Source organism: Gymnogyps californianus, chromosome 1, assembly GCF_018139145.2.
Source record: "Gymnogyps californianus isolate 813 chromosome 1, ASM1813914v2, whole genome shotgun sequence".
NCBI classification, from domain to species: domain Eukaryota; kingdom Metazoa; phylum Chordata; class Aves; order Accipitriformes; family Cathartidae; genus Gymnogyps; species Gymnogyps californianus.
In genome coordinates, this window is record NC_059471.1 from 133097119 (window position 1) to 133241297 (window position 144179).

Sequence of the window (144179 nt, forward strand, 5' to 3'; positions counted from 1 at the left end):
GAGGGTTGATACACAAACCAGCACCAGCATCAAGGTGATAATACGAGAAGACTTAAGGAGCACCTATGAAAAGTGCATGTGTAGGTTTCAAGGTCTCAAGGTGTGTGTAGTACAAGATATACATAAGCTAAACTTGAAACATTTGGATTCTTACATTTACTGTGAAAGAGTTTCTTGATCATTATTTTTCTTCCAGACAACTAGTTGGCTTCATTAGAAACTTTCTGATTATCTCAGGGCTTGGGCCTAATGTTTGCTAAGATCAATGGAAAAAAGAAGAAATAATGTATGCTTATAGGAAATCAGCAAAGACACAAAAGTGTGATTTCGGTCACTGCCAACCCTAATACAGACCTCAACATCTTCTGGGAGGTTGCCTGGGACAGCTTCACCCATTGTGCTTTTTGCCACAGCCTGCCCCAAAATGAACTACAAGGCACTCACAGACACAGTTAATGAACTCCCTGGAAGACAGTTGCCTGCATATAGCCTCTTCAGCCCTCTAGGAGTTCTCCTGGGGTAGCCTGCTCAATTTATATTTTGGCCACAACCATTTCTGAAACAGTATACTTTAGGGTCACCTGTGACCAAAATAGTGTCTCACAAGGTCATTGCCAACAGTCCGCATGAGTACCTTGCAGAACATTTTGTGCCAGTTGTGGCAAAAAACATTTCAACCAAGGACACTGCAGACAACTTTCCCATGGATTCTGAACACATTTTAAGGTTGGCAGGGTTAAAACTGTCTCATCCGCACAGCATTCCTACATTATTTATTTTGAACTTGCTCTCTTGGCACTCAGTGATCTGTGAAAGTGATAAGAAGTTATTTACCTATGGACTGGAACAATGAAGCTCCTACCCCAGCTTGCAGAACCAAAGAACAACCCACCAGCACCACTGAGACACCAAGACAAGAGGAATGTAATGCCCATGGGTCCAACCAAGACTCTATGGGGGTCCTGCATTACCTCTGAGAGTGCAGCTGCCCTCCCTGAGGAGTGGTGCTGTAAGAAACAGGACACTGGATCCACAGAAACCTACAGGCCCCTTAGAAGGAATCTTCCAGCATCTCTAGAGACTTCTGCTCCTGGAGTACAGCCCTCCCAGCAGACAAACAGATGCCTGTGAACTGCCGTGCAAAGATAGGGGATAGTGCAATACCTGAATAATACCCTGTCCTGGTTTCGGCTGGGATAGAGTTAATTTTCTTCTTAGTAGCTGGTACAGTGCTGTGTTTTGGATTTAGTGTGAGAATACTGTTGATAACACACTGATGTTTTAGTTGTTGCTAAGCAGCGCTTATCTTAAGTCAAGGATTTTTCAGTTTCCCATGCTCTGCCAGCAAGCAGGTGTGCAAGAAGCTGGGAGGGAGCATAGCCGGGGCAGTTGACCCAAACTAGCCAAAGGGATATTCCATACCATGGAATGTCATGCCCAGTATATAAACAGGGGGGAGTTGGCTGGGAGGGGTGGATTGCTGCTCGGGCATTGGTCAGCGGGTGGTGAGCAACTGCATTGTGCATCACTTGTCTTTTCTTGGGTGTTGGGGTTTTTTTTGTTATATTCCTTTTCATTACAATTATTATTATTATATTATTATTATTATTATTAGTGTATTTTATTTTACTTTAGTTATTAAACTGTTCTTATCTCAACCCACAAGTTTTACTTTTTTTTTTTTTTTCCCCTTCTCCTCCCCACCCAACTGGGAGGGGGGAGGGGGAAGCAGCTGCATGGTGCTTAGTTGCTGGCTGGGGTTAAAGCACAACATACCCTGACTGTGCTGCTCCCATGACCACCACAGAAGAGTGATCAGTACTTAAAAGTATATATTTAAGGGGGCTTGTACAAGCAACGAGAGGGGGTCTACAGGCCTTGGGAGGCTTGCATGCACAGATGTCAGCAACGGGGAGACTTGGGGATCCTGGGACCAGCTAGTGCACAGAGTGCTTGTCTCAGCCCAGCTACTGGAGGGATCCATATTGTATATATGTATATGTTTCACAATAACAGGTCTTCCACCTGATGAACCAGAGAGGGGCACAGGATGAGGCCGTTGGTGCTGTTCATGTTTGCATGAGTGCTGGATGTTTCTGTCTGTGATGTTCTGTGGCCAGCTGTGCCTATGTGTGTTGTGTCCTATATACGCGTATTTGGTTTTGTGCCTACTAGGAACACATGATCAGTCTCGCTCTTGGTTGGACCTCCAGGCATGGCGCTTTGGCAGCCTTGCTTCTGTCACGTTCCTGCATTTGGCAACACCCTAATATCAGGAAGAGCACAGAGCTATGTTACAAGATTCACTCTATTGTGTTTCCCTTTTAGGTCATTTTTATGTATTCACTTTTGCATTTAGCTGTAGAATCTCCCTCTGTCATCTGAGTCTTCTTTATACTTGAGATTACTTCTGTTTTTTCTTGTCATATTTTTCCCCTTCCATCTCTCATTTCTTCTCTCCCTCTGATACTGTTGTTTGGTCTCATTCAGAACAGATCAGTCCCTGGTCTTTTCCTGGCTTTCAATTCTGATTTGTTACTTAACCTTATGCTCTTCTACCTTTCTCTATGTATCAGACTCAACCTGTACATCCGGACTATTTTCTGATGCTTTCAGTTTCTCAGAATTGGAATGTTTATTTTTTTAACTTTTCTTTTGTGTTGTGGGGTTTTTTCCTTTTCTTGATGGTAAAGAGACTTTTGAAAGAGAAGTTTCACCTCCATCTTATGTTTGGTTTCTTAAACAAATATCATTTAATTCCTTCCTGTCTTAGAAGCAGCTTGTGACAGATCTTTAAATGTACAGTGTATCTTTCCTCCTAGTTCTTCCAAATCTCACTTTCTGTTAAAAAATTTGGGTTTATTTGAATTAGGGATACAGAAAGCTATGCTGGATTTAATATGATGTCTCTTATGTCTGCTTGTATGTATAGCAGAGGTGGAAGGCATGCTTTAAATATTCAAGAGGCTGTCTGTTCTATTAGAGAGAAACCTTTGAATCTTTAGTAGTTCCTTCTTCTACAATGAGCTATTTTTCCCCTTTTCGCTTAAAGCTCCTTTCCTTTTTTTTCCCTGCAATTGTTTGCATTGTATTTTTTGTCTATTCCTAATTTCAGGTTTTACCTCTGTTTTCTGGGTCATATCATACCCCAGTTCTGCTGCAACATTAATCCTATCAAAACTCTGTTCCACTATGGATTTTAGGACTTGATTTTTCGAGTTTAGCTCAAAATCTTTTCTGTTATGAGGCTCTGGGTTTTTTTCTTCTTCTTCTCATGAGGAAGACACATTTGTGATACCAACAGCCCTTTGTGTTATCTCTCAGATTGTTCTTCTGGGGAAATATTTTTAAAAGCAGACCTGTTACCATTCCATATAGAAGAAAAGTACTTTTTGGAAGATAAAATGGTCAAGATAGTCTACTGAAACAAGCATGGCATTCCCTTAAGACAGTGGGAAGAGTAATCTGGGCTGGTGATGCAAAGTTAGGATGCATCAACAGTACCAAGGAGGAAAAGATAACTTGAGGATGAGGGTAAGGTGACTGGATGAAACACATTACTACAGAAAAGGAAGGAAAATGCCTAGATCTTGTCATTCTGTAATCAATGAACAGGAACCATATCATTATAAAAAAAAGCAAATGCAATTCTAGGCTGTATCTGTTGAGAATCTGCAGTACAGACAGAAGATTATTAAGATCACTCTATAAAGCATTTTTTACAGTAAACAGTTTTGCTCACGTATAACCAAAATGATGTACTAGAGTTGGAACAATACAAAGGAGGGCTTCAAGGCTGATCAGAGGAATACAAAGTCCATCTTACAGTCAAAGGGTAATGAAGAGACTAACAAAAAATGTCAGTCTAACAAAACAAACTTCTGCTTCTAAGTATTTTCAGACAGGTTAACACTAACCGGAACACAGACTGTATAATATGAAGAAAAGTACAAAGCTGCTGTGAAGACATGTAAGACTGGATGTCACAAGGAGGCTTCGAACAATCAGAAAAATGAGGTCCTGGAATAAGCTTCCAATAAAAATGGTAACAGAAAGAAACTTTTCTAGTAAAGACCAAGGTCATAATCACTGCAAGGAATTACTGGGCATGTTTCCTTTGGTTAACATCAAGTAGACTTGATGACTGGGGTGGTCCCCTTAAATCACTTGCCCCATAATTCAGGAATTACCACAACGGACCTTCTGTATAAATTGTACTTTTGCTGTAACATAGAGAATACATAGTGCAAGATGTGGTAGAACTAGAACCTCCTCTGTTTCCTGGAACTATCCAGAGAAGTAAATCTGAATATGAACATGAAAAGATTGCTGTAGAGTAGACAAAAAGACCTTACTCCATAGCAACCATGTAGCATTTTCACCTGGTACTTGACAATGGACTCTCCCCTGTGGACATGCAAAATCTGAGATTTCCCTACACTGTGACCAACAAAATGCAAGGGAGGCAGGTCAGTGAAGGGGGAATGAGCAGTATTAATGGAATATTTATTTGTCAAGTGAGGTACAGATGGGAGTCAGGCAAACAACCACTGATGAGCCTGTGCTAATCCTAAAGAGTCAAGCAAGGACGGGATGGTTTCATGAGTAGAATTGTAAATTTTCCTGATAGGTGTTCAAATCAGGGGAGAAAAAGATCACAATCAATGTTTATTAGATCACCTTTTACTAGTTAAACTGTTGATAGAATGAAGCTGTTATTATTAATAGCAGATAACTATTCACACAGTATGCTCAATTATTGCCTCACACTCAGACACTCACTGACAGTTACCTGTTTAGAGCAAGAGCTGGGAGGTCCATCCCAGAAGCAAAGGGTTGTCATGCCAGGGGCTTCTAACTGAGCTCAGAAAGGTCCTTTAGGGCCTATTTTCCAGCAGGTGTGTATATAATTCTGTTATCTTTGTACATAGAAGTCACTGCATCCTAGGACGCGGTGTAAGTTATACAACCCACTGTTGGTATTATTGTGTGCTGGTGGCCCTGACAGACTTGAGATTTTTGATGTTCTGATTTTTTCTCTTCTTGTGGATCCACAGGACTGAGAATCTCCAGACCTTATGTAATCTTGGGAGACTTTTAAGTGCTGCCTCTCAGCACCTACCCGTCCATTCTTTGATCTGATTTCTGGTTACTGTTTTTCCATTCACACACCTAGGCACTGCTCATTCATGCAAATTCACCCAATACGGGCTTTCATGGCAGAAATGCAGTATCTGAGCTGATCCATAAGCCAGCATGTGTCCCACAAGACACATTCCTATCCCATGATTTCAGCTTGCAGCAATAATCTTTACCTCCAATCCCTTTGGACACTGTTCTCTTGTATCTATGTGAAATTTATACCTTTATTGTTGCTGCACATTAAAACTCAGGATTTTAAAATATGCCACTCACTGCAACGTAACTAAGAAGCAAATAGCTCTTGCCTGATTGTTTTAATTCCCTCTACCACATGCTGACACAGTGTTTCCCCTTGAATGACAAGAACTGTATTCCTATACAGCTGTTTTCCACACTTTTAACTGCAGGGGCACACAGTTTTCCAATTAAAATTGGCAAAGTGCAGCAAATCTTTGTAATTTGTGGATCTCCACCCAGCACAGACAGACAGCATTCCAGTGACTGTCATCCTGCAGCTGCTTTTGCTGCCCCTTGGCTGCTTATCCCTGTCAGCCTCTCTAGCATGCTGAAGGTACGCAGGTGAAGGAGCTACTGCCCCAACACTGTGGCAACTGTTGCTCTGTAATATTCAGGAAGAGCTGCTGTACTCTCTGCTTACCAGACAGTGCCATCAGTAAGGGCTTCTGGTAAGCTTTCAAACTACTAGGCTCACAGGTAAAAAAAAAAATTCTTAAATATTTGCCTACAATGCTATTAAATGGATTTAATCAGAATATGAACCCTTTTGTACAGAAGGCTGTACACATTTCTAAAAGCCTCCTCCAGGTCTTAAGACCTTCGGTCCCATACGTCTATGAAAGTGGATGAGGAAGAAAAACACACACACACAAACACATGTCTTGTGGCCCAAAGTTAATACAGGCTGCTTCAAAACTTGTTTTGGGGCTATATAAGTCTATGTGTCTTTGAACTGCCGTTATCTTGAAACAAAACATAGATGGAGCTAAGAGATGGAGATAAAACACTTAATGCTAAGGTAAAGATGGGGGTGTCTGAAGGAAAACAAGCAGTTAGGAAGGAAACCACTTTATTCCTTACTTGGGCTGTACTGGAGGGATTTTGAGTTTCAGAGAAATGAGATGTATCCTGTGGTTAAGTTAAACCTGAGCTTTGAGAAGGATTAATCTCTGTATCTCAAACTGACAATGGTTTAAACAAACATCTGAAATGAAGTCATCTGGAGTGGTATTTACCTTTGTGAATCTTTATGAATGTATTTTTCAAAAACTTCCAAAAGCTAGTCATACATTTTGTTACTCTCTTGTGAGCCCAAATGCTTTTGGAGAAGTGGCAGTCAGAAATTTTTCAACAAAAGTATGACTCGAGGAAAGCGTACTTTAAAGAAATATATATATTTGACAAAATTTGTTTTTAGGGAGGACTCAAGTGCAAGCCAATATGATTTATATTGCAAGAAAAGTTAAGATGTCATTCAGGTTCAGAATAAACTATATTTTGATTTTATGAGCCATTGAATGTCTCTGTCCCCAAGAGTTGAACAAATTGAAAGTAAAGTTTTAGTGACTTCTTCTTTGAATTGTGGTCTAAGGCAGATGTTTTTGGTGCACTGTCTCTGAGACATTTTAATTTATACATGGAAACTTTGGTGGTTTCTTTTTGTGGCTATTATTTCTTTCTGTACCATTTTTCCTTAAAATAAAAAAAAATATTCTTTTAATATGATTCTCTCTTACTTTTTTTCCCTCCAGTTTTTATTAATTCCAAGTGGTCATGAAATCAGTATTTATTCAAGCCATATATGGTAAAATTAACTTAAGGTAACTGTCCAGGATTTCATGATGAGTATGCAATCAACTAATGACAGAACAACTGATCCAATGGCTTCTGAAAAGTTGCATTAATGATGGTGCATTATGCTATGACCTTTGCTTCAGAGAATTATGAGGTCACCTCTAGTTTTTAATTAAATGCCAGGATCTCAGTTCTCAAGATCAAAATTATTCTTTCAAGTTTCAACATGAAGGAGGTGATGTGTGCATGTCTGTGTTTGTCCCTTTTTGTAAGATAAGGTTTCTAAACTTTTTCTCTAAATATTTAAGAATTTGAAGGCACAGATAAAAAACAGCGGATCAGGTCTCTCTGGTAGCTGGCCTCCGGACCCTCAGATTCTCCAGTACCTAGCTCCTAAACTTCTTACTCTACTCACCAGCGAGGCTGGCTTGAAGTTTGCTGGCATACCACACACACAGAAGAAATAGAGAGCATACTCACATGAAAGCAGTTAGAATTTAATAAGAAAACAGGACAGTCTGTAGTGATCAGTTGCAGGGACTGGCCAGACAAGTTTACTGCTTATGTGCAATGGCATCTTTTATACTCCCCTTCCCCCATTTCTCCATTTTCCTCCATGACATGATCCTTCCCATTCCCTGTAAACATCCCATAATTCATCCTCTACATTCCCAAAGTTCCATTGTTTAATCCCAAAATTGTCCTCTTCCCCTAAGCTCTTCATTTTAACTTCTGTACTCCTTTATGCAGTAGTCTGCCTTTGTTTGCATTGCATTCCAAAGAGAATTGAGTCACCATTGAGTGTTTTACAACAGGGGCAATTACTAAATTAGTCATCTTCAATGGTTTTAGGAGTAGCTGATTCAGAGGGATTAGGTTGGCCAAGGTCTTGATTTGTCACTGTTCTTCTGACTGCTTTCTGTGTGTTTGTATAGCCGTTAGCCAGATATCCTTAACAGATTTTTACTTATTAATCTGAAGTATACGTATCCTATGAACTTAGTTGTGTCTCAGAAATCTTGATCCTTAAAAAGGTTTAAAAAAATAGTTCTGAGATTTACTACTTACAATATGGAAACTCTGAATGAGCACACACTCTTGAACTTCTAGAATGTTACTGTTAGGAAACACGTCACCAAATACTTGAAAGAAACAATCACTCCTTTAGTAGATCTCAGATTTGACTTCTGACCCTCCATAAAGGGGCAGAGAGGCTTACAGGGAGAAAAAACCCATCAACATCTCCATCTGCATCTGTGTGGTGCCACACTAAAAAATGCCAAATTAGGCTACAAAACACCCCTAAATATAAAAATAAAAAAAGCACAAAAATTCTTGTCAGCCAACTGCTGAAACCAAAACACTACCGTGGACCTCCTGGGGATGCAGTGGAATCAGCTGTGCCCAAAAATATCAGGGAAGGGGTGGCACCTCATGGATGCAAACTTCCTTCTGAAGGAACAAGGATACTGGCCCAGGGACAGCTGTGCTCCAAAAAGACAGCAAGCGTGACATAACCAGTGGCGTTGGACTCTCTTCCTGAGCTACTTGGGTATGGTGTAGGAGCTAGCAGTACCCAAAAGCACTAGGTTGTGGCATAATATACCCCCAAATGTTGGAAAATTCCAGAGAACACTTGACAACAGGGGTTCCAGATCCCTCACTTCTGCCACCTCAAAGCCATTAACGTGGCTAAGCCAGGAAACACCATCAAATCCCTAAAGGTGTTCAAAGACACATGAAGCAGGGTGCTGAAACAGGACCTTGGCATCTCACATTTGAACGTCCAGAGGTTGGTTCAGTATACAGAAGCATTTCCACGTGAATGTGAACCTCAGTACAGGCCCACAAGTGCACAAAACCATTGCCAGCTGGCTGGTAGTCCTGGACACCTTTTCTGTGTCTCCTGAAGGCCATTGTGGAGATAGGTATGCCCCAAAACCCTCTGACCTCTCCTTCAGGTACCCACATGCTGCTACGGTATATGCATGCCAGAAAACACCAGGAAATTCCCATAAAACACCCAAATCCCTTGAAGAAGCTTGCCAGACAGATGTCTTGCTGAAAATTGAGTGGGAACAGGAAAGAGCATTAACATGACCAACCTTTACCACAGCTGCCAGCAATATTGAATACAATATAAAAGGAAATCCTCCTCAGGATGCACTGTTTGTTCTTCTGGTTTATGGGGAATGGATGAGATGACAGCACTACTATGTGTAGCCCATAACCTCCATTTTTTGTGTGAGCTGTGTGGATCATAGAATCATAGAATCATAAAATCATTTAGGATGGAAAAGACCTTTAAGATCATCAAGTCCAACCGTTAACGTAGCAATGCCAAGTCCACCACTAAACCATGTCCCTAAGTGCCACACCTACACATCTTTTAAATACCTCCAGGGATGGTGAGTCAACCACTTCCCTGGGCAGCCTGTTCCAATGCTTGACAACCCTTTCGGTGAAGAAATCTTTCCTAATTTCCAATCTAAACCTTCCCTGGTGCAACTTGAGGCCATTTCCTCTTGTCCTATCGCTTGTTACTTGGGAAAAGAGACCGACACCCACCTCACTACAACCTCCTTTCAGGTAGTTGTAGAGAGTCTGCCCTCAGCCTCCTTTTCTCCAGGCTAAACAACCCCAGTTCCTTCAGCCGCTCCTCATAAGACTTGTTCTCTAGACCCTTCACCAGCTTCGTTGCCCTTCTTTGGATACACTCCAGCACCTCAATGTCTTTCTTGTAGTGAGGGGCCCAAAACGGAACACAGTATTTGAGGTGCGGCCTCACCAGTGCCGAGTACAGGGGGACGATCACTTCCCTAGTCCTGCTGGCCACACTACTTCTGATACAAGCCAGGATGCTATTGGCCGCCTTGGCCACCTGGGCACACTGCTGGCTCGTATTCAGCCGGCTGTCGACCAACACCCCCAGGCCCTTTTCTGCCGAGCAGCTTTCCAGCCACTCTTCCCCAAGCCTATAGCGGTGCATGGAGTTGTTGTGACCCAAGTGCAGGACCCAGCACTTAGCCTTGTTGAACCTCATACAATTGGCCTCGGCCCATCGATCCAGCCTGTCCAGATCCCTCTGTAGAGCCTTCCTACCCTCAAGCAGATCAACACTCCTGCCCAACTTGGTGTTGTCTGCAAACCTACTGAGGGTGCACTCGATCCCCTCATCCAGATCATTGATAAAGATATTAAAGAGAACTGGCCCCAATACTGAGCCCTAGGGAACACCACTTGTGACTGCCTGCCAACTGGATTTAACTCCATTCACCACAACTCTTTGGGCTCGGCCAGCCAGCCAGTTTTTTAGCCAGCGAAGAGTATGCCCATCCAAGCCATGGGCAGCCAGTTTCTCCAGGAGAATGCTGTGGGAAACAGTGTCAAGAGCTTTACTAAAGTCTGGGTAGACAACATCCACAGCCCTTCCTTCACCCACTAAGCGGGTCACCTTGTCATAGAAGGAGATCAGGTGAGTCAAGCAGGACCCACCTTTCATAAACCCATTTTGACTGGGCCTGATCACCTGGTTGTCCTGTACGTGCTGCGTGATGGCACTCAAGATAATCTGTTCCATAACCTTCCCTGGCACTGAGGTCAGGCCGACAGGCCTGTAGTTCCCTGGATACTCCTTCTGGGCCTTCTTGTAGATGGGCATCACATTTGCTAACTTTCAGTCAATTGGGACCTCCCCGGTTAGCCAGGACTCCTGATAAATGACTGAAAGTGTGTTGGTGAGCACTTCCGCCAGCTCCCTCAGCACCCTTGGGTGGATCCCATCTGGCCCCGTAGACTTGTGTGTGTCTAAATGGTGTAGCAGGTCGCTAACCATTTCCCCTTGGATTATGGGGGCTTCATTCTGCTCCCCATCCCTGTCTTCCAGCTCAGGGGGCTGGGTACCCTAAGAACAACTGGTCTTACTATTAAAGACTGAGGCAAAGAAGGCATTAAATACCTCAGCCTTTTCCTCATCCGTTGTCACTATGTATCCTCTGGCATCCAATAAGGGATGGAGATTCTCCTTAGCCTTCCTTTTGTTGCCAATGTATTAATAGAAACATTCTGTATTGTCTTTTACAGAAGTAGCCAGATTAAGTTCTAGTCGGGCTTTGACCCTTACAATTTTCTCCCTGCATAACCTCACAACATCCTTGTAGTCCTCCTGAGTTGCCTGCCCCTTTTTCCAAAGTTCATAAACTCTCTTTTTTTTCCTGAGTTCCAGCCAAAGCTCTCTGTTCAGCCAGGCCAGTCTTCTTCCCCGCCAGCTTGACTTTTGGCACATGGGGATGGCCTGCTTCTGCACCTTTAAGATTGAATGGGAAGCCATGAACTTCCTCTAAGTTCTGCGTAGTTCTGAACCCAAGGCCTTAATTTCACCAGAAAATTCATGCATATCTTTCTGTCACTCCCCTCCCCAAACATACACAGAAAAGCAGTATAGACATGCACACAGGGCTGCTGATGCTGGCTACGCTGGGTCGAACACGTGTTCTTGCATGTTCATATTGACTTGCAACAGCCTTCTGTAGGGTCGAGGAAGAAGAGCACTACCCCCCTGTAGTGCTGGAGGCTACGCTGTCTTCACATATCATACATGGAAGAAGTGAGACACAGAAATTCACTGTGGAAAAAAGGAACCATGGTTCCAAGTTGTCGTTAAAACATGCTGTGACCTAGATTAATTGACAATGATAGATAAGAGTCTTAAAAATTGTGAAACAGAAATAAAGCCAATGAACACAAATGGAAAAATTAAGAACAACTGTTTTTCAAGGTTGACTTTCCATAAACGTATAATAGTGTGTCTTTGGAGTTCTGTGGTAATGATTAACAAAGTAATGCTTTATGACATTTGTTACAAGTCACAGTCCATACTAGAACCTCTTTAGGGTCACATCTAAATTCACACTAAAGGAGCACCTAGCCTGAAGTGAGTAGCATTGTTAACACAGTCACAGTGTCTAGGTTTGTAGGTGCTTCAGGTAAACATTCAGCATGTGTTAGGGATGACAGGAAATTACTTTGCAGAAGCAATTTTGAAGGGCATTTCAGAAACTGGAGGAAGCCTTTTCCCAGATAAACTCCACAGGCTAGAGTTCCAGCAGGAATTATTCTGGGGTGAAAAGTTTTACTAGAGCATGATTGTACATCTGTTCTTCAGGATTTTTTTCCCTAGGTATCAAAGAAAGATTCAGAAAGAGTGAGATTGAAAATAACTCAGTTCTAGCTTAAGAAAGTGATTTCAGATGGTGATCCTAGGGATGCAAATCAGTCAATAATCGACTTTCTACTGCTGCTCACAATGTTTGCATATTTTCTTCCTTCAGTGCTAGTGATTGATTATTGCTAATATTTGAATTCTGTTTTCCTTTTGTAATTACCTTAGGAGTGTGTGAGTGAATCCTACTCATCCAGGAGAAATACAGAAAAAAACCAGTTATGTCTGGTACTGTAGGAAAGAAAATACATTTAAAGGAAGTCAAAGGAGTGGGGAGGAAGATTACAAAAAAGATCTGAGCATCCCTTCACCCTCACTGTTCTAGCACAAGATCTTCTTGCAAAAATTATCATCACTACACCATAAAATTCTTCTGTGTGAGTTTGTGTAGGCTGTAGGTGGAGAAATAGTTACCAGAAAACAGCACGTGGAAGAACTGAAAACTACGTGCTTAGAGGTATCATGAGAAAGTCTCCTAACAACTGATACACTCCAGAGAGCAGTGGTACTGTTGAATCCACAGGAACTGATAAATTCAGAACACGAGAAGACTGCTGAATGGGTGCACAGTCACCAGCACACACTGGTGTCAACAGCAGGTTGAATAGCTCAGAGCACAGCCAAGGAGGCAATAGCTGTTATATACAAAGACTAGAAGATGATATACAAATATAGGTATATGTATGTACACATATATATGTCTATTTGATGAGAGAAAGGATCCCTTCAGGAATTTTCTGAACACCAACCTAGAGGCTACTGTTGCACAGCTGTTAAATAAACATTTGGGGCTGGTGTCTCAGCCATTATTCTGACAAGGTTAGTATGAGTGAGCATGTATATGGGGGTGTGTATGTGAGACAGAAAGAGAGAGAGAGGGAACTCTGCAAGGAGGTAAGTGTATGTGCTGTGTGAATAGCTATCTACTAATGCAAAATGTATTCTAATAAAAATAGCAGCTTAATTAATAAAAGACATTAAAGTAAATATTGTTTGTGGTCTGGGTTTCTGCATGGCATAATCTTCTGTCCAGGAAAGTGGAATTTGCAATAACCCTAATGTCATATGTATTGATATACAGAAGGAGAAAATATATTCAAGGGTTTTAAATGCTCCTATTATGTATGTCTGATTGAATCCTTAATTTTTCAAATTTGGAGAATAGAAGAATGCCTATATCTTTTCAAGGAAATAATGTGAGCACTGAAAATTTGGCCATCAAGTATGATTAGTCACTTTTCACTAATCTTTTGAGGTTTTTATATTTTTATATTATATACAACATATATTAGAAGTATTTTCAAGATGCTGTCTTAAAATTATTTATCACCTTTCACAAGTACCATCTGTGTATAGGCATTAATCAAACTAAAATCAGTATTATAGTACTGCTCTTAAGATACATACCCAGATAAAGACAAAGTTGTTGATCTCCAGGAAAGCCTCAAAGATGCAATAGGATTTTCCATTTCTCTTAGCTCAGGAAAGAATGCTTTGATTGTACAAGCCCGATCAGTAATCACAAGGATGCAAACGACAATGAATGGCTGTTTGTATTCACTTAACTCTCATTTAACTCTTTCTATGTTTAACCTGTGTATCATCTTTCTGTACAATTCCATCTTGTGCCCAGAAAGAACAGGCAATAAAAAAATTAGGAATTCATTGCAAGCTGTGCCAGTTAAACTGCATCTGCTTTGTAACTGCTGCCTGAACAGTCTACAAAAGTAAAATTGAGTATCATACACCTAGAATAGAGCCGACCTAGCTAATATCAATAACCAAGGCTCTGGAGAGTGTATGAAATTGATTTGGTAAAGTGACAGGATCCCCATAGGGAAATGATAACCCATGTACAAACAAAGAACACCTAGGACTGTTCTACAGAAAAACGTAGGCCAGGGGTGTATAGCCCAAACATGAGCATGACATCAGATTCCCAGGAAGACACTTCAGCTCCTATGTGTAGGATTGCATGTTGTTTTTTTCCCCATTTCTACTGTATTTTTGTCCAATAAATCTTTCATGTAAACCTGATAATCCATGGATAGAAAAGGAACTGGAAACAAGGACTCTGCTCTCGTAGCTCAGGACACTTAATATTTTAAGTAGCAGTCACTTTCTCTGTTGTGTCCAATTAGTATTATACTAGGAAACATCTCTACCAAGCAAGTGGAGAGAACCTCCTACTTGCACACCCCCCTTCATGCTTACAGCCTAGTAACGTCTTGCTGGTATGTTTGTTTGCATGTTATCAGGTTGTACAAGACACTAAATCCAGGCTCTCTTCCTTGAAGAAGTATTCTAGACAGCAAACAAGGAAAGGGAGGAGAACCACATTCCTACTAACTCTTAACGGAAATAAGGCAGCTGTGATTATATCTTTGAAGCTGCTCAACTCTATTGATTTATGCTGCATGTGGGCAGGGCAAACATAATGTATGGCAAATATATGTGCTGCTTTACCTAGGGTTTGGTTTTTTTATTCCACCAGAATTCGAGTCAGAAATAGTATAGAATACTTCTTGGTGCTTGCAGAACTGAAACTCTAGGCACAAACAAACTTCAAAGACAAGAAATAAGAGATCTAGAAAATTTTAGGAGTTTCTTCCAGTGTTTTTTGGACTTCTACCTCGAATCTGGCTTTCTTACAACATGTTATATAAAGGAAGTAATAAGGGTTAAGGCCTTTTCTGGCTTGCAGAAATAGCATGGTTGTTGCTCCTAACAGAGTGACAATGACTTATCTTTATATTTGACACTACCATTGTTTAGGATGAGTTATTGCTGGCAAGTCACAAAAATGTAAAGAAGTGCAACAATAATCAGAGAAAAGTTACTCCTCAAGAATAGCAAACCTGCTCACATAATGATGCCCACACATGAGACTGGTAATACTGTTTCTCAAGTTAATTCCTCTGTAGTCTTCTCCTAAATATGTAGCTATCTGTAGTATCTGTAGCCCTGGTATCTCTGAGTTCTTACTGTGGTCAGAGAGCAGGCACATACCACAGTTCATAAGTGTTTTGATCAACCCGTTAGTAAAGATGAACTACACCAGATAACAGCAGTTATAACAGTCATATGCCTGTAAATTTAGATATGAGATGCAGAACACTTTAATCCATAACATGGTGTTATTTGATGAAAAAATTTACAGAACTAAGCACAGTTTACTTCTATTTAATCATAAAAAGTTTTCCTTACAAATGCAAAAGCTAAAATTATTCAAACTTAGGAAATTATCTATAAATTGTCTGAAACTATGTAAATATAGCATGAAACTATAATACCATTTACAGTAAGAACTTACATTCAAGCCAAATAATTATACAATTATATGATAACTGTACAAAGGAGTTTCAAAACAATTTGAAAGATTACCTTACATTCAGTTATTCATTAAAATATTGGGTACATAAAAAAGTATGTATGGAGTTTCAAGTCATCCACTTAACCCTTGAGATTCATTTGTGTTTAATGAGCACAGGAATATACAAAATTCTGCCTCATTTATGGTGTAAATATAAGACTAAGTTACTCTGCTAAAAATGTTAGACACAAAAACTGTGACTTCCTCAAAAATACAGTCTTAATTGTTTTCAAATATGCAGGGAAAATCCGTATGTATGTGAAATTTTTCTACAATTCAATGTCCTTCTCTTTCTTACTTTCTTGCTTCCTGAGAAAGGCTATATTGTTCTTCTAGCAACTGGAACATGTATGAACATGCTGCCCCCTCTGCTTCTCTTCCAGAAGATGACCCAGTTTTGCCATAAAAGACACAACCGATTGAGAAATAATATAGGTTATTCATATAATGTGTCCTTATGCTCCTGCCTCTGGTTGAAGGAATGTGTCAAACAGTGAAGACTTTGATGATCCTGCCTGTCCAGGAGTTGAAAAATGTGGTGACCTCCAACAAAAATGGTGAAGAAACACATACTCAGATGCTGAGAAAAAACCAATACAGATGATTAAGGAAAGCTCCGCCAATTAATTAATTAATTCCCTTTGTATTGCTGGTCTCTTGTACTCATAACCAGTCATACAATAGTCTATTTTTTTCCTTCAGTTTTTCTCTGACCCTTTTGCTCTCTCTGTCCTGCACTTAGTATGTGTCATGTTTGTCCTCCCTTTCAACTCTTTCCCCACTTTAGAGAGTGTGAGTTACTTCATGCCTTATTCTTATGCAGTGGGATCTTCTGAGGCTTTGTTCAAACAATGTTGGAAAAGCATTTAGTAGCTAATTCCTCTTATACCATTAAGGCTGATGTCTGTCAAACCTGACTGTCTATATATCAATGAAGAAATTTAAATTTAGAAGCCTTACAAAAGTGATTTCTGCAGAAAATGGGTTTGGAAAAATATTTGGCAAAATACTTTCAGGACAACTTTTCACACACACACGCGCACACACGCGCGTGCTCACACACACACACACAGAAACTGAGATGTGTTAAAATGAACAATTTTACTGGGAAAAATGAGGTTTTCTGTTCAGGTGTCTTTTTCTGCCCTTTAAAATAAGTGATCTAGGAATCCATATGAATGTAAGATATACTTGTAGAAACACCCTTACTGTGATTGTGTTTCAACAAACTGTATTTTGATGACAACTCCTTTTAGCAGAAATTTCCTTCACTTTTGGAGGAACTGATGTTAACTGCTCCTGGGCTTTCACAAACACATATATACTATCACAATAAACTGGAATTTCTGTCCATGCTGTATTTTAGATTCATTCACCAAATATCTTTGCAATAACCTGAAGATAATAGAAATTCCATTTTTCATCTCTGAGCTTAGTGTAGTGTTCCAGGTGTCAAAAAAGAAAGAAAAGAATTCCATTTCATAGGATAGAGGAAGATAATTCAAATGCTAAGTATAGGCATCATAATTTTAACTCCCCTTCATGCAACAAAGCTACTGTTCTAAGAGGTTTCACTGCTTAAGTAAAAAGTAAGGTGGATGCAAAGAGAGCTTAGTGAATTGGCCTAAATAAACAGCAAAATTGGGCTTGTGTAAGACTCTTGCAACCTGCCATATCAGATACGCTGTTTTAGGCATGAGTAACAGTTGCATTTCCATATCTCCACAAATTAAGCCACATGCAGATGAAAGGAAATGAAGTGTAATGAAGAAACTATGCCCTTTAAAAAGATGTATATTTTGGTTTAAGTAGCTATCCAGTCTAATGTTGAAGTCCTGCCTTCCATTTTTATATGCACACACAGAGGTATAAAGAACCATCATACAAGATGCCTGGTTGCCAATATGTACATGTGCATGTATATGCTGGTGTGTACATGTAGTGTTCATTTCAGGAAGGTGTTTGAGGAATGAGCTGTATCTGTGTACTATTGATAGGTTTTCCTGTTTCTTAAAATCATGTTCTGATGGGCATTGAAAATAGAAGCCATAGTATGTTTTCCAGAATTTCAGTTATGAAAATTCCAGCTGTGCCTATGGCTATGCAAATCAGAGAAGGATCCTGTAGTGATCTGTCAATTACATAGCACATCTTTTTGCATTTCTTGCCTTGAGCTAATGACTAGAATCAAATTACTGTTTCATTACTTGGAAAAGAGGCCAGACTGTGATTTAGAAAACAAATGAGGGCTGTTGTCCTTTTTTCTCTGAATTATTCATTGATCATTTTTTATCACTATGAAGGATTCTATGATTTACCAGTCATCTATAGGCTACTTTAATACAATATATTGATATTATCACAAAACTGAAGTTCTGACCGTGACCCCTTTTCTTAACCATTTTGTTCAGGGCCTTTTCTGTGTATGGCTTCATCAGTATCCAATAGATCGCAGTCTCATGCAGTATAACAGAATTAATTTTCTGTCTGTCCACTACAAAGGAATCTAAAGGCCATACATCTTGTTAAAATATAGTCATAATGTTGCAATTTTATAATACTTCTCCTTCAGGGAACAGAAATCACAACACATAGTAGTTTACGAGGAATTTGCTCCTCAGGCAAAAAGAAAGGCTTCTGATTAAAGTAATTTACAGAATCCAGAAACATCTCTTTAGTGGAAAAGAGCTTTGTTTCAAATGCTGGCATCTTTGTTTTATGCCACATTTGAGCAGGTTCCTAGAAAATCTTGTAATTTTTTTCCTGGATCCTCAATGAAAAGAGCTATAAGACAACATGATTTGTATCATCTCATTCTGCTAGTGTTAGAACACTAGAACTTTGAACTTTGCTTGTTTCCTGATTTGATTTACCATACCAGATTTTAAATAGAGCTGCCAGTGCCTCTAAATACCATTGGTGTGTGTGGAAATAGTTGGGATCTTTTTGAAGGGTCTGATAACATGAATTTCAAACTTTCTTCAGGTTGCAAACTGGTAAGTTTAAGATGGGGGAATCAAACCAACTTCCAGCTTACAAACAAAACAGAGAAAAGAGAAAAATGCCTACTATCAGATAAGATGCATGACATCAAAGAATCATAACTCTAGTAACTACTATTTTCCTACTAGTACATGGGTTGGTTTTTTTTCCTAGAACAAAGGTTTATCAATCTTATTTAATAATTTATCAAATAGAACAACAAGGGTTTAGTAGACTATTTATAAAACACATTTTAAAGATATTTTTGTTAATACGACAAGTTAGTTAGCTGGTCAGTTACAGAAAGAAAGGTCTACCAGAATATTGACCCTATAAGGTGCCTTCCAGTATTTCTGTCTACTTTCCCTCTTAGGTTCCAAAATGCATGTTGATGCACAGGTAACCTTTTCATTTAACTCTGTGCAAAGAAAGCTTTGGAGGGAAGGCCCACTTAAAGAGTCTGAAAAATAACACAGGAACCTCTTTCAAATCTGACGTCCACTGAGGAACGTGGTTAGGTTGTTTATTCATGAGGAGGGAAATGGAAAAGAAATAATGTATTGTAAACCAAATTATGTTCACGGTATCCCTGCTAAGCAGCCACATACTTTATAGCTCAGCCTGGAGCAGGACAAATTACATGTTTTATGGGTTGACCATACCCCACGTGTCTTGCTTGTTCCTGTGGTCAGGGAGATCTGAGTTTTTTTCCCTAAGGCCAGTGAGGGGACACCATGGAGGGGCAGAGGACAGACCAAACCTCCCAACATGTGTGTTTCATGGTGCTAAGCTGGGAACAACCATTTTTCACAGATGGTGAAAATGCCACATCATGGTGTCATTGCCATGTCCTGAATTTTCACCAGCTCTGTTAAATGCCATACAAAATTCTTCTGCAAGCCACTGCTGTCACCTGTGGAACAGTTGTCATAACATGTCATAAGGGGAAGAAAGACTCCAACAGAAATAATTCTTTAACTTGGTATTTTTAAATCTTTTAAAAAGCCCAATTCTGGCACAAACTCAGTTTCAATACAGATACATTGCTTCAAACAGATTGACTGTGACAACATCAAAAATGGATATTTTAAATCAGAATGGGCTTAGTCAACACAGGGCTCAAGCCATATATATTTCAGTAATGATCACTTTAAAAGAATGTAAACTGCCACTGCAACTGAAAAGGATCATAAAGTTCCAGTCCTAATGTAACAATAATGTGCTGAGTTTTGGACTCTGCCAAAATATGTGATTTGTCCATGAAATTGTAATTTATTTATAAAGCTGAAGGAATTCCTGTGTAGAAAAAAATTACAGGACACAGCTTGTCAAAATTGAGACACTTTATGGAGAAGTGCAATTTCTAGAATCTTTTAAAGAGAATTTCAAGCCATATATTTAAACATTGGTGAACTATTTTCTCAATAATACTAATTAATTAATTTTAATATTTTAGTAATTTAATGATATTTGACAGTATTTAAATGAGACAAATCCATGCTTCTGATTTCAGGAATCTATTCTCCATAGGAAAAACCAAAATATTAACCTTTCAATTAATTCTTCAGAAAATTCTGATATTAAGGAAATTATTTTTCCTATTAGCTCTAATCACAGGATTTTGGAGAGTCTTCCAATGTATCTTTTTGTTGGGAACACAGACACTGATTACTAGTTCAGCAATAGCAGGAAGCTCAAAAGGCTGTGTCATTCTTTACTGAATCATACTGGAATCTTAAAGATGCTTTTCGAATCAACAAATATTTTTCTACTTATAGAATCAACAAGCAGTTGAAAATGATCAGTAAGAAATTCCCAAATTCTTGGGAATTCTTTAGTATCCTCATTATGTGCTTGTACTAACCAGAAACAGCCTTCAAGCTTTGTATTCACATATAAAATTTGAGCATGCCTGTGCTTAAGCAGGTCTGTTCTGTTAGTATCATGAGAGTCTGATTTGTAACTTAAACCATTTCAAGTGATTACATTATTGTCTGAGTCTTGGTCTTGTTTTTCTGCTGTCTTAGAGAAACAGTGGTGATTTCCAAAGAAAGTACAGCAAGTACAGTACTTACATTCTGCAGGCAATCATCTTTTAAAATAGGAGAGAACTTACAGAATTCTTCATTACAAGGATCACATCCAAGTAAAGCAATTTCCCACCTTCTTCATGATTCCAGATCAGGGCCATAATCTACTCATTCATGCTTCTATTATTTTATACCTCTGGTGACTTCAATTTAATTAATTTGGATCTAAACTAGAAAGCCCAGGCTAGTCCAGCATCTTTTACATGGATCTAGTCCTGACGTGACAGTTTGTGTTTTGCAAAATCCTAGCTGGCAGCTCTCGAAATTTGGGGTTGCTCCAGATTAAGACCATAGAGTGTCCTGCAGGACAGGCAGCCATTACAGCTATACACATGGCTTCCCCAATGCTTAAAGGTAAAAAAATATTGGATAAAATGAGCACCAAAGAAATAAAATATGTAACGTAGAGGATAAGGAAGGAAAAGACTGACTTGATGGCACCAATATGGGCCTCTAAGCTGGGATCCCTGAAGCCAGTTGCATTATTTTGCATCTGTCTGGTGTGTATCCACAGAGACCTAATTAGCAGGATACTTGAAACAACAAACACTATTAAAGGCAAAGCTATGCCAGCGTTACAGAGAAGAATCAATAAAAACAAACTAGTTTTCATTGTGACTCTCCTTTCTGAAGAGTTTGTCATGGTTAAAGGAGCAGTGAAGTTGCCATGCACGTTGTAGATATCCCAGGCGAAAGGAAGAGACGTTGCAAAGGAGAAAAGAGATGATGTTATCAGCATCCAGGGCACGAGACTGGAAATTCTTTGCTTCAGCCAGATGAAGAAAGACTGAGTAAAACTAGCAACCTTGGTACAGTAGAAGACACTAAGCCAGGCAGCAAACCAGAGGCTGGAGTAGTTTAGAAACATAAAAACTGTCTTGAAAATTACAAACAAATTTTCTTCATAATAGGAGGTTTCGCAAAACAGACTTAGGAACAAATCCAGCATCATCCAGGACTGCAAAAATAATCTGGATAAACTCAGAAAGATCATAATCATATCATACGAGGACAATATTTTGCTCCTGATGCAGCTAGTTGAACTGACAGCCAAGATAGTTCCATTTCCTAGAAGTCCTGCCATGGATTCAATTATAGCAATTGTTAGAAAAAGGAGGGAAAATAATGTGGACATAGCAACTCAAAACCTCACAATTTTTACTCAGCTTTTCATGGGCTCGTGAAAGCCCTAGATTTGCAGGACAATGCCAATCCCAACTAGCTGTTATCAGCACATGCTCACTTATTAGCTCAGAGGAAGAAGTATCATAAGTCATTTATGTTATTTTACATTTTTTTGATGATTAATAGCTCAGCTGCTTTCTCTAAGCATGCAAATTGGATAAAGATTCAATTACGGTCTTTTCAATTCAGAGAAAGGATTTGCATTTAAAGGGCTCGGATGCATTTTTAAAAATGTGTTGTAATCCAGTTTTCACAGAACCCTCTGAATTTATGTATGTAAAGACGGAGAAGAGTTTCAAATCTGTGTATTCTCTCTCATGCTAGGATTGGGCCCCATACCCCTATCTGGAGGGAGAGAAAGATCATTTCAATATCAGAAAGTGCAAGAAATACAAGACATTTTCAGACAATACACAATGAACTAAATTTTGTACACAAATGTCTGAAGTCTCTTAAACCTGTTTGAGGAGCCTGATCTGATTTCCATGTCTGGCCATCATGCAGTTAACATTCTTCCTCTTCCCTCACTCCAGCAACCCTTTGGCAAGCATTGTCACTGTGGGTCCTAGGTCTGCAGAAAAGACATTCACAGCTTGGCTACTATATGCTTGATTTTTCCTAACAAAACAAAGGATTCAGATGTTGGTTCAACTCCACTTACGGACTTGTAATGGAACAGCTAGCGTTATCTGAGGAGAGCATCCCATCCATCAGGGAACTGGATGCTTTAGTAGACTTGTTTTACAGTCCTTCCCCTGCCCCCACCCCGAACCTATGGTGTTTTGTTTATGTATTGACCAGTCAGAAGTGCTAGCCCCTAAGCATTAAAGTTCTGCAGCCAGCAGCCTAACTACACCTTTAAGGACCAATCACATCAAAGCCAACTGAAGAGAAAGGTATGGTTTACACTGATTGGCAGCTCATTCCTACCAGCTAATTGATGAAGCAAGCACACAATTTGTTCTTGCTGATCATCATGTCATGATGCGGATCTGATCTCCTGCCTTCTTTCTTTGCTTTGACTGCTGCCAGCCCACTTCTTGTCCCTGTTTTTATTCACCCACCATGCTGGAGCATAGTGGTCTGGAGGATAGATTACTCATCCTGGCCAGAAGAGAATCTGTCTAAGCCTTCCAACTTTAAGTTAAATGTCCTAACTGCTATATAGTAGAGGAGAAAAATATAGGGACCCTACCTCATTTCCCATGACAGAAAGGCATTGTAACTTCAGAAATGATTTGAAGGTGACATTACCAAGAAGAACAGGAATCTCTCTACCTTGAAAAGGTACTTCAAGGTGAAGAGTACTCTGGATGGGAAAGTATCTACATCTTTTTCAGTCCATTGAGAGAGATTTGGGCATTTTCTTTCCTTTTCTTCCTTTGTGTCTGTTCAGTGACCACTGGGAAACCAGGTGCTTTCCATAGCACTGGCAGAGTAACAGGTGACAGACCAAACATACAGACATCCTAACGCTACGAAATACAGACACGTCTAGGGTTATGCAGCAGCTGAACTGGGGTTTTTACAACTACAGTTTTGAACTCCGGTGTCTAATGTCCCCCTTTACATGCCTATATTTGTATTTTGTATCTGATGCCTAAATCTATCCCTGAATTGCACAATTATCACTTCTGAGTTTATGAGAAATACTCACCGTGACCTCTTCTACATTAAGAAACAAAATGGTTGTCCTTATACTGGGGCCTCAAGTCAGCTCCTTATCTTTATCAGATACATTAAAATGGTTGTTACCAAGAGGATTATCATGTTTTTCTTATGTGTGTGGAAATTTTTAAACATTATAATTATCATTACATGCTTGTTCTGAGTGTCTCAAATGAGAATAATAAATTTGTAGGAAGACAGAAACAGGGAAAATGAAAATTATTGTACCAAAGTACTTTACTGGTCCACTTTGCTCTAGTGTCCTGAAAAAATACAAAATTCACCTGAGGAATTTAAGATCTGGAAATATACAGCATTAAATACAGTAGAAATGGCAAAAGCGTTAATAGAGTCAGTCTTGCTCCCATATGGAATGTGCATACTTTTAAATTCTGTTGTATTTGCTAAAAGGAGTGAATTCAAACACTTTCCACATACAAGAAGAAAAATTTTAAGGGTCTTCTAAGTGAGTGGGCAGGTTTGGGTTTAGTGAAAAGGTTTGGGAAGGATGTTTTATATGTAGAACACTGAAGAAAAAACACAAAGTCTTTATAGAAATGAAGTGACAAATTGCTGTCAGTAGTACAGTAGAAGGTGTGGGCAGTTATCAAGGGAGAAATTTTGAAATATTTTTTCAACGCTGTTTCTGTAAAGCATTTACAAATGCTTTAATGTGATTTATGATTGCCTAGGGCAGTGATGAAACTTTTTTGATCATGCACCCCATGAATAAAAAATTTTTGAGCATGCACCCCGATATGTATATATCTATTTATACATTATATACATGTACCACTGTACATATTATGTACATATATGTACATGTACTTATGTACATTATAAAACATACACAAAAATAGACATTAAAAAGGATTAAAGATGAAATAAATGATATTTTAAAAATAATTTTTATTTTATTTTATTAATGGTACAAACCCTTTTTTTGTTCTCACTAAAAATATTATTAATAATTATTTTTAGTGAGAGTAATGTGATTGGATATGCTTCATTATTTTTTAAAATCTTGGCTTAACACTTGGTGATACAGTGATTCAAAGGTCTGCTTCTATGTTCAGTTTATTTTGATAGTTGGTCTTAATGGATGTCACAGCTGAAAAAGATATCTCACAAAGATACATAGATCCAAATGCAAGAAATGCATTGTTGGCTGTGCTTACTACATCATGATAGTATTTTTTCAATCCCATCCACCACTTATGCAAAGATTTTTGTTGAAAGTTTGATGATAGTAAATTTCCATCTTCCCTGATGTCAATCAGTTGTTCTTGCAAACTAATCAGGTGTTGAATTTTTATATCCTTAACAAATGGGTTCAAGACCCAATGAAACTCTTAAACTGGAAGATTTTTAAACAGGTTAGAAATTTCTGTTTCCAAGTTTTTTAAGTGTACATGTATGAGAGTTTTTGTAGGTGACACACATTGTATTTGGCAACAAATTCACAAAATCTCCACAAGTTTCCTTTGAAAAGCAGTTACTTTCTCACCCACTGTTAGAACATCACTTTCACCTTGAAGGGATACGTCAAGCATGTTTATTTCTTCGAAAATAACTGCTAGGTAGCATGCTACTGACAGACGCTTGTCATCACAGAAAAGATCAGCAAATTCAGAACACTTGTCTTTTTGTAAAAGAAAAATGTGTAACTGGTCTTTAAATTCAACACCTCTTTTAAAAAAGCCCATTGTCACGAGATAACCAGCAAATGTCTGTATGATACAAAGGATTCTCATGGTCACTCCCCATCTCATTATGAAGTACTGTAAAGATTCTACTGTTTCAAGGTCTTGTTTTTATGAAATTAACCACATCGATGACATCCTGTAGCACTTTGTGCATGCCTGGCTCCCATTTCTTTGCTGCAATAGCTTGCCTGTGAACAACACAGTGAATGAATTTCACGTGTGGTGCCATCTATGTAACCTTACCACGCAATCCTTTTCTTACGCCAGTCAAAGCAGCTGCCGCACCGGTCGTTACACTTGCACAGCTTTTCCAGAAAATCTTTTTATTAAAGAAGTAATTTACTGTTGAGAATATAGGTTCTCTGGTAGATCTTTCCTTTAGTGGCTCACAGAAAGTAGTTCTTCATGTATTTCACTATCGAAACAGAATCTAGCAAATATCATAAGCTGAGACATGTTAGAAACATCTGTACTTTCATTCAGCTGCACAGCAAGCCTCTCACACCGTGTAATTTGTACTGATACTTGTTTCTTCAAACCTTCAGCAATGTTTTCTATGCGTCTTCCAACAGTGTTTGCTGACAAAGGAATGCATTTTAGTTTGCCGCCGTATCGCTTTCTGCGTATTATTGCAGCCATTTTTACTGTGGCAGGAAGAACAAGTGTTTTCCCAGTGGTATGTGGCTTTTTGTCTTTTGCTATGAAGCAAGAAACCTCAAAGGAGGCTTCTAAACATTCATCATTAAGTTCAGTGAAATTTTGTAAATTACTGGATTGAATATCACATAGTTTGAAACCGCTGAAAAGAATGTAGAGGTTTGTCTTCATGTTCTGGATGCTTAGTTTTTAAATGTCTTGCTAATTCTGATGGCGTCATAGTGTCATGAGCTAACTTTTCAAGGCACATTATACAGGGTGAGGTACTTTCTGTGCATGTTGATCTGCATGGCCAGCTGTGTGCTTGAGTATTCTGACTGTATGTGCTTGTGTGTGTTTCTGTTTATGGCTGAGGACTATGTGCTCAGCCTCACTACTGGCTCGACCTCAGGAAAAGAGAGCCACAGCATCCATGCATCATCAGGATAATGGATTCATAAACCTGTAGCAGTACAATCCATAGACTACAGAATCTAACTAAGAAGAATAGTAAGTATAGAGACTGCTTTAAACAAGTATCATAAATACCATCTATGCTGGCAATGTTTCAACAGGATAGATCATTTAATGAAATTATGTAACAATGTACTAATGTCTGTTAGTAGTTATTAACATACTACAGTACCATCCTAATGGTACAAGTTGTTTGTACAATTAGAGAATTGGGCACTGATCATGTCAGCAAATTGCTTACAAAAATTATTCTTAATTTAGTTTTGGTAGCCTATTAGTATGTTACAATTCGTCCCATATGTAACAATTAAACTACAGAACTTGCAGTTGTTTCATGCAACTTTCTATTGTCCTGGTGACCCATTCCAGGGAATGGTCTTTGTTTCCATGGCTGAGAGACCTGGAGTGACTCACATGCATATACTTATTGCACACCTCAAAAGACAGGCCAAGCCTATCCTCTGTGGCAACTGACAAGCTGACTGATACTGCTGCCATTCTAGCTGCTGGTTTTGATTCTACTGCTGCTGTATTCTCAATTACGCTTATGCTCAGGAATTATCTAGAAAGTACCGGACCAATCTTTTTCTCCAGGAAGGGGAAAAGTGAGCTACTGAAGGGCAGATAATTTTTTCACGCTGCAAAAAATGACCCTCCAGTTCCTGCGGTCATATTGTGTTGTACACTTGGGTGGACCAGCAGGAAGTGCCAAATTTTGACATAAAGAAGGTTCTGTGCAGTGACCTAGTGCCTGTCACCAAGTGTCACCATATCACATTCTAGGTGCCAACATCTGTGAAGAAGGTCCTCCATTGCATTTTGTAGCCTTACCACCTCCATGTTGATTGCTAGGCAGCCAATTTGAAGTCCACACTGCAGATGGAGATGGAGGTCTCCCAGGCCACGTTCCAGACTGTCTACCCATGAGTCAAAAACAACATCACAGAGATCAGATGACTGTTAGCTGAACCTGAACTCCCCATGGTCATGGAGACAATTAACAAAGTACATATGCCCATATGCTGTTTATAGAAAAGCTACTATCAGTACATCGATTTCAAAAGCTACTCAACATGCTGCAAATCCAGAGGGAGAATTATGGATGAAGCATAGATTACAATGGCCATGTGTGTCAAGGAGCAGCAGGAGGAGCTGTTCCATAAGGGAAGGTGAGCAAAGAAGTTAGCATCATCACACAGCAGGCAGGAACAGTAAGGGCACTGTCAGGCATGCAGTCCCACAGCATATGAGCAAGGATAGCAGATAAGCTCTGTGATGGTAACTAGGGTCAGTCAGCAGTCCAGTGATTGCCAGACAAGTCCATAGTGATAAGGCACGTCCAAGATCAAGCCAGGAATTCAAGTCTGCAGGTCATGATCAGTATCCAGATCAGCTAAGCACGTGTAAAGGCACAGGCATAGCTGCAGCATAGCGCAGGTAGAGACCAAGGGTGAGCGCCCAGCTTAGAAGCAGCTCCTGAAAGTAGGGGGGGCCAAGCCCCACTGAGGCTTCTCACACCAATTTGATTTAAGATCAGCCAGCTGCATTGTGAAAGTTGGCTCTGAATCTAGGCAGCCAAAACCCCAGAAGCAGTGGAGAGGGAATGCACTCAAGGCCCTGACAATATGCACTATGGCAGTACCTGGGAACTTTATCAATGAGTCCATCCCAGTACCATCTTTCTACCATCTGGTGGTAAAATGAATAATATCAGTGCTATTCAACACAAATAAATTCCAAGGGTTTGACCAAGAAAACAGTTTGTTTAAACAGAATTAACTACCACAGTAGATAGGTAGTTAAGTACATAAAGTAGTTCAGTAAATGTATAGAGAATAAGTATACAGTGTACAGTATTCTGGGTTGTTTTAACAGAAGCATAGCCAGTAGATTAAGGGAAGTGATTCTCTCCCTCAGCACTGTTTAAGACAGTATCTGGAATACTGCATCCAATATTTAGGGGTAATTTTATTTTTCTAGTGACTGGAAACTATTAAATCTCCAGATAACACCAGGCTTGGACTGCCTGCAAAGTTTTTGGAAGACAGATTCAGAATTCAAAATAATCTTGACAAACTGGAGATGCAGACTGAAAAAATATTGACAAATGCTTATAGATATGAATAAACATATGCATAAACACTATGCTTCCGCATAATTTCTTGTTGTGGCATTACAGTTGAAATATACATGTTGAGACAGAAGTCTGAGTTTTGGTCAAGTGACTTGCATTTTAACAGTCATGACTCAAGTGATTGTGCGTCAGAACTTAATCTACATGTGAAATATAATTGATTCTGCTTGTTAGCCCCATCATCTCTGAAATTCAAGGCCCTTTTCATCTCACACATTAGCACCCATCATTTAGGTTATAAGGCTTAGCTCTATTTTACTGTCACCAAGCACAGAACTTAGCCTGAGTTTGCCGTAAGTAAATATTAGTGAACAACTTCACATCTCCTACAAGGTTGTCTCTCATCTCAATTGGATCTGTAGGGCTAATGCAGTAAAACACAGGACATAGCTTTTGTATTATTAAATTCACCACATCTGATTATGTTGAATATGAAAGCGGATATTTTGTTCTACCGATTTTTGAGACTCAGAACTGAATTTTAGAGCAAATATCCTTTTAAATCAGCCTGTAACCAATTGTAAAAGACAAAGTAGGTAGCCAGTACTTTAAAGAACTATGGAAAATGGTTTTCTACAGTGTATTTCGGAAGGTGATGCACTGTGAAAAAGCAAGGACAGAATTGGTACACACCCAATTCTAACAGAGTCCCTCTGGCAGTCTGCTGGGTTCAGGTATTTCATTTGACTTAGCATGCCTCCTCAATAGCAGGCTGTGTGGCTGCTTATTCAGGGATTATGTTTTTATTCTTTCTTGCCCGCCTTCATTTTAAATAAAAGTTTCAGAGGCTAGGGCTTGCTTTTCTGAATGGAAAACAATGCCTCATGGGTGTTTTGGGATGGTTTCACAGTTAATGTGTAAAAAGATACACAACTACAAAAAATCTTTTTTAATATAAATCTTTACCCTGTTGCACAGAAAAAAAATCAAGTTCTCACTAGTACAGTAGCTGCAACAAACTACAAAATCATTAACAATAGCTTGAAGTGATATTACAATTAAGCCTATTTATTCTTAGAGATTGTGCCCAGTGAAGCAATAAAATGAGATATTAAAGTAACATAGAAAACAATACAAGACATTCATGTAGGGCAGGATTATGCCTAGGGAAACTCAAGAGAATAAAGTGGGTGTTTTATAGTTTCAGCTTTAATGTCTTCTCCTGCCATTCTTACTTTCAATTTTTTCCCCTTCTCCTGGCTTTCTTGCCTAATCTTCTCTACCCTCCTATCTTCATTCTCAGGCTTCCCTTCTCTAGTACTTGAAACCAACCCCTTTTCTGTCATCAAGGCTACCCTTCCTGTCTACTTCCTGATTCACATACCTTGCATCCATTCTATCCACTTGGCTTCCAGGTCTGAATCCCGTCCATCCACTCTTCCTTTTGGATGGACTGATGAATCTTCAGTTTGAAGGACCCACACAGGTCAGGCTATCCCACCTTTTTTCTCATCATTAACAGATTCAACCAGGTAGCTGAACTACCACACATTGAGCTAGTCCGTGGTTACAACCTTTGGTCTTTCCCCTTCTTCCTGCCTCCTCTGAACCTAAAGTCTTTTGACTGATGTTAGTGGTTAGAAGTATCAGTGACTTTTCTGTCCTTTTTCCTGAATAAAGCTGTTGAACAAGTGGCCCAGAGAAGCTGGAAGAACAGGTTGCCCAGGGAAGTTGTGGATGCCCCATCATTGGAAGTGTTCAAGGTCAGGTTGGATGGGGCTTTAAGCAACCTGATCTAGTAAAAGATGCCCCTGACCATGGCAGGGGGATTGGACTAGATGATCTTTAAAAGGTCCCTTCCAACCCTAACTGTTCTGTGACTCTATGATTCTACGTACTGATGGACTGAAGGTAGATGAGAGAGCAAGTATTTGGTGGGAAAAAAGGTAACGAAAAGTTCCCATCTGCATATGTGACTAAGAGTCTCTGGGAGCATTTTTGCCCAGAAGGGATCTCTCTATGTCACCCATGGGGTGGTTAGAACACTCTGCTAGATCCCTGAGTGGCAGCTCCAATTCTGGGCTGTTTAAAATTAATTTATCCTGCTGTCAGTCCTCCCATCCACAACAGAAAACATTATGGCTCTCAGGTTATCCTGCCTCCAGTTTTCTGAACTCCTCTAGTGAAGCAACAAGATCTCGCAGTGCTACAGTGTTCTGATGTTTTCAATTTGTGCTTTTGATGGTTACCAAAACTATTACTAACCTTTGGCAGACAGTCTTTCACATAAATTAGAATTTCTTTCATGTTGCTTTAATCCACAAATTACACTGATCACTGGTAGTACCATCACTGATCATTTGAGGTAGAAAAGCTTGAGTTAGACAAGTTTATTTTTAAAACTAAGTACAGTCTCTTTGTAGGGATAACCTTTGCACATGAGTTTTCAAGATGGCCAGTGACATTAACGTTGCTGCATCATGTTTTTCTAATGCTCTTTTTTTCATTTAATTACATAAAGCTGGCACTTTTTGTGCAGTCTATGATACATACATGTTTTTGGAAGGTTGAAGCTGGAATATCAATCTATGAAGCAAAACTTCACCCTACCAAACTGTTGCAGGGGAATTTGCTATTCACACAATGTAGAAGATCAAAGTCCCAATTCAATTTCACTTTGGGACAGATATTAAGAAAATAGTTTTCTGAAATCTGCCTAGATTCCTAACCATCTTGAATGCATAAAAAATGCTTGCAACAACATCTGTCAAACACACATCAATGCACTTAATAATTCCACATTTCTTTGAATCATACATCTGTTTAAATCTAAGAGGTGTCGAAAAGATAATTGCCATTAAACATTTTTATGTGTGACAGCTGGAAGGTATGTCCAACACTATATTCTTTTCAATGTGCTGATCACTGTTACATTTGGAGAAGCTAATGCAACATGAAGAGAAAGAGCCTGTCACAGAGAAAAAAGCCAAAGGTCCTCTCACTAATTTGTGGACTCAAGAGAGCAGAGCTGTCATCTGTGCCTTAAAGATAAGAAGAGAATCAGTCGATAAGGATTACTTGTGACGTCTGCCCCCCACCCCCCTCAACCCCTCTTCCTGCTTCTGTAGTTACAAAAAGTTTACAGGGGAAGTTTTTGTTTTCACTTTCGGTAGTTGACAAAGGCGTCTTCAAAGAAACTTATGTGCTAGCAGGAAAAAACAACTGTATGTATACAGCACCATATTCTTGTATACGTGAATACTTCACTTATTCAGCTCACAAGATCCCCAAAGCTCTACAGACTATATTTAATTAAGATGTTGGACTGCACACTGCCATCATGCAATCCCCTCCAAGGTAGACCTTTTTCAAGGCTTAAATGCATATACAGATTACAGTCCTGTGGCACCTAACCTGAAGAAGACTTCCGTATCCAATTGGTAGTGTGGAAAATGTAAGATATGCTTCCCTGGCTTATTGCTGCCAGATGCAAATGTGCTCTGTCCTTACTCTGACAGAAGCAAGAAACTCTGCTTGAAAAGGTACATAACTACAGTGTCTGAATTACTCAGCTTCAGCTAATGACCACAGTCAAACAGATTTTTCTGAAGTGCGCGTCATATAATTTTTGATAAAATATGTCTTATACCTGGATATCTCAGAGCACAAGCACAGAGAGAGCATCTATGTGAAATAAATCCACATTCTTTCCAAAGAGAGACATGAATTTTGGAAAAAATAGAAGTTTTAACAACTTGGTTGTCTCCATAACAGTTCGACTTTCCTACTGAACAAACTCTGTTGCAGCAGAATGCTACTCAGGAGCATACTCTTCCAATGGAAACCAACAGTAGTGTCTGTCAGATCCAGTATACAATGTTATTACGGTCTGTGATGTCTTGGAAGAGGGAACGTCACCTCCATGCCAGATCTTGCAAGACAGCTTTCTCAGCATCACAGCACCACTGAAACATGTACTAATTCAAAGACCCATGCTCTTCACTGAGAAAGTGATGTGCATTTCATTTCCTGAAACATCCTATGCACACTTATAATGAGGTTGTGATCCAACTACCTTTCAAAATGTGTCCTGATTAGTTTACAAGGTCTGGAAAAAATCGTCCATGTATACACATTCAAAGTATTTCTAGATAGTGTGTGTGGGACAATCCCTATGGTGTGGCAATATCAATGTAACATTTTGTCAAATTATGTGGTAAAATTACATTTAATCAAGAGGAGGTACAGGACCTGTTTAAAAGATACTGGCTCATGAAACCATGTTAACTCCAATCTTACTCCATTGGCATATTGACCAAAAGGCTTTTTTGGTCTTCTCAAGTTTCATTTTAAAACGGAATACTTCAGCCAAAGTTTTATTACTTTAATTTAAATTACATCATTGTGTTCAAAATGATCATAGCCATTTTATAATCAAAAAGGCAATAAATTCCTTGCCCAGAGAAATTTTAAAGCCTCGATAGTGTTCATTAGAGAAAAGAGAAGTAAAATTAACTTCATTACTTAACAGCTTGGGAGCTGTTAAGATGCTGTAATTATGAAGATGGAAGAGTTCAGACACATAGATAAGACAGAGAAATAAACTGCATATTATCATGAACAAATTTGCCCAGTCAGTTTACAAAGACATCTCCACTGTAAGATCACTTACAATTAAACCTAGTTAGGTTGCTACACACATTTGCATACCATTTCTTTGTCTATACTATCAGTGCAACTACTGAAAAGTGTTTGTGAGAGAGTACTAGAACTGTAGCTATTGTGAGAAAAGATGTAAAGTAGGGAAGAGTGGAAAAGGCTCAAAGGCAAATGTGGTAGAAACACATGGAAGACTTAAAGCTATGTTGAAACAAAGGCTGAATTTTGTTACATCTTCCCATTTCTCAGTTTGCACAAAGATTTGGGATTTGACTAGCTGTAAATTAATTTAGGCCCCAATGAACAAAGCACCTCTGTATCTGCTGGACAGTATGGATCACAATAATGCTCCTCCCAGTGATGCAAGAGTTGTGACTACCAAAAGAGTGTCTTGTTACTTCCACTAAGTCGAATCTCAATCATTTATGCAAGAAATATTTGCAAAATGGATTCTGATGTTAAGCTGAACGGAAGTGACTTTTTGCAAGGAAAGAAAGTTCAGCAAGGACCTTTTTTGCAGTATTTAGAGCTGTTTGGTAAATGTAGAAATGTATAGCTACCAGTGACCTGAGAGGTAGAAAGAACTGGGAAAGTAACTGGTTTCAGCCATATAAGAAGTCTGTTGTCACAATATAATCAAAGATGTTAAGAAATTATGCAAGCACTACAGGAATAGGGAAAAAATCAGATTGATGAAGGTGGGAAGAAGATTTGGACTTCAGGAGAGACACCAAAGATTTGGGAAGCTCTGAACAACTGAACAGATACCTAATTATATTCAGACTAGTGAACCAAGACACCATATTCCCCTGAGAGATTAGCAAGGTGCGGAGGTAAACTGTTCTGTCCTGGTATTCTGCTTGTTTCAGTTATTTTGGAAGCTGACACCAAACTAGTCCCCACCATCTCTCTCAGCTCCCAGCTGCCACTTGAGAAGGCCTCAAGTCCCAGCATCCACTACTCAGTTTTTAATGTCTCAGGGAAGTGATGCTGATTCTCAGTCCTCAAAGCAGAGAAACTTCCCTCCCAAATCTTTCCAATATGCATCCTTAAGGAAGCAAAGACACCCAGGCTGGCCATCACCTGAGAAGCAATGAACAACTTTAAACAGAATCAGTAATGAATGATTTATTTTATGCCTCTTAATGCAAAAGAAAAAGAATCAGAAGTGGATTTGTGTTCACTCCTTGAATGGACTTTTGGATGCAGATGAGAGAGAGCAAAAAGAAAGTCAGCACATTGGCCTTTCTTTTGCAGGAGGAGGAGCACTAGGATCCATAACCCACACTATCTTGCAATAGGCAGAGGCCTCCAGGCCCCAGAGCAGCAGGTTGAAACAGGCTAGTAGCAGTGAGAATATCAGACCGAAACAGGCTTGTTGGGCAGGATAGTAAGGCTGTTGGAGAGAAAAGAAGCAGCAAATAGTTGAGAAGAGGCTGGGGGAGATAAAGAATCACATACATCTGTTCAAAAAGATTTCAGCACAGCTCCAAGAGACAGAAAGACACATGGGTCAGAGAGAGAGGCAGAAGGGAACAAAAAATACAGTTTTATGAGAAGTAGAGGTGTTAGGAGGAGAAGGTGGGTGGAGAGTTGTAGAAATGTATCCATTTCCCTCCCCCCCATTTTCTTTAAGGGCGTTTTTCTCAGAGCTTTTCCTCTCTTTTCTCCTCCCCACAGCAATCAGCCAAGCTGGGAAGAAGAGATTGTCTCTGGACTTAGTAGTGTGTCTTGGCACGGAAGACTGATAGTAAACAAGTAAACAGAGTTGACAACTGTGGTAACCACAGGAGCAAAGCCTGCTCAGTGACAAGGATGAACACTCTTCCAGAGGTAAGGAAATGGGTCTGTCTTGCTGTCTGCTAAGATACCTCTGTTGCACCCCTCTCTTTTTCTTCCCGTCACAGCTACACTGCTTATTGCCCTAGGGAAGTGGGGCAGTTGAGTTTTTGACAGTTTGTATCCAGAAGGGGCTTGTCCAGGTCTCAGAATTAATGATGTGGGATGTGGTGTGAGGATTTAGGGGTTATTGCCCTTCCTGTTAGTCATCCTAATGGCCATTCTGAGGCTGTATTCAGATGTTTGAAGCACTGGCCAATAAGTAGTAGTAGTAGTAGTAGTAGTAGTAGTAATAATAATAATAATAATAATCTGATTATTTGCATCTTCTATTGTATCCCCATTTTTTCAACAAATTATTTTAAGAAAGTACTTATGCAGAAACATGCAAATTTTTTCCCCAGAAATAATTGTGGGTAAACATGGCATAGTTTTCTGAATGTGAGAATGACATGGTAAGCCTAATTACTTCCCATGTAGTGCGGCGTCCTTTTCCTGATTTGATGTCTTATATAACTAACTAGTAAAGTGTTAATTGCATATTTACAGACAAATCACACTGAACCAAACTGTTAGCTCAGGGTTGCTAAAATGTACAAAATATTCAAGGACAATAGAGATAAGTAAAGTTTTCTATAATATAAAAAAAGAAATGTGTATGTTTTGTTATGTTGAGCTGTTCAGTGTTGCAAGAGCTATAGCTGTAATGCAAATGGTCACTTTATCTTGACTGCATTTTTCTGGCTGAAGAATTTGCAGAAATGTTTGGTTTATATATCCATTCTCATATTTCTGTGTGCTAAAGATCAGACAACAATCATAATTTTAAATAGTTATTGGCCATGGTTATGCTTCAGACTTCTAATAGTCTAGAATATAATTCAGCAAACTTTATTTAGTTTCTTATGTTAGCAGGTACTATATTTTGAACACAGGCTAAAATATTATTTCTCAAATAGCATTCAATGTGCTGACAGAAGATAAATTTAAGAAAATGTTGAAGTTTTTGTGAGTGTTGGGGCATTAGTCTGAAAACATGTCATCCACATGACTAATGTGATAAACACAATTTGGGTAACAGCTGAAGTCAGTAATTCATGAATAATCTACTGGCTGAAAAATAATACCCCTAAATTTTCTGGTAAATAATTATGAAAAATAACCCTAATTCTCCCTGCCTTTGATATCTTTATTTTAATTTACTTGATTTTCACAAAAGTTAGATGCTGCTTCTTCTGCAAAACAGCACTAAACACTGGGAAAATGCAAGGTGAGGAAGAATTAGGCAGAGGAACTTCAATCTCCCTGCAGAATTCAGGAATGGCTCAAAAACAGAAAGGAGGAGATGCTGAAGTAAAATAAAATTCTTTGGCTGATTTAGTTGCATCAAACAGTTCCTGCTTTAGTGATAACAGTACCTGTCCAGATTCTGCTAGCCTAAGTTATGCTCGCATTTGAATTGGATGACTCATGTAGTACCTAAATTCAAAATTATTCATTTTATAATTGAGGACAATTAGAAGTCAGCTTTTAGTGATTTTACAGGCATTTGATCTCAATTAGCTACAGTGAAGCCATTTGAATTTGAGCACTTGCACATTCTTAAAAGAAAAGCATGAAAGAACAGAAACTGTACTGGAAATTGCATTCATCTTCAACTTTATGCAAATACTAATCATTCTTCTCACTTACTTGTAAGTGAGGCCCATATGGAAAAGCTCTGTCAGAGATTAAAGGCTCTTTATCCTTTTCCACAGGCTTGTTCAAACTATTCACTTGTCTCTTTATATGGAGCATGCTGGATGAGGCAACCAAGCCTCAAAACATACCACAATAAAGTGCTTCTGCTTCCTGCAAGCTGTGTAATGTTCCTGCATCCTGTGCCCTGGAAGTTTTTATATCCCACTGCCAGTTCCGTCCAGTTAAATGCACACTTCCTTGACCAAGGATCACTGAATTAGGAAGGGCTCTGTATTTCAGTGCCTGTGAACCACTTAGTCCATTTGTGGCATAAAAGTGAAGTTCATACTAGATAAAGAATCTGACAGGGATATTGCCCAGGTCAGTATCTTTATAAGGGTACTGAAAGAGCAGGTATTTGTCTGTCTAGATTTCTTTAAGCTGTTGTCATAAAAAAGATATAAGGGACAAGTAAGTATGACTGCCCTCCTCTTTTTTCTCTGTTTATGTAGGTCCACAAGTTCTCTCAAATCCAGCCCCAGTAACAGATTAGAAAGACATTCCTTATGGAAGGTGAAGTGTTTGAAGAACACTTTTAATCCTTATGGCTCACATAACACAGACCTTAATCCAGTTTCTAAGTAGAGGTACACAACCAATTTCCATTCCCCTGTCTCTTCTTTTGGGGTATGCTGTTCTTTTGGGGTATGCTGTTCCCAGCCAGGTACTTCTCTAGTTGTTTCTCATTGGAGTCTTGAGAGAGACAGTCTAGTTCTCTTACAGATTTTTAAAAATCTATTATTTGATGCATTTTCCATTTCAAAAGGAACATAATGTATAGGCCCAATATAGACCTACTGTTAACCAGAAGTTTGGCAGAAATTGCAGTGCCAGTCTTGAAATACCAATTTCTTGTTAGTATCTCCACAGCCATGCCATTTAGTACTTGAAAGAGAGAAACAGATGTCCTTTGATAACATGAGACCAAAGAATTGCAAAATTATTTCATAGTAGGAATAGGGCAGATTTTCAATGTGAAAAACAAAAAGTCTATTGCAACAGAGAAGTCAGGAGCATTGTGAATGGAAATCATTCACTCTCTCCTAAATGGTGAGAGATGAGGGCTTACATGTTGAAGAATACTTTTTCTTCTTCCTTTTCAGCCAAGCAAATTTTCTTTCACTCGCTTCCCTGGCATACTGTTAGGTTGTGACACTTACTCTCTACCTGAGGAGTAAAAGCTGAAGTGTTTTACTACAGGGGCGTAAGAAAGGAATTTGGATTTGCTCCTTTATATTTCCTACACTGTACTTTGCCAGTATGATCATGTTCTGTATCTAGCACCTTTTAATGCCAGGATTCACTTGTATGTGCTTGCTCTCCATTTAGTTATTCTGTATCCTGCCTAAAGAAGTCAGGAGAATAGGATTTTAAAGGGATAAAAGCAGTTAGGTATTTAACCCTTGTTAGCAGTTTCCATGAGTCAGGTAAGCTCACATATGCTTTTGAGAGGCTTCTGTTAATGATTGAATAAAATGCATGTTTGAAAGATATAAAATTATGAGTTCTGTTTTTCTGTGTTTTCTGTTCTGTTAATGTTTTTGTACAGCAATTGTACATAGTATATTAGGCAAGATGGTTAACAGTAGACTCATTCATTTTCTTAGCCTTTCCTCAGGTAAAGGGGTATATGCTGTGAGGTACTTAATTCTTGTAGGATTTTGCTTCATTTCTTCTTGTGATTTTTGTAAAGAACTATGTTTTCTGTTTTTGTGGTAAAGAAGATAGATACTGAGTGTGGTGACAAAGGCAGTTTAGCTGCTGCATGTGAGGGAGCAGCAAGGGCAGACAAGGGAAGACAATCTAGAACCTGAGAGTCGTGACAAGGCAGGCAGGAAGTAATGACTTTACTAGCAAGGGGTGCACCCCCACAGTATGAGAATGAGGGGGGTAAGGCACGTCTGGTGATAGTAGCCAGAGTCAACCAAGAGTGTAGATTGCCAGGCAAGTCCATTGTGAGGAGGCAGGTCCAAGGCCAAACCTGCAGAATCAAGTCTGTAGGTTAAGGTCAGGATCCAGATCAATAGGCATGGCTGCTGCTGCAGCATAGCTCAGATGGAGATCATGCATGAGAGCTGAAAAAAGCAGCTCCCAAGTGAAGAAGTGGGCACCTCCACCGAGGCTGCTTCTAGCTTTTTCTCAAAGAGCTCCAAGGCCTGTCAGGGTTTCTCAAACAGCTTGCTTTATCAGAGAACCAGGCCTGCGCACAGGGAGCTAAACTTGAGGCTGTGGGGACAATAGAGGCCAGGCCCCGACACTGGCATATAAGACTCTCAAAGTAGCGCTGCCATCAGCTTTCACACCTACGAGATTTACTCCTTGCTTACTATACTATTTCTTCTCTATCCCTCTTCCTCCAAGGTTTTCCATTATCTTCTGTTTTTTTCCCTTCTGCCTCCTTTTTCTCACTGTATATTCTTATTCAGTTATTCCACTTTCCATTTTTTCAGTTCTTTCCCTTTCCTATATTATCAGCATCCATTCCCATGTCTGTTCTCTTGTAATCTGCTGTTCTCCAGTCTTATGTACATCAAAGTAGGTAGAAGTAGTGGACACACACAGTACATGTCATTTTATCTGACTTTATCCAGGTAGACGTTAGGGGTGTATCCTAACATAGTCATCTAGCTTCCTTTGCAGTCAATGGAGAAAAAGACACGTAACTGGAGGATGCTTCAGCTCATCCTAAGACAGATGTCTAAAATAGAAGCTGTACTCATATGGTGCCTAGCCTTCTCCACTGACTAAAAATACACATCTAGATTATGAACACAACTAAATTTAAGTGAGATAAAACCTGTCTGTACATAAGATCTTCTCTGTGACTTACAGCTTACTGCAGTTTTTAGAATAGGGCAAATCTTTTCTCCCACTTGAACTGGACTAGAGGGCTTAGGGTGCAGGAGTTATTTCTTGAGGAGAGATCTGAAATTAGTGCTCAGGTTGCCAGACTGTAACGGAATAAAGAACCACCAGTCCTAGCCATTCTGTCATTAGCTTTATGGGCTCAAAAAGGCTTTGATATTTTCAGGAGGTATATGCAAGGTGATTCCATAAACCAGAAGGAACTACGCAGGGACAGGCCTCCTCATGGCAAGCTGGCTTTTCGATGCATAATTCATAACACTGTGCAACAGCTGTAGCTGGAAAAGATAGGGAAATGAAGGAGGTGATAAAGTCCCCAGGAGTACAGTCACCTAGATGACTTGGACGACTGTTGGTGTTCTGGCACTAGTCCTGTGAGTGATTTTCTAGTAGATTAGGTGGAAGATGGAGTATATGACCAGTGCTAACTTTAATATGAATTTTTCTTTCTTCTTTTTTTCTGTTTGTCTCATTTCTCTCTCTTCAGACCTGTGACCAGGAGCTGAGAACAGGTGCAAAGAAAGAACGATGCCTTCAGGGGAAAAGCCTACTTCTGTGTACACTTCTTCTCAGTACTCTCCTTGGCTTTACACTGCTTATCACGTACATCATGATGACTTGTGGTCTAGGTATAATATGGGATATTCTTTTCCCTGCTTCCTCATCCACCCCATTTGTAAGACCCCTTTCTCTCCCATCTGCCTCCATTGTGTATTAGGCTTAGCATTTGTGTTAAGAATCAGACTTTCAGATTCTCAAAGAATCATAACACCAGTTGTAAAAAAGGTACACTGTTCTGCCTCTTCCTTGGGTCATAGGGGGAAGAGATCCCCACACCTGTCCTCTGCCTGCCATTTAATATGCCTGGGCCCAGTTTTGAGGGAGAGCATCATTGTATTGTCTTGCATCTCATCATCGTGTCATGCTCTGTCTGTAGTCACCTCCGGGAAACTGGACTGAATCTGAGATTTGGAGCTCCTCCTCTACCTTTCCGTCTCTGACTTGATAAGTCTAGTCCTAGTTTTCTAGCACAGACCAGTGCAGTCATAGTGTAGAAAGAAAAGTCATAGTCTCTTGCTTTTGGGGAGCTGTGAGCAAAGACCAGAAATATTAATTTGCCTTTCAAATTTGCTAAACAGCTATCTGCAGAATAGTCCATGTAAATGTTTATGCATATGGAATGCTCAGCACTGAAGGTGCATTTATATTGGTGGATACAGACATTCCCTGCTCCAAAATAAACATTATTGACTCTTCACCTAGCATTTTTCTTTAGCCCCTGTTATGTGTTAGAGACCGTTCACTACAAAGACCAAGGAACAACTGTTGGTTTACATCTTGTCTATTTCCACTCTGCCTACCTCCTCCCATGTCAACTGTTGAAACCATAGTATGGAAAGTCTTACTTTGATTTACAAGTGGCTTATTTCAGTATTCAGATCTGATGTTGATACAAGACACTGAACCAAAATGAGAACACATACCCAGTGATTCACAGCAGTTTAGATAAAGGGAATTTTAGATCAAAGCAAGATGTACTAGAAAGTCTGTGTCCTGTTTTAACAAATGTCATTGCTGAGAAATGTTTCCCATGCTTGAACATCTCCCTCCATGTTTTAAACTTATCTCCTTACTTTCTCTGTGCGATGTCCTTCTTTGCTTCATATGTTGACACCATCAGTTGCATCTTGTTTATCATTTGGCCAAATTTGGCTGATTCAGAGAAAATAGACTGAGAAGCCAGAATAATCGAACCTGTGACTGCCTAGATAGTATGAACAGAGGACACCACCTCTGGACTGATTATCTATCCTTTATTTAAAGAATTTCCCTTATAAAGTGCAAAGGCAATCTTCCTGTGAAGTGAAGGACAGAACACGCTTTGTTGCATATTCAGCAAAAACTTACAAGGAATTCAACACTCTGCATGCAAAGGAGTTTGTACCAAAACTAAATCTTTCGGGGGAAATGTCCCACAGATAACTCCTCATTTTTTTTTTGTTTGGAGTTGTTCTTACTCTCCACTGTCACTGCTCAGTTCTCTCCTATTTACTTCCTGCCCAGGATCCTGTGATGCCGAGCTGGGTCTTACACTGTTGGCCAGACTCCTGAATTCTAGGAATGACACTGTAGACCCCTGTGTGGATTTCTACAAATATGCCTGCGGCAGCTGGGAAGGCAAACACTCAAGCAGAACCACAGAAGAATCACTAAATGTATTTGATGTGTTGTTGGAAGAAAACCAATTGATCCTGAAAAGGCTTTTAGGTAGGGACAGATGGTTGGTGTGTTACCTTCAGCTTCTTCCTCAGTCAGAGCTAAGAATAGTAATAACTGACAGCACAATCATTCCTAACAGGGACTGATTCCAGTCCCTTCATTCTTCTATCATTACAGGTACAGATTTATTCTTGAGCATGTCGTATTACAATAGCTGCATTTTAAACATTTTAGTTCCCCTTGCCAAGTGTAACAGATGGAAGTCACACTTTAAAATTCTGACAGCAACACAAACCATTTTCCTGTTGCCTTGTAAAAGTAGACCCTTTTCACTGTGCTTGTCTGAATGTGCACTCTGGTCATGTGTCCTGAGTCCATGTGGGACCGAAGCCTAGATACGCACTACCTTCCTGTTGTGCTCCTGTTGCCATGCAAAGAAACTCACATATTTGGCCTCAGGAAGAGTCATGGCACTAGAAGGTCTCTTACTTTGAGTGACTGTGGGAAGTGTGGATATATTTACTAAATTGTTCTGAATCAAAGTGCAGTGTAATATTTTCTTATAACCTTTCTCTGCTCTAATACTGCCCCAACTTTTTTTTTATCACTTTTGTATTTTTTCATCTTTTTTTTTTTCCCTCAGAGGGCCCACAGTTTGGGATAAGAGGCTCAGCTAAGGAGAAAGCAATCCAGTTCTATCGCTCCTGCATGGATACCCAACGGATAGAATCCCAAGGAACTCAACCATTGAAGGACCTCCTAAATCAGGTGAATGTTTGTGCTGTTTCCTCTCCCTGCAGAAGATAATTCCTGCAGGCAAAAGGAAAGTGTGAAGTTAGGGTCATATGGTCCTACGTGATGGAATTTTGCTAGCATCTGGCCCTGAAATAAGCTCACGGTTCACAGCACAACTTCTAAGTGACAAATCTTCTAGCTTTAAATGCTGTTTCAGGATTTGATTTTCTGACATCACGTACCTGAATCTTTCCTCATGACCTTACATATTACTTTAGGACTGTACAACAACCAAGACTGCAAAGAGGGATCACTTTTAATCTCAGAAGTTCAGTTCAATAGGATCCAACTTACAGATCAGGGAACATCTTGCAAAACGGGTGAAATTTTTGTGTGTAAGATCTGATGGCCATCCACTACTCCAGGCTTCAGGGGAGCTTGTTTAAAGAGGAAAATGCTTCTCTTTCCATTCTGGGAGACTCCAACCCAGGCAGGGTTGTACATCCTCCTGCTAGCAAAGGGCATTTATGCCCTGTCTCCAAGGAGGATGCAGAACCTTCCAGCAGAAGGAACAGTGACTGCAGGCCCACCTGTGAATCTGCTTGTCAGGGAGGTGGGACCTGTAATCCTTGATCCCTGGTTGTCCTTCTGGATGGCTTTAGCAAAATGAGACCTCTTTCCTCTCTCCTTCATCTGCTTTTTTCCTGTGCACCTTGTTCTGTTGATAATTATCGTTCCTTTTCCCTGTGTCTTTTTGCAGTTCATTGCTGTTGTGATTTAACCCCAGCCAGCAACTAAGCACCACGCAACCACTTCCCCCTCCCCCCTCCCAGTGGGGTGGGGAGGAGGAAAAAAAGTAAAACTCATGGGTTGAGATAAGAACAGTTTAATAACTAAAGTAAAATAAAATACACTACTAACTAATAATAATAATAATAATATTATAATAATAATTGTAATGGAAAGGAATATAACAAAAAAAAAGAAATGACACCCAAGAAAAGACAAGTGATGCACAATGCAGTTGCTCGCCACCCGCTGACCAATGCCCGAGCAGTGATCTGCCCCTCCCGGCCAGCTCCCCCCTGTTTATATACTGGGCATGACATTCTATGGTATGGAATACCCCTTTGGCTAGTTTGGGTCAGCTGTCCTGGCTATGCTCCCTCCCAGCTTCTTGCACACCTGCTTGCTGGCAGAGCATGCGAAACTGGAAAGTGCTTGACTTAAGATAAGCGCTACTTAGCAACAACTAAAACATCAGCGTGTTATCAACATTATTCTCACACTAAATCCAAAACACAGCACTGTACCAGCTACTAAAAAGAAAGTTAACTCTATCCCAGCCAAAACCAGGACAGTTGCTTTGCTTAAGTGAAAGTGACAGGTCATTTTAAAGCCAGCAGGGTATGTAGAAATCTTCATGAGTTTCCCCTGTTGCTATTTGCTTTGTTACTTCTCAGTTGTCATAATGACTGAGCTCATAGGAGTGAAACAAAGATTTTGTAAATATGGATCAAACAAGTGTTTTTCTCACCTGCTGTCATATGCTGTCTCTCTCCCTCTCTAGGTTGGTGGATGGAATATTACAGGTGTGGGGAAAGCAAAAGATTTTAATGAAACTCTTCAGACTCTCATGGGCAGATACAGCACCTTTCCCTTTTTCAAAGTCCATGTGGGACCTAGTCCTTTTGACGTCAAGACCAATATTATTCAGGTGAGTGGACTAAAGAAAGAAAATTATCAGAAAGTACTGGGAATGAAGTCAGTTACACAGCCCATGAGACCCAGGCTTGCTCAAGTTAAGCCTATGTTCTTCTCTGAAGAAAGTTTTCCTAAATTTCAGTAAACTTCTTGATTTTATTACATAAAAACCACTTATTTCTGGAAAATGAGCAGATGAGGAAGAATAAATTGCTTACTTTCTCTCATCTCTTCTGCCTGACAGTGTAGATTGTACTTCATCGTGGAAGGGTCTGGTTCTTCTTATGTTCACGAGTATGACTAGTACAATAATGGACTCTAAGTGCTAAGTGTCTAATACACATAGTGTACTATGAATTTTGCAGCTCACTGTTGTTGTTTAAACCTGGTAGGCCGCTCACTCACTCCCCCACCCAGTGGGATGAGGGAGAAAATCAGAAGGGTAAAAGTGTGAAAACTCATGAGTTGAGAAAAAGACAGTTTAATAATTAAAAAAAAAAGGGGGGGGGAGAAAAAAAAGAAGTGATGCAAAAAACCCCCAACTGCTTACCACCAACTGACCACTGCCCAGCCGGTTCCCAAGCAATGGCAGCCCTGGCCAACATTCTTCACCCTCACTTTTATTGTTGAGTATGATGTCATATGGTATGGAATATCCCTTTGGTCAGTTGGGGTCAGCTATCCCAGCTGTATTCCCTCACAACTTCTTGTGCACTCCCAGCCTGCTTGCTGGCAGGGTGGTGTGAGAAGCAGAAAAGGCCTTGACCTTGTGTAAGTACTGCTCAGCAATAACAAAACCATCTCTGCATTATCAACACTGTTTTCAGCACAAATCCAAAACATAGACCCATACTAGCTACTATAGAGAAATTTAACTCTATCCCAGCCAAAACCAGTGCACCATGTAGAAATATTTAACAATGATGTGGTTTACATTTGAATATCAGTCTCCGCAGTTTTGTAATGAGCTTGTAAATGAGCTTCAGAATATGATAGATCCACAAAAATTACTTGGCAAACATTTTCCAAAAGCAAAAGCAATTTATTAATATGTCAGATTCTGTGACACAGAAATTAACAAAGCCTGTTGAGCATATCCTCACATTTCCAGTCTTTCTGGAAATAGCAAGATGTTTTCCCTTTACTCCTTTTTGCAGATTGACCATCCTGACTTTGAGATGCCACCTGAGAGTAAATTCAAAGAGAAAAATTATCTTGAGGTAACATATCAGAGGCTGAAGAAAGGTAAAAATAGCTATTTGGTGTAGGGATCTCATTGAATTGCCTCCTGGTTCAGAGTGATCTGTTTCCATGGGTTACGGTCAGTGACCTCTGAAAATGTCTTCAGAAGGAATTCTTTACAAAACTCTCTACTTTTCCGAAAAGATAGTTTGTAAAACGTAACCCATTTTTAGATGCCAGGTTTAAAACTTCTAGTGTAGAAACAGAATGTTATAGTTTTAATTTGTATTTGCTAAGTAATACGAACCTGGGCTTCCCTCCAGGTTTCACCTTGAATGAATGTTTAAAAAAAAAGTTCTTGTCCAAATTAAGGCTTTATAACCAAAAATCTGTGTATTGGGGGAGGGGTAGCTAGCATTTTTAAAGTTATATTAAAATGTTTTAACCTAAGCTGGGGAAACAAGCTCTTTGACCTGGGAAGTTACTACAACAAAGTTAATTTCATCACAGCTCTGTCATTTTTCTGAACTTTATAAAAACTGAGTTGATTTCAGTTTCTCAGTCTGACTCTTTCAGAAGAGTCCTCAAAAAAATAAGCCTGTCTACCCTTCACAAGCATTCCTTTGATACCTCATGAACACAGAAGCAAGAAGCTGGCATTTTCTCTCCATCAAAAATACTGTCTCATTATGTCACTACATCTCTCTCCTTTGACTCCAGAGATGGCCGCCCTACATCTCTAAAATGATTCCGGTATTTGATGTAATTGTAAGCTGGGACAAAAATAACCTTTTGGGAATTCAGTGTTCTTCACTGAGAGAGGAGCTGTAGTTGGCAAACTGTATTCCACATGAAGAATTACATAAGGATGTTGCAGTGAAGAAGACAGTTTTAGGGACGGGGCTGCAGTGGTTTTGAAAGATTGAAGCTTATATGGTCAAGATGGATGGTTGGATGGATGGATGGATGGATGGATGAATGGGGTGACTAATTTTCAGTCATGTTTCTCCCACTGGTCATATGCTCTGTATTGCAGGTTCTCCGTGTGTATCTCTCATATTTGAAGAAACTGGGGAACCTACTTGGAGGGCCACAGGATGGTCCCCCTGATTCCTTTTCCCTTACTTTGTCCTTCATCTCTAACCTCCAGCGAGTTGTCACCCCACTGCAGGAAAGACAGCAGAGGGGGATGCTGTTCTTTCGCACTACCATTAGGGAGCTACAGGTATCTGTTCCTTAGAACTTGAGCCACACAATTACATGCGATATTCACATTCTGAAGATCTGGATCAAAAGATATATGAGATACTCTGTTTAGATGCCATTCCCTTGCAACTTACGCTTGGAGTCTGTTGAGCTTTAAATAACCTATTAACTTACGGTCTTTTATTGACAGCAGATGGATTTTTCAGGCCCACAACTCTCTCCCCTCCCCAGTGCTAATTCAATAATAAAAAAAGTCGATTCTCCTTTTCTACTATAATCAATACCCACATCATAAAAACAGTTTAACTTGTTGAAAGTATCTCTTAACAGTATTAGAGAGACTATCCCAGTTTCCCTATTATTTCTTGTCAGTCAATTTAGATTCATAGTTCAGCATGTAAGCTTTGTTGTACTTCTAGGAAAAGGCACCTGCTATTGACTGGCTGTCATGTCTCCAGGCTGTCTTCCATCCTATGCCAATGAACCTCTCTCAGCCAATTGCAGTGCATGACATGGATTACTTAAGAGGCATGTCACAGCTCATTGAACAATGGCACAAGAAAAGGTAGGAGTCAATATCTATGGTTGTAGTTGTTCATGCTTCAAGAAATACTAACTTCAGATACCATAAATTAAAAAGGTCTGTGTTAGAGGCTGCTGAATTCAGTAGCCTAACAATTGCAAGGCTGCTGTGGCTCTATATCCACAAGTTTAGCCAGTACTAAGACTTAGCATATATTCCCAATAGGCTTGCACATGCACGCACCATATATGTACACACATATAAATATATATATATGTGTCACACAGGTGAACAGAGATGGAACACAGTGCCTTTACTGGTACCCACCCACCCATAGCACTCATACAAACATGAACAGTTCAGACAGCCTGATCCTATTCCTCCTCTCCACCTGATCAGGATTGGTCTATACTAGTGAAATATATACATGTACACACACAATATGGATCACTCCAATAGCTGGTCTTAGATATTCAGTCTGTCCAGAAGCTGGCCCCCAGTCCCCTAGTGTCCACAGCTGCTGGGACCTGGATATATGAGCCCCTGAGTCTTGCAGCCCTACTTTGGTTGCTGGTACTCTGATCTCTTCCTGTTACAAACACACATATATAAGCAGATCTCTCCAGTGGTCCAAACCACTAGTATCTCCAATAGCCAACTCAGACCCCTGCTCTCTCCAGCAGCTAGCTTGAACCAAAGTCCCTCCAGTAGTCAACTCTCAGACACCTTGTCTCTCTAGTATCCAGTCCCATCCCCACACAAGGAGAGTAGAATGTTATTTAAGAATAGCATTTAATAAGATAGGACAGATTCTGGTGACCATGTGCAGGCTCAATCAGACAGACACCCTGGCATGCCACAAGTTTACGCTCAACCATTCCCTCTTACCACCTTTCCTCTCCATTTTCCCACACGTGTTCCCCCCAATCCACCATGATCCTTCCCTTTCCCTGCCTTTGGTCCTTCCCATAAACATCCCATAATAAGTCTCACAGAATCCCACAGACACCTCAAAATATTCTATAATAAGTTTCACCCAGTCTTAAAAATGCTCTTTCTCCTGCTTCCCATATAGAATCCTGTGCCCCAGCATGCAATTACCCCTTGAGTCGTCATGGTGTTCTGGGGAGAGAGTTTCTTTGGTTGAGTCATGTCAAGTCATCCTCCTTTGATCACCCCAGGTGTAGCCCGTTCAGAGTACTTTGTTGTTATTGTTCAGGTTACTAGGGTTCCTCTGCTTCAAATTATTCCTCTGACACTTGCCACATCTCTGTGTTTATAGTGACCAGCCTTCAATCTTCAGTCTTTTAAAATGTCATTTTCCTACAGGGTCCTTCACATTTATATGATTGTTTGTCTGGTTGGGAATCTCTCCCCAGCCCTTGACAGTCGATTCCAAGATGCACGCCTGGAGCTATCTAAGATTCTTTATGGAAAAATGGGATCTAGAATGGTGAGTTAGGCTTTAACCATCTTCTTCAGCCTCCCCAGCAGCTGAACACCCTAGGACACACCTTCTGGATGTTCTCTTGATGCCTTGTCTGGATGGAGTTTCTTAGATTTGGGGAGGAAAACTACTCTCGCTAGGCCATTAAATGCTTCCTTTTTGTCAAAAAGTAATGTGGGAGTAGACATGACAGACAAAACTGTAGAGAGCTAAGTGCACTGTATCATGGGGTAGGGAACAATATATAGATGGTCACCTTTCTTCTATGTATTTGTCTCAGCTAGCATATGAATCTTCATCTTGTGTGAAAGTAAATGGAGTAAATCGTAGGGAAATCAATGTTTTACTTGATTAAAGTTTTCTGAGGTAGCTTAAATGGAACTACATTACTTACCATTCACTGCTGTCATTTTTAGATAGCAGTGTATATGCTACTGACTGCATGTTTACTTATCTTTGTACTATCTTCCTATCTCTTTGTTCTCTGTCTCATGTGTGTCTATTTCTTTCTCTGTTCTTACAGATCCCAGCTGAGCGCTGGAGGAAGTGCTTGACTGATACCAGCTCTTTCTTTGAGCCAGTTCTAGGGCAGATGATTGTGCAAGAAATTTTCCCTCAGCAGACAAAGAAACTTGTAGGTATTCATCCTCTTAACCCCCAAGCAGAGCTCAGCTTAATCTTTTTCTGTTTTTTGACATGCCAACTTAAGACCACATCAAGGCAGCAAAGTCATGTGTAGGTTTTATACCTTTTTACGTATTCCTGTACTTACGCACTTCCCCTCCTTCTTTGGGAATGAAAGATGTCAGAACAAGACATTGCAATCATTGCTAGAATAATCAATGCTAAAATACCAGTTATTATCTTATCTCAACTGTTAGCAAAGTCATGTATGCAGTACCAATACCTATGACAGCCCTACAAATGCACGCAGTCTCAGCGTGCTTCCTGGAATGACAGTTAGTATTAACAGTATTCATCACCAATCTGACATATTTAAGTAAGATTTTCAATTGCAAAGCTATTAAGCCATCATATGACCAGCTGTACAGAAACAAATCAATGCCAAAACATTCTGAGTGGATCCGCAGTAAAAGGACCACCTGCCTGCAGTGTGGAAAAGATTTCTTTTTTTTCCTTTGATGATCAGAATTCCTTTTGAGGAAAGTTAGTGTAGGCACCAGGTTTTATAAAGAGTTTGCAGTGTATAAAATGACAAGAGTAAATAACCCCAAGAAAAGTTAATGGAAAAACTAAGTCTACTTGTAGTGAAGTACAAAGCTGAATGAACAAAACATAATTTTGTGAAGGAGAGACTCAGATTGCCATAACTTTGAAAAGGGAGACACCAGCATGAAATACTTGTGGATCCTGAATTTTCATTTCACTCAGGAAGTGGGGCAATCATTTGGTCCATTCCTATCCCAACAGGGATTGAATGAAAAAGAATTATGTTTCCCTTTTAGTTACTGTGAGAGGCAAGATGGAAAGGTGTGTGAGAGAGAATGGTGAGCCCTGTGAGGAACCACTGGATGCCAAATAACTTAAGCCTAAATCATTGTAGAAACTGAAATCTCCTTTCACGACAAGAAGATGAATTTTCCCCCAATTATTCTATGGTTGAATTGCTGGAACATGGGAAGATGGTAGCTAAGCCTGAACAATGTTTTTCTGCAGTTCTGACCATGCCTTCTTTTCTCCATTGCAGGCTGAGCAGATGTTCTCTGAGATCCAAGATGCCCTCTGTGGCCAACTGGATCAGTTGGAGTGGATGGATGAACAGACTCGCCAAGAGGCTAAAGTCTTGGTGCGTGCAGAAGGCAGAAGTTACGGAGGCCTTCCTTTCCCTGAAGCCTTTGGAGAAGGAATGGAAGGGGCCTGCACCTTCACATATTCTTACCTGCTTCTACAGGCACACAATCTTAAATAGATGTCTTATACACACTGAAAATTGAAGGTGGTTTTATAAGTGCCATCATGCACGTGTGACCATACATTGATGTGTAGGCATAGAGAGGCTCAGTGTTTGTCCATGGATACTCTGAATTAATTGTATTGAGATACAATTCAGTTTTATACACCTAGAGAGGTTAAAAACTATAAAGCTGAATGCCAGAAAACAATGCTATAAAGAAAAAGAAGAGTAGAACAACATTAGGTCTCAGGTCATTGAGTTAAGAAAGCAGAGTAGCAAGAGACGATGTCTTGTTGAAACAGAGTAGCTGTCATTTTGAAGGGCTGATTCACTGATCATATTTAGGTTGTTTAGAAATAGAGTTTAAAAAGGACTTCTAGAATGTAAAGCCTCCTCTTGGTCATGTTTCTTTTTGTTCGTTTGTTTGTTTGTTTATTATGATTTTAGGTTTCCAAACTACAAGTGAAGATTGGCTATCCAGCTCACATACTCCAGACTGCCAAAGTGAACCTGGAATACCAGAATGTGAGCTATATAATGTAAACATGCCTGCCTCATTATTGGCAGTTTACCTGTACCAACTGCTATCTTGTTCTCTGCTAAAAGAGGCTATGACCTCTGGAGCAATGCACATTTCCTACTGTTCATTTTCTGAGAACATATGGGCCCAGAGAACCTTTATCTATTGCTTCTGTATTGTTGCCTATGCTGTGTCCTGTTTAGAGTGGCTGGCCTGATAGAGATTGGTTGTGACCTGCTTGTATGTTTTGTTTGGCCTGCAGATAACATTCCTGTTATATCTTAAATTGAAGGTCTTTAGAACTGGGAGAGAAAAAAACACGAGTATTCCATTGGTTTGTCTTTTGATGAACCCTTTTTTGAACCATGGGACTTTTCTCTTTCTCATACTGTCCAATTCATTCCTCACTCATGCCCTATGGTAGTCACATTACCTGTCTCTTCCCTCAGTTGGACATAAATGAAGACACTTTTTTCCTCAATATGGTGGCTTGCTTGAAAGTACTGAGGGAAAATTCCTACTTGAAACTCCTTCAGCATCACTCACAGGATAAGTAAGTGTCAGATACTGATCTGAAAAATGTAACAGAATCACACACTCATGGACTAACTGAGGTTGGAAGGGACCTGTGGAGATCACCTAGTCCAACCCTCCTGCACAAAGCAGGATCAGCTAGAGCAGGTCACACAGGACTGTGTCCAATTGTATGTCTATATCTCTCTTTTACTGGGGAAGGATGAGGAGGGCAGGCGGGGGGTGGGGCAGGACTGGACACAGTACTTCCAGATGTGGTTTCACCAGTCCTGAATAGAGGGGCATAATCACCTCTCTTGACCTGCTGGTGACACTTCTCCTAATGCAAGACAAGATGCTGTTGTCCTTCTTTGCTGCAAGGCTGTATTGCTGCATCCTGCTTAAAAAAGCCTTGAATCTGGCAGCCTGTCTTGTATTCACCCTGAGCTCACGCTACCAAAAAACCCCACCATTGTGGAGGGAGCCCCAGACCCCTGAAAAAAGAACCTTTTTTGCCCATGAACCCTTGAGTAAGGGGGATAGCTGGTTTTCCTGGACTTAGCAGCAAAGCAAACAGCAAAGCACTGTGATGGTGTGAATGCTGGCAGGGTCACCTCAAAGGCAGGACACAGGATGCTTTAGAAGGCAGGCAGCATTGACAGGCATGCTTGGGACCTTACAGTGCCTGAAGAGTATTCTGTGCAGGACTTCACAGGAGATTACTAATCTTGATTTACTTGACAGGGAAGTTGTGAGGGTGAATCCTTTAATGTGTATGAAAGCTAAGCCACTAGCTCTGACCATCTGTAAACAAGTGAAGGTTTCTTTCAAACACCTTCAACTCTATATAATGTGAATTTCATCATTTGCTGCTGCTGTATGAACAGTTGTACCAAGCAGACCATTTTTGCAAGCCCAGTGGAGGAAAGGAGCAAGGTATGAGATAAGGAGTTAATACATTCTCTCATTTCTCTTTTTCTGCTTCTAGCTGGCATGTGTCCCCCTGGACTGTGCATTCATACTACTCAATAAGGCAGCACATGGTAGTCTTTCCTGCTGGAATGTTCCGCAGCCCTTTTTTCCACATGGAGTTTCCCAGGTATGGAGGGGCTGCAAAGGTGGAAGCTGAATGTAGTCCCTTGGCTGCACCATGTTTCCAGGAAGAATCTTAACGGGTCTGTCTTTAACCTCTTTCTTACTGCATCCCAGAAAGACACAGTAAAGGGGGGAAAAACAGCTTTTTCTAAAGCCAGATGGATACTGCCTTATGAATTCTCAAAGAGTGTGATCATTGACTCTGCTGGAGCAAAATCAGAATCTAGGTGTAACTAAGCTAAGCCAAGTATATTACTCCAGAGCAAAGAGGCAGAAGTGTCATGTAGGTTAACTGCAAAGAAGACATTTCACCTTTGCCTCTCATTTTCTAGATTCCAAGAATTACTGAAATCTAACCCATAGAAATCTAACCCAGAGAAAATAGGAGCCTCACAGAGCAACTTCTTGTCAGAAGTCTTTTTCAAATGGATCAAACACAGTTCTTCTCTTCCTTTTTTTAAAGAAACCTTCTCTAATAAGCAAATACGTCTTTAATTCTGGGTCTTGCCCTGCAACAATGACACTTCTGTAGACCATACTCTTATAGTTGGATTCTTTCATTATATGGAACAGATCTGTTAAGCAATATTTTTCTGATATTAAAAGCACTTAAAACAGTTGACTGTAAAAATATTATTTGATGTCCTTTTTTGCATGGTAATGCATAGATACTTCTCCTAATCCCATTGTACTGAAAGATAAGCTCACACTGTGGCAAGAGGCTGAAGTTTGAAAGAAACATGTCTCAGTTAAAAGTAATTTTCTCCATGGTGATCTTCTACCACTAGTTGTATGACGTCTTCTAGTGCTTGCAGTATTTCATGAATTCATTATAGTATGAAGAACAGGACACCTCAAAAGAATAATATTAAAAACATATTTTTTCCAGTGGTATGGACTGTTGCTTACCGTATTCTTCCTCTCTGAAAAAGTGTCTACAGCTTCTTATTCCTTTTGTATTCAGTGTTAGTAAAATATGTTTTTCTCACTGTCATCCCAGTTGAGTAGACTGATAAGTCAAACTTGATCAGCTTTTGGTGAGTTGACACAATAGCATTTTCTCAGATTATGCTCCAAAGTTTAAACTTTACTGACAAAAGCCAATTCAGATGACTGTGAGGATAATTTTTAAAATAAGAAGTCAGCAAAGCAGTACAATTGTTATAGAATCATAGAATCATAGAATGGTTTGGGTTGGAAGGGACTTTTAAAGATATCTAGTCCAACTGCCCTGCCATGGTCAGGGGCATCTTTCACTAGATTAGGTTGCTCAAAGCCCCATCCAACCTGACCTTGACCACTTCCAATAATGAGGCATCCACAACTTCTCTGGGCAACAATTATAAATTATCAGCTACAGAGCTTCTGAAAGAGCAGTTCTAAGAGAAGATGAGTTGTTCTGTTCTTGTCACTTCCTACTGAGTTCCCAGTGATGTAATAATGATCTGCTACAATCATTTCATGCTTCAGCAGCATTAATCAGTACACGTAAAGAAAGAATGAGCCCATCATTTCATATTATGGAAATGCATTTTGAGTGTACTCTTACTTGTGTGACTATTTGTAAATTCATTGCATAGAATCATAGAAATTCTGATATTGGAAAGAACTGCTGGAGGTCTCTAGTACAACCTCTTGCTTGTAGTGAGATCACCAATGCTAGACTGGAGTAATTGTAGTCAAACCTTCATGATTTTAATTTGCCTTGCAAGTTTTATGTACCATTTTTCACTAGACAACTATTGCAAGATTGCTTCTCCAACCATCCGGCTTTTGTATGATTACCATTGCAGATACTGTTCGTGCAGCAGTTCAGCCAGTAGTGAGTAAATAAGGACATATCTCAACAACAATACATGTCTTTAGAGTTAATAAAGGCAGAATCTCATTCACAGACTCTTCATTATCATGGCTTATTAGCTATGAATACTTTAATGCAAGCCCATAGTACAATTTTAAGCATTGGTAGAGTAATTTACACTTCTATTTGCATTTTTGCAGAGTGTACCACATCTGAGAGACAATAAATAGAAAGTGCTTCTGTGTGCTCTCAGAGTAGAATCCTCCTGTGCAGCCCACAGTTGTACTTAGTGGCTATAAAGAATGCTCACCTGCCCTCTTTTTCTTTTGAAAAGCACTCTTTTCATGTTTATTTTTCAGTGCTGTGAACTTTGGAGCCATCGGGGTCTTCATGGCGCATGAACTTCTTCACGCATTCTATGGTTATGGTGGGTACCGGCTGTGGTGTCTTTGTTTACTCTTCTAGGGGTCCCCACGGGTACTTTCCCTCAGGGGATCTTAAATCCTGGTCCCTATATCAATGTATACATATATTATTAAGGTAGATGAAGCTAAGGAAAACCCATTCCAGGCCATGCTGACTACTAAGAAGATTCAGTGATTAATGTGAGGAATACAGGTGAATGCCAGAAATACCTTTACTTTCTAGGATTCTTTCTTCCCCACAGTGCTGCCTGGGGGCTGTCCTACATGCAACAGGAGTGCACTACAGAAATCTATAGACTGCTTGGTTGAACAGTATGAAAGCTATGGCTTTAAGGTCAATGGTAGTTTTACACTGTTGGAGAATACAGCTGACACTGGAGGGCTCGCCATCGCTTACCAGGTATTGTAGTCTACTTACTTCTCTAACCTCATAGTCTCACCACGCCACCGAACTGCCACGTCACAAGATTGCTCTGCTGCATCCCTTTCCTACATGCTGCTCCATTTCCAGATTTCTTGCACACCTGTGCCAGTGCAGCATGTGTCCTGCATGTCCTCTGCTATTCCAGACATAGGTTCCGCACAAAGCTTTGCTCATAACCTCACTACTTCCATGTAAGACTACTTCTTCCCTTCACCAGTTCTGGGGTGGGCCTTTCTTTACTTCCCCATTTATGTCATGCATACAAAAGCATGTTATTAATTATATGTTTATGTTATACCTGAGCAACTAAGCTGAGACATGAACCAGAATTCTGTGTGGTGGTAAAATGACTCCATAATGATGTTTTCAGCAATACCTTAGTCTAGAGAGAATTTTTTATTTCCTCATGTGGTAGTTCAGCAGTTTAATTAATTACTGAGTGCAGGGTGCTCTGAGATCTCTAGGCCTCAGATGGTGCTTGTTACATTCTTGCACGAAGAATGTTGGGAGGTAGAAAGTCTTTTAATTTTTATTCAAATATTTGTGACTTTCGTTGAAAGTAATTTTCATTCTTTCATAGTGCAGTCACCACATCTTCTCTTATGACAATGTGTGTGTGGTAGCGTCTGAAATGGAAAGCAAAGGAGTTCTCCTGTCTTAGAGTTATTAGGGGCATGGCCAGCATCAGGGAGCCTCAGAGTGAGGAGAGAGAGATACAAACTTGCTAATGTATTAAATATATATTAGATTGATATATTTCAGTGACAGAAGACATGGTTTTGGGACACTATCTGAAGGGGGATTTATTATTATTAATTTTCTCTCTCCACAGGCCTATAAGAATTGGCTGAAAAAGCACAAAGAAGAGAAGGATTTACCGAAGATTGGACTTTCACATGACCAGCTTTTCTACCTCAGTTTTGCTCACGTAATGAATTCTAGGCTAGTCATATGTCTCTCTCACTCTCCATTGTCTTCCACATTATTACAGTTTGTCTTTCTCGATATTCAATCACTTTTCCCCCTCTTCACAGAACTGGGAATGACTGATGTTTCTGGGAGATCCAGAATCTTATTTAGAAGGCTAAAATTCACATATAGGGCCCCTACCCTGTTGTGGATCTCAAAGCTAACAAACGGTCTGTCTGCAAATATATCTTTTACAAAGCTCTGAAATCTACCAAAATTAAGTTGTAGCAGACAAGTTGTGTCAGGGAAAGCATGCTTCATTGCCAGCTTCTGAGTACTTTTTTGCTGTTGTGAGCAATCTTACACATGGAAAGTGGAATTTTACTGGAAAAGGCACGTATCTCTCCATCCCTTCCTTCATGCACCTCTCTGTCATGGTGAATAACTAGATTTCATGTCATTCTGAGTGGCTGATAGTGAAAAAAAGAGTTTAGAATGTTATTTAAATATAAAGAACTAAAAGTACATGCACACATAGTTTGAGATTCCTATGGGAACCTGGTTTAAGGATTTGTGCAAAGTTGTGCAGTTGTACGTAGTTGTGCAGTTGAGTTCCTCATGATAGATCATTGGACTTCTGTGCTCAGAAAAGTCACACCCTTATCACACAATTACAGTCGCACACTGTAATTGTGTGAAGGGAAGAGTTTTGTGCATGTATTGACATTAGGTCAGAGCAGTGTGTAGAAAAGCAGTTCCGAAATCACAGATTATTTGGTTGTGGTGGCAAGATTTGCATTTCAGAGGCTATCTGGCAGCTACTGCATCATTTGTCAATGAATAAAGACTGAAGTCACAAGAGTGAAGACTTGGATTGCCAGTTTAACACCAGTAAAGTCACATAACCTTCCCCCCAATCTCTCGAGTAGTAATGGGATGTTGTGTAAGTGCTCTCCTTTCTTGATGAGCACTCATTGCTTTTGCGTAAGAAGCTGAATCTAGACACTGAGACTGCATCTATACCATTATTTTAGATGGAGTCCAGGGTTGCATGAGCCTAAACTCCAAGGTGGTCTAAATTCCCTGTGTTCTGGACTACACAGTATAGAAAAAGAGCAGCTGGCTTGTCAGATAGGGGAATTGGGACAGAGAAGTTTAGGGAAAGGGAAAACACTCAGAAATTGTGGTGGTGAAGGGAAAGACATGAACATTGTTGGCACCCATGTAAGTGTGTTTCCTTGTTTACTCCAGCAGCCTCAGTCACGTGTGCAGAGTCATGAGGAGCCTGAAGTCTTGTTCACATGAGGACTTTCAGCCAAACTGACTTTCTACTTTGCTTCCTTTCAGGCAATGTGTGGACACCAGGATCCTGAGAAACTACAGTCTTCCCCGAACACAGATCCGCACAGTCCCTTGCCACTTCGTGTCTGTGGGCCTGTCAGCAACAGCGAGGACTTTGCCAAGCACTTCCACTGTTCCAGTGGATCCCCAATGAACCCAGACAACAAGTGCCACATCTGGTAATCTGCATGGAAAAGGAGGAAGAGAGATATGACTCCAGGGAGAGGAAGGCCTGGCCCATGAAAGTATGACCATCTTCTCAGGGCCCCTAGGGTGACATGATGCTCTTATTCACTCCTCTATGTTCCTTTTCTTGTTATCCTTTCCTCAGCAGCTGATGGTAGCAAAATTCTTAAACTGAGCTCATAAAGGAAGAGGGTCTCCTCCTACTACTCTCAGCACTCTGTCCCAGTTTAGGAATTCCCAAGGTAGCAAGATGACTAGCCAGTCTCTAGTAGGCAACAACTTCTGAAGAGTTGTAAACAGAAGGACTGTTACATTATTAGTCCCTCTGTTCAGTGCATTTCCCTGTCTACTCCAGCAGCCTCACAGTCATGTTGAATGGACAGGGCAATAAGCTGGAGCTCTGAGACTTGTTCATATAAGATTGGCTGTTAGGGAAATCCTATGGGTTACTATGCAAACCACACATGTAAGTTACCAGAGAGGGAAGAATCCTCTTCTCTTCTTCTGCCAATAAATGGAGATAGGTACTAGGAAAGACTCAGTGGCTCCAGCTTCTAAGCTGAAAGATAAGTCACTTAATAATGAAGGTTACTGAAGGCCTTCCCTGTTCTGTTTTTCTTTCATCAGCAAATTCCTAAGAGACAAAAGAGGAAAGAGGAAAGCATCCCCATTGGTGGGAGGGGGATTGGGAGCTGAGAACAGATTCTCTTTCTTTCTTTTCCAATAAGATTCTCTTTTTTTAATCTCTGTGTAGGGTTGAGGATATGGTTGAGGGTGGAGTATGGGACAGTCACAAGGGTTTCTAGAAGTCTCTGAAGACTGAACAATTAGAATTCCAAGAACTTCTCTGGATCCTGAACCTGGTTCTCTCATCCCTGAAAGTTCTCTCATCCCTACATTTGTAAATATTTACCATCCAAACAGAGGAGCAGAGCAGCTGTGGGATTTTACTTTCTACTTGAAATTGAATTTAGGTATTAATTTACTTTACAGGAAAAAGAGAGTAAAAAGTAATATATTTTAGGGTAGCAGGAGAAGTGCTTAAAGCATATTATCAAGAGTAACCTAATAATTACATCAATTTCAGGTTCTGATAATTAGAAAATTTATACCAATGTTCTAAAATTTACCATAGTTAATAAGTATACAAAATACTCCTACCCTTTGCATGCTCTTCAAACTGTTCTTGATTATGGGAGCATTTTTATTTTACTTATTATATTGGCTGTCTGGGGATTGTTTGTGGAATAGGTGATGGCAAGTGGAAACATCCCTTATCCATGTAAGCATTGTAAAAATTGTGAAAATCCTAATAACTGTGTTAATCCCTTCCAAGAACTGACCAGTGCAGAAAAATATTTTCCCAGAACAGACTGTTCAGACATTTTGTTTTCATTAATTAACTAAAATATTAATAAAGTGTTTGCTTTAGAGAAAAAAAATTACTTTGATTGCAAGCTTTTTATGACTAGGCCTGTTTCTTTGTTCTGTATTTTTACTGTTCCCAGCACGACTGGAGTTCTTAGCTGAACTTCACAAGTAATAAATAATAATACCTCGAAATAATTTGATTTATTTACCTATCATAAAAAAAACCAAAATTGGGCTTGTGCTTATCTTTAACATTTAAACAGTGTATACTTTTCCTCCATTTAATGAATCTTGTCCTAGCAGCGTGTCCAGCAGCAGACTTTCTTCTATATGCTAATAGCAATTAACATTGTACCACACCTTGTGTGTAATATAGGTGTTATTTCAGTGTACTGAGACTACTTGGCTTCTTTGTTTATAATGTATAGAAAAAGCAAAAGCCATTGACAGCCTGCATTTTGAGGAGTTGTTAACTTTTCTTCTACCTATCTTGTTAAGTGTATAGGGGGAACAGTTGCCTGGAATATGCAACTTTTTCTTGTTCTTAAAATGTATGACGAATTTATGAATATTCTGTTTAAAAGACAGTGTCACCCTTGAAGTTGGTGAGTTGAATCAATTCTTATTACTAACTATGATGTTTTTACACAAAGAACATATGGGAAGTGCAAGAAGGGAGGTCTGGATTAGAAAAAAATTGCATGAGTCTTGGACTGAGAATTTATTGTGTTTCTCAAGGAGAGAAGGAAACTCTTTCAATAAGTGCACAAGGTCCCTGCCCTTGTTCTCAGTGTTGCAAGTTCCCTGGGATGTGGTTGGTGAAGAGAAGCCATGCTGCCTAGTAGGTGATCATGAAACACAGGTAGATGTTCAAATTGTTATCATCCATGACCATAGAAATTATTTCATGCTTTGCATCACACATAAAAAAAAGAGTACAATGCCGCCAGTGTTCAGGGAAAGAGCCAGATCCAACAGCAGATCCTTCACTGCTGAATTCCTCAGTCTCTGTGAGTCCTCGTGCTGCACCATGTTGATCACCTCCATTCCTTCCCCTGTTGACGAGGCCACAAATGTTTCCTCCATTTGCTCCCAGCCTGTAACTGGGGGTGGGTGGGGACAACATAAGCTTTCTTCCTGCTCTCTTCTTTCATACTTGGATCCTTTTCACCTCTGCTTCCCTCCCTCTTTTCGCTCCCTGCTTTCTAAACTTTCAACTCCATTTCACCCTTACTATGTGTCCATTTTCTCCTTCATACTAAGCAGCTTTTCATTCATACCCTTTCCCATTCTCTGCTTCCCTTGTCCTTTTCTTGTTTCTACTCTTCCTCATTCAACATATATACCTCTATGCTCACCCTCCCCATAGCATCCTCATAATTCCCAAGTGCGTTTTCTTGATGTGTATGGATGTGAATGTGCAAACTTGGCCTAAACTTCTCCCCTTTGCCCTGCTAAGTGCATGCAATTGCAGCAGGGTAGTAAGTGGTCATCCAGGAAGGGGAGACCATCATTATTGCTATTTTACAAGGGGAACTGAGGTACAGTGAAGCAAGGCATTGGAAGAACTGGGGACTGGAATCTGGACTCCTGTGGTTTGACACTTGCAGGATTTTTGTCTTTTCCCTTCTTTTCTCAACACAGTCTTTCCCATCCTCTTGTTACAAGTGTGTCTTTCTTCCATTGATTTTCTCTTCCCTCATGTTCTCACTTGTGCATTTGGCCAATTTCCCCACTTATTTCTCAACACACTTCCTCCCTGACTGTTGCCTATCTTGCTTTCTCTCTTTCCATGCTGGCTCTACTTCTCAGACTTGTTCTCCCAGAATTGCTGTGTTTTGGTTGTTTTCTGGGTATGCTGTATGCTGTGACAATGTCTCATTTTTATTCCTCAAATTCATTGCTGCATGACAGACAGGAGAAAAGTGTCCAGTAGAGCAAAGAGACAGAAGGAGGGAAGAGGAAAGAGAAGCATGGCTCAGAAACTCCCCAGGAAACAGTACTTGAATGGCCAGCAAGTCACAAGCTCAATTTTTTTTTTTTTTTAACCTATTGTCAGGTTGAGAGGAACTGATCACTTCAGAAAAGGTGCCAGTAAAGTGAGCCACAGCTCCAAAGATAGCAGATCAGGGTCAGAAGTCATTGCCTTTTCCAGTGCACAGCCAGTCAGGTTTTTTTCAGGAATTAGGGGCAGTGATTACTGACTTGCCACAGGGCAATTTAAGTTGTTTTAGATATTGCTCTTTCAAGCAGTAGTTTGATTTTTAGAGAGAGTTGTGAGTTAGGAACATTTGCTTCTTATTGCAGGTAGGATCTTCTAAGAATTTATCTTCTCCTTAGAAACTTTTAATTCTTGGCTCTAAGATTCTTACAGGATTTCTGGCTTCCTGGTTCTACCACACTCTGAGGAAGCTTGGTGTTGAACAAAGTGCCTGCTTCCTTATGGCTCTATTTTGAGAAACCACCAGTTTCTGGGCAAAGAACTTTGCTATTAGACTACATCCCATCGAGTAATAGTAGGAGAGGTGGCAGGAGAAAGACTGCAGCCACAGTGGCAAATGTGACTATCTCCCAAAATGAGTATCAGAACATTGTACAAGACAAGTACAGAGCACAATGAAATATTCATATAAACGCACTGCTTATATGAATAAGAGACTTCTTGCCTGAAAAAGGCCTTTTGAAATCTTTTATTTCGGAAATCACTTTCTCCTCACTCTCCTTCCTTTGCGTCTTCATCCTTTTCTCCTTTCCTGTACTTTTCTTTATAAGGGTCATCCAAGATTCATTCTTTTGTCTTTTCAGGGCCATGACTGCAATAATAGGCCTTAATGGCCCTTACCAGCCTCAACTGGAGCCTTCACTCCCATCCTCTGCCCATGGGTCCAGGAGCTTCATTTAAGCTCAGGCCTGGGTCTCCAGTCTCTATTTGTGGTCTGCTGCAAGTATACCTATCTCCAGCTCCAGCTCCATCACAGCTGTGCCTGGCCATGGACCCTGTTATTCTGGATCTTGACCTACAAATTGACTTCCTGGTTTGACCCTGAATATGGCTTATCACTATGGACTTGCCTGGCAGTCATGGGACTGTGTCTGACCCTGGTTTCTTTCATTGGATGTGATCCTGACCCTGGCTTGCTGACTTTTATTCCTGGCTTGACTTTGAGCCTGCCTCATGATTATGGACTTACCAGATGATCTGTATTCTTGACAGAATAACTACCTATCCCTACCTATAACTACCTAACTACCATCCCCAGGTCTGCCTTGCTTGCCTTGCTCAGGGGCTGTGGGGACTGAGCCCTGGCTGGTGAGGCCCCTGTCCAGCCAGCCTTGCTGAGCAGAGACTTGCCTGCTGGCTCCCTGTCCCTTAGAAAGCAGCTGGAACTCGCTGCTCCCTGAAAGTTAACTGGCTTTCTTGAGCGCTGAGGTGAACACCACAGAGCTGGGCCCACCACTGAGCAGGGCCTATGATCCCTTCTGAGGGACCAGCATGGCCCTGGGTGCTGCCCCCAGGATTCTGAGTGAAGCCCCCTGCCCTCCTGGCTGCCCAGCCTCTAGTGCTCCCCAGGAGTGGCCTGGACCTTTCTTTTCAAGCCCTCGAAAGCTCCTCATGGGGAACTTGATCCACACACACCCCCTTCACCAGGCTTTAAGCCTCCCTTATGCCATGCCCATTTTCCTGTTTCTTATCCCTTTCCTGGCTCTTCAGCCTTGGAAATTGCCCTGTGGCATCCCATAGCAATTAAATCACTCTACAGCATGTCCATTTTGAACCCAGATCTCCGTAGGGTGTGAGGGGGACCTGCTGAGAGAGGAGGCTGCAGTCAGGGCCATGAGTGAACTAGGAGGCCTTAATGGCCCTGACCAGCATGAACTTGTGCCTCCTCACACATCCTCTGCTCCGTTTAAGTGTAGGGCTGGGCAGTCACTGGGCTATGTATGACCCTAGTTACCGTCACTGCGTCTGATCCTGACACTGACTGGCATTCCTCCTTGAACTCGGACCTGTCTCATCATCATGGACTTCCCTGGTGATCTCTTATCTGACCCTGACTACCATCCCCAGGCCTGTCCTGCTTGTCCTGCTCGGGCCCTGGCAGGTGAGGCCCCTGTCCTGCTGGCATTGTTATCACACTCAGTTGCTGGCTCTGTATTCCTTAGGGACCATCTGACTCCCACTGCCCCTTAACACATATCTTTTCATTCCTCTTCTGCTTTTTTCTTTGCAAAACCAAGCTTCTGTGTCCATACCCCATCTCATTTTCTGCCTTTATTTGCTCTCCAAGCCTCCTCTTTCTCATCCTCTCACTTCAACCCATCCTCTCACCTGTTGATGGACTGTTTCCCTCTTGCTGTCGATTCTTGGCTGTGTGAATCATTGTCTGGCTTTTCAGTGGTATGAAGGCATTAGAGAAGACTGGGCAGTAAGTGACTGGGAACATAGCCACCAGATAGATGGTAAATCCCAGGGAAACTATCAGGGTTGGATTACCCCCCATCCAATTCTCCTGTCCAGCACAAGAAACTTTTGCTCCTCACCCCTTTTCAGCTAATGGAGTCAGGATTTCCCTAGCACCACAGTGTCACTGGGGCACATTGTGACATCACTGGGCTAGTCTGACATGCGAAGGTGTCATACGCTGTTAGGCAGAAACACTGTGGACTTTGCGTCATATGTAGCTAACAACACCCTAAAGCATGAAAAGAGTGTGAAAGCTTTTGGGAATCAATAAGAGTATGTCTCTGCTCAAAGTTAAAAAGAAATAGAATGAAAGGGATAGGATCATAACAATAGGACACCACCTGATGTGAAAAATAACACTTAATCCTGAACATTTCTGTAGCTCCACCTTACAAGTAGTGCTCACAAGTAACTGACTGAAACTGGACAAAAAATGTTTTATAAGACTAGGGCAAGTGGAGGGGAAAGGAAAATATAATGACTTTCCCACTTCAGTGCTTAACCAATTATTAGGATTTTGTGCTGTTTGGCTCACACAGCCTCTGTGAATAGAAATAAATTTTAAAAAAACAACAGTAGAATGACAAGCTTGTGTTTTTTAATGTCCTCTAGATGGTGATCTAGCAACATCAATGCAGAAACAGCTTGTCTTACAAAGCACTTATTCTACAAGGGAAAAAAAAAAATCTCATGTCTTATTAACCCTTGCCATTCACTTTGTCAGACCAAATTGCCCACTCTAATTGAGTCTCTGTCCAGACTACATTTTAGGACTCTGATGATGGCCTTTCACTACGTAGCCTGGGAGACAATTTTCTAATTATTTTCAAACTCACATTTAACCCCAACTATCATGTGCTGCACCAAATATCTTCCACACTTCCTGAACTGACATAAAGTTTTATGTTACCATTACCTTTCCCTTTTCCTTTGTTTTTTTTTCCTTTTCTTTTCTACTATGGTCTTTTTATCCAAGATCTTCACATTTTTTCCAAGATGCCCAAAAACCTGTCTGGAATTTAGGCAGGTCAGGAATTTAGCTTGTCAAATCAAGATAATAATTATCCCAGGCCTATGAACGTCACTACAGAAGTAAGCACATACAAGGATATATACACTCTGATTTATAGACACTGAGATTTCTACACCAGGTGGTGGTCTTGGGTCATCTTCAGCTTGCTGTCCAAAACATTAAAATATTTTTTTCCAGCTAGTCTTCAAAAGATTTTACACTCAGCCCAGAAACTGCTGATTAGAACCAGACTTCAGGAACTTAGAAGATCGATTTTTCAGAAATATTCATTAAGTTGAATGGTTGACTATTATAGGGCTGTATAAATTTCTTATATACTATCTCCTACTGAATGGTGTGTAATAAGGAATGAGATCAATGTACCAGGTATCAGTAGCTATATACTCTAACACAGGAGGACAGAAGCTTCAACAGATCTGAAGACAGAGTGCATTGGACAGAGTAAGAGGGAATGTGACTGGAACGTGGAATTTTCAGTCCTGCAGGGCGACTAGTAAAGCACCTTCAAGGGGCATGTTCCCTACAGAGATCTCTGGATCTAAAGGAATCTGTACCCAATTCAGTATAAGATTGTATATCAAAGGTATTCTGCATTCCTCACAGGGAGTGTGGAATACTTTCAAGTCCTCACCTGCACCTCTGAAATTCTTTATTTAACCAAAGTAGGTAAGTAAATAGATGCCAGATGTGGAAACTCGTACTACTACTGAGGTCATGGTGACATATCCATTTTGGCAAGTCCAGGCTCCTGCTTCAGCAAGGGATCCTGCCACAGGATGCTTGCTCCTACATCTTTTCCTGTGCTGACACTAGTGTCGGTGTGTCTCAGTTAATGAGGTCTATTAGGTGACAAAACCATTTTAAAACAGGTTTTATTGGTCACTTTTCTATGGGTGAGTTTTGGATCCAGTTAACTGTGCAGTCACACAAATGCTAGTCTGCGGCTAGGCAGTAGAAACAAATGATTGGGGCAGGACAGAGGAAGGCTAGACTGCCCTTTACTGAGTGCTGGACACTACAAATTCAATAGAAGCCATGGCCTTAAAAAGAGACAGAGTGACTATGCAATCCTAGCTTGTGTTCAGAGGGTTCTGACTCTTCTTTTTGTTCATTTGTGGTTATATATGTTCACCAGCAAAGAATATGTGTAATGAAAATAGGAAAGGGATGTACTAAGATGAAATGTGAAATGAGAAAGATTTAAGCTAACAGCAGTGCTCCTTAAACACAGCTCCATGGCTGAAGAGTTCATAAAATCAAAATGCAAAATTCTTTTTTAAAAAAAGAAAAAAGATGGAGAACAGAACCAGACTGTCTAGCAAATGGGTTTTTACTCAGTGTGGCTGATAGTAGTAGGGTATTCAGCTGTCCATCTCAGACCTTGTATGCATATTTCTCTGGATGTTCCCTGTTACAGTGTTTTGCATGTGTGGGTGCAAGTATATGTGAAAATTTCAAGTTGTATGCATTCAGCACAAGAAAGAGCAAAAAGAGGTTGAAAGAATTAAAGTAATATTGACTTTTTTTCCACTTAATCTCTATTCCCAGAATTAAATCATGCTTTGTCAGAATTAAATCATGCTTTGTCAGCACTGGCACCCCATGTGGAGGCAAAGATTACATTATACAAATCTATCTTCAATAGATTAATTAATTAAACTGATTTGTTTAAAAAGTTGTTGGATATTGTGCCTAAGTTGGACATATTTTGAACTGAGTCTTTTTGTGCTTCGGCTCCCCTGGCCTGCACATTAGTAGGTTAACATCACTTCCTGCTTCTGAAGAGGACTTGACTTCTGTCATGGTTTAACCCCAGTCAGCAACTAAGCACCACGCAGCCGCTTCCCCCTCCCCCCTCCCAGTGGGGTGAGGAGGAGGAAAGGGAAAAAAAGTAAAACTCGTGGGTTGAGATAAGAACAGTTTAATAACTAAAGTAAAATATAATACTAACAATAGTAATAATGAAATATAATAATAATAGTAATGAAAAGGAATATCACCAAAAAAAGGGGGGGGGGGGGAACCAGTGATGCACAATGCAATTGCTCACCACCCGCTGACCGATGCCAGAGCTGCGATCTGCACCTCCCGGCCAACTCCCCCCTGTTTATATACTGGGCATGACGTTCCATGGTATGGAATACCCCTCTGGCCAGCTCAGGCCAGCTGCCCCAGCTATGCTCCCTCCCAGCTTCTTGCACACCTGCTTGCTGGCAGAGCATGGGAAACAGAAAAATCCTTGGCTTAAGATAAGCGCTACTTAGCAACAACTAAAACATCAGAGTGTTATCAACATTATTCTCACACTAAATCCAAAACACAGCACTGTACCAGCTACTAAGAAGAGAGTTAACTCTGTCCCAGCCAAAACCAGGACAACTTCCATTCAAAAATCTCACTCCACATGGCCTTGTCCTTTTCTGGAATCCTCATGGTCGTTTCTGCTTACTGTCACACTGACTGCACTGGACAACAGATTACTGCCTAAGGCTGTGCTTTTCTAACCAGACCAAGAGATACAGGTGCATTTCTGTAGCCAATGGAGTGGATTCTTAGTGTAGTCCAAAGGACTGCCCTTGGACTCATCTGAAGTAGAGGCTCCAAGGTAGAAAAGAACAGTGAATATGGATTCCTCTGTCCATACAGTGGATCCAGAGTGGTGGGGAATGAGCAGCCTATGAGAAAGATGAATACATTGTAACAATTGGATAAACCAGAGTCATAGCAATAATTTCTCTTTCTAGGGATTTTGACTCAATATTTCATGTTTTCCTCCCTTAGCTAATTCTGCAACATGACCCAGTGTGAGGTGCATAGACAATGAAAATATCCAAGCCAGTACAGCACATTGGCCACTGCTCTCAGATTGGGCTGGGGGAGGGGGATAAGACAAACTAGTTAATGTATGCTTTCTCCCTCATCAGGTTGAAAGAGCTGGTGCATGAAATCTAGTAAAGCAGCTCTCCGGTCCAGTGAAGCACAGGACAATTGGCAGCACCAGGAAGGTTATCACTGTCTGCATCAGATGACTCTCCTATGTGAGGTCAAAACCCCATTGGATTTGTAATGAGGAGGTGGAGGAGGCTGTAAAGTCATTCCCAAGATGGAGCAGTGAGAGCCTTGAGGCAAAAAGGAGCCAATGGAGGGAGGAAAGGAAATGGACCGAAAGATCATAATCAGTGAATTTCTGCATCCTAGCCCAAGGCTGTATTCCTCAGAGAACAGGATAGTGCCAGGAAACTAAAGGCACACCCACGGCTGATTTTGTTGCCATGATCAGAAAACTGAGAGAGATGGAGAACTTGGGGATACTCCAGTTTGTAATGGGGGACTCCAGAACATGACTGAGATCAGATTCCCTTGGGAGTGCCCAGAACTACAAAAGCCAGGGAATAGGGTAGGGGGGAATGGCACAAGCAGAACTGTGTGAAGATCCCAGAACAGAAATAAGTAGATAGATGCAGGGCAGGACAGAGGGAATCGGCAGAGGTTTTTTGGGACCATAGGGTGGGAATGACTGGGCAGCTGCAAGACCGGAACCATGAATGCTGGAAGTTCTAGGTTTGAGATGAATGAACTGCTGCAGCTCAGGCCGCAGACAGTTGTGAGTGGAGGTATGTGGTGAAGTGCCTGCAGACAGTTCTATATTATGGCTACTGATCTGGTGTTGCACGGAGTCAAAAAGTGCACTGCAAATTCTGAGAAACTAGTTCCCCTCTGGCAGACAGTTTTTATTTTTCTGTCATGCTTATTATCAGAATGGTAACTAGTCTGCTGGAATCTGTTTTTCATGACTGTCACATGCATTACACAGGAAGGCATGCACTCTCCCTCTTTGCTTTCTCATGCAGAATTCACAGCTTCTAAGGTCATCAGTACATAGAAAACTTAGAAGGAGGGGTAAAAAAGAGCAGAAACCTGTCTGGGGTTTCAAAATGCGGTCATTTTTCATCATTAATATTGGATCCTGAAAATGAAAGTGTCTTGCTGCTTCTAACAGCAGATACCAGCAGTCAGGTTGTATCATCCCATGCAAGAGATGAAGATAACGTCCTTACCCCAGAGGTTTCATCTATCTCACCATGACACAGTAACAAGAAATGAAAAGCTCCTGAGCTGGGAATGATGGCGACAATGGCTGATGATTATTTAAAAAAACGGTGCGAATTGGATTTCCACTAAAGCACGGGCTGTATTGCTACCTTCTCTTCTCATTCTCTCCTTATGCCCTTTCTGTTTTCCTCTGCTCTTGTCTTGATTGCTATTAATTATTTGAAACAATAACAGTGGGAGCATACGCAAGATATGTAGTGTGAATCAAACCTGTATTAAACCTAGTCTTCTTTAATAGCAAGAGAAAGAGTCACCTCCAGGAGGCAATCCTTCCCAACCAGCTCAAACAGCTGTACTAGGACAGGATAAATTACTTTTTACACTAACTGAGACTTAACTAATTTTTAAATATCTAGATTTAAGTGAGATAAGCACCCCTGATTGTAATTTTGAAGAAAGCGAATTCAGATAAGAGAGGAAGTTCACAGCTGGGAGCTTCTAAATCAGACTATGCCACTGCCTGCCGGGCCCCTTCTTTTAAATGCATGAAGAACCTGATGCCTTCATCAGCAGCAGAGGAGTCAGCGTAGCCTAGGGAGAAGCAGCTTTAACTGTTGAAACACCTTTCTGTCTGGCCTGTCAAGCCTCACATCATTTATCCAGATATCTTTATGGCAATCATCAACCACCTCCCTATGCATTCAATAAATGTTGAAATCTCCTTTACAACGGTCTCATTATGTTTGTTTTAAAGCATTCTTATGTTTTTTTCTCTAATATACTTCAGACTACCCTGGCCAAATTTAGACAGAAGATAAAACATAAATGACTTCAAAAGAGTTTCAGCTTCTTATTATTTCAGAAAGTCACAGCTGTTAAGCAAGTTCTTAAGAAAATTACTAAACTATCTTAAGATTATAAGAAACACAATATGGGAAATTTTGTTTGCCTTCTGCTCTCTGAATATGCTTGCTTAATATTTCCAGGGTTCTTTTTTTAGTAATGAAATCTAGGAAGTCACTTTTTAAAAAGCTGGCAAAATTCAGGGACTCAGTCCAATATGCACTGTAGGCTTCTTTCTGCAGAAGGCATTGTAGTGCTTCTACAATGCAAGTTATGTTCATTTCCCATGGAATCTGCATATATTCATACCTCTTTTTTATTCAGCTTTTATGATGTAGATATTAATGTTTTTCTTCATTTGTGAAGTGATCTAAGGCCTATGCAGGAAAAGACACAATTTCAAGATTATTTAATTAAATTAATGAATATAATTAGGCATTATTGTTTAATAAATGAATATATATCATTATGGCAATAGAATGAGGCCTCCAAATGGGTGGAGGCTATATGTACTCAGGGTTCTTGCAAATAAGAATGCGAGGCAACTCTCCATGTGCTTATCGAAAGTACAGAGGAATGGTATAGCTACCGTGGGAATGCAAAAGTCATTAGGTGCATTGTCAGGGCCTTGAATCCCTTCCTCCCCAGGCAAAACATCAGTGACATTGTTCTGACATGGTTTCTTTATGAATGGGCAATTATACAAGGTTCTGTCTTAATTTCTCTTGAACCTGTTCCAGAGTTGACCACATGATGTAACTATTCATTAGATAAGGTACACAAATCACTGCTGCAGTCTCCTTCCAGGCTGTAATTTGGTTTGGGGTAAATGAGGGCAGTACAATGATAAGATGGAGATCCAAGATAATTGGGTAGTTTGTAAGAAGACTGTGATAGTTCACTGCTGTCAGAAGTGTTACTATGAACTGCCCCTGAAGCTGCACAATCTGTGTCATGCAATATATTTCAGTCACTCTTACTAGCAAGGAAAAATATTTAGTATTAAAAGAACTAAATAAATAATTCTGTGTTTAAACAATTAAATATGATTATTAAGAAAATGAGTCTTATTTCATTCTTATAATTCTAATTATGTTTTCTAAATAGCCATGGAACACTGTATGTTAACCTCAGTGACCTTCACTTCTGAATTTCCCATGGGATAGATATCATTCCAGTTTTTCTCTGTTCAGAGAAGTTTCACTCTTCCAGTCTCACTGTTTCTTCCTTCAGTATTTATAAGCCTGGGTTTGCAATACTGACTTGCTGTAATGGAATAGGCAGATGTAAAAGATTGTAATGTAACTGTATTCGGATTTTGAAAAGAAGTGAGTTGCAAAATAGCAATGGCTTCATTTGGAGCCAAGATTTTGCTTAAGTAGTATCTGCATGTGTACTAGCTAAGTGGGAGTATTACAAATAGTCTTCAAGGTGTCTGACATCATAGGTAGTTACACAATACAGTACTCTAGAAGGTTTAGAGTGCTTTTTTTTTTCCTTTCAGTTTGCTGAAACAAAACCATTCAATCCAAAATTGAATGTTTCAATGTTATTTCTTGGTAAATTATTTGAATTGTGTAAACAGAGTTGTCTGGAGAGGGAGAGAGAAGTATTTGTGTGCCACTGTGAAGCATTTGGACTGACAGGACTGTGTTGCAGGACAAACTGGACAAGTAATGGCTGCAGCTGCAAAGATATGATCTTAGATGCTTTGCATTATCTACAACAACTGTAATGTGCTTGACCTTCTCTTTATCTATTGGATAAAGCTCTTTCAAACCTAGGGCCCACCCTTTTACAGATATTCCTTCAAAAATGGGAATACATTGATATTGCCAACAAATTACATTTCCTGTTTATAATGCAAGTGAACATGTTCTGAAAGTATAGTTGTGGCAGAGGTACTCCCTAGTACCATAATACTGTCATGCTTTCTCAGAATTGCAACAGAGGGCAGAAGTGGCCAGAATGTACATTCTTCCCATAATACTCTTGATAATGTGATGCCCAATCTGTAATCTGATCTTTATGTTTTGGAATGTGAACCGTGCCCACCACTGCAGCATCTGTTGAGTTTCTTTGTGTATATCTTGTAGTCTAGCCCTGGGAAACAAATAGCAGAAGTTGTTTTGAAGATTTTTTGTTGTTGTTGTTGTTCCTTCTGTCCAAAGATAGCAGATTCACAAGTGTTTTTGTGAAGATGAACCTCAAAGGTGGGGAAGTTCAAATGCCTTATGTTTAGTAACTTATATGACTGCCTTCTGAGCCTCTTTTCATGTGAAATGACATAGTTGAAAGATATATTCTTAGGGTTTTCTCCCCATGACTTCCTAGTCATGGCTTGGAATGTTTGCTGCTTCTACTAACATAATCAATATGCTATTAATATAAAAAAAAATTATTTTGTTTCATAGGAAAGGATAATATTTCACAGAGCATAGGCAATATTAAAGAACTGACACAAAAGATAAAATGGTAGAAATTATATTTGCTTCCTGGTAGTGAGAAGTATTCTTAAAATTGCAAAATGATCTTTTATTAGCCCTATAGTAAGTTACTCCTGGCTTTTAAAGTCATTTGTTCATTTGGGTAAGGTTTCAATGTATATCACTCCCCGAGGGTAGACAGCTGTGGAAAAACTCTGGCCATTTAAATTATTTAGTGTTAAATTATCTTATAATTTATCATCAGATCATCCTTTCTGTATTTATTATTTAAAAATTTATCTCCCACGGGTAATGCAAAAAAGCAACAGCAGCTGAATGACTGCCCCAATTCATAGAGTCATCACCAAGATATCTTTATGAAACACTCACTGTATGGCAGCATGTGAACTAAAAATGCAGCTAAGAGTTTGTGTTCATCATACCATGGCAAAGAAATCAGTATAGGTAGTTTCAGACATAGCTGCAGTAGCTGAAGGAACTACCAGTTCAGATAAGAAGTTTAGTAATACAGTTTAAATTTATATTGTCAGTATTGTTGCTTCCAATTTTTTTAAAAATAAGAAGTAACTATCAGTCTTCAACTTCTCCTTGACAATAATGTACCCTTTTCAAAGGCACTTTTAAACGAAAATGTTATGGAGCTAAAAGTGTCCATGAAATAGTTGCAGAGCTGCAGAGCACTCATGGGTCTGCAAATCAGCAGTGTTTTGTGAACTGCGGAAATGAGCTGGCAAAATAATTCCTACAGGTTTTATAAGCATTAGCATATTGATTATATGTACATGCTTCCCATACTCCAAGTTCTGATTACATTATTTCTGAAAAGGAAACAGGTATCAGAGTTTTGTTACTGGATGGTGGAAATGAAAATGTCTCAAACTGTTGGGAAAAGGAAATTTCCAAATGAGGAAAGATTAAAAACACTACATAGTCTAAAGAAGAAAAGAGCAAGAGGTGACATTACACTTTTTAAAGACTGGAACGAAAACACTAAACTGATGATCTGGTCTGTAACAGAAATAACCAGTTTTCAAATAAAGATTGTATATAGCATCATGTGAAAATAGATTGGGAGTTAATATTTATAGTTGACTTCAGAAGGAACTTAAGAGGCAGAGAAGGCTTTAATACATAACGATTTTCCTTGGCAATCCCACATACAGGAGAAGCCAAATGGAATAAGTATATTCGGTTAGCATTTCTTTTTCAGTAAACTTGGTGACTCCAAAGGGCAAATTATGGAAAAATGCCGTGGGTGCACAGGGGATGTTCAGGCGGAAAAATTCTTTGTGGTCTTTTCCCCAGGGTTTGGATGAAGGTCACCCAGATACAGTGTTCTTACAGCAGTTCTAGAGATGTGACCTCTGATCTTACAGGCTTAAAATCAGAAGATGGGCAAAGACTTGGGCCCTGATGCTGGTTACTCTGCCGTATTAATGGGAAATCATGTACTTAAGAGTTTCAGCTAATCTGATTTAGTGTTTGTGAAGGTCCCACTCTAAGCAAGAGGTTACACTGGATACCTCAAGAGGTCTCTTCCCAAAAAAAGTGATTTTATTTTTTTGGAGAATGATGGCCTTGAACCTCCAGCACCTTGACTCTGAAATCACAAGGAGCAGATGAGAAGCTGCTTCTTCCTAACTATAAATGCAAAGATCATACATGTTTCAAGAGATACCAGATTAAGAAGCAGAATGGTTCATAGGGGACTCTTGTGTGCAAAGAAAGCTAAAAGAGTCTTTGTTGAAGCAGGTTTACCCTGCAGTCTGTAGTGGTGAGATACCCGAGCTAGGTCTAAATTAGCTAGCTTGGTTGGTGGCAGCAGTATCAGTTTACACTGAATTCTGAGCTGCTGTGGCTGCTTTGTGGCAGGTTCTCATCCAAAATCCTTTAGCTAATACACAGAGATACTATGGTGACTACAGTGTGATTGTACCCTTGGTGTGTATATATTCCAAATAGGTCAAGGTTAAAATTATTTGGTAAAGGGTACATCTTGGGATGTTTTCCAGGTGTTATGAAAGGCAAATTCTTCTTTTTTCCCTGTACATTGAGATCTTGCAAGTTTATTTTAGCAAAATTCAAATCCTCCAAACCTCATATATTTCAGTTCAGGAAATAATTAAAAAGTTAATACTACAAAGTGAATTTTCTCTTGTTTCCTAAGGTCAGCTTTTAAAAATTATTTTTCAGCAGAAATAAGAGATGCAGCTCTAGCTCTTTGCTACTTGTAAGTACAATTTGTTGATTTAGTTGTAACAACTCATGACTATATCACAAATTGAAGTCTGTTTGTAAGCAGTATTCAGGTCTCAGCAAGTGCTGAAAATACAAACAGAGCTCACACAAAAATAGGTTCACACAAAAAACGCTAAAGGACAACAGAGTCACATTTATTGGATAGTCGTTCACCTCCAGTATCTGCTTTGGCTAATGCTTGAAGAAGATGACAGTGATATAATTTTGATGGCTGTACAGCTCTAGTATGCACTAACATCAGTGAACAGGTAATGATTAGATACAGGAAGTTCATATGTTAATTAATAAAATATAAATTGTAAAGAGTTGTCAAATTTTTAGTTCTTAAAAGCACTTCTATAGATTCATAGCCTTTAAAAAGACTGTACTCTCTCCTTGCTCAAAGCAGTGCCAACATCAAAACTAGATCAGCTTGCTCAGAGTCTTGTTCCAGTGAGTTTTGAAAAGCTCAAAGAATGAAGATTTCACAGCCTCTCTTGACAATCTATTCCACTGCTGAACTATCCTCACTGCAGTGTTTGAAAGTTGTTGCTTTTTGTCCTTGCTACCTCTGAAAAGAGTCTGGCTCTATCTTCTCTATGACCCTGTTTAAGGTAGTTAGACACTGCAATTAGACCTGTGCCTTCCCCTCCCCTCCCCTCCCCTCCTCCCCCTCAGCTATCTCCATGATAAACAAACCCAGATCCCTCAGTCTCTCCTCCAACAGTGTTTTCCATCTTAGTGGCCCTCTGTTTGACATGCTCCAGTTTGCCAGTATCTCTCCTGCACTGGGGGGCCCAGCCCTGGACGCAGTCTCTTATATGCAGCATAACCCCTCTGAAATGGAAGGGAATAATAATTTCTCTTGACATACTGCCTACAGTATTGCTAATGCAATCTAGCATGTGGTTGATCTTCATTGCTGCAAGGGCACACTGCTGGCTTACGTTCAACTTGCAGACTCTTTTCTGCAGAGATGGTCCCCCAGCCAATCCTTCCCTAGCCTGTACTGACATGTAGAGGTTTTTCTATCCCAGACCCAGGACTGGATATCTGTCTTTGTTGAACTCCATGAGCTTCCTGTTAGCCTGTTACTTAATTTTATCAAGTAGTCTCTGAATGGCAGCCCCTGCCCTCCAGCATAGCAGCCACTCCCCACACTTTGGTGTCATCTGCAAACTTACCAAAGGTGCCCTTTGTACTTTGAATGTATTTGTGATACCATTAACAATGTGAATGAACTTTCATTAACGCAGTAGAGGGCAGTCAGTCTCTGCTAATTAACACACAGGGCACAGAGGAATGTCAAAGCATACATATCACCCCTACACCAGCTCTTGTGTTTCATAGATAAGTAGGTTAAAAACTAGGACACCCACTATGGAGACCGTTGGGAATAACTAAAATAAAATATGCATTTATGTTTGTTATTCAGTTGTTGGGCATTACATTGAGCCTTGAGCTTGTGTTTAGTGATAGTGGATGTACAGTGACCACACCTCTATATTGGGACATAGGGACTGAATCAAGGAGAAGTGAGGTTCCTCCTGAGTCATCTCCTAATGCCATTTTATGATATCAAATTTGTGGCACTTTGTTAAGTGGTGTTCTTTGTGTCATGTTACCTATACTCCCTTCAGCAGCACAAGTGATATTCTTGTTGCTCATTCAAGGAAAAAGTGTCATTTTGGATCATCTAAAAAACAAAGGAAATAAATCCTTGGTTAAAATGTAGTTTAAGGAAGATTTAAATGTATTTAATTGTTTGGTCCATGGCCACTGACAGTAAGAGACTTCAGAGAGTCTACAAATGAGACTCTGCCTGGAAAATGTCATGAATCATACTTGCAAAGGGAAAGGTAACATTTTACTTCAAGTTCTATTCTCAGAAACCCTCAAAAAGATAGAATGCTTGCTCTAATAGTTTGTTTTCTAAATGTCTGTCCTATTCAGTTATGTAAGTCAATGGAACTTCTTTCCCCTTAAGAACCTAGGTAGCAGTCACTGCAAACATATGCTTCATATGCTTCAGGAGACTCTTCATAATAGAAAAATTCAACTGTTCCTGGCAAAAAAAAAAAAAAAAAAAAAAAGATCCAGAGACAACAGGTTCATCACTTTGGCTCAGCCCAGGCAGTGCCTGGAGCATGTACAAGTGCATGAAGACCTGAGTTCTCAGAACAACTTTTGTTCTGTATTCAGTTTTTAATCAGTGCAGGTCTGTTTTAGGGAACAGCTTTCTGGTATATACAACATTCTCAGGGGGAAGAGAGCGTAATGTTTAATTTTGATCATTCATCCTGTTCTTAATTACGTGGTTGTAAAGACAAACCTGTTTCTGCTATGGCATAAAACTTCTCTCAACTTCTTGGCGGGGATGAGGGGAACAAATCACCAATGCAAATATAGTTCTTGTAGCTCTTTGGGTGTCATGGTGTTTCAGGCTCAAAATTCATTAGCTGATGAAGTCTAATTGGATAACATGAATGTGAAGAAAACCTCAACATATTACAAAAAGTGCAAAAGAATGATAATGAAATTAATCTTTCTGATCCAGCACAGTTTTATGGCAGGCACAAAAAAAGAAATCTGCATTATTAAATAGGCTGAAAACAACAGAATCTGAGGAAAAACAAAAATCCAAACAACAAAAAAATCTCAAACACCAACTTTTCTAGCAGAAATAAAGGGGAAAATAACTAATTGCTAATAAGTAACTAAATTTACAAATAAATTATTTTAGTTTTAGTAGTTACTTTAATAAATGTATTAAATAGAAAACAACCAGTTCCATTTTACAGGAGATTTGTCATTTCCTTTTTCAGTGCTGTTAAAATTTCATTTAAAGTTTAGTTGCCTTCTCTGTGAATCAGTTCCACTTTGTGTACAACACACTTCAGTTTCTACCATAAAATTTTCCATGAGGTGTGTAATAGTCCTTTTCCCAGAAGCTCAGGAAAATGAGTGCTACAGCCTTTGAGTATCTTTCTTAACTATTGTAATACCATACCTGCACAGAAAGAACAGGATTACTCACACAGTAACACAGTAACCTGAACCTTCCCTGGATTAGCTAACCAAGGATGATTCATAGACATATACTTCCTCTGTCTATGGGCAAGTCATTTGATGAATATCCTTCTTCAGGATAATCTGCTTGAGCGGAACATTTCTAGCTTCTCTGCTCTTTTTCAGAGGGGACCTTTTTAAACTCTGTCTGCTTGGGATCAAGCTCTGATATACTCAACCTAATCAATCAAAGGCCTTCCAATAGTTAATGCAAGAAACCACTGGCTCCTGTGTCACTTCTCTGCCAGGAAAATTCTATAAGCAGTTCTTCAGATATTGTAAGTGGACTCTACCATTTTTCAGTGATTATTTCTTTTCTGTTGTTAAAAGCAACAAGTTCATGTAAACAGAGATATTAGTTTCTACTTTAATACTACTTCTAGGAACAGTGGGTTGTCGAAGTTAATTTTGCAGAAGAACCAGTCAGATCTGGCCTCTTCCCATGATCTCTTGCTACTGCTAAAACTTTCAGAACAGATCAAGACTTCACTGGGACAATCTTTGATACTGCAATTTGAAGAGTAAGAAGTGCAGAGGTATTTATAGGACCTCTTAAATTGTGAGGGAAATGTTAGGAAGCAGCAAGGGCTGGCTGCACCCTAATGGATAGGAAGCTGAGCATGACTTCACACCAGACAGTACAGCGGCCTCATCAGCTAGGGTACAGCCCCACACTACTTGAGCAAGGGGAGTAGGCAGACCTGGAGATGGTAGCCAGGTTCAAGCAAGAGCCTAGATTGTCAGGCAATTTTGTGGTGGTGAGGCAGGTCTCAGATCAAGCTAGGAAGTTAATCCATTGATCAGAATGATGTCCAGTGATGGTAACCAAGGTCCACTTATCACTAGGTATGTCCATGTTGACAAGGCAAGTTTGAAGTCAGGCTAGAAGTCAGTCAGCAGGTCAGGGTCCAGATCATTGGAGCCCATGGCCAAACACAAGCATAGCTGTAGCTGAGCTAAAAATTTATGCTCCTACCAAATAGCTCAGGCAGGAACTGAAGGCCCAAGGCAGATGTTAAATGGGGCTCCTATGCTCATGGGCAGCACGTATGTGTGTGTGTATGTGTGTGTGTGTTTGTGAAGGCCCTGGGTTAGCCTGGTCAGGGCCATCAAAGCCTATTAATGCACTCAAGCACCTAACAATAGTGTCCCCTCCCAGCAACACGTCCTCACACCTTACAGGGATCTGGGGTCAGAAAGGACTGTTTGTAGAATGGTTTAATTGTTGTGGGTTTTCAGAGGACTATTTCAGGGGACACAGAGCCAAGGACAGGGCACTGAGAAAGAGAGAAGGCATGGGAGACTTGGGGCTGGGTAGCAGAGCTCAGGCTGCCTTTGAGGTCCCTAAAGGCTGGGTGGGCTTGAGAGGCAAAGGGGGATGAGAGGGGCAGAAATTCTCTCTATCCCTGACAAGCTTTGGGGGCGGGGTGGGGTGGGGTGGGGCAGGGCAGGGCAGAGCAGGGCAGGGCAGGGCAGGGCAGGGGGAAGGGTCCAAACTACCCCTAGGAAACCTGGGAGGCTGGACAGGCTTTGAGGTGATGAGTGTGTGGCTGGAGACCTCAAGTGAGGCTGGTCAGGGCCATTAAAGCCTTTTAGTACACTCAGGGACCTGACCAAGGTGGGAGACAGGAATAAAAAGAAGTAAAATATTTTGACTCTGCTCTGGGATTTCACAGGTTACACGTTTGTAGCATGCCCTGTAATCTGTGATTTATGGTTGAATGGCTCTACCAAGCCATCAGCAAGCAATATTCTTAAAGGCAAACATTTAACAGGGCCCAGATTTCCCATGTTAGCCAGGACCAAAGCTGAACCCTTGTCATCAGCAGTTACCTTCAAAATTCTCTCTTCCACCAACACATATGTTCAGGAGCTCTCTAATGATGCTTTGGACAACAGCATAACTCAGAGCTCTGTGTTCCAAATACTAAGTGGTGTCACCTGTTGTCACACAAATAAACCAGTCACAATCCAAGTTTGATTTCCTGTCTGCTATCCTGACATAATAGCACAATTACTACAGGCTAAGACTCAAAAAACTCAAAGTCCAATCAGGATGGTTTCATTTTTCAGAGGTTTCTGAGAATGTTTAAAGCCTGATGCCAGCTATGAAATTAGGAGTCAGTGTACTCACACCCAATTTTAATTCAACACTATAAGGCATGAACACCAAGCAGCTGTCACAGTAACTTCTTCCTTTTTCCAAACTGCAAAAATGTTGCTAGTCACAGATTTGGGCGTCAACATTCCCATGGATGCATCCCAGATATATACTTTCACCCTTTTGTGTATCTTTAGGAGCAAGCAGAACTTCTACTAAAAAAGCAGGGTCTACCAATTCCAAGACTCACACACAGAACTTTACAGTTACTGAATTAAAGACTTAGGTATTCTTATGGCACTCCCAAGCACAAGGTAAAACTAATTAGTGAGGTGCTGTTTTTTGCTAATGCTTTCTCCCACTGTGTTACAGGCTGGTTTAGAGATTCCTAGTAACAGCCTTGGACTATCTTAAAATCCCAGACTTCCTCTGAGGAAATCCAAATGAGAAGGCTCTCATGGCTTGATTTCAATATCTTATAGCTTCAAATCCTACTGTCACAATTTTTATGTTAGTCTACAGTCCAGGTGAGGTTCCAAGCCCTTTTCTACTTTTTCTGCACTACCTATTTTTATGTTAGGACCCACTACCGGTTCCCTACGTGCAGGACTAGAATATCTGTTTCATGTTCACTCATTCCATCTTTTCCAAAGGAATATGCTTCTGCTTTTATTAAGTACATGAGTCCCTGAGACACTCTTCCTTGACAGGAGGCTGGGGGATTGGTCTCTTACCTAAACCAATGGTAAGCTTCCCAACTCACCAACAGAAATCTTTCTGACTTAAGCTAATAGCTTAAATGACAACAGCAGGAAAACATCCAGGACACTTGCCCAGGCTTCCCCAGTGAGGTAGAATCCTACTGACCCACTCATTCAAGGTTACTTATGAATTAGGAAATTTCTTGGTGATCCTATTTCACTAAGAGCTCTCCTTTAAGTTGCCAATATAGCTGCACTCACTAGAGGTCTTCAGTTCTTGCTATTGTCTCTTTTGTCTTTTCCTGGAAATGCTGCGAAGTCTGCTGCAAATGTTGGTGGGGTCATTTTGATGAAGTCTAGTGATCTTTGTGCTGCTACACCAGGATTTTCTGTAACGGCCAATGCAACTATTGCTGATCCCTCATCCAACTCACCAGGACCTTGAGAATGCATCTTTCAAAGGAGTCTGTGCCTCTGCTGCCATTCTCCACCACAAGTAGTTGGCCTTGCTTCTGCTACTCCAACTCAAGAAGTGGAGACCCGCTCCACTTTAAGTCTCTTCTTAACCAGACTTACTACACACACATGTTCACACACAACAAACACACACTATTAATTAAGATAATTCAGCGTAATGTTTATTTAAAACAAGCTTGCCTCCAGCCTTTTGCACTCTTTCAGGCCAGGAGATGAATTCACAGAATTACACATCAGGATTAGTTGCATAATATATAGTAGATCCTTAAGGGACACCTATGTCCTGATATAGTTTATAATGCATTGTTAAGTTACTTCTATTTCTGAGTTATCTGTGATTTACTGGTGGTTAAGTACTTCATGTTTACACAGTAGATGAGATCTTGTGAAGATAAGAGTTTCTCAAAACTGGTGGAGATAACACTAGTAGTATGCTTCTTCTGGAATATCTAGTTATTTTCCTCTGTTACTTAGTTTTGTTTTTTGATATATATCACCACTCAGTTGTGTGATATGAAACTGTACATAATACTGTGCATTTGCACGCAATCATCCACAACTTTGTTTTCCTATGCTACACAAGTAAGATACTGTAACTTGAATGACTGGAAATATCACAGTCCAACAGGATTCCCTAACATATCTGTAACACATCAAGCAGTTATTGGCTAGTCATCATTACAACCTTCTCAGATGGAAGATTATCCATTATACACATGGAGAAACTACATCACTGCTTACTGCTGACTTGGCAAGTTCTTGACTTTCTGTTCTGTGTTCTGTCTGTACTCAGAAAGTGTTATTTTTCATTGCTTTTTCCTGTACTTCTGCTTCTCTCATTCTTTTCTCTCACAATTCACATCTTTAGAGCTTTTATTAGATGCTGTGATTTCAGACAAAGAATTGCAGTACAACCAGAAATGTACAGGGGCGATGTTGAAAGACTGAAGTCTGGTTGTAGGCTGCACTTCCACTCTTGCTCTTAAGATGGTAGCCTAAACTCGGGTATGCAATCCATGCATTTTGGTTTTGCCCTTGCTGAAATGACAGAATTTCTTTTGTGATTTCTGAAGTGTGATTTTTTTAAAAACAAATTTTTATGAGTGGTAAGGTGAAAGGTTTTTGTGAATTGGAGCAAAAAATAGAAAATGTCATTTTATTTTTAAGGTTTGAGCATATATCTGATTCAGAGAGAATATATGGAACAAGACAGGGAGAAAAATGCAGTGGAAGCATAAGAGCTTCTGAAATGGCCTGGCAGCCTGTGGCTCTGATGCTGTCCCTAAGACAGCAAAACAGGCAAATCTTTGTGCTGAAATTTGTCCAAGCAGAAGGGTTGGGGCAATACTTATCTCTGACATAGACAACTTGGGTTGGCTATAGGCTAGCCAAGACAACTTGGCTACTCAATGGCTGTACAATGCTCTGAAGATGTGTTAAGCATCTAATTATGCTACTTCATTTGTCTACCAAATGTTTGACATGGATTTGGGGGGCAAATTTGGAAGGCAAATGTAGAAGAGAATTTAAATTCATCATAATAAATAAGTTGACTTCCCTTTCTTTCCTTTCTCTTCAAAAGCCACTTTGTATAAATTTTCCTGATACCATTCATTACATGCTTTTCTGTACTTAACAGAAACCTTTAAAATCTTTTCAGAAGATAAAAATGGGAGACTTCTACCATGTGCAGCTAATATTGTTTCTCCTTTAGGTTCAACAGGCTTCCTTACTTTTACAATGCCTTTTATCTTCTCCGTTTCCTGCTAATCACAGTTCACATCCTCATGGATTTTGTGAAAGAGTAGGATTACACTTATAACTTTATAGTTACTTTAAAATATCACCCAGCTCTTGCAATTTCCCCCCCTCTAAAGAAACTGTAAGAGAAAAACAGAGAAAGAGAGAAATGGAGAAACAGAAAAAAGAACATGCACTCCCATCCTGATTTGTCACCAGGTAAGCACATTGGATTCAATCCTACATACCTTCAGCACTCAAAATTTCCAGGAGGGTTAACAGGAGTTTTGTGAGAACATGGAATGCAAGGGTCAGAGCCATTGAGAAGGAAAGGAATCCATGCCATGTACTGTGCAAATTTTGTCTGTCTCTACATTAGCACTGAAATTACTTTTATAATAGGCCAAGTAATAGCCATTTTGATTTATGTTTGAAAGAAAGAAGGAACTGAAGAGGTGGCTGGGATGAAGAGAAAAGTGGAGACTATGTAGAAAATTTTCCTGTAGTCTTTTTCTACAATTTTTCTGTAATAGTTTTTCCTTTTCAGGTATGTTGCTGGAAAAGGCTAACTTAAGTTCCAGGGTCACCAAAAGTCAGTTCATTCATACTCAGCTATTCAGATTTATGCTTTTTTTTTTTTTTTAAATCTAGGCTGACCTAAAAGAAATGCAATGCACTATAAAAAAGTGTAGAGTAGTGTCTCTGGCAAGATCATAATCCCCAGTGGCAAAAATGGCTTTCTTATTCCCTTGTATTTGTAGCAGGTATGTGAAAATAGGAATTCCTTGGTTGTTGCTGAAGTATTTCCACATATTGGCTTGTTTACACAGTTTGTATAGCTCTACAAAGGGCAGCACATCCTAACTGTGGCATATGCAATATTGATAGATCCCCTAGAACCATGGGGTGACTGAACTGCACAGAACCAATGTCGTCCTGTCATTGCTAGTCTGCTCCTAATTTTGTGTTGTTAGACACTATGGTGTGAGGAACGCATTTGGCCAGGTTGTGCTTGGTATTTCTTCATGCTTACATTGCTAGTCATGGCCTATGGACATAGGAGGGAAATTGTGTGTAAGGAGATTTTGACATCAGCTGTCATATTTGTTAGGTAGGGCCAAGCTGGAATCAAGAGATTCCAGGAATCAGGTCAGTCAGAATCAGCCCAAGTCAGAAACAAGAGAAGTCAAGACACACACCAGGAAAGGGCATCACTGGCATCCAGGATAAAGACCCTGTTTGCAGTAGGAGCCTGGAACAAGGAACAGGTAGAGCTAGAATAATGTCAGGAGCTAAAGGTAGGCCTTGAGAATGAGGGCTAAGAGCCAGAGTCACAGGATGACTCGGGAGCCGTGGAAAGGGGTACAAAGAGCTAAAAGCAGATATCAGGTATGTGGGAAACCACATACACCAAAACTGTACAGACTTACAATCCACCCCTCAACTACTAGGCCTTATCAGGTCCTTAGTTTTTGAAAAACTGTTTACAGCCTCCTGCTAGACTGAAAGCCCAGCAGTGCTTAAGAGGTATGGCCATGATCTGCTAAAGAGACTTTGGTCCATGCAATATTCTTACATATTTCATCCATCTTTCATCTCTGTATTCTATTACTTTTGAAAATGACCTCTCTCATGAATTACAAGAAAACACTATTTTGCAGTACTAAGGCTTTGTATCCATACAAGTGGGTAATGGAAAACTATTGAGTCAGATTTACTGCCATCTGAAGCTATGAGAGCTGTAATGAGCCCCTACGACAATGTGGGGAGTCCACCTGAGATACCAGTTTGCAGTTGTTTGAACTGCCCTGGCTGCTGCAGGTGTTGCCTTCATAGCTAGCTGAGAACTCTCTCCTCAACCTGCTGTCTGACTGTTACTCACTTCTTGTACCTTAGAGCTGCTGTCTGGGTGGCAGTAGCACTGTTGCCCAGAAGAGGGAGAAATGTGTCACTGCTTGCTTGTCCTGCTGATACCAGTCTTCTAGGGCTTTTACTCCTGAGACAGTAGAAAGTATTCTCTGCTTGGGAGAACAGCCCAGGAAAATAGAGATTGTGTTTGTCTATCATAGGCACTTAACACTTCAATGTCTAAAAATCGTTCTCAACGTTTGAGTGGAGCTGCTTCCCTCCCTCAAGAATGTTAGGAGGGATACATCATTGATATTGTTAAAAACCCCTCACATTTTGCTCATAAAATCTGGCTGGTGTGACACCCTAACCTCTCAATGTAGCAAGTAATAAATTTTTCCCATTATGACAGTTTAACTTGACACTTCCTCCTAGAATGGGACAATTCAGTGAATCTTACATTTTAGGATGCGATTCCTCAAGTTTGCCTTAAAGCATTGTTTTTTCCGTGTGGCGATTTACGTTTTTATAGGATAGAATACATCATGAGTTTACAGAAGTTTGGATGTGAATCCTGGTTTGGTAAGTATAAGTAACCTCTAAATAAACCAGGAGTTTCAAAGAGATGACTCAGCCCTATTGCTTTACACACTTTTCTCCCTTACCTACTGATTCTGCCTAGGTCCAGGCACCCTGAACAGAATCCTTTTCCACTACAGCAGGGGTAAGAATGAAGGGACTTTTCTGTTGATTCAAGATGCAAGAATATTAGGACAAGTGTTTAGGGAAAGAAGATTGGAAACTAGGAGCTTTTTTTTTCTTTTTTTTCTTCCACGTAGCTTCCAGCTTCTTCACAAGAAGAAGGATGTCTCCTCTCTTCATTTCAATATTTTGTCTACTGCTTTGCAGACACCTCCCCATGACCTTGATAATGTTTTTCTACACCAAAACCTAGTTTTTGTTAAATAGAAATTTTCATCCCTTTCCTAAATAAGCTTTTCTGGAAGAAATGTGAAGAAATGTGAAGAAACAATGAGAGACTGTAAAACATTAAAGCAAAATGAAATATGCAAAGTTTACACATTAATCTACATAAACTCTTCTTCCAACTTGTGAAGTAAAGTGATTTTGACGCAGAGAAGGTGGAGTCTGTAATGATAATTTCTTTAATGGGATTTGCAGACAGTTGGAGTGGGAGGTGTGTCCTCCTCTATACTACCTTCCCGGAGCGCAGTGTCTCTTAGGGCATGTTCCCACACGTTCACTCACCTAAAAGGTGTTTTGCCTGACTTGTTCAGCTGTCTATTTCAAAATTGCTTACATGTTGCTTTCCGGAGGAATTCAGAGATACATAAGGAGGATGATTACTTCTAAATTCTAGACTTCAGAAACGAAATACTAGAAGCCTAGGACATTGATGCTGTATGAATTTTTCAGTGCTGTATAGGGTCTTTGTGAGGGGTAGGCTGCTGGCGAGCTACTTCTAAATCAGACACACCTTTGGGTTGGGCTGTTTTGGAAACTAAGTACTTGATGAGGCTCAAGGTATGGTCTGCTAGGGACAAGCGATTTTATTTTGTGTTTTTACATGTACTTTGACCAGCTGATGCAGCTGACAGTCAGTCTCCTCTGTAAGTAACAGACTGGGGGCGGAAGAGCTGTGACCTTTAGTGAGCCTTCCCTGACTTTTTTCGAAGTGGGGATTGCTGGCTTTCAGGCAGCTAGGCAAGAGAGAAAAAGGGACGTGCTATGGGGGTACCTTTATTTGGGGATAGCAAGCCCTTCTATTTCCGGATCTGGAATGGACTAAGTCAGAAGTTGCAAGGCAAAAAATTCTGGGATAAACATCTGGATGAAATCTACTTACTCCAGCAGAAAAGGTACAGTGCATTTCAGCCTTCTTGTCTTCCCTTTCTTCTGCTGCTCTCCCCCTGTAGCTGATTCTCACTCTTTTCCCTTAGGCTTTTCTGCCAGTAGATAAACTTTAAACAACCCTGGAGCACTTTTCTCTATCAGATTTCTTCTTTCAAGGTGGAATGCTTCTGGAGTTCCAATCTTATCTGCTTTCACAGGTGGGTTTACTAGGTCGCAATTGAATTACCCTGAGTGCAGGACTTCAGTCACAAATTAATAATGTATACTCTTGTCTTTCCTGCTTCATTGGTAAAGCTCACAAGAAAATGCATTAGGGTCCGTTTTTTTTTAATTACTATTGAGTGTGTGTGATGTATATGCTGAGTCAGCTGAAATAATGGCTTTTTTTGGCAAATATTCTGCTTTCTGTCTCTCTAAAGGTTGCCCTTACTGTGGGATAGAGTGGGCTTAATGTTGTTCTACGTTCTGGTGGTCAGTCACTTCCTGGGTCGGACTGTTGTTTCTCACCCCCATGGCCCGGTGTCAACATGCGCAGTGACTCCTCTTAGACCTTACATTATCAAGAAGATTGCCTTTCTCTTCACATGTAAATATCGAATCAAGGCTGTTTGTTACTGCTGTGCAGGCTTGCTCCTTCCACATACAGGAATGTAGGAGTATTCATGGAAATCCAGCTGAATCTGTTTTTCATTGTTTCTTGTCATTTCTGCATGCACAAACACTGCAGTACTCAATTAACAAATTGCTTCCAGTCCCTTGTAAAATTTGTTTTTACTTTCCTCATGAAACTCTGAGCATCTCTGGGGACAAAAAGGTGGCTGTGTGGGACAAAATCTATCTATCTATCCATACATATGTATGTATGTATACGCACATATAAGTATAGAAATAAGTAGGATAGTACCTTAAGAGGGACAAATGTACATACCTGTCTTTAGGGAAAGAACTTACATATATCGTCATCTAACTTCTGACCAAATAACAAAAGCCTGTTCTATTTACTTCAGAGCAGTGTGACTTAAACACACTTAAAATAGGAGGGACAGTGGGAACAATAGTGTCTCCATAGAATGCTGAAGTGTTTACATTTTGGTATGTTCATGAAAAGCATCACAGGTAACTGAAAAATAAGTTCTCAGCAGATTCTGTAACATCCAAATGAATGTGTGCAAAAGAAAAGTCTAAATATATTAATGGTTTTATAATTATAACATTATCTTCACATTTTGAAGTCATAGAGATGTGGAAGGGACCTCTGGAGGTCTCTATCTAACCTCCCACTTGAAGCTGGACTATTGCCAGCAATAGATCACATTGCTTTGGCTTTGTCTAGCTCAGTCTTGAAAGCCTCCCAGGACAGAGATTCCACCGTACCTTTAGGTACCTGTTACAGTGTTGTAGTAACTCCTAGTGAAAAAGGTTTTTTCCAAATGTTCAACCTCAACCTCCAAAATCATCATTTGATGCTGTAGCCCTTTGTTTTACCATCTGCTGTTACCAAAAAGGGTTTGGCCCCTTCCTTTTTGTTGCTCCCTTTCACATAGGCTGCTATTAGATTGCCATTCACCCTTCTCTTTGCTTGACAACCCTAATTAGTCATGTGCTGCAGGCCCATGAACATCTTGTGTGTTGCTACTGATAGAGGAAAACAGAAAAACTGTTAGGCATATGAACCCTTCTTCATAAACTTCTCTTAGATCACTACAATGCAATCCCAGTGGTCCCCAAAACTAACACTTCTGTGTTTCTTTATAAAACTCTGTTTAACAACACATGTAGTGCATACGATATCATTATCTGTGAAATTAGGGTTGCATGGGGACACAGTTGTTCTCTTCCATTTTAGGTCTATATGTTTCCCACAGCTTTCAACTAACATAAATTAGCCTTCTGCTCTTTGGTCAGAAATTACATGGTGCCAATATGTGGATACTCTTTTCCTAAAGAAAACCATTTCTCCCTCTTATTATCCTACTCTTTCCTTTCCTTTCTTGTCCGCAGAGATGCTCAGAGTTTCAGGAGAAAGAAAATGGACATTTTGCAGAGGACTGGAATCAGTTTTATTGCTTTCATATTCTTAATTATGTACAGATAGAGAAACACAACAGGAAAACCTTCTGTGGTGACTTGTGTATGGGAACTACTCTTATAAAACCTTTGCTTTTGTGGAAAAACTGTTGTAAGTCAAGAGGGCTTTTACTTCATCCTGTCATTTTCTTGTGTAGAATTGCAGTGTTGTGGCTTCAGCTTGAGTTCTTCTTAGTGTTAATGGTGCTGGAATACATACAGTAATAAGCAGCAATTAAATTCTACTATTATCTTATTGAAAGCCAGTGGTAAATATGTTACTATTTAACTAGTATGCTTTGACTGCACACAGGAAGAGAAGAACAATGCTTTTTCCGGTCCTACAACTGGTGATGATAATACCTGAAAGCTAACTGTTTTGGTAGTTCTCACCTTCACTGGAATTGCTGTTCATTCTCTTTCTTCATGTGCAATAGTTCTTTGAATCTTATTGGCAGTTGATCTCAGCATTATCCACAGCGAGGGATTTCTTTGGCTTAATCCTGCACTGTATAACTTTTCCAAAAGGGACATCCAAGTTCAGGAAATGTGATACCATCTCCTAATATTAAAGAGGACTTTGAGTTTATTTTGCCTTGCTCTGCTGGTTTCTTTCTGTTCAAGACTCTCCTTTTTAAACAGCCTGTAGCTCAATGTGGAGTCCCAAGGACAGTGGTCACATCTCATATGTCCTTCCTAGAGTTATCTTTGGAAGTAAACTCTGGGATCTACATGGCCTGGAGCATATGAACATAAAAACCCAACATAGTTCATAATCATGGGGAACAAAGAGATAAATACTTATGAAAATTCAGGCCTGATAGAGGTGAAGAGGAGTCACATGCCTGTCACAGTCTAATAGATCTTCCAGAAATTGAGAGCCATTGTTTGATTTATTTTTTTTAGTCTGGCTTTCAGTGTAAGAGGTTCTAAGGAAATGTGAACAAAATCTCCCTACTATGTGATTTTAGAAATTCTACCATATGAGTATTGCACTGTTCATAAACAATAACTAATAAATAAATTACAGCAAGTGAGTACATGGATCCAGGACAATTATATTTTTATTTCTGCTATTGCCTGCCTCTATAACTTTGATTGATAAATAATCTATCTTCTGTGTCTCTCCTCTCTCACAGCTGCTGCATAGGGATTAGTGGTATCACCCGGCCTTCAAGGGATGCTCTGAAGCTTAATTATTCTGATGACAATAAAACATTTAACTTGTGTGGTACATTTTAAAAAAAAAAAACAAAACCAAAACAAAGCATTTTTACACATTAATTAACTATAGAAATCTGTGCTATCAGAAATAATGCATTAGAGGTGCTTCGGACAATTTGCATAACTTGCAGAGAGGTCATTCCAAACATCTTTATATTCCCTTTAGTTTCCAAATTTTTTTGTGGCTCTTTAGTCTCACAGTTATATTAGCGAAGTGCTTTGCTTACCCTGCAAACAGATCTTTCTCAAGCTGCTAGTGAATGAGAGATGCCACCATAGATTTGCTGTTCATTTGTCTAAACAAGATTACTGAGTTTTCAGTGCACAAATTGACATAGGACTGTCCTGTCTTAAAATCCACAATGCCTGTCAGTATTAATTGGTTCCTTTGCTCCCAAAGGTGACAGTGAAGTAAAGATACCAGCTCCCAGTTCCACCACTTCATTTGTAATATGTTTCAATAACAGTGCTTCTGAGTAGTCAAGATGCAAAGAACAGCCTGTTGGAAACTCTGCTGCTGCAAGTAAAAAAGTCAAAGGCATCACTAGCAGCATTTCTGGTCTTTTCTTATGCTGTTACACCTTCACCCTAATGGAAGTTTTGAGTCTAATAATGGAAAACAGCCCTCCTTAATTTCACAAGTGGAAAGATCCTCCAGAACGCACATTTCCCCAACAATGCACAAACATCCACACATCTGACCTCAGTGCCTAAGATGTGGCTTAGGCCCGTAGATTTAGGAAGCTATTTGCCTTCTTAAACTTGGCTATAGGTTTCCTTGTGAAGAAGTAAACATGAAATTTGTGCTCTGAAAAAAAACCACCCCACATTAAAAAGTTGTTAGAGAAAACTAATTAGACACACAGTGAGGAACACAACCTAGAATAAAACTGCAGGAAATTTCCCATTGAAGAGGGTTGGAAGTTTTGATGCAGAATGAGGTTATGCTTCAGAGAACAAATTTGTTTTATGAATAACTCAGTGATAATAAAGAATAACTAACATCTGCTGAACTGTTAATCCAGTTCTAGCATGAGCTTATTCTTAGGATGTCTCAGATGCAGAATTAAAAAAAGGAGATGAATGCAAGGAGATTGCCCTGCTGGAAGTGACTGAGCAAGATTTCTATTGCTTAGTGTGGTAGATTGCTAAATATCTGAAGTGATAAGACTTCCCTATCAGTTTTTTGTCTAGTAGCATCGGCAATTAGTAACCTGTTTAATTTATTTCCAGAGAAGCTTTGTTTACTGTCAGCTGAAGGGGCTTCAACATATATGCACAGGAGGTTCCAGTTAATTTCCTGAGTCTTGCTGTCAGTGCTGAAGAAATTTGCTGACCCTGTTGATTGTCCAAGCCCCTGTTATCTGTCTCCTTTTCACTTTGTGCTATTACTTCCTAACTCATTTTTTAGCGTCTTGTTAGATGACTGCATTGATCCTCTTTCTGGCTGGTTAGCTTCCTCTGAGCACTCTTCTGCTCTCCTGAAGTCTTGCACACATTTACATAAACATATTAGCAGAAGGAAGGTAGAAGATGAATCTCCTTTGGCAATTTCATGATGAAATTTTGGGCATGGATATTCTGAGCACAACAGGGAAAGAAAAGAAAGCCGAAATAATATCCTGCTGATGAATTTATAGCTCAGTTAGTTAGAAAGAATTGCTTTAGACCCTCAGTAACTGACATCATAGCTATGGGGGTAAAGCATGAAGCTAGCAGATGCCAAACTTAAACTAGAGCAAACAATAGGAAAATTCCATACAGGGAATGACTCAAGTAGTTGAATCTGAGAAGGGGAGGAAAGAATACAAAGAGATGCTCCGTTGTACCTCTGGTGAGCTCAGTCTTGAAAAAGAACCTTCAGATTGGCTGTTGTCCAGACAGTTCACATACGTAACATATTTCCTTGTTTTAAAAGAATAAACCTATAAATCCAAATTCTTCTTTTTATAACAGAGTTAAGACTTACAGACTTTTCCTTGCATTCTTTATCTTTTCATAAGTGTAATGAGCAGGATGCACTCCAAAAGAAGTGCTTAAAAAGCTGTAAATCCAAAAGGGTACATATTACCAGCAGAAAGTGCTTGTGAAATCCTTAACCTTGTTTAAAACTATTTCACATGACCCTCTCAGTCAGAATCTGACCTACATTCTGTCTTTTGTTTGTTTCATAATGGATTTTCGGGTGTTCCTGATTTTGTCCTCACCTATATTGAAAAACAACTCACAGCTTCCTGAGCCTATCATTGAATCATCTGTTGAGAAAACTGACTGATAGTAATGCATGATCAAGGCTTACTGAATGCCTCAACACAGCTACATTCCTTAGCTCAGTAAGAAGAACCCAAGAGCACTTCCAGGTGGATACTGTTGTGGTTTTCATTGCCCATCAGAACTACTGGTTAGCTATGTAGCTGTGCTTATCCTAAACTGATCCTATAAGGCAACATCAGTACTGCCTAGTGTTACAGACCTAACTTAGCTGGCTAAATTAGGAGTTTAGTGTCCCTTGACTCCATAGCTGATGAAGAGAATGATTTAGAACAGGAGCTTAACTTAGATGTGCTGAATTCTCTACTCAGAGTGTCTAAACAGGTCTCTGTTGAATCATTCTCTGAAAGCCACCCTCTCCATCCAGTGACATAATGGTACTTTATGGAAACTAAGCATCTACTGTAGGCAGCTCTGTTAAGAGACTAAGTTACAGATTTTACCTGCTGCTGCTTTGACACATGGGAACTAGGGTTGTAAAATGTAAAATTCATGCTGTGTTTGATGGGTCAGGAAAAAATTGGTTAAATATGCAGAACTTAAAGAAATTAAAATGTTTTGAAGGTTCTAGATTCAGGTGACTTTTATTTTTTATATTACTGAATTTGGCTCACCTAGTACTTGACATTTATATGCTCAGCACATTGCTGTAATGTATTAAAAATGAGTTGATAATTGTAATGGTATGTTTTAAATGAGAGCAAAATGTTTCCCCAATTATGGGACAGAAAATTAAATGAGAGTAAAAGCATATGGTATAAACATGTAAGTCATGGACCTTTGTGGCATCAGAGGCAGTGTGCCATGATATTTACCACCACTTCTGGGTTCTTCACCAGCTTGCTGTTTGGCCTGGGATCTCTGGTTCTTTAAGCCCAGTTGGAGGTTCCTACAAAAAGTAGAAAGGTTTGACAATTTTGCCCTGAATTTCTGAAAGCTGAGTATGGTAGTTATTAGGTGTCTCCCTCTCAGTAGGCTTGTAATTGAATTAGTTGTTTACAAGGGCTTTGGAGAATTTTGTGAGAAAGGTATTGTGTTTGTGTCCGCCCACATTGTCTCTTGCCCAATCCTTCCTTCTCTCTGAGGTCATTTGAGGGATAAAGGCCTACCCAGTAAAGCATCAACATATTAATTGTAGCATTGTTTATACTATTGAAACCCCACCTCCTTCCCACTTCCTGCCTCTGAAACTTACATTCTCCAGGAACACAGAGTCTTTCTCAGCCAAAATAATGGCAGAGGTGGCAAGCTTGCTTCACTGATAGTGAATCTTACAACTTTTGCTCAGAGTGCCTCTTTATTTTGTTCCTATTTGTCTGATCCTAGATGCAATGTTCTCATCAAATCATCTTGTAATTAGCAACTAACGCAACTGATGCATGAGTAAGCTAAAGAAGGAATACTTCTCAAAGCAGCAAGGCTCAGAGTTTGAAGGACACATAAAAACATCTCAGAATGGCTCCCTGGTTTGTTCAGGATGGTTCTTTATATTCTGAATGTTTTTATTTCTCCTCTGTTCTTCAACGTTTTTCTAGTCTAGTTTCTAGTGACTTAGATAATGGGGTGCTGTTGCTGACAGGAAATGCTCCTTTTATGGAATGATAAATATAATGTTCAGTTATGGTTTTATTACTTGTAGCCCATGCCCATTAATTTACACTTATTCAAATGATTCCTATTTATCTGTGTAATTCTGATAATTCTCTTTGTTTTGCTTTATCCCCCAAGTTCTCTCAAGTGTGTCAGTATCTATCTGCTATAAAGGTGTGCAGAACTCGCACATTTCAAGTGGATTAAATCCAGAGATAATGGCATATCAAATAATTTTTTTTTTGCTTCAAGATTCTATTGTTCATAAAAGAATGATTTAAAACAAGAAATATATATTTCTGTAAGCCTCAGAATTTATGTTGCCTGTTTTGCTATGGTTTTATTGTTAAATTATCCTATACCTAATAAGCACAAGTTCTGAGAAAACATTTTGTGCAATGGGCCATTTATATTCTCTCTCTCTTTTTCTCTGATGTGGGTTTTCTTGTGGCTTATAATAGAGTTATATTCACAGATAATGTATTCTAACATCAATGTTATCACTTAATGCAAAACACCTATTGCATTATATAGTATTTGCCCTATAAACTGTATCCCCAAAATCTTGTAACTAAATAGTACCAGAATACAAGGAAGAAAGGACAGACTGGGGCTGGTAGGAAAATGAGGGCTGACATTCTCCCTGTTCATATCAGCTTGAATTTGTCATTGTTCCACTGTGTTCCTTAGACTTATTCCACATCACACATCACAGCTTGACCTGAGCCATGCTAGATAATTAAGAATAAATTAAACATCTGTACTACAAGAAAGCAGAGGTGATATAAAAGCACAAAATTTGCATCTGAACAGAGATCTAAAACTGAACTTACCCTATTTGGAGAGAGGAATCTCTTTCTATTTCATACTGAAAATTCATGAGACGTAGGCTGCTTCTTTGGGTTTGAGGGTCTTTCTTCCCCTTAAATCTTTAGCTCCTGAACTTGGGCTACTTAGAATTCTTTATTTGTATAAAACCCAAAATCAAAAAACTCCACCCCAAACCACTATTTATGAATTAAAAGATTAATCTGAAAATATTCGAGGATAACAGAAATATTTACCCCAAATCAGTAGATTTTGTTCTATTTTTTGTTATTTTTGGGTGGCCAACTCATTATTTTGAACATTGGCAAACCTTATTTGGATGCTGAGCAAGCAGGCATTGCAGGTAACTCTCTGCACCCTCCCTTAGGTGGGTGCACATTGATACTATACACATTGATAAGAACCCCGCCCAAGCCTTCTCTTCTGCAGGCTAAACAGTCCCAGTTCTCTTAGCCTTTCCTCATATGAGAGACGCTCTAGTCCCATAATCATCTTTGTGGCCCTTTGCTGAACTCTCTCCAGTAGCTCCATATGTCTTTTGTACTGAGGATCCTAGAACTGGACTCAGGACTCTAGGTATGGCCTTACCAGAGCTGAGTAGAGGGGGAGGATCACCTCCCTTGACCTGCTGTTTGCATCAAAGGACCTTGCTGTAGTGAAGTTTGGTGACTGTACTTATAAATTCTTCATCAGCCCCAAAGGATCTACTGAAATAACCCAGAGCCTCATGGAAGACTCAAGGGCATTCTTCAACTATAAGTGAACCATTCAGTCTGGACCTTGTTTGATGGCATGCTCTTTCCCAGGACAAGCATACATTTCAGTTCTCAACAATTTCCTCAATTTTCTCAGCATCAGAGAAAAAAATAGTATAGCTAAGCTTTCAAATTTTTCCTCATAAATTTCTATGATAAGGAACTACATTTCAGAGCTCATTCTTTTAATTGTACCATAGGAAGCGTTGCTACAACACAGGGAATTCTTGTTTGTACTTTTCCATCCATTATGGGAGTAATTCAGATGCCGACCTTTTTTTTAATTTATTGTGCAGTGTAAAAAAACTACTGGCTTTTTCTGGCTCCTGAGATTACTAGTCTACTGGCAGGAGGGGTATCAAATGACCCATTGCTCGCTATGTTCTGTTCCTCAAAATGTGGGCTATATAAACCAGAAACATTTTGGAATTCGTTGTTTGTTTCTCCTGTCTTTCCCTCTGCTGCCACCATATGGTTAAGCGTCAGTAAGTGAAGAGATGATGAACTACCTGGGTTTTTAACACTGCACCTGTCTGCTTTTGCCGGTTCTTTTTCTTGCATTCAAAAAATACCTCAGATGGTAGGTGTGCATTACCGATCTTTCAGTGAAAATGTTGAAGATACATACTGTCTCAAGCAAAGGCCATGCTAGCTCTGGAGAGAGGTACCATGTGTTTGACTGAGTTCCTTATCAGCCACTTTTTCTTGACTACAGGATCTGGGAATCCCCACTCCTCCAGGCTGCCAAAGAGAACAACCTCCCAGCCATTAGAAAACTTCTCAGTGATGGAACATGTGATATCTATCAGAGAGGTAACTCAGTTATTTGCGACAAATGGTTTTGTGTGGAAGGCAAGAGCCTGCCACAATGAGTAGAGTAGTATGTTTGTTAGTTTGCTAAAACATTTGCATTAGCAGACTCAAACTACTTAGCCCTGTGTCAGCAGCTTTGCAACAAAGTGAGTTTTCTGACTTGGAGAGCTCATCAAACCCTAAAGGAATGGTGAAGATCAGAGGTTTACAGCTTGAACGGGCCTTTTTTCTAGAGAGACTGAGGGAGGTGGTTTACTGTGGAAGGCGGTCAGTGGAAGGGCTGTGTGCTCATTCACTTCATGCCTGAGTCTGCTGTCACTTACAAACACCTGAAGTCTCTGTTCAGCTTTCAGATTTTGATGGAGTGAAGGACACAGACTATGCAGTATGTGGCTGTTACCATGCTATATGATGAGGCGACACCTGGCAGTACTCAAGGCAGGACCTAGCACTCCCATAATTCTCCACCTCAATAAATCTATTTCTGCTTTTGTCCCATATAGGTGAATGTCTAGACGACTCACATGCTTCTCCTACTGTTTCTAGGTGCAGTGGGGGAGACCGCCCTTCATGTAGCTGCCTTGTATGACAACATGGAGGCAGCAGTGACTCTGATGGAAGCAGCTCCCGAGCTTGTCAATGAGAGGATGACATCAGAGCTCTATGAAGGTAACATCTCATGGAATGAGGATGGGCAGGATTCTCTGCAGGGGGAGAGAAGAAGTACTACCTGTACATTTAGGAAAGTGGCTTATACTGTTCCTGGTTCAATATATTGCTAAACTGTTACATAGCAAAACCAACATAAAAATGGCTCCTGACCATTTGTGGAAGGTGGAATTATATTAAACCCAAGTACACACATGTGCAAACATGCAAATGCATAGTTGACAAACCCTTAACCACAGGTGGGCCTGTTGGCTATAGTGGGATTGCAAGGATATGTACAGTTGGCTTTCTGGCATACTCAGGTGTAACAAAGGGGATACCTACCTGATGTCCTCTGAAAGGAGAAAAAAAATAGTTCTTTGGTTGACAAAGAATAGAGATTGAAAAGAAATGTGGCCACTGCTTTTGAGTCTAGACTCTGAGCCAGGTTTTTAAAGAATGGTTCTGATTGACTAAACAGAAATGCCAGACAGAATCTTGAAACTACTAAAATAATAATGATGGGGTTTTAAAAATTCTAATACCTGGTTTGAAGGATTAGAGCAAGTCTTCTTTGGGAGCTTTGTCTTGACCTGGTCTTCATGTCCCATGAAGGAAAGCATAGTCAGTCACACAACTTTCAGTGTGCTTCCTGGAAGAGTGGCATGTCTTGTTTTCCCCCAGAAAAAATCTAGGAAGTGCATCCTGTTGGTTTTTTTGACAAGTTGTAAAGTCAGTTTTCATGAATTCATAAAAAGATTTAAGTAGAATGAGACGTCTGGAAAATCTGTAGTCCAACCCTCTGCACACAACAGGGATAGCTTCAAAGCTATCATATAAAGCTTCATAGTGGCTGTCTCACAGCCGCTATGGATGCAGTCCCAAAAAACTTAGATTTATCATGACTGAAATGTGAACTGCAGGCTACTGATCAGCCTGAAGTTGCTTTCTTGGAAGGCAAGGTTTTATTTCTGTGTCTTACAGGGCAGACAGCTCTCCACATTGCAGCAGTGAACCAGAACATCACTTTGGTGAAGGCTTTACTCAAGAGAGGGGCCAATGTCTGCACAGCACAGGCCACTGGGCACTTCTTCAGGCACAGCTCCCAGAACCTTCTCTATTTCGGTACAGTCTTGTCTTCTCCCCTTGCTGCTATGGGAGGGAACCAGCAGAATGATGAGGGAACATAAGGGAGGCTTGCTTTAGTCCCCATCTAAACTGGATAAGCAGAGGCTCCCGTCTCCAATTGTCATCAGTAACACACCTTTTAGCAGACAGTAAGACTCCATCTGAGTATGTAAATTCTATACAAATATAAATATATAAATCATACACATTTTATATATTTGCATGTATACAAAAATATATATTGCATAAAAATTATAATTTAATTTCTTCCTGGCAGCATATACTGCAACTTACTTGTCAACCTTCTTATGAAGATAATCTCCTGAAAAGAATACTTCTTACTTTTAGTGTTCTGTGGGGCAAGTCTTTTTTTTTCCTTTCTGAGTAGGATGAGGAGTGGGGCAGGAAATTTACAGGTTACCTGAAGTAAATTTTCCTTTCATATCCTCTGGCTTCATAGAATGGATAGCTTTCCCTCAGTGTGCTTTAACCTCTCCTGCCTCCTAGGGTCTTAATGTTGTTTCTCCCCATTCCTTTCTTTGCAGGAGAGCATGTTTTATCATTTGCTGCCTGTGTGGGAAATGAGGAAATTGTACAGTTGCTCATTGAAAATGGAGCTGACATTAGAGCTCAAGATTATCTGGGTATGTGCTGTGGGGCCTAGTGAATTGCATACAGTGAATCTGGACACTTCAAATCAGACTCTGTCATCTGTGCATGCACATATTTTTCTCTCATTACAAATGGCTGTGGGATGAGAGATGTGAGGAAAATGAAAGCCATCAGTCAATTGCCAGCACAGGGCTGGGCTATTCCACATACTTTATCTGGTCTGCTTCCTTCATAGGTAACACTGTTCTTCACATCCTGGTTCTCCAACCTAACAAGACGTTTGCCTGCCACATGTACAGCTTGATACTTTCCTATGACAGGAACAAAGAGGGACCAGGATCACTTGAATTGATTCCTAACAATGAGGGGCTTACTCCATTCAAACTGGCTGGAGTTGAGGGCAACACTGTGGTGAGTTTGTGTGACAGTTGCCTCCATACAAAAGAGAAACAGAGAACTTGAAATAACATCATGCAGACCAAGGGAGCTTGTGCATGTTCTTAGTGGGTAGAAGATACATAACAAGTCCTTTTTTTTTTTTTCCAGAAGTCTCATATAGGACCAGAAAACCCTTTATAAGAAATTTCTTTATCCTAATGAAAGAAACAAGTGCTTAAAGAATAGATCTTTTCAGCCAATTTTTGAAACATTTGAGTTAAACAGGTATTAACAGAAAGATCCACCCCAAATAATTTTTTGAAAGTCTGACTGAAATTATTGTCTTTGTTGTCTAGATTTCATTACCCTAAATGTGACACACAGGAAACTTCTTCAGGTATCCACAGACATTTATTCATAGATAAGAACTCAATATTTAATGTAAACTCTCATCCTTCCCCCTAACAAAAAGACAAAGCTGGTTAGTGTTTCTTCTGTAGGTCCACAAAGGACAGGATCATTTCCCTTGCCACACCTCTTTCCTGATAACTTGCAGAAGAGTATAAAAGGATTTTTTTTCTAATCAACATACAATTCCATATGAAATCTATTGTCAAGATGTATAACTGTGTCAAATAACTTTAGCAGTTTGATTAGAATTTAGAGTAAAAATCACTCATCCTTTACCTGAAGCATGAGCTAATAATCAAATGGGAATCAGAAAAAGGTCTTTTCTTAACCTGCTGTAATTGTTCCTGAGAGATATGAGAACCACAACAAGGAAAATACATTGTAATTAATGGGTTTTAACAACTTTATTTGTCGTCATTGCAAATATACACTATATACTGGAAAGCTTCTGATATCCTCAACCTCCTTCTTTTCTCCTCAGATGTTTCAGTACCTTATGCAGAAGCGGAAGCACAATCTCTGGTCCTTTGGCCCCTTGACCACTGTGCTCTATGATCTCACAGAGATTGACTCCTGGGCTGAAGATCAGTCCTTCCTTGAGCTCATTGTCTCAACCAAGAAGAGAGAGGTAGTGTGGGCATCACATGCTTTCTCTGGGCAGACCATGGTGATTATAAAAGGAGAGGAATGATGAGTTTGAAGGTTCAAGCTCTTTTATATTATCCATAGAGCAAGCACTTTGTACCATGTGCTGCAGGGAATACATGAAATGTAGCTGCTTATTAACGATCTGGCTACATCTGATGCTTTATATACAGTTTCTTCTGAGGTGTGAAACTTGCAGATGATGATTGAAAGAACTTAGTATGAGCAAGCTACAGGAAATGACATTGTGTGATTCAGTAACGGGTTCTCTCTCTTTCACCAGGCTCAAAGATATCACTAACAAGTACGTCTAGAGTAGCTCTAGCCAGTAGCTTTCTATAACTGTGATACTGATTAACTCTCACAATGTCCCTGTGAGACATGACTGTGTTCAGAAATCCTAAACTAGAGTGCATTTTAAAACCACTCATTGTTATTATTCCCATGAATATTCCCATTTCATTTAATGACATTGCTTGTCCAGGTTATGACTCAAAACAAAGTGGGCAAATTATCTCTGCTCTAGGCTCAAAAACTTGTAAAGGGATCACTGAGATAAAAATAGCAGAGTGTAATGGCAAGCTTAGACAGATCTTAAGACTTTCAAGGTACAGTGCCCTATCAGTTGTAATCACCTTAAATAATCCTAATAGGACAGGAAATTAATCAGAAAACACTGTAATTAGCACAATTCTACCCATCCTGTATTATTTCCATCTATCAAAATTTTAGTCAAACTTCTCTAACAGAAGTTTCAGCTACTGGAGAGCTTTGCACAGTGTGGAGGAAGTCTATGAAACTCTCATTTGCTTTTATTTAAAATCCTCTAAATTTCTATGTTTGGTGATACATATGGAAATTCAGGGGAAAGCAGTCTATGTCAAAAAATAGAACAACCTTAGAAGTTTTCCAGAAGACTAAACCATAATCCTAAAAGAAAGCAGAATATTGTGCCTCTGTCTTATCCCAAAACATATAGTGCACACAGATCCAAGATTCCTAATTTCAGAGGATAAAATGTCCCCAAATACCATGAGATATTATGATTTCTTTATTTTCCAGAATGGTCTTACATATGAACAATTGCAATTTTTGCATGCATAACTAGTAATGCTTTTTTGCATTGGATATATGTTTGGCCCAAAATGTTTGCTGTCTCCTCTAGAAGAATGCTATGTGTCACCCCATCCTATCATACCCTCCCAGTCCAGTATTGGACTAGAGGAGCATCTTTAGGCCCCAATCAGAAGCAGATTCCTCTTGTATTAAGGGGGATGCATACACAAATAGGTACTAAGATACATTTTCTGACCCTTAAGTGGATGAAAAGTGGAAAAAATAGAAGGGAACTAAGCTACAGGAAGATTATAGTAAGCTTCAAACTTATATCATCCCTTTGAAAATGAAATTTACTCTCCTATGCAAAGAATTCTGGAATACTGACTTCTAGAGAAAACAGAACACCTAAGGCTATCTAGCTAGGTTCATTATCTCTCACTTAGTTTTGATCCTTTAGGATATTTCTTAGGCCATTCAAGAGTTCTGTTAGAGTCATGTTCGTTTACTGAAACATATGTATTCCTTGCACTTTGCGCAATCTGTCTTTGGCCGACTTAGAGGAAACAGGGCAATGTAGCAAGAGAAGGAAAACATCTAGAGCAATAAGAAGTTTTCCTTTAAAGTAACCCACTCATGCCAATTTGACTTACGTCTCCTCCTTGTTTATTGCAGTGGTCCCCTAAATATTACAATAGGAAGTAGGTCTAGAAGCATTTAATAAAGTGTGTGGGTCAAATTCATAAGCAAGGTGTAAAGTACACCCTGTTTGTCCTACTTACGCTCTGTCAGTCTTCTGGCAGAAGCTGAAGGCTTGATATAGATGAATCAATTAAGTATCACCCAGATAATATGCAGAAACTTAAAATGTAATATTTTTACATAAGCCATGGAGCTTTCAACAAGTACTAATCTCTTTTGGAAAAATGTTCCAATAAAAGGAATATTCTATCATCCTCAGTTCTATGTTCCCACAAACAACAAAAACATTTCAAAGCTTTATCAGATAAATTTTAGTTGTTAGTTTTTTGTTTTACCCTCAAGATGCCATCAGAACTGAGGGTAATTTCCAATCAATTACATATATGCCTTTGTTTCCCTTTTACAGAAAAGGCCTTGTTGACATTTTGGCGCTTGGTTGGCAACCTCAAAAAGGATTCTTGGAAAAGTAGCTTATTGCTCATGTGAACCCTGCATATGTTCTGTGAGAACGGCCAAATAAATTCTTCCCTTTTTTATAGGTAGAAAAACTGCACATGAAATAACACTGACTGTCTTAAAGTAGCTGAATCCAACTGCTTTTGCCTATCTCTGGAGTAGATCAAGCCCCTTGACCTACAAAGCAAACTTTGATCCTTCATAAACATACCAGCCATAGTCCTGTTTCTAGACTGAGTATTTACATATTCTACTTACATCAATAGAAATTACACTTCCACATAGGGAAGACAGATGAAGGACTACAGGCTCACTCTGCAACTGTAGGAAACCAGTACAATTATAGCTTCAGTTCAACTATACTGATTTCTTCCAGATTGGGAATGGACCTTAAACAGTAATAATGAGATGACAGAAAAACACAAAAAGACTCCATGCTGATTTTCTGGGCTTGCAGGTGCCAATAAACAAAGTATCTTTATTTTACTTTCACTTCAACAGAATATGGCTTATAACTGAATGAAAAAGAAAATTTTGTTTTGAAAATTCTTTAAGGTGATCTATTTGATTCCAAAGTAGACGTCTAGCTCTTCAACTACTGCAGATCTTGGAGGACATGATAACCTGAGTCAGTATCATCCATCTACTTTGAAAATAACATTTGTCCCTTCTGTGGAACATACTTCCTCACAGTGGGACTCTATGTAGTTCATGACCACTAGGGAATCACAAGCCAAATTTTTCAAAAGAACTTGGTATGAAAAGACCCTAATATTCTCTCTTCCATTTTATTCATATCAGCATAGTGCTTTTGTCACTATGTTGTTGAATACATCCCAATAGTGCATTACATACTAAAATTAACATCTTTCCCATGTGTTTCATTCTTTCTTCACAGACTAGTTTACTAAGCAGAGCATCTAGTTTTGGATGGGCTTGAGAGTGATTACTTTTTTGCACACAAAATTGTGTGTTCACATTGGAAAATCAAGCTAAAGAAGTGCACTTGGCCTAGATTCATCCCATCTCATTTTTGTCTCCGAGGTGTTTAATTAAGGAATACAGATCCCCTACATTTTACATGTGGATGATAGAGAAATGCAAGTAACTAAGTATCTCCAGAGAGCAGTTTAGATCTTAGGTGAGCTGAATGGCAATCTGTAGGACCCTATTGCCTACAAGGAGAGAAATCTTAGGATAACCACATCACTAATGAAGATACTTCCTTTAGGTGCCTAAAGTTATGTGGTGGGGTTACTTGTAGTAGTGATAGTCTAAGGATATAGATGAGGCAAAGTTTGTAGGAAGAAGTAATGACAATTTTTAGAAGTAATGAAGTAATTTATTAGACAGTTCATGTAGCTGCAATTTCATCTTGTTCTGGGAAAACAGTTAAAAGAGTGGAGTGGCATTGATCTTTCCAGATTTTATAGTTGTCATCCCAGCAGTAAATCAATAGATTCACTCAGAGGCATAGATTAGCAATATTCAACAGAGGAAAAGGTGTTGAATTTTTTTTTCCATAACATCTCACTGTATTTTCTTTGTCCTTTATATGCATGTGTGCAAATCAACCAGATCAACCATGAGGGCACTTAAGAAAGTTTCTGGATTCTTCCTGTTAGTTTTTGAAATGGAATTGTATGATAGGAGAGGATTCTTCCCTCCAGTGCTCATAACTCCACTGCTCTTACTTTTTATGGAGACTCTTTGTCACTTCCAAAACTATGGTCTCAACTTTTTTGCTGAAGCTTTCTTTTTGTATAGAATTCCTCAGCTACACAGTATGTATGGATATATGCAGATCTTTTTGACAGAAACACAACCCGAAGTTATGCAGCAGCACTATTTTTCATGTCATGCAAGATGCTCACTGAAGCTTCTGTTTATTCCTGGAAATGTATGTGGTCTTCTAGATATATTTGAGCTGCACCACTGAGATTCTAAAAAGAAGGGTCAAAACTTTGAATATTATATGAATAATCTAAAGGAATTAAGTTGAAAGAGCCTGGTTTTTTTCACAGTATATCTCACTGCAGGTATACTGCAGTTTTTATCATCATAGCAGAATGGTGAAAACTTTTGAAAATCCAATCCATTAGCAGGCTGCATTTAGACAGAAATTAAGGAACTTTGGAAATCTTTCCAAAGTCCTCTTAGTTGCCTGCTAAATCAAGGTAATATCAGTGTCAGTTTTTCAAAGCAAGCTAATAATCTGAAGGACCTTTTGATATGTTTCCTAGGGATTAAAAGTTTCACAAACGCTACTAAAGTTGATAGAAATAGCTGTTGAAACCAATGTTAACTTACATGTATAAATGCAGAACTCCAATTTGGAGAAAAAAATCTAAGTGAATTTCACAAAGTTGCGGAGAAACTTTTTTCTGTAGCTGAAAATAGAATCCAAATTATCTTATTTTCAATTCTGTGTTCTAATAATGATGTATATTTTGTGCAGAGGAGAGTATCTGTCTGCTGTAGAGTGCACTGTGCTGTCTTGCTTAACACAAAATATTCTTAAAATTTGATTCCAGTTACAGTAAAAGACAATTCATGAATAGAAGTAGTTTTGTACATGTTTGAATCCCTAGAGTTCACAGGATTTATAAATTTTCTGACACTGTAAAGTTAGCCCAACCCTAATATGTATATATCTTATACTCTGCAGATAGCCTTGTAAAAGATAATGGGATCTTTCATAAAGGATGCTATCAAATGCTATTTTAAATAATACCTTTTATTTTCTGTAACGCATCCTCATATATTAGCATTCAGGGACCTAGATCACAGGTCTGTCTCAAGTGTTTATATGCGTCCAGGCCTACACAGACAACAAACTTATTCCAGTATCTAACATGCTTTTCTTGCGCTTCCCACTGGTACTCAAAAGCTGTTCTCTGCAGGATATATTTTTTACTTTTTTTCAAAGCTCTTTACTGGCAAACTGAGCAGATCCAAACCCACTTGAGCATTCCATTTTTGCAAAATAAATTCAGCTTCCTGATGCTGAATAGAGTAGGTGAGAATAATTTGTTAACATTCTCCCAGGAAACAGTGTGAATGATACATATAAACAAATGCCCTTATGGCAATTAATTCCTTCTTTCTATCTTTCTCAGGCACGCCAGATCTTGGACCTAACACCTGTGAAGGAGCTGGTGAGCCTGAAGTGGAATATGTATGGTCGTCCCTATTTCTGTTTCCTGGCTTTATTCTATATACTCTACATGGTCTGCTTCACTATGTGCTGCGTCTACCGACCTCTGAAACCCCGAACAGGCAACAAAACCAGCAGCAGAGACAATACAATCTATGTCCAGAAAATGCTGCAGGTACTGTCTATAGGAGTCAGGGCCCCATAGGCAGCATTGGGCAATTCTCATCTAACCTACTTAACTGGAAAGTCCAAGTCTTTCCCAGTTCCCAGCTATTACAGCTGTCCTCCTTCTCTCTTTCTGCCAGCTGACCTTTGTCAGTGAGGAACATGGGGTATGCTCTGTTCTCTGTTGCTGGGACTGAGCTGGTTCCTGTGGCCTTGTCAGGACTAGTCATGTTTAGTGTAAACAATGGGCCTTCTTTTCCCCTATCCTCTTTTTTAATTTCCTTTCACTCCCTTTAAAATTTAATTTTAATTTCCATTCACTCCTCCTTTTTTTTTTTCCAGGAATCATATATGACATATGAGGATGAGCTGAGGCTGGTGGGGGAGCTGATCACAGTCATTGGAGCTGCAGTGATTTTGATCCTTGAGGTAAGAGAAACAGTGAGCTATATAGTTTCGAGTTTCATCAAGACAGATTTTACTTACTAGAGTAAGTGAAGTTTGTGAGTTTGTGCTCACAACTTGGTAGGGGTTATTTTCTTAGTCTAAGTGCTTTGATATATGCCTATGGCAATAGACACTGTCAACAGTATCTATTGGAAGAAACAGAGACTGTGACAAACTACCAGTAAGGCTCCAGGTGCTGCAGAAGCAATTAGAAGGACTGGCCACACTCTCAAATACTATCTGCAGGGTAATGCCACAGTTCCCATTAGCACCATCAATGGGTCCAGCTGAATCCCAGCTGTTGCATGAGATTCTTAGAGATTCTTCACCCAGCACCCCTAAATACTCATGTATTTAGGGGTGCTGGGTGAAGTGATTTCTGTGCGTACACAGAAAATTTTATATTTAATTGGAGATCAGTGACTGTATGGACCTATAACAGGAGCCTTACTCAACCAGAGTTCTGAGGTGGGCATGTTTGGGTGTTCTCCTTATCATGAACTTTCCAAAAAAACCCCAGAAGTTCTTAAATTAAAACAAATATGTCCCCCACTTGGTTTTATTATAGTATGAAATAGAAGACTGAAACTTTTATATGAGAAAACTCAAATGATGATGCCAGGGAGAACTGAAATGAAACGGGGCTTGTAAACAGCTTTCTCTCTACCCATATATGTTCCAGAAGGACAGGTCCTTCTTCCTGAGCTTGGTCAGGACTCTGGGGCTACACTACAACTAACACAGTGAGAATTATAGCAAACTCCTTTGATTCCCCAAGAAGGTCTTTTTTGTCTTCATTTCTGAGGCTCAGCTCTTCGTCTCATCTCTTCTCAGTAATCTATATGAACTTTAGGCTCACAGCTCTGTGCCGCAACACCTCTCTGCTACATACCAAAGTCTCTCAATCTACCCAAGCATTCTTAGATTTTGCAGCAATCTCTGTCACATCCCAAGAGGGGCCCAATCATTTTGTTTTTAAAGTAATATGGAAATCAAACTGTGAACCAGCAAACAAAGCAGATGCAGCTGGCCCCAAGATCCTGTGAATACTGGTGGTTACCATGACAGTTAATAGTATAATGGAATCCGACTGAGTCCTAAAGTCAATAGGATGTCTCTCTTAGATCCCAGATATCCTTAGAGTTGGAGCAGCGAAATACTTTGGACAAACCATCCTAGGAGGGCCTTTTCACATAATTGTGTAAGTATACCACTTTTTAAGTCTAATAAATATATTGTCTCTCATTTTCCCCACTGCTGTCTTTTGCCAGATGAGTCACTTTCTCCATTCTTTTAGAGTATTCCTTCTCTTGATTTATTTCTCTTACTGGCTCAGCTGGTGTGTAGGAAGCCAGGCGAGTGGACAGGTAGAGTTGACAGTGCTGAGAGGTCTCTGTCTGTGGGGCTGGTGGCTGTATGTGCCTGTCTTGGAATTTTTGAAAAGAAAACAAAAAGGAGGGTAAGATTCCTTTACTGAACTTTTTTCACTGTCTCTTCTTCCTTTGCAGCATCACATATGCTTGCATGATTCTAGTAACCATGGTAATGCGTCTCACCAGCACAACTGGTGAGGTGGTGCCCATGTCCTTTGCCCTGGTGCTAGGATGGTGCAATGTCATGTACTTCGCACGAGGCTTCCAGATGCTCGGACCCTTTACCATCATGATCCAGAAGGTATAAGACACAAACAAATATGGGCTTGTTACACACATCCTGACGCCTCTTTGCAGATAGGGAGAACTCAAAGAATACTTTTTCTCCCTCAGAACTAGCATTAATGGCAAATGGACAAGTTCTTGTCTGCACAGAGGGCTTGGGACTTTCACATTCTCTCTTTAGTGCAGAAGTTTCCCTTAGTCCACTCATGGTCTTAGAATCTGGAAAATGGTTTACATAGGGTTGCATTGTGACTTGGTAGGACAGTTGGGCCTTATGGTGGCTCTGTCTTTGCTCTACAGATGATATTTGGAGATCTTATGCGCTTTTGCTGGCTCATGGCTGTGGTGATACTAGGCTTTGCATCAGGTGAGTCTACAAAAGGAAAACACAATATGTTGCCCCTGCCAACTTCTTAAGTATGAATTTTAAGTGCGTGGGTTTTGATTTATTCTCAGGTTCCCCTCTGAGTTAGCTGGCAAAGGTGGTGATGTATAGCTTCTATTTCTTTGAGCATGGTCACTTTCTCAGTACTGATTTCTGTTCTCATGAGTTTGGTTTTCAATTCTTGCTCTTTCCAGGGTAATAGAAATTAGGACAAGCCAGATAATTCCACATATATATAAGTCAAGGTTTAAAAACATACTGCATTTATGATATTTGTCTTTGGAAAATGAGATTGACCCACATAGCTTTATTATATCCTTGAAGAAGAAAAGATCACTATTTTGAGAACAAATAAATAATCAAAGTAATTCTGAGTCATTTTATAATAGAGACCAGTGATTCTAGTCAGGGATTTTTCCTTGTTATGCTGGGTACTGCACTAGCATAGAAACATATGCAGCTCCTTCCCAGACCACTTTGTGTTGTCAGCATCTCTTATAGGACCCTGTTGTTACTCTTGGAATGTGATTCTCATTGTTAAACTATCTCTCTCTTTCCCCCCCTCATTGCTCTTCTCTAGCTTTTTACATCATCTTCCAGACAGAGAACCCTGAAAACCTTGGGCAGTTCTACAACTATCCCATGTCCTTGTTCACCACCTTTGAGCTGTTCCTCACTATCATTGATGGCCCTGCAAACTATGATGTGGACTTGCCCTTTATGTACAGCGTGGTATACTTCGCCTTTGCCATCATTGCCACCCTCCTTATGCTCAACTTGTTAATCGCCATGATGGGTGACACCCACTGGAGAGTGGCCCATGAGCGGGATGAGCTCTGGAGAGCCCAGGTAATCTAGTTTAGGTGGTAGGGGGGTCGCATTGAATAAAGAAGGGGAAAAGTTGTCCAGGGAAAATGTGCTAGACAGTGCAATTACTTACTCTGCCATCCGTGCTCTAAAGGAGGTACTTTAAAACCTTTCCCTGGCCTTCACTTTTCTCAGGGGCTAATATAATAAGCCATGTTCTTTTAATTCTGTTTTACAGCTTTTGTACATCAGCCACCAAATTTCTTTCATCCTTTCTGTGAGTCTGAAGTGTCTAAGTGCAAGACTACTCTTCTGCAAATCTTCCTATGTGAAACTGTCTTCCAGTATATCTTTGCTATGTGGGTATTCCTTCCTTATTTCAAATAGCAGCTAGAAGCCCATCCAGCCTTTCTTGTCCATCCTGTGTCTCCCTAGCTGTTTGTTCCTTACGCATGGAATCTCTTGTTAAATAGAATTAAAGTTGCATCTTTTTTTACAAATCACATTTCTGTTCTGAGAGTTAAATTATAATTATAGGGACTGACGGAGGGGAGATGGAATGCAAGGTAATGATTATGAGTAGGTCAGTAACATCTTTAGATCCATTACGAGAAGTTGGCCTGACTGTCTTGCTCAAAAGGCAAAAAAATTCAACCAGATCAGTTATATAGCTGCTCAACAGGAAATCCATTTCCTAGTATTTTTCTGTGAGAAAGCAGTAAGTCATATGGTTAATTGTAGTTGTGTGGCCACATCGGTAAGTTTTGATGATAGTTAATGCAGATATAAATACTGTCCTCTTCTTTAGCTTGCAAATTAATTACCATACTTGTTGCCATCAGGTATAAAAGGAAAGAAATTTAACAGTGTTTTAAGAGTACTATTGCTTCCTCAAAACATGGCACAGTTAGGACTAAAATAGTGAACTGCCATATAATAAACGGAGTATTGACTCTATGATTTTTCTTCACGACATATGGAGCTGTAATGAAGTACGGTAATGGGTCAGTACTCATGAAACTGATAATTTTGAAAGAGAGTCTGATTTTTTTCTAATTCATCCAAGTTCTTTCTTTTTTTTTATTCTAAAGGTTGTCGCTACTACTGTCATGCTGGAGCGGAAACTGCCACGGTGTCTCTGGCCTCGCTCTGGAATCTGTGGGCGGGAGTACGGGCTAGGGGACCGATGGTATCTCAGGTGATTTCTCTTGTAGTGTGTGCACGTAAGGATCCCAGAAGAAGAATCCAATGTATGGATGTTAATAAAGAGCCTTTCCAGTGGCCTAGGGAGGAGTGTTTGGAGTCCTTCCCTTCCAGAATACAGACCCCAGTCTGTTTTCTGTCTGTGATGATTGATAGACAGGCACTGTTCCCCTCAGAAAGCTCTGCTGTGCAGTCCCTTGTGAAATCACCTGATGTTTTCTTATCCAGTAGTCACAGGAGACAGAAATTGCATGGGTTATAAGGCCTGAATTTTTCTTTCAAACTTCTTGTAATGATGATCACAATACTTCACTGCTGTGCTTGATTGGCTCTCCCTATCCATTAGATGCATGAAATGGCAGAGGCAGAATCAATTAATTAGACATTCAGCAGCAATGAACTGCACTACAGATGATTCAAATACAGAACAGGAACAATTACAGACAAGATTTCTTTCTCATGTGAACCTATTGTACTTTGCAAAGACTGCATCAGGTGGCAAAGTCTTAGGTCCAGGATTTCAGTTTAGGCACTGAAATAACAAACAAACTATCTGTAGTCTAGATAACACTAGATTCCTCATTATTTCTGATTTTAATCAATATTTATACCAGAGTGAGAAAAGATTAAACTTTGTTAGGGCATGTGTCTTTTCTAACTGTGTCATCTTTTGCTGATAAAGGCAGAAGGGGGAGTGGTGGCTGTCTGCAATGGGACTTTCTGCAGGTTTTAGCAGAGAAATGAACCTTGCGGATTTTCAGGTTTGCTGGGCAGAACAAGTAGACCTAAAGTGGTACCAATATGCAACACCTTCAGTCCAAGGTGCAGAATATAACTTTGCAAGAGCAATATCCCAGCAACAATTCTTCATTGGATGCTATGAGAAAAGAGTGTTGGTGTGATCTAGTTCTGTTAAGTTACACGTACGTTCATTGTATATAGTGTGGGACAGTATTTCAGAAGACAAGTTATAAGTAATGTAGAGAAGGGCTGGTGGAAGTGGAGCAGTTAAATAAAAGTTCAGCAAAAGATAAGTGACATCCTGAGGCTAGCAGCCATGGAGTATCAGAGGAGGAGACAAGAACAAAGGAAACAGATGAATATACACGTATATACAAAGGATCTGGAGCTAGAGTCAGGTGGGGTAGGTCTGCCAATAGCTTACAGCTGGCAAAATGGAAAGGGCAAATCATGACTGGGAAATGAGTTAAAGGACAGGAAACCACGGGCAGATAAGGGTACTGAAGTCAATGACAAGGATGAAGGCCTAGGAGATAATAGGGTGCTAGCAGCTGCTAGCACCATGCCTATAATCAGTTTCCTGTTTCTGTGTAGATTTTCTGGAATGTCTGGGTCAGTAGGCATATTTTTGGGAGGGGCTTGCTTCTTGTGGCTGCTCGGTTTTGTTGATAAACTGGCACGTTTCTACTTCATTTAGCTTATGTTTTTTAATCCCCTTACAGAGTTGAAGACAGGATTGATCCCAACAAACACAAGATGATGCGGTACACAGAAGCATTTAAGGCTCAGGATAGGGATAACTATGACAAAGGTTTGGAAAAGCTGGAAATCAATAGGGACATCCTGTACAAGAAGGAACTGTCTGCTCTGTCATTGTCACGGAGCACATCCAGGACTAGTTCTCACCGTGGCTGGGAGATCCTGAGGCGCAACACCTTCCAGCAACTTTATGGAGAAGTCAGTCATGCCATGGAAGAGGAAGTCTATGATGTCTAAGAAGCCTCTTTTTTTACTCCACAGCATGGATCACTTTTGCCACAACAGTTGTCTTCTCCAACTTCATACACACTCCAGCATACTACACATATTCATCAGCCTTGAAGAACTCTGCTGGTGAACAGTTCGTGAACAGTTCATGGCATCTATGCTATGATATATGAATGCAGTCTTTTCTCTCCTATATTTAAGTGTCTCTACTGATGCACTGATATTTGCACCAAGCTGGTGGGCTTGTTGAGCTACGGTCTGTGGTGGTTTGTTATGCTGTGTAATGCCCTACAGAAATGAGCAAAAGAAGCCAGCAATGGGATTTCATCCATTTACAAGGAAGTGATCAGTAAGCCCTCTCCGAGACTGTTACATACAGTATAATCTCTCCCTGCAGTTTCACAAAATCCCAATGCTCTCATAGCAAGGAGAGCTGACTGAAGTTCTGTTTTATGATTTGGTACAGGACTGAAAAATAACCCTGTAACTAAGCTCAGGAATGAAGGTAGTTGCTGACACTGTGGTGATTAAAAGGACTGTAATTACTCAGCTGGCATTCAGGGCCTGACAGATTTTGCTCTCTGAAGAAAAGCAATCTCTATTAGCTGCACTTTCAACATTGCTATCTTAGCAGGACTGTTTTGGTTTTGGTTTGGTTTGCTCGTTTGGGTTTTTTTTGGTGATGGCTTTTTTTGTTTGTTTGTGTTATTTTGTTGTCATATGAATGCACTTTAAGCTTTTGAAAAGAAATGATTGCTATTCCTGGGAGGATTCTGAAGGATCTGAAGTGGGAACTTCTTTTCCTAATGACAGCATGTATGACCTGGTCAGGTAACTTTCAGCATTGTGAAATTTCAGCAGAGCTATTAATCTCCCAAGTGAGCTGAAGCTGGTCTTTTGTTTCCTGTGGAAGAGTAGGATTCTGAACCATAGTTCTCTGACTTATAACTGAGCCATCAAAGTTGGGTAGTGAGCTACAATATAGCACTGAAAGAAATGGAGAGGAAATGTTGGATAGATGAATAAGAGCTATTGCAGAGGCAGTTCAGAAACTGGTGCGCGCTCTCTCTCTCTCTCTCTGTCTGAAACTATCCAATAAACAAGTGAGTCATCCACACAGTTCCCTTCCAGGCATGATGCTGTGCCAGTCTGTCAGTTTGTCATCTGCCTAGGGCCACTTCAAGAAAAATGGAGAAATGTTCAGAGAAATGAACTGTCATTTCAGCATTTTTTGTGTTCTCAGGAGTGTGGAGTTTCATTCCAATAGCAGAAGTAAGTGGAAAGCAATCCATGGTCTTAACATTTCCTTCCAACAGGACTAGTAATAGAAACTTTGTCTTTTAAGAAACCAAGGATTATTATCTAGCACTAGACTTTGAGCCAAATCACCCTGTGATAATCAAAGCAGATAATGAAAAAGCTGAATCCAGTGGATTTCTGATTGTATTGAAATATCACAGCAAAACATCTCCTACATCTCCTGTCTTGCAGGTGCAGCAATGAGTATCATGATCTTTGCAATTATGTGTGTTTATTTAAATGTCCTCTTTCTCTTATTTGAATGTGTATTTATGCTCCAATGGAAGACTGACAGAAGGCTGTCTCTCTGGAATTCAACTGCGTACTTTTGAGTTGACTCATTTTGTTGAATTGAAAGTGTTGCCTGGTCTCACTCACTTCAGTATTGCCAGTCCTTCCCAAAACCTTTGGGGTTTGTACTGGTGGTCTATGGAGATGGGAACAATGTGGTACATTAACCAGTATTGTGAATTGCTGCTCTAATTGTAGATGAATTTTCTTTCATAGTGAATAGGAAATAGCAGGAAGGGGAGAGCTGATGGCTTCCCCCTCCTCCCCCACCCCCAAGTATAGTAGTCTTTTCTCTAGTTTGAAAACCCGCAGAAAAACAATTAAGATGGAGCCGCATATAGCCATTTCTACAAAAGGACTCCTCTTTGTAACGTAATAATAATAATAATAATAATAATAACAACAACAACAACATTTAAAAGGCTAGTTTGAAGTATAAGCTGTGTAAGCCCTGGTTCTGATTCTGTGTTCTTCTTCATCGCTATAAACAATAATGAGTATTTTGATCTTTGAACTCAAAACAACATATTGACATTGCAGGAGGCAGAACAGAACTCAGTTAACAGTGCTAGGCCTTTATAGATTTCTGTATCTGCTCTCCATAAAAAGAAAAGAAAAAATCCAGTAGCAGATATTTTTAAGGAAGTGCCTTCTCTTGTAAAATTACATTCTGTAGTAGTTAACTTTCAAACTCCTTGCACAGATCCCATGCACAGAACAGCATCAGAACTGTGTGATTTATTTCCTGTCTTTGGGGTTGCCTAAAGTAAATAAGATAGAGAATCATAGAATCATAGAATATTTTGGATTGGAAGGAACCTGTAAAGGTCATCTAGTCCAACCCCCCTGCAATAAGGAGGGATATCTTCAACTAGATCAGAGCCCCATCCAACCTGACCTTGAATATTTCCAGGGATGGGGCATCTACCACCTCTCTGGGCAACCTGTTCCAGTGTTTCACCACCCTCATCGTAAAAAATTTCTTCTTGACTGCTATTGGAATTTGGCTTCCAGTTTCTTGAGGTGACTTCATATTAAAAAAAAATCCTGGAAAAAGACCTTATACAAAAGGGGGCAGAATATTTTACCAATAGTAGATGATTCCTCAGTCAACTTTGCCTGATCTTTTTGTTGATGGTGAGTGGTGCAGACCATTTTTAGCGTAATTTATTTGATCTGGGGGATAAACAGCTATAGAAGAAAATTTAAGGTAGGAAAAGTGAGCAGATATTAATGGGCACGCCAGAAGTTGGAAATATTAGATTTAGTATGTAAATGTGGAATACCTACCCTCTTCCATTAGGACATATACACATGAGCTGTGCCCATGTGAACCTCAGATGATGAAGTAATAGGAGGCACTAGACTAACATTTGTGCTGGTTCAATGCAATCTGGCTCAGACTCAGAAACAGCAATGACTACAGTCACATAAAGGCAAAGCACTTTTGCTGTAATATTCTGCATGAATGTGCTGCTTCAGGATTTGCTTCAATTTTTTGCATTTTGTGATGCAGTTGTATCCTAAAATTCTGAAACAGTATTGCTGCTCCTTGCTGTTGCAAGGCATGTTTCCTCTCCCTCCTAACAATATTGCAATAATTTCAAAGCAGACATTCCTCCCCTCCTTGAAACTGCTAACCTCAAATTATCTTCTACGTTACTGAAGCAACTTCTGAGTTTATGATAATGTGATAAGAATGAATGTTTTGATCCAGTTGCTTGTAGTAAAATGAGAAGTATTTTGCTGAAAATAAAAATATTAAATATATGGCGTATCTTGTCTGCTTCTTTATGTCTAAAATAAATATCATGGGTGCCAATTTTTGTGTTTGTTTCTCTAGTAGCAATCATGGACATTAATTGACAAATTGTTTGGATTGTCATATTTGGGTCCATGTTAAATTTCTTGGATTAAAGCTGTTTTTCCACAGCAATGCACTTCAGAAATTTCTTTATACAAAATTTGTATAGAGTTTCAAATACTAATTTCCAGTTCAAAATAAGAACTATCAAGGCCCTTATTTTTTAAAGTCATTGAGTGTTTAGTGAAAACTGCAGTACAAGCTCTTTGAAGAAGAAGTCATATTTTCCTGTTGGTGGAATGACCTATTTTGGACAGTGAGGTGATAGTCCTTGCTATAGCTGCTTGCAATAAAATGCACATAGGTACAGAGAGTTTTCTCAGTAATACACATGCAAAACAGATACAGATAGCCCAGTTTTGCATGTATAATTATGATTAACTGAATTTGATCTTTACACCATTTCTTAAATTATTACTATGATTTCCTTTCCAGCCTGGTTAAGGGCTTCATCTTATATTACACATTAAAGCAAACACAGCAAAGAAACTGCAAGTCAGACTATGGGATGAATCCTGATTAATGAATTTACATAAACTCCTATTGAAGTGCATTCTGTACCCTTGAGGAACTCAGCTGTAAACAAAGGGTCTTGCTTGTTTATTAGATATCAATAAAATTGCTAATATACTGAAACAACAGTTTAATTGGCTTTTTATTTGCACTTGTTTTTCTCTTGTTTGCAATATCTAACTTTAGTTCCAGTAATATGTGCTATTTTTTCAGATTTTTATAATAAATACAATAACAAAACCATCCTTATCTATGTCTTGTATAGAAGTAAACAAGTTAAAACAACACTTTAAGTTGAGTTTTTGAAAGCTTTCTAAATGGGAATAAACCAATCCAACAAATACTTGGTTCATATAAGATTAGGGTAATATTTAGAGCCATTAACTATTGATTTTAAGAATAAGATTATTTTTATTTCTGAAATTATAGCATTTTAATCAAGCTCTCAACTGTGCACAGAGAACTCTTTGGCAAGAGTTTTGGGCCTGCCTTGAGAAATCTACAATCCAAGACAAGAAACTAGTGAAGATGTAAGCAAGCGTCTCTGAGATGGGCCATATGATAAGCCTCTGGTCTTGCTACTGTTCTATGCTGGGTTGATAATTGCAAAGCATGTAAGACCTGCTGCTGTTTTTTCCTCTCTGCTGCTCCAACAGAAGCACACTTTACCATCATCTTTCTGCATCCATGAAAAACCTGTATTTAGAACACCTTCCTACTCATTAATCAAATGCATTGGTTGGCTGAAGTTCTCTTTTTGTTCCAATGAATTAATTGAGACTGTATCTCAGAAAGAAGCAGAACTGGGAAAGAAAATACTACAGTGTTCCATAAGCTCAACCAGCCTATAGTATCAGAATGAATGATTTTTAAAAACCTCTGAGAAGTTCTAAGTTGATCTAGGAATTTTAATATAAAATATCAATAAATTAAAGTTTCTAGGGAGACAATATCTGCAACACATACTAATCAACTATATTATTGCTATAGTCAAGCTTGACAGACAGCCACTTGGCAAAACCATGCTGTGCATTGATGCTAGCCCCACTTCTGTCTGGGACATGGAGGCAAAGTTGAAGACAAAGTGGTAGCTTCCTAGAATTCCCAAAGGGATAGCTGGGGAAACGAAATGTCAGCAACCAGATGGAAAAAGTTATGGATTTGTTGTCAGATGTGCTGATTTCTGTAGCGTCTTGAGAAAGAAGTTTTCAAACTGCCCAGCTGCTTAAGTACAGAACATCTAAAGCTTTGACTGAGATGAGTGAGGCACTTGACACCTCTCATAGCTGTGGTTTCAGGCTTCCCACAGATCCAACCAGATGTTAGGGTATTAGTTACTGTCTCCTCGCTACTTCAGATTATCTCCATTTGGAAAATTTTTTAAACAGGAAAAGATGAGATCTGATTCTGCATCAAGAAGAATTTTACGGCAAATTCTGTGGAGCAGAATAAACATTCCTGCCTTTCAGGAAATAAGAGTACGTTACAAAAAGTACTTACCCAGTGCTATTCTCACTTATGTTGTAAACTATTCTCTGGTTTTTCCCATTATGCTTCTGATAAATAATAGAAAATTCACTAGCTTGCCTGGAAAAACTCTTCTGGGAGGAAATTTGACTCATTCACCCTTCATCCTTTCTTTTAGTGTTCAGTGCTTGACAAATAAAGCTCTAGGATTTCACCTAGAGGTGAAACAGACTGGACTAATTCTTCCCACAAATAAATACCAGTGATTCTGGTCACTAATTGGTGACATTACCTATGGGAGAATTTTACAAGTCAGCTTGGATTTGAAGATATAAGAAAAGCAAGTGATTAAAAAAATGAATGAAAGGTTTGAGGTTAGCGGATTTCTAGTAAGATTTATCCATTGGCTCATAGAAGAACTGGTTGTAAAGGACACCTGAGATCATCCAACATCAGACCGTGTTTGCCATGACTTTATCTTCCAGAGTCTTGAAAATCTTAAAGATGGAGATCCAAAACTCCTCTTGTACCTGCTTCTGTGCCGCACCAGCCTTGCGGTGAGAATGTTTTTCCTAATGTCCAACCTGAACCTCTCAAGTCACAATTGATCATTGTCCCTTATTACTCAAACATTAATAACCTTCTTTATTTGAATCCTCATGCACCCAGAAAATGAAGATTTAAAATAAAATGAAATTGCAAGTCCATCTTTACTGTCTCCTGCAATTTCCCCTCTCCCATCTGGCCTTGTGCCTATATTTTGTCCTCCACCAGCATTTTAGAGCTCAATATAAATTTGTATAGGCTTAGATGTATATATATACAAACCACATTAATTACTGCAGTACTGAAATATGAGTTTTATATTTACAGGTGAAAAATTTGAGCTAAAAAAAAAAAGTACGTAATGTCACTTAGCAAATAGTATAAAGCTGGACCTTTGTCTTGGTGTTTTTCTGATCCGCAGTATGAACAATAACCTTGTATCCATTGGGGTTAAGGGTATACTTGATAGTGCCATTCAGATAGCCTTATGGGTCACCTTACAAACTAGTAAGTTGTGAAGCCCTTACCTGCTGAAGGACATCAGCTGAAGCATATTGAAAGGCCTCTGGGAGTAATTTGGAGGGTATGGGTCTTCATAAAGTTCCTAGTAGGCTTCACACAAAACACTGTATATTGATAATTAGGACAAGAACAAGAATTTTGAAAACTCTGCTCACTGAGTGTCTTGCTTAAGGCACATCAGCAAGACAACGGAAGGCTGTTTTTGCTTTGTAGCCTCAAAGACGACTTTCTGAAGTGCTAAGATCACCATATTTTGCAAAAAGTCCACAGTTTATGTGCTACAGAAGATAAGACTGAAATAATTTGGCCTGTCATTAAGGAAAGTATAAGAGTTTCCTCCTAAGTCACTGAATCTGCACCCCACCTTAGCTTGACACCTTTTTCTTGAATTGTAGTTCATGTGCAATTTTTCATGATTCAGCCTTTCCCTGGTTTCACCAAGCTTACAGCACATACACATTACATTTACACCACCACCCCAGGGTCTGCTCAAGCTTGCTGGCCATGGCTGGGGCTCAGACTAATGAAAAAATATCAGGACTGTTGATTAGGCTTGTACATGCTGGAGAAGAAACTGATTGCTGTGTCATACTGTCACACAATTTTCAGAGTAGTGTCCCTGTGAATAAGTCAGGAAAGCTGATGATTTTTATAAACGTTTCCAAACTTTGGGACAATAAAATGGGTAAACACTGAAGAATGACTATTTAGCTCCTAACTTGAGAGGAAGTTGCTCACCATTTTAAAACTTTGCCTTACAGCAGGAATACACCTTTATAATATTGTGACGTTGTGGTACATTTTTAATATCTTTGAGTTGATAGATTCCAAAAAACAGAAACACCTCTTTGGCAGAAATAAGACTGGAATTTAGTGATCATAAAAATTTAGTAAGCACTAATGCAGACATTTGGGGATTAACAAGGAACAGATATGGTTGTTTAGATATCAGGGTGTTTGTGATATGATCAAATCATATGGGAGGAAGACAGGAAGGAGGGAGGGAGGAGAGGAAGGGTGGGAGGGAAGAAAAGAAGGAAGAGAGGAAGGGAGGGAGGGAGGGAGTAGAGGAAGGGTGGGAGGGAAGAAAAGAAGGAAGAGAGGAAGGGAGGGAGGAAGGAAGTAGGGAAGAAGTGAAGGGCAGAAGGAGGGAAGGAGAGAGAGAGAGGAAGGAAGTAAAGAAGGAGGGTAGGGGAGAAGGAGGGAGGGAGGGAGGCAGGAAGGGAAGATGAACAGGGAGGGAGGGAAGGGGGGAGGGAAGTCTGTATGACTTATTTTTTCATCTGAAGTGCTGAAGTTGAGTTGACATGCTGACTGACCAAGGCAAAATCCATTCTTAATAAATGACAGTAGGGCCACTTTGCCTCTACAAAAAATGTCCACATCTCCTTAGAGGCTTTTTTTCTCTCTCATTAGAGAAAGAGTTTCCTAGTACTGCTATAGTCAGAAAAGGAGAAAAGAATCACAGGCATCCAATTCCTGAAGCAATTTTTACACTAACTCAATGAGAAGTGTGCATTATAGGCTGAAAGTTTTCTCTTCAACTTTTTGTTTAAACTGGTTATAAACTGTGAGTTCAGACTGGGTTTCTGAAGAAACCTGCTATAAGCTTTTAGCTGTAGATGATGATGACAACTTAGATAGCAAATGCTAGAACTTGAACTAAATGTGACAAATCCAAACATTTCAAAGATGAAAAGATTAAGTGGGATATCATTAATTTTCTTGTACTTGAACTGAAAGATAATAAAATGACAAGAATAGCTTTTAAGGAGTTACAAGGCATATGCAAGCAGAAGAATCTGAACTATGATTCTAAATTTCCTTTTTTTTTCTTTTTACAAAGCAATGAGATCACAGGTGCTCATAATTTTCCCAGAACTCCATCTATGCTGCTTCTGCACATAGATGTACATACTGCTTCCACATATTATCCTTTATGACAGACACGAAACAGAATCTAACGGATTCAGATAAGAATTAGTTCTTTATTCAGGCTCGTGGTACTGTTAGCTTGCTTGGTCTCCTGGGGACAGTGCCCTGAACTGTTGAAGCAATAGAGACTGGCTCACTCTAATGGGGATGTAGCTGAGATGCTTGAGAACACTGGCATGCTTATTCCTCCTATGTCTCAATGTTTGGGATGGGCCTCACCAGCTCTCATTGGTAAGCCCACATGATATTCCACATATGAAATAATCAGGAATGGATCATAAATGTCAATGTGCAAAAGGTCACCTTCATGGCATTGTGTCAACAGCTGGCACTGGCTCCGGACAGCCTGCACACACATATCTGGGTGTCAATCATAATTGTAAAGCAACTGACCTTTAACAAATACTAATCTCACGAGGGAGGGGCTGATGGAAGGACTGGCTCACCAGCTTGCAGATGGTGATGCTAGCTGGTGTTAGAGCATAACAGTTTCATCAGACTCATGGTCTGGTGGAATCCATGCTGAAAGAAGGCATGTGGTCAGTCCAGGTTATTTGGTTGTGCAAAGATCTTTAGCCACCACCTTTTCACAACAAGCCTGGATGTTCTCCTCCTATTCTCTGTGAAGGGCAAAAATAGGATATTTTGAAATGCTTTTTACAAATGGTAGCAATGTATTTCCCCCTCTTCATCACTCCCAACAGGAGCTGCCATTTATGGCTTTGTTCAACATTTTTCCTTCATGAATATTTGATCTACAGCCTTGAACACTGCTCAGGTAAAGCGAACGTCATTGGAAGTGATTTTTGAGTGTTTTTAGGAGGGCTTTCCAATATCAGTAGTTGGTGAACTGGCTGCTAGGAGAGCCTGAAGGAGCACCTCCTTAGAAATGTACAAATGCAGCCACAATGGTGCTTGTCTTGTTGGCAGAACAATCAATACAGACCAAATGATCTAGTGTCAGAACTATGTCCTCATAATACAAAATAGGTGACCTATTTAAACTCGAATATATATGAAAGCTGAAAAGTGAGGGCATTTTCTAACTATAGCACAACTCTTCGCTATTAAAAGCAAAAGGATAAAGTGATATAGTCAGGAACTCTGTATTTTCTTCGGAAGATCTTTTCTAAAACCTTACCTCACCAATGCTTTCCAAAGACTTAAGTCCAAAGATTCAGGCATATGATTGAATGATAAAATAATAAAATCTTTATATTTAAGTGTGTCTGCCTATGTGAGACTAGCTCTCCTATTGACTGGTCAGAGGATATTGATAATAGCTAATTAAATAAATCCTTTAATTTACAACAGTCATGTCTGTGTTGTTGGTGATAAGTGGTTCTGATACCCCTTTTGATGATCTGTGCTAAGAAATTTCTTAGCACATTCCTCTAGATGTGCATTTGTCTTCATATTTTAACCTCCTGTATGTCTGGATTTTCTTTAGTAAGAAGGAAGAAGTATTTTTCTGTTTCTGTCCTTCTGTCCTTCTCTTTGTTCACTAGTCCAGCAGGTCGTTCCCTACATACTTCCATATAATTCTTTGAGTATGGAATAATCTGCCAGCTTGTCTTTTAAAACTCTCTATTTTTATCCCAAATGCCTTTTGTCAATCAGTAGCACTGGGGCCACTCCCTGACAGGAAAAGATATGATCAAGACTTTCCCTAATTTTATTACATGATAGACTTACAAGCTGCTTTAGAAGGTTTTGCAGCTCTGTGACAAATAAAAGCTCCCTTTTTAATATCACATGCAACCTGATACTAAAACCAATGTGCATAGGCTGTTAGAAAATCAGATTTTATAAGAAGATCTTATCCTGGGGCTAAAATACAGAAAAAATCTCAACCTTCTGAGATATTCTTCACATATATATTTTCCCCTGGGTCTTCTCCTAATCTTCTGTCTACCTCTTAATTGCATCAACTTCATTTTCAGACACAAGCTTCTTCTGGAGTAGCATACAATTCAAGGAAGCCTAGAATTGTATTTGTCAGTGGGGCACCTCCACTTATGCACTGAGCCCTATGCAAAAGGTATGCAAACCAGTACATTCAGTATAGGCTCATAATAAAAAGCAAAGGAATCTAATTAAAAAAACTGGAATAAAGAGAAACATAACTGCACCTGTTGTAGTGCTGACTGTGTATAATAATGTATTAAAAAGATGGGGCCCATGAGAACAAAGGCATAACCATTTATTTTCCATAGTAATGGGAAAAAAGCTACCATGTCCCTGTCCTAATGGACTTGTCATTCAGAGTGACATTGCCGAAGGTCAGAAATGAGATAGATTACCAATTTACAAAACAGTTTTTCATTATCATCTTTGCAGACTCCCAATTGCTGAAATCCATTAAAAAGTCTATCTGTACATACCATCACTTTTACAAGACAACTATACCTAAGTTCTCCTCTGTTTATACAAAGCATATTGGTTTTCTTCTCAGGAACTGCAGTTTTACTCTTGAACTTGTCTTTATGTCAGACACAAATGCTACATTGTTATTACAATATTAATTTTTAATGGTAATTGCATAGCAGCTTCAAAAACATTTTGAGAACTACAGAGTAACATAGGACTTACAGAAAAGTTCAGGCAATTTCCATAGTATTTTCTTTTCTGTAGGCATACCTGAAGAATATGCAAATAGGATATAGAAGCACATAAGACAACTGGGTACTTAATGCAGGTTGCTTTAAATCATTCTCCTGGGGCTTCACATCATTACTTCATTAGACATCTGGGCTGAGTTTGGAGGTTTGGGGGCTGGGCTTTTGTCTTATATCATTATTGTACCGACTAATTTGGGAGTTTCTCCCACACTGGTATCTTCTGCTGTCATTTAGCCATCTAGGCTTTCTGCACAATAATATACAGAGAAAATGAATTGAATGTACTGGTTTTGCTTGAGATGATAGAGTTGATTTGCTTCATGGTAGCTTGCATGGTGCTGTGTTTTAGATTTGTGATTAAAACAGTGTTGATAACACAGGGATGTGTTAGTTATTGCTGAACAGTGCTGGCACAGCATCAAGGCCTTTTCTGTTTCTCACACTGCCCCACCAGCAAGTAGGCTGGGGGTGCACAAGAAGTTGGGAGGGGACGCAGCTGGGACAGCTGACCCCAACTGACCAAAGGGATATTCCATACCATATGATGTTGTGCTCAGAAATAAAAGCTGGGGGAAGAAGGAGGAAGCGGGGGGATGTTTGTCTGTTACATGTGATGAAGCCCTGCATTCCTGGAAATGGCTAAACACCTGTCTGCTGATGCGAAGTAGTGAATGAATTCTTTATTTTGCTTTGGTTGTGCATTCAGCTTTTTCTTTATCTGTTAAGCTATCTTTATCTCAGCCCACAAGTTTTCTCACTTTTACCCTTCCAGTTCTCTCCCCCATCCCACTAGGAGGGAGTGAGCAAGTGTCTGTGTCTCTGTGGGGCTTAACTGCCTACTGGGGTTAACCCACAACAGTGAAACACCAAAAAAAAAGAAATTCATACTACACAGAAACTTGGTTGAGAAACCATCTGAGTCAGCAAATAAGAAATGCTTAAGGGAGGAGAGCTGATCAGACAGTCCTGCATATTCTTGGCAGATAATGTCAGATCAAAGGGAGATATCTCAGCAGCTCTGAAAACTTCCTTGGACTTAGGGGTCTAAAAATCGTTCAACTTATTTTCAAGATACAAAGCCAGAATACACAGCCATGTCATCCAGGCTGGGGCTCTTTGAGCCTGTCCTCATGAAGCTACTCAACTTTTTTGTAATTAGTCATTGAAAAAAAATGTGGATTTGACCTTCTGAACACCAAATAAGTGCCCTAAAAACCCAAACTACAGAGTAAATCTACTAGTGTTTTACTTGTACTCTGATCTGATTTCATTTAAATCCATCATTATTTATAAAATACTATGAGATCCAGTAAAGAGAAGTGCAATATTACAGCTCAGTAGTTTTTGTTCTCTTGAACAATGGTATCTGAATTCCTGCAGTCTTTGTGTTTTGGTCTTTTTTTTTCTTCTGAGTATTTCAGGTAGCTTGTTATTATGGGCTCCTTGTTCCCATTTACTTTCACAGTCTCCATTAGTTAAGGTTCATATGTTTTCAGGGCGCTCCTTAGTCATGCTGTTTCAGTCCTCTTCTATTATCTGCAACTGATCTTCAATTTCTACCTCTTTCTTTCATTTTCAAATTATTATGTTTGTTTTATGAGTTGCATCCTTTTGAAATAGGATTTCTGAACCTTTGGAGGCACTTGGTTAACCTATTTCTATTCATTTTGATCACGTCAAACACAAACTCACGTACACGCAAGTGGGAATTGCTTGTTTGTAACCATTGAGCATTTTCTCCACTTACAAACTTCAGTATGCATACAAGTAGGCCTTTCCTGTTTGTATTTGCCACCTACTTGTATATTTCACCTTTGAGACTGGGAAAGCCCTGTCATGCATAAAAAAAGTAGTCAGCAATGGTGAGAGTGCTGTTTGACTAGTTCTACATGTCACTAAATAAAACAAAATCCATTAAGGACAGGAGAGGTTTTAAAAAGTGATTCAAAGGAAAGCGAATGCATGAAACAAATCCAAAAGTGATTAACCACTATTTAACCTTTCTGTGAGTGATGTTTCTTCCATTGTCTTGGCACTGAAAAGTCAGAAGAAAAGAAACCTAACCAGGTAGAGCTGTTTAGTATGGAATAGCTCCCCATTTCATGATATGGATCATAAAGCTACAAGAGAAGAGATGACGTATTTTTCAAAGGAGACTTTGAGTTTTCAAGTTTAGGTTCTTGTTGCCGTATCAGCTCAAAAAGAGTTACCCAGGCAAGCCTATGGATAGAACTGAGAATCTTCTCTCTAACCATTTTATTCTGTATCTTTAGGCAGTGATACAGAACATAGATAGAACAGGGTACAGTCTATTTTGTTTGACAGTCTCTGTTGGGGCAAGTTCCTATGATTAGAGAACTAGGATCATAAGATCATGAAATAATTCAGGTTGGAGGGGACATCAGGAGGTTATTTTGTCCATACTCCTGCTCAAAGCAGGGTCATCTATGAGGTTAGGTTGCTCAGGGCTTTCTCCAATCTGATCTTGAAAGCCTCTGAGGAAAGAAACTGCACAAACCCTCTGATGACAAACCTGTTCCAATGTTGAACTGTCCTCATTGTGAAAAGCTTTTTCCTTATATCCAGTTGGAACCTCTCTTGTTCTAACTTTGTCTCTTGCCTCTTGTCCTCCCACCATGCACTGCTGTGAAGAACAGCATCTTCTCAATAACTTCTTTGTATGTACTTGAAGGCTACTATTAGGTCTGCTTGAAGCCTTCCCTTGCCCAGGCTGAACAAGCTCAGTTCCTCTAGCACGTGCTCACAGGGCAGATGTTCCATTCGTCTGACTATCTTTGTGGCCTTCCTCTCATGTCATTCAGTTTCTTCCTCATATTGGGGAACCAAAAACTGGATGCAGTACCTTAGATGTGGTCTAAGAAGTGCTATGTAGAGGGGAATAATCACTTCTCCCTATCTACTTGTTATGTGCCTTTGAATACAGGCCAGGATATTGTTTGCCTCCTTTTCTGTCAGGGTACACTGCTGGTTCATATTCGGCTTGCTGTTTACCAAGACTCTCCAGATCCTTTTCAGCAGAGCTGTTCCCCAGCCAACCAGTTCCCAGCCTGCACTGTTGCAGTGTAGACTTTGAATGTACACTTGCTGAATTTCAGAAGCTTCCTTTTGGTCCATTCTTCCAGCCTGTCTAGGTCCCTTTGGATGGCAGTCCTGCTCCCATATGTATCAACTGGTCCTCTCAATTTAGCATCATCTGTAAAGTTGATGAGCAAGCACTCTGTCACCTCCTTGACGTCATTGATAAATGTTCTGCCTCCAAACAGTATTCTTCCACTCTCCCTAAAAACTACCTGTGTCAGAGTAGAGGAATGAGGTAGTGGTGTTCTCAGAAGAAACTTGTTATCCACCTATGTTGAGGCATTGTACCATAATAATCATGAAAATATACCGAATGCATCCATCAGATATACTAGAGGTAATACCAATAGAAGCAAAGTGTCAAGAAAAATGGTGTATTTTATTGCTGCTGAGGGTTTCCTAAGTTCATTTTGACAGGCCACCTTAGCTGTGTGTGATGACCTAAAGGGTGGCTTGTCCCTTGGAAAGTCAGCTAAGCCAATGTACCTGTGCTGAAGTACAGCATGCTCTTGCTAAGTTCAGGCTGTCCTGTTTACCTCATCATTCTTTGCTGCATACAGCAACTAGGAGGGAGCATCCACAACAGCCATGCACTATTTATTACACAGTGCTGAGCAAGGACAAACGGATATGAGATATACTTGTTGTCTGTCCTTATCCCCTTGCTCAAATCCTTGCTGGTGCATGATCTTTTATGCAAGTCCGAACGCATATGAAGTAAGTCTGTGTCTGAGTATGGGTAGGCCTATGCTCTGAAGGCAAGTCAGATCCAGCTATTACTGGTGTTTATCTGAGACTCCTTCTCTGGAAATGGGGGTAAATAGGATGATGTTCATCTCTTCCTGTATTAACCCATCCACAGCAAACACATGGCTGACTGACAAAGCAAAATCTGAAAGATGCACCTTCAGCAATTGTGATGTCATTGTGGTACATGCGTGTGTAACTTTGTTCTGCTTGGTCACTAATGGGTGAGTGCACATTTCATCTTCCTTCAGCACATAAATGTACTCTTACTTTCTGCTTATCTAATGGAAGCACACATCTGAATTAAAGTCAGGTTACCAGAACATGGATGATGGAAGCATAAGCAAAGGAAGAAAGCTAAAACTCAGATTTTCATCAGCATCTTACATGATCTTGAAGTGCTTGAAGTCTGCTTCAGAGTGAACTTTAGCATACTATCATGGGAATATATTCCCATGACTGAACACCTGCTTGTAAAATACTAAAAATAAAAAAAGCAGACTGAGGATCTGTTCTCTTAAAACTGTAGAGAGGAAAGGTGCCAAGCAGTTCATGGACAAAATGAAGTTTAGTATAGCTACTAGATGAGAGTATTGCACTTACCATTCAGACTATGACAGAGGCAGGGCTTTGTTACAGAGTTTACAGCCACAAGACTCTATTCACTCTTCACTAATTACAACAGCTACTTGGGTTGAAGTGATTAGCGTAAGGAAGTGTGGCTAGATATAATGTTTTGGATCCAGAACTAAGTTTAAAAAAAAAATTTAAAATATCAGTCTATTTCAGTAAGACCCAGGTGATTTAGAAGCCATTATGCAATCATGGGGAATTGCAGACTGTAAGATCTGATAATCATAAGAGGAGATATTCACCCTCTGCATTAGAGCAGGAAGAGATTCCTTGGCCAAAAGTGGAAAAAATCTCATAGTAGATTGTCTGCAGATGTAACACTGTGCTGAACATGCATAGGTAAATTAAAACAATGAGAATGTCATTGAAAATACGTGTTTTTCCAAATGACTTGAAGAAAATGAGGGGTTTTCCACATATTACTGAGTGCAGAAAACATAATCACAGGCAATGCAGTGAGTGACTGTGGTTTCCTAGTAATTCGATTTTACACAGTATCTGGAACAGAGCCCATGATGACTTCAGATCCTATTAATGGAGGTGGCTTTACAGGGTGGAAACACCATGTGCTGCTGTATTATAAATATTTCTTAACAATGAACAGGAAGATGTACAGGTCCTTTTACACTTGAGGCTGAGGAAGGACATGGAATTATCTTATGACATGTAGCTCTGCTAGAGAATTTAAAAAGAAGTATTATATGGCAGTTTACATATGGAGCAGTGGAAACTTTGGTGATCTGTCATGTTGGGAACCAAACCCTTTCTGCTTTATTCACACAGATGCTGGGAAAATCTCCAAGTCTGACATCAAAGTTACAGTGTAATTGCATTTAATCGACATTAAGTCTTGTCAGGTCAGGTCCTAAGTATCACTAAAGAAAAAAAAGAAACAAAGGCATTCAAAAATTATGAGGAAAATAATATGAAGATAATAATTTACTGGGATCTGAAAATGGTAATAAAGAAATTGCCCATTCCTCTGGCAGAATCCTTTGCACAAGTGCAGTCTGATACTGAAGACTCCTAAATACTCTTGACCCTATGTTTCTGCCCATGCGGTACCCTGATTGTCAACATTTCTTTAACAAGACATGCATGCAACTATCCAAATCCTGGCAACACTGATTTATAAAGTATTTAAACCCTGGAGGGATTCTCAGATTCCCCTGGAAACCTCATGTGCGAAGCACGATCTTCTAGGTATGTTCTCAGGCTGTGCTAATGGCAGTGTTTAGCCTTCACCTTGGGGGGACACAGTGCTACAGCTCTTGCATCCCATATCCTGTTTAAATTTAAACTTATGTTTTCCAGACTGGCACAAGACTCTTTGGCAGCTCTCAATTCTTTAAAGCTTTTCCACTTACAAAAATCCTTTTGTGGCTCTCTCTCAAAACATTATGATGAAGAGCTTGTTTTCATGGTAGGTGGGAAAGAAAGTAAATAATCCATGAATACCAGCCCCAAGTATTTCACAAGGCTGAATGAGCTTCCCAGCTGTGAAAGTCTTAATATTAATGTTGGACTTTAAATATTGATGCTAACACCTATTTGTTAGCGCTTATTCAGGCCCTACTTTCCAGCTTCTTCAATAATCACAATGGCAATTGTCAGTAGCTGGGAGGAACAGAGTGTTAATCATGTCAGGTCAGGCTGGGTCCCAGATGTCTCTGGAGATCCTCCACAGTCAGACATCACTGATGGTAGGGTTGTCCCACTTTGCACTGAGGTGGATCATTTCTATGAAGTGGAGAGCATCTTCCAAATAGTTTGATCTTTACTGGTTGGTAAACTGCTTCAAGCTGTTGCTTATTGACTGTTATGGCAAGTAGCCAGACAAATATTCTTGTATAACTTTTTTTTCTGTCAGTTATGGGTTTTTTTCATAACATCTTTCTAATTGTGCTTATTTAACTGAAGTTACTTCCCTAATAATAACATACAGAAGGTTAGACTCTGGGTCTCTGACATTAGCCTAACTATTCAAGTTATGCCAACTCAGTAAGTCAAGACACTCGCCTCTAGAAATTAGGAACTTATGCAAAATGTTGTTTGACAAGTCTCATAATTTTATTACATTTTTACGTTTCTACCAACTAACTAGAAACGTGTCTGAGAAAAAACAGAATTATGAGAAGAAAGCAGTTAGAAATAACTTTTAGCAAGTGAATGAGGGAAGTTTTTTATCATCAAAACATCATGAAGTTGTCAGAGACTCCTCCATTTGAGGATTCATTTAACTTTTGTTCATTTAGTAAAAATTCAGTTTAAAATTGGGCCCAGTGTGGTAATTGCTTCATTCAGGAACTGCTATATTTGAGAACAACCTTGTTCTCCACAGTTATAGTACTACTTGGATATTTTCAGAAGTCTTTGTGACTGTGGAACTGGATTTACAATCATTTTGATTGTAAAGGAAAATTTTCTGCTAAGCTCAGACCTACATTTGAGAAGACAAAATTGAGACAATCTTTAAATTATTTTTTCATCTAGTTCATTTCAGTGCCTTTCATCAAGATTATTTTATGAAGTTAGTTAAACCTAAGTAAACATTTTGATCTTATCATTTTCGAAAATCTATAAAGAAATGTCCACCTTGTTGAGTGTTTTTAAGACTGTATTACCATATTATCTGAAGAGCTCACATGTTTTAGTACACTTGCCCTCTTGACTTCCTGTGGGATGAGTGACACCCATAGCCCAGGCAGATCCCCAAAGAATCCTCCGTTAAAAGTAGACTCCTGAATACCTTAAGGTAAGTCACTTTGGCCAAGGATTGTGATATCATACATGAAGTCTGGATCAATTTGATCTCGAATCAAATAGTACTGTCTGACTAGAACAATCAGACTTTCTCCATTCTATCTTTCTATTTTCTTGCATTCCACATCTCTAATAAATGTGCTTCTTCATATGGGAGAAGATGAGGGGAAGGAAAAAGGAAGAATGATAGGACCAGAAATGGAGGAATAGAGGACAGAGAGAAATAAGAGAGAGAAAAAAAGGGAAAAAGGCAAGTGTTAAGTGATTCCCAAAAAGGTTTAGATCAGATCTATAAGATTTTATGCCACAATGAAAATAAGGAAAATCTTCTCTAGCATCATCACAGGAAGTGAATGCTCCCTGTAAAACACAGCTTGAACCCTGTTTACATACCACCCATATGATCACAGATCTGCAGGGAATAGTGATGTGTGTTTCCACTGAAGATGAGGGGGGGGGGTTCTACCCAATGATATTGTCATCTGCAGTTACAACTTCAGAGTAAAAAAGAAACAATAAAAATATTGCTTCAGATTTCCTTCTTTCATTTTGTAAGCATGGGGCATATGAATTTAGTAACATCTAACTACAACTAGAAAAACATCATAGTCTGAGACAGAAGAAAAGAAAGGCCTCCATGGTCCATGGTCCATTTTGCATTAATCTTGGGGCAAAGGGGAATATAGCCTTGAAGCAAGTAAAGGGTGTCATGGATATAAAGTTATATTATTCTTGGAGGAGCTATGACTTTCATAGGATGTTTATGCATAAGCAAGTGAAGTTCTACTCTACATCACTGGTTGAACTGTCATTGGAATGCTGATGCAGCACTTCAGTTCATACAACCTTGACTGGAAGATCACAAAAAGCGAAACATCTGTAGATGTGCCAACAGAGTGAGGATGTGCTCCTGCTGCAGACAGCAGAGCATTGCTAACTCCCAGCATTCATTCTTTCTCATCAAAGCAATAAAGAACATCTGAAGTATTTTCTTCATGAAAGGAGAGCTTGGAGGAATTTGTTTTAGTGTCTCTTAAGCTTGCTCCAGAGCTGTGTGTATGATTTGTTTTTTATTTGAGAAAGTACATGAATCATTCCATCTGGAGATGTGGACTCAATTATTCCTGTTCCTCTACTGCTATGTGGTATCCTCTTTGCCAAGTCATTTTTCCTTTCCAGTAACTTGTTTCTTCTTCTGTTTGTCAAGACAATAGACAAGACAATAGACATTGTGAAACAATGTTCTGTCTAATAGAACAATGTTGGGGTGCTTTTTTAAGACTTCTAAGTATTATGGTAAGTACTCGGTACTTAGAAAATAAAGGCATTAATTACTCTTTCAAGCTACATCTCAAAAAGAGTAGGTGGAAAAGAAAGGAGAGAATCAATAATTTGCTAGGTCCAACATTGCCCAGATTTGCTAGAATAGGAGTGCGAATTATTTTCCTTAACATATATTGAAATCCTGGCACAGCAGAGATCCAAGTGAATCAGGATTAAAAGATATTCTGAAATTTCCCTTTGTGGCTGAGAGTTTCCTGATCAGCAGCATTGGCCAACCCATGGCTAACATGAGCAATGGAAGCTGAATTTCATGAAAATTGTTTCCCCAGCTCAGAGACTGACAGTACATATGTGAAACAGAGATGTTTCCCAGAGACATGGAGCAACTGTGACAGGAAACCCCAAAACGTTGTGACATGAGGATGGATCGAATGCAATGCACACACCAGATTCTGCCAGGTCTTTTTCTGTATGTTTTCTGCTTAGGGCATAAATAGAAGACAGCAGTCCTCAGTAATTAATCTGCCAGACATAGTGTGAAGTATTGTTTTGGCTTAAGCTTAAAAAGTCTTAAAGATAAAAGAAGAAGATAACAGAAGATCAGAGGGGTTAAAGGCAGATACACTGTTTATATTTCTCCCTGTGAACTCAGTGACTCCAAAGAACACAGAGGTGAAAAAATCCTGCATAGAATGAAGAAGGTAGAAGTAGAAAATACCTCTGATTTCTCATTACAGACAGAGCAGTGGCTATGAGGACATGGAATGAAACAGAGAAAAGCAAACTAGAAAAACTATTGACTATTCAGAGGGCCAGTGACTCCTGGCTGTCTGGATGTTCCCACAGTGCTTACCAGGGACAGCAATTTCATTACAGAAGATTAAAATAAAAAATATTATCCTTTAGGTAAGCATATGAAGGACTCTGAGCTTTGGCCTCATTCATATCTGTGTGCCTGTCACTTTATGAATATTCATGTGTGCACACTCGTGTGTATTAATTTGCTTTCAGCTTCTGTCACATTTTTTTCCTTTCAGTACCTGTGGAAGGTGAATGTCAGTCTGGTGGCAGTCCATTAGGGATACATTTATATCTTGGTGATGTTTTTAGCTGAGTGGTGTCACATTAAAAGCTTTTTCTCATAACAGCCACCTAATTTACTTAATAAACTGTTAAATTACAGTTGACAGTTTCAGTACCTGTTCGTGTTGGGTCATGTTAGTATTCAGACCTCCATGCTTCAAAGAGAAACAACAATGTATGAGTCAAGCTTTTACTCTGAGGAAAACATGAATGCTACAAAATGATAATGGATAAGTGGAACTGAAAAAAAAAAAAGAATAACTAAATGCATTTGCTAAATCCAATAAATTAGGACTTAGAACTGCAAAGTCAACCTTGAAGGTGATTGTGGTGTCCTGGTTTCAGCTAGGACAGAGTTAATTTTCTTCCTAATAGCTGGTATAGTGCTGTGTTTTGGATTTAGTAGGAAAATAATGTTGATAACACACTGATGTTTTTAGTTGTTGCTAAGTAGTGTTTATACTAAGTCAAGGATTTTTCAGCTTCTCATGCCCAGCCAGCAAGAAGGCTGGAGGGGGCACAAGAAGCTGGGAGGGCACACCGCCAGGACAGCTGACCCAAACGGGCCAAAGAGCTATTCCATACCATATGACGTCATGCCCAGTATATGAACTGGGGGAGCTGGCTGGGAGGGGCGGATCGCGGCTCGGGAACTAACTGGGCATCGGTCAACGAGTGGTGAGCAATTGCATTGTGCACCACTTGCTTTGTATAGTTTAATTCTTTTAGTATTACTATTGTCATATTATTATTATCATTATCATTGTTTTTCATTCCTTTCTGTCCTATTAAACTGTCTTTATCTCAACTCATGAGGTTTTTTCCTGATTCTCTCCCCCATCCCAGGGGTGGGGGGGGAGCGAGCGAGCGGCTGCGTGGTGCTTAGCTGCCAGCTAGGGTTAAACCATGACATGTGGGAAGAAAGAAAGAATAGAATTTATGTGTGTGTGTATATATGTTGGAGGCTGCTGACTGCTCTAATTAAAACAATGACAAAAGTAAAAAGTAAAAACAGATTTTCCAAGGCCACTGGAAAATAAAATTTTAAATAAATGTTCAGAAAATCTACAGCTGTTAGTGTAGGTGAACCTTATATACAGAATTGTCCTGTCTCCTTTTTTCAAAAAAATGACCAAAACTCAGAATTCTGTTTATGCAGATTTAAGCAAATCATCTTCAGCTACAACTTTAAGTGATATCCAAATATTTGGTTTCATTTTCTGACTGGACTTGATTGTCAGTATGCCTGATAAGACAGACAACCTTTCTTCTCACCAGCAGATAACTTCCCTCTCTACTTTTTTAACAGTATTGCCTCTGTTTCTGCTCCCCAGGAACAATCTCTTCATATCTCCTTCTTTAAACTAATAGTATATCTTATTTTTTGTCTTCTTACTTACACTGTAAAAACCTCTCAATAGACAATGCTCTGTACTAGTAAAATTCCGTCCAAATTTACCACAGAGCATAAACATTTTTCAGGAACTATGAGCATCATAACAGAAGAGCTTATGCAAAATTCAGTAGTCAAAATAAGGTAACCATCCAAATATTTGTCATAGCAGCTCCAGTTTTATGCCTGTATAGTGCTTTTATCCCAAAGTCACCAACTGGTTTGAGATGGTAAAACATATCAAATGAAGGGACATTGTAACAGAGTATTCATTTGTCTTATCCCAAAACTATTAAAGAAATACAAATACTTGTTACCGCATCACAGAAATCAATGATGATTAGGATTATGGAATAGGGATTCAAATTTTGCCAATGACAGATGTGATTTCTGACATGTTTTTCTTTCATCCCTCAATGACATAAGAGTAAGTCTCAACTCTGTTTTTTTAAAGTTGTATAAAAAATTTATTACAATATTCAAATTAATTTATAAAAATTATGTATGTAACAATCCAGAAAGTTAAATTATCATTCTCTCATGTAAGAAAGGGGAAAATCCAGGCAGCGTTTTAGACATTTGTGTGTCTTCATATTTGAAGCTATTCACATGGTCATCTGTAATACATCATATGAAGTGTTTCCAATGATACCTTGGATTTTGCATATGAGGATCTTCTTAACAAATGCAGCACTAATCATCCTGCTTTTCATGCAAATCCAGTTGCATGCTGATCACTTACACTGGTCCCTGGTTTTGCCTTTATAATTATATTTTCCAGAGCATTGAGAAAACTCAGTGCTATAAAGTATAGCTTTACCAAGTTAAGTTACCACTTACTTGGTAAGGTATAAACTAAAATAAGTCAGTTAATTCCAGGACATTAGTATTTTCACATGAAGAAGAGAGAGGCCTGGAAGTTTGGTTTTGTAATGAAAATAATGCCCTTCTGATGTGACCTTACCAGTATGCTAGCTCTTCTTGCCCTTCCATATTGACAAGTAACATGATACTCCTCTGCTTCACAGTAGCTATTAGAGGGGTAGTTGAAGAATGGAATAGAGAAGACAATGGGTTTGCATTTCTCCATAATTCCCATCTTTCATGTGCAATTTCTTCAATATTTTTGATAGAAGTTGCTTTGTAAACATAAAACATTGTCTTGAAAACATTGAGCACTTTCTTTTAACAAACAAGTCTTCTGCAGTATCTGTCTGTAAGAAAACAACGGCAGAATCAGTACTTTTAGGCAACAGATTAAGCTCATCAAAAGTCTTGTACTATAGACCTCCTATTCTCTGGATCCCAAAGGAGGTTAGAATAACGTAATAAATCGCTCAGCCTTTTTGGAACTGGGGCATGTGTTGCAGTAATTCTAGACACTTGGTGACCATTCTGGTAAAGGCTTACTTTAATATAAGTAGGCTGCCTATGGAGAGTACAAGCATCCACCCTCCAGGTTGAGGAGAGAAGAATTCAGATTTATAATGCTGGACATATGTTCCCAATTTCTAATTGCATCTTGCTCTATAAGACCAAATCATGTGGTCAGTTCAGCTCAAAACCTTCCTCTGTGTTTTGTTTCCAGAGTGTGTCATATATAGCAGGCTTTCACCTGCTGTCTCATAACTTTATCTTAAGTGTTTTCAATAACATTTTACATTTCTATATCCCAAACCATGCAAAGATGTCAAAACACTTGAAATATGCTATAAAGTGGGACATAATTATTCATCCTAGCAATAGTCAAATTTAAGGAACTGAAAAGAAGACTCATTTAAAATTCCCACATTTTAAAGGGAGCTTAGTTACTGGGTCTATCAAATCAGGCACACAAGATCTGAAGATCCCTGAGTGTTCAACCTAAATGCTCTTCAAAATTGCATGACAAACTACTATTAGACCTCAATACAAAAAATTGCTCTTCTCTTTGTTCTTACATGTTCTAACCACAGAACTGTCTTTCTGTCATGACCAATGTCTTGTGGCCTAGCTTTACTGAGATTTTTAATTTGGCTCTTTGTGAAGAGCTAAGCTGATCTAGAATAAGATTGACTAGCGTACTCATTAGGAATGAGCATTTCCTGTACCACAGCATCTGACTTAACACAGCAATTTGGCACTTACTTTCCAGGAGCAGCATGTAGGGGTTAAGTTGTTTAAAGGCAATTTTCCATGTTGACAATGCATTGCTCTCTTCAGTCCATAAATCTCCAAGTCACTTACAAGTGCTTGATACTCAAGATTGTTTTTCCCGTTGGACATATAGGGAACTGGTAGTGCTGCTGCCCATATAAGAACACTCTAAACCTGTTTCTCATACAGACAACAGCTCTGTCTACATGGAATCTTAAAGGCATTAGTCTTCTACAGTCTTCTATAGCCAGATCTTATGCTTTAATAGTAACAAAAGTTCAGACACCAACCTCTTAACTGATGGCTATCAACTTCTAGCTGTATGAGGCTAATGATGCTAATGATGCATAGCTAAGTGAATGTGTTTCTCTATTCAGAGCAGTGATGACCTAACAATGCACTCAAGTGGACTGTTTCCTCCATCAGCCCCTTTGTAATTGCCTTGTCTAAAAGCTTCTTTGTTCAGGAAATCAATGCAACTGAAGAACACATTAAAAGGCTTTTCCTTCTTTCCTTATATACAGATGATGTCAGGGTTTGTTCATATCACTATATTTAGAGATTGCTGTCAAAGCTGGGAGGTATGTTAGCTTTTTTTGCTAGTGCAGAGAGGTAAAAAATTCCCTGGTGCAAAACTGTATATACTGTGTGCCAGGAAGGGTCACGGAGTTTGATTCCTCACTATCACAAGACCACATTATCATATAATCCCTTTCACAAACTGAACAAGCTTTAAATAAATCACACAGTAAAAATTAATGAAATCTCATAAACAAATACAAGATCATGAAAAACATATCAGATAATTGCAGCGGAAAACATAGACATATTTCTGTATACAAGGTCATCTACTTGATTCCAACTAAAACTACTCCGTTCATTTCTGACATCAGGCAGTGGATTTCCCTTAACTTTAATCATGTAAATATTAGGCAGCTGCTCTATGGTTTTCTCAATGGTCAACAGTGGGAGACTGCTTCAAATGGGAACTCATCTTGCCTTGGGAGCCTCTCTCAATTATAGAGGGAACTTGTTGGCTATCTGACTAGTGACAAACAGATGTCTACCATTTAGATTAGATGTCTGCCTCTGCATCAATCAAGACCTAATACGTTGAGCTTCAAGGAAGTTTCTTTCCTTAGCACTCACTTGCTTAGCAGGATTTTGCTGTGATAAGATACTTGTTACTTTTAAAACATGCATGTGTGACTAGTCTAAATTAACAGTAACTGCAAGTTAGTGATTATTTATGACCTCTGGAGGTAGCAACAGTTAGTGGTGTACATTTCAACTTTGATTCCTCTGCAAGTTTTCCTCCTTCCTACTTTTTAACAGTCATTTCACCCACTTGGGAGCCTTTTCTATATTATGATAAAAATCTAGACAGCTGTTACAAGAGAGACAGCTGCATTTGAACCAGAAATACAAAAGTACTGGGAGACTAGATAAAACTAAAACTTTCATGTTTTTCCTTTCAATTTTCCTTTAGGGGAAGCTTATATTATTTCCTCTTTGTAAGTGGAAGTGCAACACAACTAAACAAGTATCACTTCGCCTTCTTTGAGATTATAGTGACAGTGTCCATTTATTTAATGTTTGCACTTCACACAATTTGTAATTATAGAAAACAAAAGGAACTCAACTCTATCACCTGGCTAAGTATCACTTTGGAGATCTGCCTTCTGCTTTGACCTCAGTAACCTCATTTGCAGTATGAACTGAATGCTTCTAAATCTCAAAGTTAGGGCTACTTCTCAATCAGAAATCCAGAAGGGATTTTTAGCATGTCAAAAAGGCTTACTGGAAACTGCTGGTCACATAGTAGCTCAGTTCTAATGCAGGACATTATTCCACAGATATGAGGTTCATATTTACTATAAGTAGCCCCCTTCTGAGTGAAATTAACATTTATAATACTGTAAATACCAACTCCCTAAAGTGTAAATGAGAGACTGTACTTACATTGACTTCCAGGATTATTTCCACTTAATAGTCTTGCTTTTTTTCCCCTATTTCTTCAGAATTTCTGTTTGTTTACTTCTGATTTTTTCGGGGCTGTGTCTTCAGTTCTGCTTACTCACTAAATATTTTCCTCATTCTGAAGGGCTTTTGCTTCCTTTCCACCCATCAAAATCCTTCCATTACCCATGTATTTTTCATTAGCTCAGCTTGCTCTCTTCATCCTCAACTCACTATGAGATGTTACTTTAGCTTGTTCTCCCCATCCTCTACTTCAGAAAGTAGCAGAAGTTGCAAGGGTAACCAGACTTATCAATATGGCTATCACTTCACACCTTTTGGGAACCTGACCATATTAACATTTAGTGATGTTATTGAACTGTTGAATACGGTACTTAGAGATAGTTTTTGAATTCTCCAGAGAAGGATTTGTGAACATCACATCCCTCACTCCATTGCTATTCCTGGAATACTTTTTTCAGTTGAGAAGATTTTTATATTCATAAATGTCTGTCAGTCCTTAAATTTGTCTGATTATTAGGATCTGAAAAATTGCATCAAGAAGAGTTTGCTTATTTGAGGTATTTGTTATTTCCATGCTTTAAAAATTTCAGTAATCCAGTCAGGGAGCAGAGCCGTTACTATATGATTTTGAAACCCATCACATTTGAATATATTTGTTTTATTTGCTACCATGTAAAATCATTGTATCAATGTATGAGAGTTGTCATCTTACACTGCTTATGTATTACTGTTTTGATATCTAGCATGCTTTGCAACATTTTATTTTATAGGATGACTAAATTTGGAGAACAAGAAACAAGATTGCTTGCCTCTTAGTCCCCAGGTTATATTTGTAAAATTAACAGTTAATGTGGAGCTAAACATTTTTAATTTTCAAATGAAAAAGTTGAATCAGAGGGGGTACTACCAAAGAGTAGATGATAACTGTGGAGTTCTATGTAGGCTCCATATTTAGGGTTCACTTGCCAAAGATGAACTACACTTGAAAATGGCTGTGCTGGTTTTGGCTGGGACAGAGTTAATTTTCTTCATAATAGCTAGTATGGGGCTATGTTTTGGATTTGTGCTGAAAACAGTGTTGATAATGCAGAGATGTTTTCATTATTGCTGAGCAGTGCTTACACAGAGTCAAGGCCTTTTCTGCTTCTCACACCACCCCACCAGCGAGTAGGCTGGGGGTGCACAAGAAGCTGGGAGGCGACACAGCCAGGACAGCTGACCCCAACTGACCAAAGGGATATTCCATGCCATATGATGTCATGCTCAGCATATAAAGCTGGGGGAAGAAGAAGGAGGGGGGGCATATTTGGAGTGATGGTGTTTGTCTTCCCAAGTAACCATTACACATGATGGAGCCCTGCTGTCCTGGAGATGGCTGAAAACCTGCCTGCCGACGGGAAGTAGCGAATGAATTCCTTGTTTTGCTTTGCTCGCGTGGACGGCTTTTGCTTTACTTATTAAACTGTCTTTTTCTCAACCCATGAGTTTTCTCACTTTTACTGTTCTGATTCTCCCCCATCCCACTGGGAGGGGGGTGAGCGAGCGGCTGTGTGGTGCTTAGTTGCTGGCTGGGGTTAAACCACGAGAATGGCTGAATAAGGAAATAATAAAATCAGTATCCTCAAATACCAGTTTTTCTGCTCTTGGCTGTGTTTTATGGAGGGAAGGGAGGAAATGAGAATGCGGGAATGAATTCTGACCTAAGTTAGCTATCTCTTGACAAAGTCCTAATTGAAAGAAGGTTCTTGTTAGTGTTAGAGTTAAGAGGTAGTACCATAGCCTGCTTAGGCTTAAACTTGCCTTGCTAACTCCAGTGCAAACTATAACCTCCACAAGACTACATACTCCCTTCTGCCTACCCCCTGCAATAGTTCTTACCATCAGCACAGCAAATTCAGTATCTTTCTGTGCCTTGCAGAATGACTCTTAAGCATTTCCTAGCATCTCTTACCTACAGAGAGTTATAAATATTAAGGACATAAAAGCCATTTACCATAGTAGTATTTGAGATTATCATTGAAGATTGGGAGCTTATTGGTCACACTAAGACAAATAAAATCTAGTGTTATTGTTCCCATTTTGTATATGATGAAATTGAGATACAGAGTTGAGCTGCCCAAGGAAATAAAAGTATTTGGCAGCACAGCTGCTATCACATTAATGTCACTTTAGTATATACCTGAGATAAATATAGTGGTGTAGTAAGTAAAAGAAACATCTTTTCCTCAATCACGGATTGAGGACATATATCCTACTGGATATATACAATATGTACTGAATGGGCTCAGATCAACTTCAGGGGCATGGAGCCATCCAGAGGGACCTCGACAGGCTGGAGAAATGAGCTGATAGAAACCTCATGAAGTTCAACAAGGGGAAGTGCAAAGTCCTGCACCTGGTGAGGAGCAACCCCATGCAGCAATATATGCTGGGGGCCACCCAGTTGGAAAGCAGCCTGGCAGAAAAGGACCTCGAGGTCCTGTTGGACACCAAGTTGACCATGAGCCAGCAATGTGCCCTTGCCACAAAGAAGGCTAATGGTATCCTGAGCTGCATTAGACAAAGTATTAGCAGCAGGTCAAGGGAGGTGATCTTTCCCCTCTACTCAGCTCTGGTGAGGCTACATCTGAAGTCCTGTGTCCAGTTCTGGGCTCCCCAGTACAAGAGAGACATGGACATACTGGAGACGGTCCAGCAAAGGGATACTAAGATGATTAAAGGACTGGAGGATCTCTTGTATGAGGAGAGGCTGGGAGAGCTGGGACTGTTCAGCCTGGAGAAGAGAAGGATCGGGGGGATCCATCAATCTGCACAAATACCTGAAGGGAGGATGCAAAGAGGACAGAGCCAGGCTCTTTTCAGTGGTGCCCAGTGTCAGGACAAGAGGCAGCAGGCACAAACTGAAACACAGGAGGCTCTGTTTGAACTTCAGGAAACTTTTTTTGAGGGTGACTGAGCACTGGAGCATGTTGCCCAGGGAGGTTGCAGAGTCTCCATCTTTGGAGATATTCAAAAGCGGTCTGGACGTGGTCCTGGACAGCCTGCTCTAGGTGACCCTGCTTGAGCAGGTGGATTGGACCAGATGACTTCCAGAGGCCCCTTCCAACCTCAACCATTCTGTCGTTCTGTGATCTTTTTTATATTTTTCAGTAGCATTGATGGGATTGGTGCTAAAGACACACAAAAAACACTTAAATCCAAACTCTGATATGAATCAGAAGTCTAGCTCAGTTATCTGTACTTTTGAGACCCACAAGTGTGAGGGGGAACCTATTTTAGATGACCAGCAATAGTATTGTATAGAGATAGGTCATTTCATTTCACTAGCATTTTGCAGCTTGATTTCATTCCTCTTAGGACTTCCTTATCACTCCAAACATCGAAATTCTTGATAAAACTCAGTCAAATCAATGTATCAGGCTGCTGCAAAGCTGAATTTTCTAGGATGAGAAATAGCTGGCAGAAATAAAAGTACCTCATCAAGCTTATAAAAATGGTGTAAAATTTGGAGGAAAAGGATCAATTTTAAATTATAAGGACAAAAGCCTATCTGCACTCAAATAATATAAATGCTTTTTGAAAACACTAGAAAAATATGTTGATATTCCAGAATATTTTCCCCACAAACTTTAGGAAAATCAGACAATCAAACAGTCTCTTGAGCATTTGTTACATAAACTTTTTTGTCTGGACAAATTTTCATTTCCCTGTGTGTGTGTGTATTGGAGTAATCTTATTTAAAACAACAATTCTCAGTTTGACTGCTATGTTGTAACATGTACTTCAGCCCCATCACTGGTCTGTAGGAATTCCCCCTTGGTATATGCACCAATGTGAACGCTGTGGCACCCAAACTTGTCTGTGTCCTCTTGTGGATAAGCTTGTACTTTGTTTTGGTGGCTGCTGAACTGTGAGGAAAACAAATTCTATCTATGTATCTGCTGTGTCTGATTTGACTTTTCTGAGTAAAGATAATGGGCCAGCTCTTTCAAAGCACCTTAATGGTTGATAGGGAGTGAGAGATAGTTTGTTCTGAGAGGGCAGGACAGGATTTTACCCCTTCTAGGCCTTTTCCTTGTCAAAAGTCAGGCTCTTGATATTTAATCACTTTTCAAGAGACTATTCTTCAGCTAAGAGAACTAGAACAAATGATGTTTGTCTGATATTTCTAATAAGTGTTCCTGAGAACACAAGCATCATTTCTGTCCTTAAAGTAAAGGCTGGTCACAACCATCAGCAGAGCAGTTATACACAAAGTAAGGTTGCTGGTGTGAACACGTGTTCCTATGTAACCTGAACCCACTTACTAAGACCCTCATGTGAGAAAGATGATAGGCAACTATACAGACTGAGTTACATATGTTCCCCCCATCCCTTTAAAGCCATTAATCTGTTTGCACGAAGACCGATCTCTCATCCTGACTGTCCCTGATGCTAGGAGGCAATAGAGGTTTACGTTCCCAGTCACTAAGGTTCTCACACTTGTCCATGTACACCCTCCTCCCCCCCCACCCCCCGCAATTCCTCTGAAAGGAAAGCAGCGGTCTTACATCCATCAGGGTGGTGAGACTCTCTGAGTTCACAGGGTTTATCCTCATGCAGTTCAGCAGACAGACTGTACCCAGAGACCTGGCTCACAGCCTGCCAAACCTGCAGCAGATTACAATCGTTCCAATTCATGCTTTATGGATCAAAACAAGTTTTCTTTGATTTCTAGTCATGATTAGAGAATGAGGTTGCCATCCTTGGTTTATGGTGACAGCTAGATGATACTGTGGCTTTGTTATGTCTGTTTAACAAGAGACCTGTGACCTAACTCAGCCTCACATATCAGTTTTGAGTTGGCGTGCTTTTCGTGTTCATTCAGTTGAGTAGCATGAGAGAGAAGAAATGACAGCCTCCTGGGCCCTCGCATTTTTTTTATTGCCAATCTAGCATGATGAAATTTTCATTCAGGGATAGCAAGTACCTGCAAGGATATTTTTGTAGGTGCAACAGAGGCCTGCATTAAAGAGAACTTACGGAGAAGACTCCTTGTCAGTCCCTTTGCTGATATACTTTTGGTTTAATGACTCACACAGGGGGAAAAGAACATCTTAGGACAGCCGAAGGGCATGGGTAGCTGTTACCCAGGACAGGGTTTTAAGCCTACACATGTGGGCTTTCTTGTGGTGGAAAGAGACAAAAGAGAGAAGTTTGCCTGGAACTTAAAGCAGAAGAGCTTCAAGCAAACCTTCCCATTTGATCTCCTGTCACTATCATTGTTCCCTCTTCTGCAGACAGGGACAAAATACACCTGAATGAGAAAGAAAGTGAAAAGGAGAGGAAGCAAAACAGAGTCCCTGACAAGCTTTGGAGCTTCTCTTATAGCTCTGCTGTTTCTCTTAAAAAATCTGTTCTTGAAAATATGTGCTGGAAGTCCTGTGTGGAGTATAAAGAAGACTATTTGGGGAATACAGTAGACTTCTTACAGCTTCTGAAGAAAGCTGCCTGTCTTTAAATCGGGAAGTAGTTTGGAAGAGAGGTGTGTGCTTGCTGTCTTTCACTCAGCAACACTCCGGCAGGCTGTCTCTGAAACTCAGCCAAGTTGCCTGCCTTAGCCAAGTGCTGCAACTCTCTGCCACTCTTCTACACTGACCTTTTCTGCAGAAGTACCTGTTTCCCACTTGGATTGTCTTATCCCAGGTGGAACAGAGGGAGGAAGTGTCATTTACACGTTAGAGGGAGAAAGAGATGGAGATGGTGGTTTGAGTTCAGCTGAGGAGGGCACAGAACCATGGGGATGGTCCTGCCTAAGGATCATGGGTTGCTCTGGAGCTCTTTTTTGCGTAGTTTACAGGGTGAAAGAACTTAGGCTAGGTGCTTGGATGAAATCAACCTATTGCAGAAAAAAGGTATGTCCAAGACTTGCTGTTCCTTTTCGCCTTTTGCTTCAGGTTTTTTTTCTTGTCTGCTGTCCCCACCTGGTGTTTACTTGTTTTCTGCCCTAGGCTTGGATGCAGAGAATAATTGCTGTTTCCAGGCAGCTTGGAAACAGTTCTTCCTTTCGTGTATCATTGGGTGTTAAGAAATGGGCATTCCAAAGATGCTAAGGACAAACTAAAGGATGCTACAACACAATAGCATAGCTGATTTGACAACTGAGAATTCAGCAGCTACAAATTGTCAGGGAAAACACAACAGAGATCATAGGAATCTTTTGCCATCATTGATAGTTTGTGAACTTCAGGGAGCTATACTCTGACCTTCGGCCCAATTGCAACCAGAAATTTGATGTGTCACACCCATGATTATTACATATCCTCTCTAATATGTCTCTTCTCTGCTGAAATGTTTGTGGAGAGGGACAAATTTTTGAAGCATTTTAAAATTGTGTGACTGTGGAGAATAAAACAGAGATTACAGGAATCTTCAACCATCCACATGCAAAGTCCTAGGGGAAGAAAGTCAGCCAATGAGAAATTGTATAACCTCTTCAGTGAGGCTGAATTTATGTGTTCACAGTAAGCTGATGTTATGTGCTTTGGCTGCCACTGGAAGCACAAGTCTTCTACCTGTGTCCATAACCTTCTACATCTACTCCATCACCTTCCTTGTGCCAGCACTAATGCTAATGTGGCTGTGCTGTGAGCTTGTTGCAGACTAGAAACCTGAGAAAAAGGTTTGTTTTCAGCTGGATGTGTTCTTGATGTGTTGTGAACTGAACAAGAACTAACCCCGGCACAAGGAGGTACAGGAGAATGCATACCTGGGGCAGAGACAAGGGTGGGGCTGAGCTCCCCCACCCCCCGTGGTTGTGTAGCTGCAACCCAAGACACAACATACCAACTGTTGATCCACCTTGCTCTGCTGCCATGCTTTTGATATCCTCGTCTTCTGACAGTGACATCCAGTGAGGTGGGGAATAGCCAAACAGTCTGAAATTGGGCTGGCAAAGGAACTAGTACTTCAACACTGAAGTGTGCTTTGGTGAATGGGTAGCAAACTAGTTCC

The 144179-nt window shown here is 39.7% G+C and overlaps 3 protein-coding genes across 7 annotated transcripts; 2 read left to right on the top strand and 1 right to left on the bottom strand.

The window, feature by feature from the left end:
• Positions 1-20819: 20819 nt before the first annotated feature.
• LOC127026964 (taste receptor type 2 member 40-like) lies at positions 20820-21755 on the bottom strand. The gene has a single exon (XM_050912279.1). It carries the CDS (start codon positions 21753-21755, stop codon positions 20820-20822), a length of 936 nt encoding a protein of 311 aa, XP_050768236.1.
• A 12692-nt stretch (positions 21756-34447) lies between these two features.
• On the top strand, positions 34448-62235 carry KEL (Kell metallo-endopeptidase (Kell blood group)). 5 transcript variants are annotated; one of them, XR_007766225.1, is made up of 20 exons: positions 34448-34603; positions 34703-34855; positions 39954-40095; positions 41531-41734; positions 42330-42454; positions 43992-44138; positions 45283-45345; positions 46344-46532; positions 46933-47078; positions 48366-48489; positions 49007-49117; positions 50192-50290; positions 50846-50923; positions 51368-51471; positions 52420-52530; positions 54687-54754; positions 54995-55152; positions 56009-56104; positions 57433-57671; positions 61789-62235. XR_007766225.1 is itself a non-coding variant. In XM_050894444.1 (19 exons), exons 2-19 carry the CDS (start codon positions 34838-34840, stop codon positions 57607-57609), a joined length of 2160 nt encoding a protein of 719 aa, XP_050750401.1. In that variant the 5' UTR covers positions 34448-34603; positions 34703-34837; the 3' UTR covers positions 57610-59566. The 5 variants fall into 5 exon arrangements, 4 of the variants coding, with proteins under 4 accessions (XP_050750401.1, XP_050750411.1, XP_050750420.1 ...); XM_050894444.1 differs by lacking the exon at positions 61789-62235 and having other exon boundaries at positions 57433-59566; XM_050894454.1 differs by lacking the exons at positions 51368-51471; positions 61789-62235 and having other exon boundaries at positions 50846-50937; positions 57433-59566.
• Positions 62236-85747: 23512 nt separating this feature from the next.
• LOC127022512 (transient receptor potential cation channel subfamily V member 6-like) lies at positions 85748-117002 on the top strand. The gene is made up of 16 exons (XM_050906147.1): positions 85748-85878; positions 95324-95421; positions 95968-96090; positions 97054-97194; positions 97743-97841; positions 98045-98220; positions 99080-99226; positions 104577-104789; positions 105122-105208; positions 106351-106427; positions 106735-106900; positions 107185-107251; positions 107850-108118; positions 109168-109274; positions 110743-110977; positions 116946-117002. The coding sequence occupies exons 1-16, from the start codon at positions 85748-85750 to the stop codon at positions 117000-117002; spliced, it is 2193 nt and encodes a 730-aa protein (XP_050762104.1).
• Positions 117003-144179: the final 27177 nt, after the last annotated feature.

Bases quoted from the DNA above. Each gene is read 5' to 3' on its own strand.
- LOC127026964 (XM_050912279.1), bottom strand. From the start codon at position 21,755: ATGTCCACATTATTTTCCCTCCTTTTTCTAACAATTGCTATAATTGAA.
- LOC127022512 (XM_050906147.1), top strand. From the start codon at position 85,748: ATGGGGGTACCTTTATTTGGGGATAGCAAGCCCTTCTATTTCCGGATC. The intron at 97,195-97,742 runs GTACAGTCTTGT...CTTTCTTTGCAG, and splicing joins CCAGAACCTTCTCTATTTCG to GAGAGCATGTTTTATCATTT. The intron at 109,275-110,742 runs GTGATTTCTCTT...ATCCCCTTACAG, and splicing joins GGGGACCGATGGTATCTCAG to AGTTGAAGACAGGATTGATC.
- KEL (XM_050894444.1), top strand. The intron at 49,118-50,191 runs GTAGGTATTCAT...TCTCCATTGCAG, and splicing joins CTCAGCAGACAAAGAAACTT to GCTGAGCAGATGTTCTCTGA. The intron at 50,924-51,367 runs GTGAGCTATATA...CTCTTCCCTCAG, and splicing joins TGAACCTGGAATACCAGAAT to TTGGACATAAATGAAGACAC.